This window comes from Syngnathus acus, chromosome 23 (assembly GCF_901709675.1).
Source record: "Syngnathus acus chromosome 23, fSynAcu1.2, whole genome shotgun sequence".
NCBI classification, from domain to species: Eukaryota; Metazoa; Chordata; class Actinopteri; order Syngnathiformes; family Syngnathidae; genus Syngnathus; species Syngnathus acus.
In genome coordinates, this window is record NC_051107.1 from 5989238 (window position 1) to 6111133 (window position 121896).

Consider the following 121896-nt stretch of genomic DNA (forward strand, 5'->3'; position numbering starts at 1 on the left):
TTGCGAGCACCTTTTTCACCGACAATAGGGTTGCTCCGCTTCGACACTTCATGTCAATTAACTTGACAAGATTTTAGACGCGCAAAAGCTTTGATGCTACGCTAGTCATTTTTGACACAACGGCGTACATTTGATCGGGACATAACTTAGGACCAGCGAAGCCCACCATAACGTGCACAAGCATATACACTCCAACTCAGCAGAACAGTTCAACAACACTTTTGCTTTTTCCTCCTCTTATGCTGTTACGACAAAAACATACCAGGTAAACAACTACATCATAAAATACAAATAGCATTTCTTGCCCTATATACAACATTTAATCTCTCAATTACTGCAGTGTTTGTTGCCTTCTCTATTGAGCAAGTGGCTCATTTAAATATGTTGCAACTCGGAAAGGGCGGAGCGCAAACAGCAGTTACGCTCGGCCACAGATGAGCTCAGATGTGTTGCCACCATCAGCACCAACATGGACCTTGGCCTCCACATGCTCCTAATTAATCATGTAACCTCATCTACACAAACTTTACTATACCACTGCTTTGTATACTTAATTATTACATTAGTAAACAGACGTTTGCTGTATTAAAATGAAATGCTGCTGTTTATTTAAGAATGCTCTTTATGGCACTCACCACTTCTGTGCTGGTGATCTTGGCCAGCAGTTCGGTCAGGTTGTCTCTCGTTAGCCTCTTGTCCTTGTGGTCCAGATGTAGGCCGCAGACGGCGGCCCCCATGCTGCCGCTGGCGATCATGGAGGGGGGGTTCATCGCCAGACCGTCATCTGACGACAACAAAGAGATAAGCGTGTAAGAACGGCGGCGTCTGGTTAACACATGTGCAAGCTCCTCCGCTCCATTTTTCCCAGGCTCTGAATTTCTTTTTGCACTCCCCCCCAACCCAACAGAGGAAAAAGTAATTGGAAAAGCAGAGCAGGAATCCTCCTACTCGTCTTCACCGACGACTCCCCGCAGTCCCCGTCTGGACTGCCCCAGCGCGCTGGTTAAATGATGGGAAATGTGCCGCCAGCATTATTCGAATCACTACAAAAAAGGTGACGAGCCAAGAAGAGGCAGACATTACAAAAAGCCAACAAGAAAATGATCCGGCCAATTGCACACACACATTCGCCAACGCCTATGTCACTTCACTCACCAGCCAGTCACACATGCTACGCTACAACCACACTAACATTAGCATCTACATTTATTTCATTTTGGCATTACATACTTGAGTGCTACTACATTTCTGACATCAAAGTCTGCAAAGCCACACAGACTGCAGGAGAGAACAATATGGCTGGACATTGAATAAGTGACAGCTAAGCAAATGTGACAACAATGCAGGTAACACCAACTAATATGATCACTGGCATTCTAAAAATGGCACGGCAGAAGATCCATAACTTCTCAGCATGTAGCTGGAATGCGGCAAAAGCCAGGGCAATGCAACAAAGTGTGGGAAGAAGCCAAGGGCCACAAGTACCAGTGCTGAGAAAGAGCTTATTGTGCTTTTACTGCACTCCAGTAACCTCCTCTCCTCCGTTTCCTGCCATTGAATGAGCGGCGGGCACATGAACCAAGCTCCTCGTTTAACGCCGTCCAGGATATGAAAATATTTAAGCCGAATTGTCAGGCAGAGAGGAGACCAGGCCTACAGGGGGAGAGGAAGGAAGATCACAGGATTGTCGCCCTGACTTTTTCAACCTGGAGGCTTCCCTGTCTGCACACAACGCCGATAAAGAGGAAGAGGACGCTGTGATTGATTGGCGACAGCCATTTCCAGGCCTGCGGTGCGGCACGCAACTCATCCATGTGGGATAAGACGGCTGGAAAATGGGTCACATGCGTCAGCGATGACTCATGACTGGAGAATGCTGGCCGGGCCGGGCGTGTGCGCGTGGGAATCGGGGGGGGGAGCACAGGGGGGCGTTTACCTGTAGCGCACAAGGCGATGAAGGTCTGCGTGTGCTTGCGGATCATGGGCACTTTGTCTTCGGGGAGGGGAAGCCGACGCATGATGAGCTCCAGAAAGTCGTTGGGGATGACGGCCGCCATGTTCCACCTCAACTTGCCCAGCACCACAACCTCCCAGTCCTAATAACAACAAAGAAATTCAGCTCAGGAGGGTCACATCAAATACAAATGATCATACATCCAACTCATTCCATGACATACCTTCGGTCGGAAATGTCGGCACTACCTCCATCGCCTGGCACGCTTTTATCTTATCACCTTGCGTGCCAGGTCACATTCCTCACATCCTTTGTGTGCACAACGGCAGCGGTGGGTGACGCTAGCATTAGCAAACCAAAGAGCGCTTTCCATCCCGTCACAAGCAGAGACATGCCGCAAGGTTTGGACCATTCTCGCACGCTTCTAACTCTTAACTGCTCAGACTGACATCTAAATTGTAACATGTTTTCTCCTTTTCACTGTGGAAATCAGATTCTCAACATCTGTGCAATGCACACTATCGCCACCCATTGAACTGGAGTGGAACTGCAATTTGGCATTAGCCAAGTATCGTACAACGGCTCAATTGTTTGTTGTCCGCTAACCATTTAGCAACATTTGGAAGCAGAAAGTATTTCAGCAGAGGCTCTTGGGTATTTCATGTTTTTGATTTAGTCAATTATACATTCTTTTTATTCGGCCATAGTCACGCGTAATTGAACAATATGCTTTGCCACCATTTTGTGGCATCTCTAGGCTATTTAATGCCTCTGTAGGCGGGTGCTGATTTCTGCTATTTGCGACAGGTCTTTACAATCATTCTTTGCATTGACATATTTTCACGGCCAACATGGACATATGTATGCATTTAACATGGCTTCGCCTATGACAAAATTGAGCAGGAATCCAACTCGGCCCCAAAAAATTACAACACTCCCAAAGCACATTAGCGTCAAACATTGAAAGTCATTCAACTTTGAATACGATCCATACTTTGTTACATCTCCTATAAATGCTTAGAAGTCAGCAGATAAGCCAGGGTGGAAACTTCCTGTTATCACGGGCTAATATTTACATTGGTGTGCTTTGATGTTAGCGGAACCTGTTGGCCCGCGTGCAAAAAAGCTTCTCCGCCGGACGACTTCAATAGGCGCTCTATCAAAACGCCTTCAAGTTATGTTTGGACCCGTAACAACTGGAGCAGCTGGTACGAGCAAATGATTGACAGCGGCCGCACACATGCTAGCGTTTAACACCGTTTATCCCCCGTGGAGGCCGTTTTGAGCCCATGCGCTCACTTCCTGGACAGATGTCCCACCCTCCCCTGGCCGCTCTTCCAGCTGAAGCCGCCGCCGCCGCCGCTTTCCTCTGCCCATCCTGTGAGGATATCCAGGAATACGCTGCAGCATCACAACAACATGTCTAACAGCAACCCCAATGTTCAAACGCAGCAGCCCCATTATTTAAGCTAATCAACTTTCAGAACTACTCACGCATGAGTGACATCTCATGCTAATTTTATTTCCTCTGGCGCAACTTAAAAATGTCTGGGAGCTTCAGTGTGAACACTAGATGGCATCGCACTGCACGACAGGCTCGGGAGAATTGGAAACTTCCTGTGAAACCATTAGCACTACAATGTGAGGCCCTCACGCACGCGTGTGTGGGGGGGGAACTTTGTCTTACCAGCAGCTCCGGTGGCGAGATGGAGTTGTCGGTGTACATGCACAGCTTCTCGGCGGACATGGGCCTGCTATCCTTCAGTTTGGACGCCAGGAACATGCACACGGCCGCCAGCAGCTGCAGATAGTTCTTCCTGGTGGGCATCACAGCAAGGAATCTGTCCAAGTAATTGATGGCCAGCGGAAAGATGTCCTCTTCACTATTTTCAGCTTCACACACCTGGAGAGGACAGGGGAGGTGGGGCAAAACAAGAAAGCGCATTTTAGCAAGGACATCATGTTATTGCAAGTAGCCAATAAGTTGCAGAAATGCAAAATTTGGGCAAATAGCATTACTTTGAGTGCTAAACAATTACAGGGGGAAAAAAGCAGAGCAAAATGTTAGCAATACTTTGCTCGCGCGACAAAAACTTGCACTTCGCCATGCTGTCTGCCAGCCTTGTGCCCGAGGACTTTTGAAAAATTAATAATAATTCGTGCGCTGGGTAAAAGCGCTTCTTTTTCGGCTGTAAATTAACACCAACTTGTCGTGTATCGTTCTGCCGAACTATTCGACGCAATGATGCCATTTGAACCTAACTAGCACAAGTAAATATCAAGCTAGGCCACAGTCTTTACGAAGCTGAATTGTCTTCGTGGTGGAATTTCCGACGCTCCCACGCCTTTTGGTGACTCATCTCCACTCAATTGTCACACAAGTCCGGTCGAAAAACATCCAACTCGAGCTTGTAAATGCGTGGCATCGTGCAATTATAACCAAAAATGAGCTCATTTGCAAGCGCTAGCATAGTCGGAAAAAAAAAATAAAAATACAAAAAAACAACGAGCTACCAACCTCGAGCATCCAACCCGCGACGACTCTCCTCATGTACGGCTTAATATCCTTCTGGACCCGCTGGAAATAGGAGCACTGCGGCAAGAAGCGATCCTCCACGGTCAGCAGGCTTTGCAAAACCCGATCGTCGTGGAGGATGTTGAGGTCCATCGGGGCTTTCACCTCCACGTACGACTCCAAGCAGTAAAGCTCCATAACTTGGCTTCTTCGTACTTGCTGACTCAAATATGAAGCTGCTTAAAGTGTCACAGTTTGCTGGACAACGGGCAGGAGGAGGCGACGCGCCCCTGGTCGAAGCATGAGGCTGAGCTTGCAACTTTAGTTTCAGTCTTGCTCGCCCGGCTCGCCTCGTCGTCTCCTGCTTCTTCTCCTTCTGCTGACAGAGTGCTCGGCTGTCAAGATGGCGTCAATGGAGATGCGGAACATCCGGTCAATGCCTTCAACGTAGAAGCGTGATAACTTTCAATACAGATATACATTAAAAGCACCCACAAAGAAAAAGTCGCAATTAAATGATTAAAAAAAAAAAAGAAGTCAATCCTCACGTCTGAAATAATGATAGAATGAAACACATTGACATCTTTTAAAGCAGAAATGAGCTAACTGGCTAGCCTTTGCATGACACAAAAATAAAGGCACTTAAACACATCACACTAAGGAGTCTCTTTTTTTACAGGAAACAAAATCATTACTTTCTACATATTAATATTCAAAGAAGAAACAAACAAACTGGGTACAGCTGACGCAGACTGTGGTCACAATAAATTCCTTTGTCATTCACACATTCTACTGCACTTAATGGAGGGTTAAAAACTAGAAGTTCTTGCACATTATTGTGTCAATTATTACTACTGCGTTTACCAAAGGTACAAAACATTCAACAAGATCAATGGTCCACAATAATAAAAAAATACTGTATCATCAAAATGAAGGCCATTGAAAGAAAAAAGACCAAACAGCTATGAGGCTGTCTAGTTGCTGGTGTGTTATGGTGGCAATAAATTCCTTTGTCATTCACTGGCCACAAATACTCTACTGCACTTGGTGGAGGTGTTCAAAAATAATTCTAAAGAAAAGTGGGGACGCGCCATATGTCTGAGTCAATCATTCACCGGTGAACACAAGGAATGAGTTAGCCCATGTGCTAAATTATAGTCAATACACTTTTTTTTTTTATTACCATGACATCATACAAAATAGGTCCAAATCCATGTGACACGTCCCTATCACGGGTTTGCACTTTTTTTCCCCCCTTCATTCCACAACATCTTTCATGCTCAACTGTGTAAACGAATGAAAAATGCCAAAAATGTGCAGTTGAATACGTCATCCCTGCAACAAAATGACACAAAAACTGGTTAAATTACATCCGGATGGGAAGTCATGTGCTCCTTTAATTGCCACGCCAGCCACATGTGTCTCTCTTATCATTAAAAAACATTCCTGAGCTGCTTCCGATCATGTGGGAAAACTTTTGAATGACAGCTGAACTTCTTTTCACAACCCCACCTCCCCCCACCGCCACCTCACCGCCTCGCTTGCTTCCCCTCCCCCCCGCAACCAAAGAAGTGAATGAGACATGCCGTTTCATTGAGAAAGAAAAAAAAAAAAAACACACACTGTGGGAGCTATTATGAGAGGCTAGCCTGGGAAGGGAATGTCAAGGTTAGCCAGATTAGCTCAACTTCAAAGAAAACATGGCCTGTTTTTCCTCATCTGATTTTTTTTTTAAGGGCACCCCAACCAAATATATACATCCCAAACGCAGACACTTGGGGGGGACAAAAGAAGCGGTGCTGAGACTTTGAGCTGCTTTGTGCACGTGTGGTACAATAACGCATGCACGCGCAGAGGTAACCGAGAGCGCTGGGAAAGCGTGGAGGAGCGTGAAATCACCTTGATCCAAAGATTCCCGCCGCATACCAGCCCAGTCGACCTACGAGAGGCCCGCACATGGGCAGACGAGAAACAAAAGTCGGGCGGAAAAATGTCTTTGAAGAGCAGGAGCGGAACTCGCAACAAGTGAAATGTGAAGAAAGTTACCGACAGCAGCTCACATTTCTCTGTATCTATGTTCGGGCCCAAAATGGCCGACGCCTTACCAGAACGACTTAGCTAGCATCCCTCAAAACATAAATACCATCCCGCCCCTGCTACGGCTGCGTCGCTAACCCCCTAGGGTGTAAAATTGTGAGGCGGACGAGTGTTAGGCCAAAGTGGAACTTCCCCTCAGCAAGCTTCTGGAAGTGGGCCCATCAGATGAAAGGAAAGACGGAAGCGCCAAAAAAGGACGCACGGGCCGACGGTTTCGTGCGCCAAGTTGCTTGATTACAGCTTAGGAAAGGGACAGTAGCGCCCAAGATGCTATGGTTGGAATGCCGCGGCCGGGACTCCCGCCGAGCAATGGCCGACATGGGGAGGAAATGTGCGCACGCGAGTGTCACATGCTGGCCTGCTCCCCAAACGTGAATGGCAGTTGATAAAAATGTCTCCGGGTACAGTCACATGGCCGGCAGGCTATTCCGAGCGTGGAAAAGTGGAAAGAAGGTGCTTTCCCGCAATGGGCCATTAAAGTGCCACTGGCTATCATTTCCTCCATCGAGACGTCATTAATGCATCACGTAGGCAGCCGCCATGGAACACTAACAGATGGGGGGGGGGGGGGCGTTTCCTCACACTGTGCCTTTGGAATGTTTTGGCTATTCCCAAAGTCATCATTCAAAGTCAAATGGCAACATTTGGAAGCCAGACAATGCGGGGACAGATAGCAACATCCGGCCGGCCCTGCCTTCTCGCCAGCTCGTCTGGCGCTTTGGAACACAAGAGGGGTTCTCTTCTCGGCGCCGGGGACCTCGGGTCACGCCCCCCCCTCCCCACTACCTCAACCATGAAGTGTGTATACAAGCGTGACATCGAGCAGCTTGCCTGGCTCACTCCTAGACGCTCCACAGAACATTGGGCCATTCTCCACGGCGCCCTTCAGAACCAATACTTCCATTGAGTTCAAAGGTCAGGGCCCGAGAGATGAAAACTACAGATGTCAAGCATGAAAACGTTCTGGAAACATACAAGGTCCAAAACCAAAAGGCCACTGAAGAGCACGCTTTTTTTTTCTTTGTGGATGAAGTCATCAAGCGACATATGCGTGTGACATCACTTCCTCGCTTTTTAACAGTTGAAGCGACTCCTTGTTCGCCCCAACCATCGGATTAGACGCGCTCCAAACGGGGCACAAAGCCACGTCGAGCGTGTCGGCCACAGAGCTCGGCGGCTTTTAGCTCGGCGTCTGGATGTGCGTTATGTAACTCCGACTGAAGGGGGGGGGCACATGTGGCGCAGTGGACGGAGCCAAAAGCCGGCGGCCGCCTGTCGCAAGTGAACAAGTGTGTATGTGGTCACAGATTAGGGAAGGGGGGGGGGGGAAATTCTGGCAGAGGGGCTCGGATGGCAGCTGTTGACAACTGGAAGCAGATGATTGGCTAAGGCCAATGAGAGCCTGCCTGTGTCACGACAGGCCATCAGGGAGACAAGAGCATTGCAGCTGGACACTTGGAAGAAAAAAAACATATTTTACAGTTTGCAAGGCAGAACTTCCAAGTTGAACAGTAAAAAGTGCTCACAGGGTTAACTGACGGACTTCCCGAGCCGTAAAGAGTCACGGGGACCAGACAGGGTACCCCCGAAAAACACTTTTTCCCCCCCTCTCTAAAGGGCTTCATTGTTCCGCAAATAGCTCGGCTTTCTTCGTGCCTTGGCTTCCCGTTGCGCACACGGCAACGTTTCCACTCCTGCACGCTTACATTTCCCTCCTGAGAGAAAAGGCGGAGGAAATGGGGAGGGAGGGTGGAACGGAATGGGGGGGGGGGGGGGGGGCTCGCAATTTGGAGGCTTTCAAAGCGATATGCTGCTTCCAAACGTGCAGCAAAGGGGAGGGATTGTGTCTGGGAGCTGCTCGGTGTTTTCCTGTGCGCCATGCGTGCTAGCCTCCAGTGGCGGCATAAAGGGGCCCTCTGTCAGGGCCCCAGTCAGATCCGGACCCAATTTGCCTCATTGCCTGATTACATTCAGCAGTGAGAAGACCTTCAAAGACACAAGCGTGCTCTGAGGAGTCGTGCCTGGCTAAACAGGTGACCCCAAGAGGCGAGGTCATGGAAGGTACTCTAGCAGCATAACGAGCCTGGAAATGCCGGGATAACAGCTTAGCCACATCGTGCTAACAGTCGGGGGGGGGGGGGGGGGGGGGGGCATGAATGACGTGCAAACACAGATTTCAGGAACCAAAGAATTGGATGAACTCAAAATTTCAAGGCAACAAAGTCACTTATTGAACTTTTTTTGCAGACAGCCATTCAGATATTAAAATTAACCTAGCAAAGATTGCGCAATACAGATCTGACCACACAATGTTATCCGGCAGCAGTTATGACATTAGCGGTTAGCATTAGCCTGGCTCCATTTGTCACAGGTCCAACGGTTTCAGGCTACTGTTATTCTTTTACCATCGCGTATCAAATTTCTCTCCATTTATTTGTTATGGTCGTTTGTTTTGGGTGGCGCGTCGGGCCGCTTGGATCCCACAGTAACAAATCCAGTTGAACAGGCACAATGACACAAAAGCAGCGCAAAAACACACAGGCGTCAATTAAATAACCAGCTTGACGGACCAGATAAGGTTTGGTCTCGAGGTAGATCGTGACAGGACACGACTGTTCCCACAAGCCGATTCCCACGTCGCATTCAAGGGTATTGGGAAGACACTTGTCAATGTGGAGAAAAAATAAAGAGGCGGGGCCTAAGATGGAGGACGGCGCTGTGAGAAAGAGGTCACAGCGCCCGAGTGTCGTGGAGCCACCACGGGCCGCTCGGTCGCAGGCCGGCGCTTCCCAGGACCGAGACCACGTCCCCAGGGGGGAAGGCCGAGGAAAGTTCCGGCGGGGCTTCTTTGCGACCTCAGCATATAAGGACAAAACGTCACAAGCCCAAGTAGCTCGTTTTCAATCACACGGCTTTGTCGGCAAATTTTGACTTGGTCTCTGGGCCTTACATAATGGCCGCCAACAGGAAGTTGTTAGGACCCATGTTATGGTTGGACGTGCGGGCCAGAGCTCGGAGCCCTCGGTCAGGATTCCCACCGTCAGCGAGGAAATGAAAGCGCAGGGAGGCTTTCTTTTTATGGTTAGCCCATCAAGACATAAATAATCCCGCTCAACGGCGGAAAGGGAAAAAAAAGCCATGACGGCGCAAAAAGAAAATGCAGAAGAAACGCGTACAAAAACACTGGCGACAAAAGAGACGTGAAAAAAAGCCGCATCAGATTCAAGTGTGTTGACCTGGAAAAAAAAAAAAAAAGCTAACATTGTTGAGGAATGTGTGAAATGTGAAGCGTGGGAGGAAAGCTTCCACACATGTGGCTGTTAGCTAGAGCTGCCGAGGCTCTCAAGGTGCGGCCGCTCTCACTCTACCTACCCCGATTGGGAGGGGGGCATTTCACAGACTATTGCTTGCTAGCAACAATGCTAAGCTAAAGTCACACTGAAGCTCGGTACTATCGCGCAACCAAGCGGAAACATCTTACATTTTCGTGAAGCTGAACGGCTACGGGTCCAATCGGAAATCAGATTTGTAAAGAATCGGGAAAAACACAACCAATGCAAAGGGCAAGTTTCGCTCGTGTTTACTTGACGTATTGGAAAGTCTTTATGTCACAAGGCATCATGAAGCTCTCCAACGTTTCAACTGACAGCTGATATTGCGCCGCGTGTCCGGGTGGTGCTAATCGCGGCAAAGATTTCCAAAGCGTTGTCAAATGTGCCTTTCTCTCACGGCTGATAAGACAAATATGTGACAGCCAGGGAAACGCACACAAGAGTGAGAAAGTGATAAAATTCCCTTACGCTTCAATCATTTCCTCCCCGCGGAGCGCTAGCTAACCCTAACCCGCCGCCACAGTTCTAGCAAAACATCACGTTGACATTTTCTTACGGGACATGGATTGCTACTTTTCAAACGCAAGTCTGGGACGACGGAAAAATGGCCATAAAGCAAGTATGTGGCCGGCGCGACTCGACGGCCAGGTTGGATTCTTGAGTGACATGCCTGGCGCCTACCCGCTGACAGACGTGGGAACCCGGCAACATCCCAGCTGAAATTGCGCAACGTGTCGACTTTTACTGAGAGCGCCACTTCTCCAAAAGCTAAAGTTTGCCTTTGTGCTGACTCGGGCCCTTTTTTAGAGTGTCCACAGAGACGAGACGCTGAGTTGCATGTGGCCCGCACGACCCCGCCCACCCCAAACAGAGCGACTTAACGACGGCTAGCGACACCCGTTTGAGCGGCAGCCCCGACGGGCACGCGCCAACACGTCCGGCGCTGCGCCTGTTGGGAACCAGAATTTGTTCTCACAACCCCGGCAGGCATTATCAAACGATCTGTCGTTGCGCATGGCGGCAAATACGCCGGCGTGATGGAGCCGCGAAAACGTGGCGGGTTGGACTTTTGGCGACAAAGTGCAGCGCAGCATCAAGCCACGTAACTTCTTTCCAAAGCATTTCAATATTACAAATAATGGCCAAACGGAACATTGCGTGGGCCGAGAGGACTTGAGCCTTTTTTTTTTTTTTAAATCACGGCAGAGAAAGGAGGCAGTGACGCGACGTTCGACAGCGACGAATTGTCGTACACATCAAACCCGTTCGCCCGGGGCACACTTGATATGGCGTTTCATTTGAGTTGAGGCTCTTCATTCATCTCGGACATTTACAGTCGACCGCCCACCGGCCCCCCCGCTCGCCCCTGCGCCGAGGCCCCCGCCAGCCGCGCTGGAAAAACCCCGTGCATCTGACTCGCATGGCCTGGCTCCACTTGTGTGTTCTGCTTGGCCCGCGCCGCTCACTCTGGAGGAGGAGAGCTGGCCAATTATCCGCCGCCGCGAGACCAGTATGATGTCATCCCCCTGCTCCGCCATAACAGGCTGCAGATGAGGAGGCCTAACGAGAAGCAGGGCCGCGTCAAAGACATTGCGTTGCGCGGCCCTCAACTTGCGACAAAAGGGTCAATGCAGAGCCATGACGTCGTCGCACAAACAAAGACGTGAAAACTGACTAACAATTAAGTTTCCCGAATTAAGTGGTACAAGAGGCAAGACTGAAAATGATTACAGTGTGTTCTAAAAGTCTCGCCGCACGTTTCACATTGTATCGGTGCGTGGGTATCGGAGCGTCGCTATTGGCAACGGCGCTACAATCTGACCTATTAGCTTAGCTTTTAGCGTGGCTTTTTTTCAACGTTTGTAGCGTTGAACGCGAGGCAACCGGCGAGACAGCAGGGAGTTCAACTGGGGCTGCGTTGCCTATACGTGCCTTGAGCAAAAATACCTGCGACACTCCCCGGAGAGGCCGGTGGAGGTACATTTGTTCTCACACGCTCGGGCGCCAGGCCGCCCGCTTCCTCCGGAGCGGGAATACGGACGCCACATCAGAGAGGGCGCGAAGCGAGCCTGCGGGCCGCCGTTGATCTCCTCCCGTGGCCGCCAGCGCTTCCCACAAAACCGAGCGCCGCATATAGACGGCGGACACGACGCGTAGGCTCGGCGACGGGCCGCAGTGTAAACAAAAGGCGCCTTTCACGCCGACGGCACGCCTGCCGCTTTGTGACTTCTTTTTTTAAATTCCGGAGTCAAAAGAGGCCAAAGTGCGAGGCGGTCCTGCCTTCATTTATCAGCCGGGACAGATGAAGGCTTTTATTTTTTTCCACATCAATTGAATCAGCAAGGTGGCATCGCAGCAAGGCGGCTAAATGTGACAGGAAAGGACATCACATCTGGGGGAAGCCCCTCTTTTCTGCTCCAGCAAGGTCCGTAAACGCGTGCTAACTTTGGCTATATGGCAAACTGCAGACGCCATGTAATGAAAGACCTGCCATGTTTTATTTTTAGCCCAAAAACAACACTTGCATTCAACGTGCTGTTCAAAATGTAGATTCAATGTTGACATGGAAAATAGTCACAACGTCAAGAGCTTTTTCTTCATCGGATACGCCACATACAATACGTCGATTAGACATGAAATGTGGCTATACGGTAGAAGTTGATTTAGGGCGGAAAATTTGGCTCCATGACATCAGCCCGCAAACGCGCAAATAAAGTGCACGGAGCATGACAAGCATGTGCAAACAGCACGGCTCCATCAAAGCGCGTTATCGGCCTCCCCTTCACTCCAAAGAAGACCTCCCCCTCCGTCTTGTCAGCGCATCTCCCACAGAACATTCCACCCGCTGTCCCACCTCGGCCCGACGCCGGACTTTCCCACAGAACCCTAAACCCGATGAATGAGAGCGGGTCATTGTTCCGTCGCCATCGCAGCAACTTCCTCATGGAGGAATGCTTGAGGAATGCCGGCGCCGGCTACCTGGCATTAGAGGAGCTTTGTGAAGGGGGTCAAAGAGCTCCCACGATGGACCTCAACAAAAATCCCATTTGATTTTTGCCACTCGGCAGAACAATAAGCGTGCGGCGGCGGCGGCGGTTAGCGCTTGTGCGGTCCCAAATGCCGAAGAGCAATTTGGCCCGGAGGTGTAATTGCACTCATTCCTCCTTACGGGAGATTTTAATTGAAGGTGCGCCAGGCGAGGATTTATTAGGCTACGTTCCGATCGTGTCCGGATGAGTCTTCCTTGCGACAAGTCGCAACCGGACCACGTGTTTTGTTTACAACGACGTTGGGATTTTTGTTTGGCCGCCGTGGGAACCAAACGGCGAGGGCAGGTGGTGCAAAGGTTTGAAGATGGCTGTTAGGACAGGAAGCAATTTGACAGTAACCCGAGCGGCCCGGCTTCAAATACTTGCCGACGCGATAAGGAGCGCAGATAAGGCGGTGACTGAAGGGGAACGACGGGCGGGGCACCGCGAATGACAAGGGGGCGCTCACTCCGTTTCACACCGCAAAATTGTCTACTCAGCTTTTTTTTTTTTCCCCCCCCTCCACCCTGAACACATTGAACGCACATCATGGAATCGCAGCGAGAGCCACCCAAAAGTCACGTCAAGCTCCAAACCAAACCGCCGCCCCACATGGCTGGATTTTTTTTTTTTTTCTCCTCCCTCCCTCACAACAAAAGTCAGCACATGTTTTATTTACAACACCCTTCCAAGAATCGCAACCCAGGGAAAAATGTTAGCTAGAATTCCAACCGTTCCCGATAAGAAGCAGACTCTGATTTATGCCGTTGAGTCAGGGATTCCCAAGTATTGACATTCAGGGCTGGATAATAATGTCTAGAAAAGTTTCTTGGACTTACCCCAATGAAAGTTTTTGGCCTTTTGTCTTTGAGCACACGTGCCAGCACAGGGGGTGCGGCGGTGCCCTAAAGGGACATCAAGAGCCGTATTTAGTGCTTACTCAGTGACTACACACAGCATTAAGTGAAAGTGATATGGTTTAATGACCGCCTTATCGACATCAAAAGGAGAGCATAAAAGTGCCCGACTTTTATTTTTGACATCACCGCGGTTACCAGAAAGGTGTGGCGGAAAAGTGAAACGTTCTAGACTTCTAATCTTATTCTTTAACCTGAACGGTCATACACACCATAAGCTCAACAAATGACATTTGTCCATTTCCGGCGGCCATTTTGCCACTCGTTCTATTTAATCAACAATTAAGTGGCAATTTTCAAAATGGCCGCCGTTTGCGTCTGCCTAGTACACGGCTGCTTTCAAGTCAAATCCGCAAAGCTGATGGAGGTGACATCAGCTCTATGGTTGGAATAAATCAAAAAGCCACACCAACAATCTGGTGGCCGTGCTTGAGGCGGATTTTTCCCATGCTGTTACAACATTAAGCGGCATTATTGATGACGCTAGTGAAATGTCTGGAATGCGGCGCGAGTGGGGAGATGGAGGGATCTCTTCGAAAGCCAACACTCCACAAAAAAACGATTTTCTCCAGCGCACGCTCACCTAGCAACGAGCTAAACACGCATCAACATTGGCGACGTGACGGCGACGCGTCGCCGCAGGGGCTGGCGGAGCGCGCCGGCGGCCATTGGGATTCATTTACACGCGTGTGGTTCACTCCAATTACAATAACCATGCCATTAGCCTCCAACTGCAAAATAACACCATTTCGCTACAAATACTACACATTGCGATCCAATTACGATCTTTTTTTTTTTTTTCCTTTAGCAGTGAACCAGTGCGGCTCAACTTGAAAAGACCCAGGAAAACGCAGACGTAGGCTCAACTCAGTTTATTGTCTTTATTATGACGCAGAGACCAGGAAACCTAAACAAATGCATTAATACTATATACAGGTCCTTCAACTTCCAGGGACTTCAATCGCATGAAATGTAGAGTCTTGCATATTAGACAGCCCAATGAATTGACCTAAATGAAATGGAGGCTTTTAAAGCCATGCTACTCAACAGTGCATGTCTGCCCAACCCATTCAGCAACGGTCTCAACCAGCCAGCCCACCTCAACGCCTGCCTGCTTGCCTGCCTGCCTACCTGGTGGAAGCTGCACACAGGTGCGTGCACCTGGTCGGCCTAATTACTGCTCACAGAACCAAGGCTATGGCACCCTCTTGTGGCCAAATGAAACAATGCAGCTTATTGCCGTAGTCAGCCATGTTTTTTGTTTACTTTCAACCGTGTTAGTTCTTTCATAGGGAAACAGCCATGTTGAGCGTGAGCACGTACTGACTCTTGAGCAACACCTAAACACAAGTGCATGACATTGCCGCATTTACGTGTTGGACTATTAATAAATGTAGGTGGGAAAAAAAGGTCAATCCAAAGTACTGACCTTTGCTGCGTCACCTCGCTCCTCTTGTGCTCGTCGTTGCTCCTACGGGAGGAAAAAAGAAATAACTACATGTAACCTACATGTTTCAAAACGTAATGCTAGCAAACATGTTCCAAAAGAAAAAAGGAATGACCACTACTCACCGTCCAGCGTGAGTTGAAATGCGCATTCGCAGATCTCCCGGGGAATGCACGAATGCAAAACGAATGCCGACCACAGCCACATTGTACGGCTGCTGCGGCGGCGGCGGCGACGAAAACACATCACCTGTCAAATCAGGCCAAACGGGCAGCGAGGACTGGAACAGGAAGAAAACACCTGAGCTGTCAAGTCAAGCCAAACGGCCGCAGGTGAGACTGGATCACGTGAGTCCTCAGATGACGTCACCTGAAGTCCGAAACTTTGACATGATGAGGGAGAATGTGGATCAAAAGTATCAATGACGGATATAATTGGGAGTCGTGAGATGAAAAAAACAGCATAGAAAACAAAATGCAGATCAGAGGATGCAGGTTCGATTTCACCTGTAACCCTCCCTGTGTTGCATTTGCATGTTTTCCCTGTCTAATGTGGGTTTTCTCTAGGCACTCCAATTTTTTCAATACCTCAAAAACATGCATTGTAGGCTGATTGAGCATTCCAAATGCGAGTGTGAAATATTTGTTCATCACTGATGGCTAATACATAAGAATCAACTTTAATATTGCTTTCATATTGTAAGAGGTCATTTATCTCTTGCGCGAGCCAGTGCAGAATGACATTAAAAAAATGAAATTACGACAAAGTCCGCATTCAGTCTTTCTGAGCTCGATAATATGGAGCCACCGTGAAGTTCCACATCTGTCGAAGAAGCTCATGTAGTTTAGAAATCCACATGAAGGAAGACGGAAGCGCTGCAGGACAGAGGAAAAAAAAAAGGGAAAGCGTATATGTTGACCCTATTCTAAAATTGCTCAGATTTGGTTTTCTTTTGACGCAACAGCCAACCTGGATCCAGACGTAACACAAGCATGTAGAGAATAACAGCAGCCAAGACGAGTTTATGGAATGGGAAAGATCCGGAGGCGGCCGTCAATCTCCTGTAAGTAACCCTCAACAAGTCCTCCACTTTATGGAGAAAGGAACCTGTGCATGTTAAGAGTGACACATTTATGTGTTGTTCAAAACAAAGGTCCAGGGAGTCTTCTCACCTTGCGTCGAGGCATTAGCAGCAGTTACGCTACAATCTGCGTTGACGTGCGGCACCTTCCTGTCACGTTCCTCTTCTATGATTTCTAGCGCCGTCTGTCGTTGCTCTTCCGTGAACGTGGCGCCACCCAATTCGCCCAGGACAAGTTCCCGGGCCTGATCCGTGCGCCCGAGGGGCAGGAGGACGTACAGCAAATAGAGCTCAGCTACCGTACGAAACTCATCTAGGTGGATGTTAGACGGGCTGCGCAGCCACGCTTGGGTAGCCTCTTGCACCGCTGCCGGCTCACCCACCTTGGAATAGAGGAGGATGCTGCCGGAGAGGCGGCGAGTGAACGGCAAACACTGTGCAAAGACATCATGGACAAAGTGATTCACATGTACTCACCACATTTGCAATATTTTAGCCGGTATGTCCTCCATATGCTCATAATGCTTCAGGACCCAAGCGAGGACACCTGGCCACAGGTTGAGCTCAGCCAAAGCTTGAATGCCCACGATGCAAAAGCCAGCCTTAAGCTCACCCCTACTTGAGTGGATACATGATCATGTCAATAAATAATAATACATTGAAGAAAGACTGAACACGTCACCTTACGTCCGCTTCCTCCTCGTGGGCGAGGCACTCCAGCCCTCTATCGCAGATACGGAAGGAAGCGTCGAAGTCTGTATTGATCATCAGTTGCTCTGTGGCATCTTCTAACATGTCCAACAGTTTAGTTTGCGTAGCAGACAGCGGAGGGTTGAAAACGGGCGTAAAATCGCCGCTCAATGTTGGGCTGCTCATGACTTTAGTTACAATTCAATTGTATGAAGTCTATAGAACTATGTTACAAACGTCTTTTGTTGCTAAAAAGATCCTAACTACGCACCCCGGTGTGTTATTTGTACACAAGACGGCCTCCGGTGAATGTTGTTGTTGACATTTCCGGGTTGGGAATGTTTAGCCAATGGGAAGTCACGTTCTCAACTAAGAAAATAGCCAATCTCAGCGTGCGACCTTCAGTTTACAGGCCAATCAAATCGCAGCTTCTTGACGGGGCTCCTCTGCCACTTGTAAACACGTGTCCGTATCTTCCTGTTTCTTCCCACTGTATCGTTTCAACGGATACATCTGTAATCTGTAAGATATTCTATTGACAGTAGTTTTTTATTGTTGTTTAAGATTCACGATTACGATATTGAGCACTTTGATGCCTGTTTTGCGTGCGAAAAAATGCGTAGCGGTTGGGTAGCTAACGTGCTAGCGGACATTAGCTATGCTTAAGCTTCATTTGTTTCTATTTAGCTTTGTAATGTATACGACTTGTAGCATTGCAACGTGTCAGAGTTTGGCAACGGTATAAAAATGGCAAAAGTATAAAAACACTGTCAGGAAGTTTTGGTTTTACTTAATATCCCCAAGAATGTTACATATTTCATTCACATTTTACCATGCATCCCATAACATGGACAAAACACTTTGCGCATGCGTTAGGAAAAACATCTGTTACTGGTACTTTTATTTTTTTATTCCCCAGAACAAAATGGCCAAAAGCTTGCGGAGTAAGTGGAAGAGGAAGATGCGAGCTGAGAAGAGGAAGAAGAACGCTCCCAAGGAGCTTGCCCGCCTGAAAACAGCCCTCGGTCTGGCCAAGAAAGGTGACGACGCCGTGATGACCGACATGCAGGAGATTGCCACCGTGGTACCAGTCGAGAAGATCAAGAAAGAGGCTGACGCAGTTATGGAGAAAGACGGAGACGATGGTGAGCGAGTTTGTGCATTTCCGCGCTGCCTTTGTAAACGCACATTACTTCTCATGAATAAAGCATTTGATCACTTGGGCTGCAGATAGCACCATGGACCTGGACAGCAAACGCAACAAGAAGACATTGCTGAATGAGCATGGACAGTATCCGGTGTGGATGAGCCAGCGGCAAGCCAAGAAGCTGAAGAGCAAGAGAATGGCTCAGAAGACCGGTGGCAAAACTAAGAAGAAGAAAGGCATTGCCTGGTGAAAAGCTGAACAAAAAAAGACTCTAAAGCCAATCGGTCTTTCCTTGATGACTGTCATAAACGTGGTCAACATGGACGCACCACAGAGGCTGTTTATTTTTATGTAGCAGCGGAAACACGTTGGACAAACACAAGAATATTTTGATTTCTTTTATGTCTGCTTAAATGCACGTCTTTCTATATAAAATGCATTCAAACAACTGAACCGTCAAACGTGTCGTCATCTTGTCTAAGAGTTGTCTAATCATGTGTTGTGTAATTCATTTCTCCACATTTCAAATCTGTGACTATAGTGCTCGGCTTACGGATTGCGGCGAGCCCGGCGGTGGGCGTCGACATCTCACTGCATGAGCTGGACGTAGGCGGCTGGAAAAAGGCCAGTGCGTCCGTGGCAGCGTCCCTTCCACCAGCCCTCGTCGATCATCTCGATGTCGGTGATGACGTCGTCCGGGTTGAAGGAGATCTCGTCCACGTCCTCTGCCAAAGCCAGCCCATTACATCCACGCCCGACTAAAACAAAGCAATGACCTTAAAGTAGCAACATACCGCCTTGATAGTCAAAAATGGCGATGGCTTGGATGCCAGCTGAAAGGTCCTCGTAGACATCTGTTGCCGGGAGATGACAAAAAAAAAAAGATATAAGCGGAAGTACCATTGTACATATTTATGTTGACGCCATACCTGAGCAAGCCGCTGGCGGCACGAGTTCTTCGTACTCATCGCCTCCCTCCTCCAGCACAGGCGGCAGCGGCGGCGGAACCTCCTCGTACTCGTCGCCGCCGTCCTGCTCCTCTGCCGTGACTTGGTCGTAAATATCGTCAGGAGGAAGGTCACAGTGCAGGAAGTGGTCCAAGCGCGAAGGTAAAGCCGGAGGCGCGTCGTCAAATGCTTTCAACTTCAGAAAGAAGCAAAAGTAGTAGGATGTAAAATTCGAGATATTTTGAGAAATATTTAAAATAAAAAGCAGCAATTAAGGAAGGAATGGAAACTTGAAAAAGAATTGGATTTTTTTTATTTTTTTTTTTAAGAACGCAACATAAGTAGTAAAGTGATTTGATGAGCGTCTGACCTCTGGTTCCGGTGTTAACTGTGGTTCTTCCAGTGTGTTCTGGCTGATCTCCGGTGAAGCTTCACACTCTGCAAGCACTTGTGGAACATCTTCAAGATGAAGTGGCTCCTCTTTGCTCTTTTGCTCCTGTCCAGCAAAAGCAACATTAAAGTGCAGCTCCTCAAAATACTCACAGGATTTTTTTTGTTTTTTTTGGGTCACCTGCTGTTTGCGTTCCGCTTCCTGTTGTTCTCGTTTCTCTCTCTCCTTCCTCCTGTTCTTCTCTTCTTCCACTCTCCTGATGTTCTCCTCGTCCGAGGCCTTGGCTAGACTCTCGAAACGGGCCTTCATCTTGGCGGCGTTGGCACTGGCTGGAAAGCAGCCCATGTTGACCCATACTTTGCTATATTCATCCGTCCATCCCTTAATGAGGAACTCACAGGCTTCTATCGGCTGCGTCTTCTCGTAAGCGGAGGCTGGGGCGTCCCTGTCGGAGAACCCGGCTGCACTCTTCGACATAAAGACAGTTCATTCAATTAGCTTTGCCACCTTCTTTCGATTATTAATTCCAATTGGCCGAGTCACCTTGTCCATGCGTTCCGACTGTACTCCATATCGACCTCCGAAGCCCGCAGAATAATCTGAATATGCGGCATCGGATTACGTTCATGTAGTGAACCGGATCAGCGCCTCGGCGTTGTCACCTCTTTGCGACTGATGCTTCTCCGTTTGCCCTTTGTAGTCGTAGCCCAGGGCGGCTTTATCCACTTTCTCCCTTTCCACGCCATATTTGCCCCCAAAGCCTTTGGCATAATCTGCAAGCACACAAAACGCGCACATGAAATACAAATAGGACATTTCATGAGTGGCTCATCATTTCTGAAGCACCTTTCTGGGACGCGTGCTGCTTGACTTCTCCTTTATACTCAAAACCCACAGCAGACTGCAAAGACATTTTTGGATTGTCTTTCAATTGATTTAGCATGCTTCCTATTTGCGTAGCGCAGTGTCAGCGATTGACCTTGTCGCGCCGATCTTTCTCCACGCCAAACTTCCCGCCGAATCCCTTGGCTGCATCTTTTTGGGAACTGTGCTGCTGCACCTGAGCCACGTAGTCGTGTCCCACCGCCACCTGCGGCGCCGCAAAACACAATTTGGTATGATACTTTGGATCGCAGCCAGGAAACCCGTACGTGTCAATCGCACCTTGTCCATGCGGTCCGTCTCCACGCCGAACTTGCCTCCGTAGCCGTACGACGCTTTTGGAGTCATCTCCTGATGTTTCACCTGCTCGTGCTCCACTGCCACTTTGTGCCTCAGTTCTGCAACACTGCCCCCACCCCCGCAAAATGCATCATGAATGTGTTTTTAGATGGAAAAAGATCAACATATAAAGATGAAACCAATGTACCTGATGGGCTCTTTGCGGCCAGAACCTTCAATGGTCTTGGCCCCCCATCTCTGCTCCTGTTCCGATACGTCATTCTAAAAGAGGAAGAGGTTACTTCAACCGACATCTTGCAAGCGTACCGAGAGGAAGTCCTCAAGCGTTGCAGTAGCTACCTCAAAGTCTGGATCAGTCTCCCAGTCGTCACCTTCTGCAGCCACCTTCATGCTCACATTGTGCCCCACCACTGACTTCCACATCTGCAAAAATAAGTGCCATATTTGTATTTTCAGAACTGCAGCAACATGATGGAAAAAGGGCACACACAAGTTTCATTTCCCTAAAACGGACCATAGTCTTTTAAAAATGTAAATGCGTGATGCTAACTTTTTGTTTGCAATACGAAACATTTTTGGACTTTATATTGCCAATATTGTTCAATGAGTACTTTTAAACGTATTGAGAAAGCACATGATGATGTCATGACATTTGCAGCCCCATCTTCATTTATAAAGACAAAAAGTTAACATCCATATATACAATAATCGTTTGGGTAGAAAACAAAGACAACATGCCATCAAAACAAGAATCTGAAAGAGAAGTTCACATTACCTTTTTGAGTTCGTCGCAAGTCGATTTCCGCGTCTCAGTCGATGTGTCGACACATACAGTGCGCGAGCATCAAAGTCGCGTGCACGAGCGGTGCATCAACGGAACACATGATATTACAAACCGTGCGCACTTAAAGCGTGGCGGCTGGCTATCTTCTATATATCATAGCGGACTTTAAATCGGAAATGCTGCATTGACGTGCGCTCGGACATTTAGAACTTCAAAATCAGCAAACTAAACAATTAGGTGGAGAAAGTTTAGGGTTTTTTTATTTGAAAATTAAATCATTAAATTATTCATCATTTCAAGTCAATTGACAATCGGGCCACTCTTCGATTTGGAATTGTCATACCGACAATGACCACTTGAGGGCGGAATATCAAACTACTATAGCTCGATGACAACGTTATGAAGTCTATATCAAATCATGTTTTTTGGCTGAAATCACGGCACCGGTGCATTGAGTCTCCAGGAAAAGTTCAGTTCCCACTAAAAATATCATTTTATTCAAAACTTGTGAATATGTCAGGAAAAACAACAAGGATGGATACCTTACACCACCTACCCTCCCTTGCAAAATGGGACATCCTAGTAGTTCAGTAACAGAAAAACACCTTTCCCTGCAGCCCTTTGAAACGGTTACATACAGTCTACACCTCCTACAGGAATGATGAAAGCAGGAAAGAAAGAAGCCGGAACCATCCATCCATCCAAACAATGAGGGGAATGTAGAAGGGAATTATTGGTCATTGCACCATAATCATTTTTGTAATAACAGAAAGTGTGCGGAAGACAACCTGCACAACATGAACCTAACAGCCACTTTGGATATATAAATATGTAGACAATTATTTGCATTTCCACGCCTGACATTTTTTCCCTTTGTGTCCTCTCCGTTAAAACTAACAGCAGCCTCCCTCAAAATGACCTCATTCCCTAGCCAATGTATTAGGCACACCAAGCGTGCGCCGCATCCGGACGCTGGCAGTTATTAAAAGTCTCAGATGAGTCGGGCTTGTGGATCCTAATAAATTGGCAAACGTGTGTGTGTGTGTTTGTGGATCGAAGTCTACGTAAAGTGCAATGTTTGTGTGCGGAAACCCTTTTATGATGTCACAGGAAGCCGCCCATGCACAGCAGCAGGAGCACATGCACGCTTAGCAGGTAGACGCCCAGCAGCAGCGGAGTGCGGCGGCGCCAGCACGTGCCCGAGCGAAGCGCCCGCAGCAAGCTGGGGGTGGCGCCTCGGCGGCTCTGCAAAAAAAAAAAAAAGAAGGGGTTACACGACTGGGGTACTCGAGTCACGAGTGGAGCGGTCGCTTATTCCACTCACTCGCGCGCCGCTGCCTTCGGGCGGCTCGATGAAAACGGCCGTCTCCGATTGATCCTCCCATTTCGATTGGCTGTAAGTCAACAAAGAACATAAGAACATGACGCAAATTCAGCCGTGGTCCATTTTGCTTCCTCTGCTACCGCCTGAGTCGATCCTGCGCTTCCATGAGCTGCTCCTCGGCCGCTAGCCTCTGCTGCGTCTCTTCGTCGAGTCTGAAGGAGGACAAAGAAAAAAGTGATTTATTTTTAACCTCCACCAAATGTCTTCTCTGGACCCGTGCGGTACCTCTGCTGCAGCTGCGAAAGCTCGGCCCGGGAGGCGTGCACCTCCTGCAGGCTGCTCTTCTCCTGAGGAGCACCTGGAGCACTGTCCATGTCCTGAGAGGTCTGAGAGGAAGTAAATGAGGGGTGTTCCTTTTGGCGTTTGGGCGTGTGCGCGCGGGCCTCCTCCAGCATGGCGGCGAGCTGCCTCAGCTGCTGGTCTCGCTCGGACAACGCGCTGAGCGTCTGCTGCTTCAGCTGCTCGGCTTGGGCCATCCAGTCCACGCGTTCCAGTCTGCGGAGCAAAACTGTCACCGCCGACGTCCGTGCGATATGATCCGTGTGCGCGCTCACCTGATCGTCTCCATTTCCTGCTTGGAGGTGGCCGCCGTGTTCTCCATCTCCGCAATGACGCCGGCTAAGTGCGCGTTCTTGTTCTTCTCCTCAAAGAGCTCTTGGCTGACTTTGATCAGCTCTCCCGCTCCCAGACGAGCCAGCTCCGACTTGTTGCTCTTCAGCTCCGTCGTCTGGGCCCGAAGCTGCTCGAGCTGTCGGGAACGGCCAGAATTAATCAGAAGCGTTCCCGCGAGGGCCGATCGAGGGAGGCGTGCGTGGACTCACCAGTCTCTCGCGGTCGTTCTGTAGAGCTTGCAGGGCGTTCTTCAGGCTCCACACCTCTCCGGTGGAGCCTGAAGCGGGGCTCGCGACGTTGGCCAGCACCTCATCCAGCTTGAGGCCCAGCTGTCGGGCTTTGTGTTCCGCCTGGTCCTTGCTGTCCTGGAGGGAGGCCATGGCCTTGCCGAACGACTGGTTCTCCGCCCTCAGTTGCTCCGCCAGTTCCTTCTCCGCCAGCAGCTTCTGTTCCACGGCCAGCAGGTCTCGGGCCAGCTCGGCCACCCTCTCTTGAGCGCTCTCGGACTCTGTACGCATCAGGCCTCCCTCCCAGCGCAGCTCTGAGAGTTCTTTGGTCTCCCTCTGGTGCGTCTCCCTCTCCTGGAGAAGGTTCTCCTCCAGAGCTTTCACTTGCTCTCGGGCAGCCTCCAGCTGCTCCCTTAACTTCTCCACCTCGGCCCCGGCGTGGACGGCTTGCAACGGCGTCACCCGCTCCACTTTGACCGCTTCCGACTCACCGGCCTTCTTCAAGGCGTCCGCCAAGTCAGCTCGCTCCTTCTCCAAGGAGGCGATGCGATCCCGCTGGGCGGCGAGGAGTTGTTTGTGCTGAGAGTCCTTCATGCTGAGAACCTGCTTGAGTTCGTCCCTGTAGCCGTGGAGCTGAGCCGACAGTTTGGCCTTCTCGGCGTACAAGTCGTCCCTCTGGACGAGCAGCGAGCGCAGCTCCTCCTTCAGACTGTTGCTCTCGCTCGCCGCCTCCTGGATCAGGGCGTCCTTGTCCACCAGCACCTGGACGTGCTTCTCCTCCAGCCGCTTGTACATGCCGAGCACTCGGTCCCTGTCATCCTGCAAGGACCCCATGGCCTTCGTGAAGGAGTCCAGCTTGGCTCGACTGACGTCGCTCTTCTCCTCGGCCAGTCTCAGTTTCTCCTCCAGGTCTCGCAGTTCTTCTCGTCTGCGCTCCAGTTCTTCCTCGGCGCGGCGCGCCCTGCCGTCCGCCTCCTTGCGAGCCTCCTCGGCGGCCTGCGAGGACAAACAAGTGAGCCTCCAGGCGCTCACGAGGGCCAGAAAGATCTTCTTACCTGAGCGACAGCTTGCTCCTTCTCATCCAACATTTCCACTTCCCTCTTCTCCTTCTCGTGTAGCGCCACCTGCAGGTTCTCCGTCGAGGCCTTGGAGGCGTGCAGGTCCGCCTCCATCTGCTCCAAGGTCAGGCCGAGACGCCGCGCGTCCGCCTCCCTCTCCCGCAGCTCGGCCCGGGCGCCGCCGAGGTCCTCCTGCAGTCGAGCCGCCGCCTCTTCGAGAGCGCGGAGCCTCTGCTTGTGACTTTCCGCCTCGGCCCCCAGCAGCCGCGCTTGGTTTTGCGCCGACTGCAACTCGGCGGCGGTTCGCAGGACCTCGGCGTGCTCCTTCTCCGCCTCGGCTCGGCTGGCGTTCCACTTCTCCTCCGCCTCATCTAATTTCACCCGCCGCTCCTCGTCGGCTTTTTCTAACCTGCGAAGTGACATTGAAGAATTGCAAGCGGCCGCCACGACAACCAAAGCCAGATTTGCGGCCTACCTGTCCACTTTGAGCCGGAGGTCTTCTTTGAGAGCCGATTCTTTGCCGAGGTTCTCCGCCAGCTCCTTGGCTTTGCTCTCCGCCTCCCGAATCTCGGCGTCCTTGCCGAGCAGAGCGTCGTTAAAGCGCGTCTCCCACTGCCGGGCCTCGTCCACAACTCTGTCCCGGTCGTCCTGCAGCGACGACATGCAGCGCGAGAAGGCGGCGAGACGGGCCAGAGCCTCATCCAGACGGGCCTGCATCTCCTGCGCTCGTCTTTCGGCCGCCTCGGCCGCAACTCTGGCCTCCGACGTGGCTTCTTCTTCTTTGTCCCGCTCGCCGTAAGCCTCGTCCAGTCTCAGCTCCATCTCCTTCAGCTCGCCTCCTAATCGGAACCTGACGGAATCCAGAGTTTGCTCCGCTTCGGCTTTCCAAAGAGCTTCCTTTTGTAGCATGGTCTTCTCCAACGTCGTTCTCTCAAGCGTGACTTTGCCGAGCTGCTCTTCCGCTTCGCTCAAGACCGACTTACAGTCGGCCAATTCCGCTTCAGTCCTCTTGAGCTCCTCCAGCTTCTCGGAAGTCTCCCGGTGGGAGCGTTGAAGGTTCTCGGCGAGCTCCTCGTGGCCCAGCTGCAGGGACTTGCCCTCCACTTCCAGCTCGCTGATGCGCTCTTGATACTGGATGCAATCCTTCTGAAGCTGCCGGACCTCCAGCTGCTTCTCCCTCAGGAGTTCCTCGAGCTGCCGTGCTCGACTCTGGCTGCCTTCTTTGACCCGCTGGGCCGACCTCAGCTGCTGCTCCAGCTCCCTCCGCTTGCCCGTCTCCGCTTCGGCTTCGTCCCGCCGCCTCTGGGCTTGCCTCGTGTCTTCTTCCAGCCGGGCCGCTCGGTCCGTCTGCGCCCGGGCCTCGGCTTCCAGGTCGTCTCGCTCCTTCTCCAGCTTCGCCGCCTCTCGCGTCACTTCATCCAGGCGCCGGCGCTGCTCGGAAGCCTCTTGCTGGTACCCGGCGATGCTGCCGTTGAGTTGGGCCAGCTGGTTCATCAGACGTTCCTCCAAGTTGTCCTTCTCGCTTTCCAAATTCTGAAGGAGTTCCTTGAACTGGAGCTCCCGTTGGGCACTCTCCCGGATGAGAGACTTTTCTCGCTCTTTGCCCTCCTGCAGACGCTCTTCCAGGGAGGCGGCCAGACTCGCCTTTTCGTTGCTCTCCTGGAGATTCCGTTCAAGCGAGGCAAGTTCAACCTTGAGTTCCGCCTCCTTCTCCTGCCACCTTTCCGAATCGAGAGCAAGCTCCGTCTGGTTTATTTTCTCCTGGAATGAAAGCTTCTCCCTCGCAGGTTCTGAAGCAACATCTCGAGCTGACTCAGAACTTGTGTGGTCTTCTGGGGTTTCTTTGGGCTCGGCAATTTCTGTCTGAGCAGTCTGCTTTTGCTCCAATTGTTCAATCTGCTGCGTTAAAGCGTCTCTTTCTGCCACCGTCGCCTCCAGCTCCGCTTTCAAAGTCCGGAGTTCCTCCCCAAGTCGGCTCAGCTCGGCGTGGTCCGGCCCTTTTTCCTGGCCCTCGCGAAGCCTCTCCGTCTCCTCCTCCAACTCCAGGATCTTCTGCTGCTTTGCTTTGACAAACTTCCTCATTTTGTCTTTGACCGCCTCCACTTCTTTGCGAGCCTCCTCGGCCTGCGTTTGGGCTTCCTGCTTGGAGGCCTCGTTGGACCTCAACTTGGCGGCGAGCTCCTGCCTCTCCTGCCTGGCGGCCTCCAGGACTCGCCTGACGCGCTCCGCCTCGTCGCTGACGTTTTCGTAGGAACGCAGCAGGGTTTCGTACTCGTCCTTCATGCCGTTGACCTTCTCCTCCCATTCCTTGCACATCCTGGCCGCCTCCTCTTTGGCCAGCTCGCCTTCTCTCCGACATACGTCCTTCTCGCTCGCTATGGCGTCCATCGCCAGCTTGAGGCTCTCGCAGGACGAGCCCAAGCTTTGGTTTTCTAACAACATGCGGTCCACCTCATCTATGAGCCTGCTGCGCTCTTCTCGGAGCTTCTCCAGCTCCTCCTGCGTGGCCTGCATCTTCTGCTGCAGCTCAACAATGAGGGTCTCACTGGAAGTCAGCTGTTCCTTCTGGGTCTTGTTCTCCTTCAGCACTTCCTTGCGAGAGATGAGGGCTGCCTGAAGCTTGCGCTGAAGCTGCTGGAGCTTGGCTTCGCTGTCCTGCTCCTCGTGCCTCTGCGGAGCCTCACCCTCCAACTTGTCATTTTTCTCCTGTTCCACCTTGAGCGCCTCCTCTAAGGAGGCTATGAGTTGATCCTTCTGGCCCACGGCGTCCTGCATGGAGAGGATGAGGGCGTTTTGATCGGCCAGCTGCTGGCTTAGCTCGGTGATCTCGCCGTTCTTAAAGTCCAGGAACGCTTTGAAATCCTCCACTTCGGCTTGAAGAGCGGCAATGGAGCCGGCGGACTGAGAAGATGCCGCGACGGTGGCGGCTTCCATTTCCGCTTTCAAGGCCTCTGCGCAAAGCTCGGCTTGCCGGTGCTTTTCTCGGAGATCTTGAATCTCACGGGAGAGGGCTTCGATCTGTCTTTCGTTTTCTCGTAGGGCTCGTAGCTCCTCGCTAACTTCTCGCAGTTCAAGCTCCTTCTGGGACAGATGGCTCTGAGCTTCCTGAAGCTTGCTCTCCAGTGCCAAGTTGGCCATCCGCATAGTGTGGATCTCTTCCTTGAGAGCTTCCAAGGGTTCCTCCGCTTGAGCAGAGCCAACCTCAGAAGGTTGCTCCTCCTGAAGATCAGCTTTATGCTGCGCTGAGTCACTCTCAGATGCTGCAAAATCCACCCAGTCTTCTTGGACCCAATCGTTAGCGGAGCTCTTCTCCATCTTTGCCAGCAGCTCCTCGCTCTGCTCTCCACGAGGGCTCGTTTGATCTTCTAGTTGCCGAACTTTGGCGAGAAGAAGATCCCGCTCGCCGCTCTGCCGCTCGAAGCGTCCCATGAGTTGAGAGTAGTCCTCCTTCTGCTGCTTGAGCTGATCCCGATAGTGCCGGTCTTTCTCTTTGGCTTTGCGGATGCTCTCCTTGCGTGATTCTTGGGCATCCAGGACTTTCTTCTGCAGGCTTTCACATTCCGTTTCCAAGGAGGCCACTTGGGATCTTAACGAGGTGTTGTCGGAGCAAACGTCATCCTGCTGTTCGGCAGTCTCCTCGCTCTGCGCGAGAAGCTGCTCCTGCCGGGTAACGGTGGACCGAAGGTTCTCGATGGCTTCGTCTTTGGACCTCAACGTCTGCGCCAGCTCCTCCAGTTTGGCCTCCATCGCCACAGATTGTTCAACCTCGGTTGCGGCGGGTTCTTCTTTTTCTGCGTCCTTCTTGGTCTCCAGATCGGCGACCTTCTTCATGAGCTCTTTCCGTTGCACGAGCACGACCTGCAACTTCTTCTTTGTGTTTGTCAGCTGGGTTTCAAGGTCCTCTTTGGACCTGCGTAAATTCACAACTTCCACGTCCATCTCCGGAGAGGACGACTCTTCTCGTGACTGCCGAAGCTCCGCCAGCTGCTCCTTCAGTTTGTTGACTTCACCGTCGACCGAGACTCGCTCCTCTTCTGCCTGGCTGAGTTTCGCCGACACGCTTTGGTCCAGCTCGCTCATCTCTCGCTCTTTCTGGCTGAGGCGGAGCTGCAGATCACAGATTTCAGAGTCCTTCTTCGACAAAGACTCGCTGTCGAGAGCGGACATCTGCGACTGTTCCAACATGCTGCTCTCCATATCTTCAAGCTTCCTCTCCAGCTGAGAAGATAGGAGCTCTTTGTCCTCCAACTGCGTGCTCAACATCAGGACCTGATTCTCCTGCTCGGATAAGGCTCGGCGAGCCATTTCCAAATCAGCCTGGATCTTCTGCTCCTTGGCTTTGCTGTCACCGGAGAGTGCATCCATTTCGGCGCTGTGCTTCTCCGCCACACAGCTGCTCTGATGGGAGAGATGTTGTAGGTCCTCTCTGGCAGACTTGAGCTCTTCTTCAAAGTTACTGGCCCGAGACGCCGCGTCGTCCTTCTCGGCGGTAAGCCTTTGTGTTTCTTCTTCCAGACTCTTGATCATCTCCTGTGACTCTGCAGCTGCCTCTTTGAGCGTTTGTAGCTCAGCCAGAAGTTCACTGTACCTTTTCTGGAGCTCTTCTGCCAGAGCCTGAGCAAAAAGGCCAGCTTGGTCCTTTTCAGCGGAGGCGCCTTCCCGAGTGACGTGAACCTCCACGACGGAGGAGGTCGTCGCTGAAGCTGTGGAGGTTTCCTCCCATGACTGCAGCTGACCAAAGTCCTGCATGAGCGAGGGCCATTCCTGCCGTCCGTCCTGGTTCACGGCTTCCAGAAGGGTCCAGCTGCTGTGAGCCACCTCAGAATCGGTGCTGGTGACCATCTCGTCAGAGGAAGTCCCTTTGGACTCCTCGGGGGATTCTTGATGCTCAATGAGCTCAGGGCTGCTTTCGTTCTTCACGGTCGCGGAGAGGTCGGACGTGTCCTCGGTGACCAAAGTGCTTTCCTCTTCTTGGGTGTCGTCCAGGGAGTCAGGAGGCTTTGCGGAATTATCTCCGCTGTCGTCAGCTTGGGCCTGAACTGGAGGTTGATGGACAATGCGAGGTGACACCGCCTCGCCGGCGCTCTGCTCTTCAGCCGTTCGCAGGACGCTCAGCTCGTTCTCTTTTTCCCATAGTTGTCGCTCCAGCGCCGAGACGGTCGCTATGAAAATCGACACAGATTTCCAAATGGATTAAAAAAAAAAAAAAAAAAACAGGCCAAGCTTGATTCCAAACAAAACCTCTCATACCTATGTCGGCTTCAGAGGACACATCTGCTTGTGGCTCCTTTGGATCCCTTTCGGAAGTCTAAGCGAGAAGAGGAAGAATAAAACAATTTAGGTCTGGTTGTCTAATCGGAAACATCAGCGAAGGTCAGATTAGAGGAGGGCGCAGAAGAGATTAGAGGGCTCACTGCACGCCTATGACCTGCTTTCCGTCCCGTCTTGTCTGACTTTGCAGACTTACCTTCTCATTAGAAGCTCTCACCGGCTCAATTTGCTGCTCCAGCTGCTGAATCTTGGCAACGGCGTCCTCCTTCTCACTGCTACTTCTGTCCAGTTGTTCTGCGGAGAAAGTAGTGTCATTTAAAGACCCCCCCCAAAAAATTTCAACTCATCTTCTTACTCACCTTGAAGAGCCTTCATGGCGTGTGTGACTTCAACACAACGTTCCTCACTTTCCTTGTGATCATGTTTCAGCTTCGTCATTTGTGTCTCAATGGTCAGCACAGCGTCCAGAACAGGAGAAAGGTCATCTGGGAGCGTGGCGTCCTCCGACGCGTCGCAAAGCGGTTGTAGATGTCTCCAAATTTGGGCCAAGACCTCGCTCTTCTTCCAGGCCTCTTCCTGTCCCGCTTGAAGAGAAGCCACCTCTTGCTCCAGCTTGTTTACGTGCGATTTTGTCTCTTCCAGGTCGCTCTGGCCGGCCTGGATGACTTCTGACCGGGCCTCTCTGGTAGATGTGAGCTCCTGTTCCAGGCGAGATATTTCCAATTTGTCTTCCTCCATGGCTTCACGGCAGGCCAGGGCGTTCTCGTTCATCAAAGCAATCTCTTTTTCCAGTCTGGCAACTTCGATCCTCTCCTTTTCCAGGTTGTCGCTAGCCGCCTGGCTCAGCGAGGAGAGCTCCGTCTCGTGCTTGGCCGTTTCCTCTTCGGCTCGCTCCAGTGCTTCCCGGAGGGCGGCCTCAGCTTCGCCGGAGCGCTGGGCCCACTCCTGCTTCTGTTTGACCGCTTCGGCCAGCTCCCCCTCCATTTGCCGGAACTGAGCGGTCAGGATCTAGGCACCCCCCCAAAAAAAAGAGATGGTGATGATTCAAGACGCTTCCAGGATAGGTTCAGGAATCCTGACCTGTTTTTGTTGATCGGCGAAGGTGACTTCCTGCTGCAGCATTTCCAGCACTTGCGAGCGGGATTTTAAGGCCTCCTCGAGCTCCTCACACCGCCGCTGGGATGCGTGGAGGGCCTACCAAATGCCACAGACAATGATGAGCACCAGCTAATAAACTGTCACACGTACGATCTCACACCTGCTGCAGCTCGGCATCATTGGACGCGGGCGCCGTGGCTCTCAGCAGCTCTTCTTCGTGTTTCTGGATCTGCTCCTGAAAGCGTACATCCTTGTCGCGTACCACTTCCTGGAGGTGCCTCAAGTGATCGGCGTGGGCGGCATCCTTCTCCTCCAGCAGCTTCTCGGCGGCCCGGAGTCGTGTTCGCAGATCGCTACTGTTGGCCTCTTCTTCGTGGAGTTTGCTTTGGAGCTCTTGTTGGTCGCCTTCCGCAGCCACATCTCTTGAAAACGAGGTGTCGGGGCTCTGGTGTCGACAAAGAATGTATTTCGTCATTTTTCATCGAGACAGTGTATTTGATTCAGACTTACAATGGTTCCTTCTTGTCCCTTCAAAACATCAATTTGCTTGCTGAGGGAAGCTATCTTGGCTTTGGCCTGAAGTTTGAGCTTACTAAAGCGAGCCTCGCTCGTCTCCCTTTCATTCTGCGAAGAAGCAAAACACAAAGCATTCTGGCATTCCCGTGACCTTTTCCATCATTTGCAGCTGTTATTCAACCTTGAGAAGTGAATCTTTGCCAGCCAGCTGAGCATCCTTGTCACGGATGAGCTCCTTGAGCTGCACCACCAGCTGTTCCAGGTGGGCCAGACGCTCATTGGCCTCCTCGGGCACTTCAGACTCTCCTGGAGTCTGGTCTGCATCGGCAGGAAGCTGAGGAGTGATTTCTCCATCTTGACCCTCCTCTCCAGAGAGCTCCTGGAGGACTGTAGCCAGGCGGCTGAACATAAGGATGGCACTGCACAAGAGATGGGGACACAAATGTAAATGTGTGACATATCACAAAAATGCAAATGAATCCTAATATACACATCAGGTGTGACGACGCTGACTCTAAAATTAATTGGGATGCATTGTAGTCATTTTTCTTGCACACATTGACTGCAATCCCTAACCTCCGAGCCATCCCGAAAACTCCCGACTTCTCCCGAGTACATCGTCCACTGCGTCTGCGTCACCGTGTTCTTCTACAGCGACGATTCAAGAGAACTGTTGCGAAATACAACTTCCGAGCTGGAAACTGACGCCCAGAGAGGGCAGTGGACATGTTGGGAAGTTTCAAGCGCGGTTAACTTGTAGAGGGACGGCTAGGAATCGTTTGTTTACTCCAGTTTCGGCGTCGATGCTACTTAGCTAGCTAACGCTCGCAAATTCGAAGCGAACGTTTAAATCCTCCCCGACGGGGTTAACGTCCGTCGAGTCTGACAGCTCCCTATGGAGTCTGCTCCGCGGTGAGGTTTGGCAAGAGAAGGACCTTTGACTCACCCGTCTGAGCGCTTCCCGGTGGTCCTTTGGCGCTCTCTTTATCAGCTATATCTCCTCGGAAGGATTTCCAAGCAGAGCCACATCACCAAACTCTCCCGGAAACAAAACCTGCTCGCCGCTGATTGGACGACACGGTAAGGCACCGTGTGTCAATTCCAATGCCAGGCAGGTATCGTCATCCTAAACGCAAACATGAGTCACGCAATCAATCAATACATAAATACGTTTTGTAACATTTTCCCTATTAAAATGAATGCGCCTTATGCTATATCACGAGTTGGTCACCTGAGGGCAGTATAATACAGGTATGCAAATATTCATTGGGCCAGTTCAAAGTCTCCGTAACATCAGACGTTCTTTGCAGATGATAAAGAAAACACGCTTGCGAGAGTTGGATTATCCGTCAGGAAATTGTGAATGGGAATGATTCTCAATCAATTCTTTTGGTTTTTTTAGGGGAAAAATAATGCAGTAATGGTAAGACACGATCAGGCAGTTAAGCTGATCGTCAGCCGTGGCAGGCAGCTGGGTCGAAGCCTGGCGTTGCTGGCCCACTACGTGACGCTCTTTGCGGCCTTTGTGGGCCGCTTCGTGCAGTGGATGGCGGACGCCGGGTGTTGGACCACGCACCTCACGCGCTGCACGCTAGCCGCCTTTGATGGCGTCTACACGCACCTGCGACGCGTCTTGAGGTGGAAGACCAGTGTGGACTGACCGCCGCACATCTCGTTTGACTCTGCAAACCTCACGCGAGGCCTTACGCTAGGGCTTTATGTTACATTTGTACATGTTGTTGAATAGTTTTTATCTGAAAGCCAATGCCTTTGACAGGCAGGCATAATATGTCTGACATGATGTAACGATACCACTACAAAAACATATAGTTTTAGGAAATAGTCAATGTTTAGCCCAAAAAATGTCATGGCATCGCTTGTGCAGCCTTGAGTCGGTTGCGATGATGTCACCCACAAAGGGGCATTTCGTCATGGCAAGGCCTCTTACTGAACTACATCCCATTTTCTATATATTTAAATTCTTATGTATCTTTTACATATATATATATTTACCATACATGTTTTGCTTTTATAGCTTTGTGTTATGCTAAAATGCAAAAGAACATATCTCAGCCTTTGTAATTTAAACATTAAATTTTTCTACAAACACTTTGCTTATATTTTTCATTTAGACAGAGCTCTCATTTTGTTTCTGTTGCTTGTAATAACACACTAACAGTACTGCATTAAAAGAATGAATGGGTTTTGAGTGGATTTTGATTTGACGCCCACGCCGGTGGGTCGCGCACCTCCACGTGACAGATGAATGTGCGGTTTTGTTTTGTGTCGTGTCAGCGTACCTGGCGAGGCGGCGTCCGTTTTAATGGGGCTTCTTAAAGCGTTAGATGAGATTACCGGCAGGGATTAGGAAACGATAAGGGCATCACAAAGTGGCCTACAAAAGGCATCCTTGTGGCTTCAGCCCTTCTCGGCCCGTTGTGGTGAGGCGCCGTTCACGTTAGACCAAGCCACGCGCCGTCTCCTCGTCATGGGCAACACCACGGGCAGCACGGTGGACGACCTGCAGGCGGTGGAGATGCACCTGTGGTACAAGAAGTTCATGACGGAGTGCCCGTCGGGTCAGCTCACCCTGCACGAGTTCAAGCAGTTCTTCGGCCTGCGCGGGCTGGACACGGAGGCCAACGCTTACATCGAGCAGATGTTCCGCACCTTCGACATGAACAAGGTACGGGTTTAATATTTACAGGAGGTCCCGCCGTGATGGATGGGGGAGCCGCTTCAAAAGTTCCAAAGGGGTGGCAATGTTTTAAAGCATCCCCTTATAGTCAATTTGTTTCTGGATTAACGCAGCAATTTATTTATTAACATTTTCACAACTGTTTCTACTTTATTTGATCAACTTCATTTACTGTACGAATAGAAATGACTACTTTTTAAATGATTCATTTTGCATTTATACAAGACTATTTCAGTTATCTGGAAAAAAATTGCAACTGCTTTTACTTTACTATCATATTTATTGTGCTAAAACTTAACTGCTCTGCGTTTCTTGATGTGAACATCATCACGCCAAGAGCGGCTTGTAATTTTCTGAGGGCTCCTTTACCAAATGATTCAACGCCACACGCACAAACATCTCGTGCAGTAATCCCGCCCTCATCAATATTTTGAAGGGCGTCTCATTAAAACCTAACCAACGGATTGAGGGACGTCTGCAATTTCCGAGATGAGGTCATTGTCTGGAAGGGAGGGGGAGCCGCCATCGTAATCACTCGTGAGATTAGCTGAGAGCGAGCTGACGCACTCCCTGACACACTTCTGCTTGGATAATTGGCCAATTAGGACTCAATTTTGGGAAACGCAAAGGACAATTGGATTTTGGAAACATGCACTGGCATCGCGCGTCAACATGTGGCAATGACTTTGGCGCCATCTTGTGGCCTTTCAGTAAACCCTCGTCAAAAGCAAATAGGTGAATTTGTTTCAGCGACTTTGCGAGTAGTGAGTGGCGAATAGGAGGGGAGTTACCGTAGCTGTGTGTTAAGTGACCGAAACGACGCCCTTAGGACGGCTACATTGACTTCATGGAGTACGTGGCGGCGCTCAGCTTGGTGATGCGTGGCAAGATGGAGCACAAGCTGCGCTGGTACTTCAAGCTCTACGACGTGGACGGCAACGGCTGCATCGACCGACACGAGCTGCTCAACATCATCAAGGTTGGAGAAGAATTGACTGGTCAGAATCAGAGGAAGAAAGAGTGACGATGATGATGCTGCTTGTGCCCTCAGGCCATTCGCGCCATTACGGGCAACGAGAACCAGGAAGTGACGGCTGAGGACTTCACCAACAGCGTCTTTGACAGAATCGACATCAACGGTGACGGTGAGGACGCAAAATGATTTTGACTCATTTCAATACAACTCCGATTTACAATTACATATTTATATTTACAATTGGTATTTTGCTCTCCCTTGATTTCTATATTTTTAGAGCCTCTGCCATTATTTAAAACGAGGCTGCGTTGGCTAACACAATACGCAGATCTGTACCTAATATTGCGTCCCGCTCGGTCGGACAGGCGAGCTGTCGCTGGACGAGTTTGTGGCGGGCGCTCGCTCCGATGACGACTTCATGGAGGTGATGATGAAGAGTCTGGACCTGGCGCACATCGTGGCTATGATCCACAGCAGGCGACACAGCGTTTAACAACGTCAATTGGACTCAAGGACACCGCCGTCCGTCCGTCGATGCCGGTTTCGTGGAAACATGCTTTAACATGGACTGACTGCCAGTTGCATTCAAACTGAATCCAGTCAGAAAGGAGGGATTCGGTGGATACAATCAACAGGCGATTATGTTCATGTATTTGTACTCTTTTTATTTTTATAAAATATTACATAAGCTGCTACTGCCCGCTACGCAAAGTAGAAACGGATCAAGGAGATGGGCTGCTTTTGATTAGTGCCTTTTGGTTTGCTCGTTTGTACAATAAAGTCACTTGATCAGCTGACATTTGTCAAGTTATATTTCACTTTAACACTATCTAAGCGGTCAACCGTTTTTGAACATTGTGCGGTTCTTTGCGGCGTGTGCAATTCGGCCACTAGGGGGCAGTATGACACGGGATTGAACGGAGACCATGGTGAGTGCGTTAAAAAATGCACATCGTGAAATTTTCATCGTTTGATACTTAGTTTGACGAGAGGCGACAGTTCTGTGAAAGTGGAGCAATTTATTTTGGAATGACCACACAGTGATCGAATGAAAATGTCTCACAGGAAGTCATACAGATACTTGATGATGTCAAAGTTCACCGTCCTAGGAAGATAAATAACATTGTGTGCGTACGTGTGTGCTGACATTGAGAGTACGCACATGTACGCACACGCACGCACACGCATACCTGGAAATAGCGCAGATGAAGTCCATGGAGACGGCGCATTTGTACTTGGGAGAGTCCAGCTGGTCCACATGGCTGACCTGCGTCAACAGCTGCAAGGTGACCAGCGAGGAGATCTGAACGAGAAGGAGAGCCGAGAGAAACGATGACGAAGGGTGTCGGTCGCCGTGGCTACCAGTCAGGTGACAAGTGCGCCGTGCCCACCTGAGAGAAGATGCTGGCGGTGGGCGCCACCCTGCTGTCCACCACGCTGTAAAAAATAGCCAGCATGCGGTCCAGAGGGAAAGGTTTGGGGCCCAGCAGGTGGTTGCTCGTCTTCGGAGACGTACACAAAGGATGATGTCACGAGCTTAGGGAAGTTTCAGAACACGTACATGGAAGGACAAAATGTTTCTGTGCGCTCACCTTCTCATTCTTCTTTAGGAAGTTGGTCTTCTTTATTTTGCCGTGATGCTTTTGGGAAGGAAAAGGTGACATTGTGAGAAGTGCATTCAAAATTGTAATCATTGTTGTATATTTTACTAGACTTAAATGTTGATATTTTGTAAATCACAATTTTTAGCTTTATATCTGTAGAAAATACATTTTGGACTGATCTCCCTTCGTGACTCACTTTGACGAAGAAGCGCTTGTCCGTTCGGGCGGGGTTGTAGGATGCCAGGTAGGCGGCGATCAGCAAGAACTTGGAATAAAACGGCAGCTCCACATGGCTGTGAGCAGACAAACCTGACAGGAAAAAAAATATTGGGACACATTCAGTCATTGGAATCAAATTACTCAAATAATTAGATTTTTAGGTATCGGAGCATCGCTGCCCCTGCAAACTGACCTCTTAAAGGGCTTGCTTCCATTTCCACTTCCTGCATCTTCTCCCATTCGAGGCTGGAACACACACCAGGGTAAACTTTGACTGAAGATTTCTACATTTATCGCTTAAAGCACAGGTGTCAAACTCAAGGCCCGGCCGGGGGCCCAGATACGGCCCGCCACATCATTTTATGTGGCCCGCCAAGACAAATTGTGCATCAAATTCGTGTGTCATTACTAGAATTGCAAATTGTCTTCACTTTTAATATCTTTTTATCTAAATATTTGACCAGTTTTGACTCGTCTGATTTGAAAACGAGTTATTTGTCAGTTTGTTTGGTAGCTTTTACTATGTATAATATGAGGTGCTCATACATTTATTTGGGTTGACAGTCATAACGGCCCTCCGAAAGAAGCTATGCGGCCCGCGAAAAAAACGGGTTTTACGCCCCTGGCTTAAAGGCTCGACTCACCTAGATACCTCCCTCAGGTAAACCGTTTGCATGGCTTTCTTTAAGTGAGGCTCGATGTGTCGCCACAGCTTGTGCGTGTCGCTCTCTGTGGCTGGACACACACACACAAACGTTAGCCTATTGTTAGCGACTTTGTGCTACTTTAGGTGACTTACCTTTCCCTTCAGCCACAGGCTCGCAGAATTTAGTAAAGTTGAGTGCAGCCTGACGTGAAAAATTAACAATGAGTACAATGAGTCCAACGCAGATGTTGACTTTTGAGGCGCAACTCACCAGGTGGCGCAGCTCTCTGAGGTCCCGGCACACGGCGTAGAAGACGCCCAGCAGGATGTGGATGTAGGAGGCGTAGAAGTCGGCGGAATAGGATGGGTGTCTATCTCGGGACAAGATCTGGTGCAGCTCAGCTATTTGTAAAAAGAAATCAGAATACAATAGATTGGACAAGCAGGTGTTGACACCAACAGTGCAGTGTGAGAAGGTGCAAATGAAAATCCCACGGCGACATTCGGAGTGAAGAGTGAGGGAAAAAAACAACAACCTTTAGTGTAGTCGGGGAAGTGAAGCAGCAGAGGCTCCAGGCAGCCCGTGTTTGGCCGGAACGTGTCCCACACCAGCTCGCTGAGCAGCAGGACGCTCACGTTGTCCTCCACCTGCAGAAAGTCATTATACAGAAAGTAAATATGACAAATTAATATTCAAATGAATAAAACCTACTACGAGTCGCGTTAAATTGTTAAATGCTCACCAATTCCTGCAGACGCACAAGAGTCGAGAGCAAGTTAGCATCCATGTCTCGCAGCAACTCTGCTTTCTCCAGCACCTGAAGTCCACAAACGCACACTGAAGCCAACAAACAAGATTGGATTTGACGCACTAGTGATTCTTCAGTGTCCTCACGATGTAACGCGTCTGCTCAGCGGTGGCCCGTGAGCAATGCTGCTTGTAGATGCGGACGAAATCGGAAAGCGACGGGCTGCGGGGAAGAGCGGCAACTGCGTCTTCGCCAAAGAAGGACAGTAGGACTTGTTGGAAGAGCAGGGTGGCGGAGATGCACTCGGCGCCGCTGACTGTGGCGTGAGGCGTCTGCAAGGGTGACCGCACAGCTTGGAAACAATTGCTCCACGTTAACACACACAGACACATGCACACGCTTACCTCCAGTTCCTTCAGAAGAATATTCACCACGTGACTTTTCCCCGAGGCACGATGACCGTAGATGAAGATGCAAGGCAAGCTGTACTGCTTAGGCTGTAGTATCAAATACGACAAGGAATTTCAAGCCATCATTATTACATATAGTATCCAAAACTAGTATGGACGTGTTTAGCATACATGTTGCCTCCATGTTTGTATCGTATCGCATGCCACGAGTGACAGCTTACCTCTCCCATGAGAAACAGCAGCATTCCGGCTTGGGGCTCCCGACACGGTAGCTGCTCGGCCACCCTCCGCAGACTCTCCTCCTCGTAGCCTGGATGCCGCTGCTGCTGAAGCCACGACGACGACATTTTTCTCCCCACTCCCAAACTAATTAATTGGTTAGCTTAGCTCAGGTAGCATAGCCGTCAACGAGGGGCTTTAAACTTCACCGGAAGCCTGGTCAAAAGGGTGAATAAAACGACAACTGGTAGCGCAAATGATATTTTAACAACATGGAGGTGGCGACGACATACCGCGAATTTATAACAATATTAATAATAAACTTAAGTGGTGTTAAAACGAAGTTATCGAAATGGAGAAGACGAGTTTCGCGGGTACCCACAATGCAATAGCGCAATCAGCCAATCACAAGAGTGTTTCTTTACTAAGGCTTTCTGGGTAATGTAGTTTTCTATGTTACATACAAGAGATTAAAAAGTAAATGTATACTTTACAATGAAATATATACATTCATTTTACACAGGTCGTGGCAGCCGTTTAAGCTTGAAATACCACTATGAATTGTGTTTATTCAGTCATTCATGCGTTGCAGATGTAATTACGTGCTCGAACGAGTGCGCGTGTGCACTAAGCCGCGCGCGCGCGCACACACACAGGCGACGTCAGACGAAGATTAAAGGATGTGGGTTATCCCTGAAATATCCACAGTGGCTGTTTGCAGCGGCTTCGTCGAGAGGGCACAGTAAACAGCCCGGGAGCGATTTGTGTAGGGATGCTTTCCGTCGTTGCATGAATGCATGCAACGCAGCAGCAGCGTCAAGTCAAGTGATGCTTTGACTAAAGACGACAAGAGGTGAAGACGGAAGAGGAGGTGGACGAGCCGTGGATGTGCAGCTGAGCGCGCATCTTTCCTGGCAGGAGGCGGCTGAGGAGGATGGTGCCGGGGGCCCCAAACGCGGGTAGCGCCACCAGCATGCTCCCCGCCTCGGAGGCAGCCAAGATCTACCAGACCAACTACGTACGCAACTCGCGCGCCATCGGCGTGCTGTGGGCCATCTTCACCATCCTGTTCGCCATCGTCAACGTGGTGTGCTTTATCCAGCCCTACTGGATCGGCGACGGTGCAGACACCCCGCAGACGGGCTACTTTGGTCTCTTCCACTACTGCATCGGCAGCGGCTTGTCCCGGGAGCTGACGTGCCAGGGCAGCTTCGCCGAGTTCTCCAGCATCCCGTCCGGCGCCTTCAAGGCCGCCGCCTTCTTCATCGCCACCTCCATGGTGCTGGTGCTGGGCTGCATCGGATGCTTCACGCTCTTCTTTTTCTGCGGCACCGGCACCGTCTACAAGATCTGCGGGTGGATGCAGCTGGCTGCAGGTGAGACGACAATCTGGGGCATCACTGATCCCCATGTGGTTCCGTTTTTTCTCAAACTTGCCATTTGGTTGTCATGATACCTTACACAAGTTTATCCTGTAGTTTGATTCAGTTATTTTGGTACCCTCCCTCCCCAAAAGCATCCCTTGGTTCAGGTACTTTGGAAACCCGAGCATTCAGTCCAGGTGTCTTCATACCTCCCCGAACACTATGGCCTGCATTTGCTTCAGTTCTTTTGGCAGCTTATTGTTTACAATCCTTCAAAATGCAACATGAGCATAATTCCAATGCAGCAGAGTCAGCTAGAAGCGTTGGAGGTGGTTTGGGGGCTGGCGGATGGATGTAAAGCGCAGACGACTTGTGTGGATTAAAGGGGATCACCTCCTTTCACTAATGAGGATTTTCAAGGCGCAGTAAGTCATCTCCCCAAGCGACCGCTCATTGACAACTTAGCAATGAGGGAATGCTAAAACTAAAATAAGGCACAACAGCATACGAGTACATCCAAACAATGCAGAGATGTCCTCCTCATGTTGTATTTAAAGGCTGCCTTGTTGCTAGGCGAATTCTTGTGAACATTTGAAGCGTGTCCTCATTTTTTATTTCGGGGCCAGCTTTGAAGTAGGAATGCGACGCCGTGGGGAAATGTCGCCGCTGTGCATCCCTGATTGCTGAGAACGTTTCATCTTGCTTTTTTTTTTTCCCTCCTCCGCAGCACTGAGCATAAATGACTGAAGGAATTTTGTGGAAATTCAACTGCAGATATCAAATCAAGAAAGCCTAAAGCAGAACTCTCCCGCAGGCACCTGTCTGATCCTGGGTTGCATGATCTACCCGGACGGCTGGGACAGCGATGAGGTGAAGCGCATGTGCGGCGAGCAGACAGACAAATACACGCTAGGCGCCTGCTCCCTGCGCTGGGCCTACATACTGGCCATCATGGGCATCATGGACGCCCTCATCCTCTCCTTCCTCGCCTTCGTGCTGGGCAACCGCCAGGACAGCCTCATGGCCGACGAGCTTCTGGTGGAGAGTAAGTCGCTCGGAAGGGGTCTGAGTGTTTTCGTGGTTTGATGTCAGCTGTTGCATGGCAACTCGACGACACTGGGCATTATCAAGAAATGGATGACTGTCAGAACGTGGCGCTATGATCTCAGGCCTGACTGGCTGCTGCCTAAACGGGCCGTTGTAAGAGAAAAGGCTTGTGCAACACTGCCCTCATGTGGACACTACTGGTAATGTCGCCTGTTTAAATGTTTAACCCGCTTTCTCTTCCAATTTCTCCCCAGAAAGTGTTAACAACGCCATATAACGTGCAAGCCAGCCTCTACATGCTTATAAAAGGTGAGGAATGTGAATACTGTCAACGTTTTATATGGTGGATTGTAATGTTGAAGTTATGTCTGAATTTACAGGTTGTGACGTCATCAATTCCAATCTGAGCAGAGATGATGGGAAAGACCCCAAAAAATGGTTGAGATGGACAAGAAACTCGGAACGTCTGTTCATTTGTAAAGTAGCACTTGGAACTGGCTGCTTCTTTTTGGGCACTTTTTTTCTCTCCACGGGTTGCTTGGCGGGTTTATGACGCCACCTAACGGGGAAAAATGAGACTATGGACCACATTCATAAATAATTTTCAATTTTCTTACACTTAAATGTTTGATGTGATTAAGTGGTGGACGTGATAATGATTCATTTCACATAAAAAAAAGATACCGTCTATAGGTGGTGTGTAACTATTACATCCGTGTGCCATCCGTGTATTTTTGTGGAGTCCTTCAAAGCAAATATTTTCTTTTGGGGGGGGGGGGGGGTCATTAACTGACAATTCATCTACCTCTACAGTTCAGTCATGACGTTTTGTTTTTTTGTGTGACTCGCAGAATACATGTACAAATTAAGCATAAATATGTGAATATATGGTGCGGTTCAATCAATGGGTATTGGAAAATGTAACAAGAACCTTTTGGTACAAGGAACATTTTGTGTTTTTAATTTTTGTTTACATTTTTTCGGCTGTCATTTATCAGAGACAAGAGACACATTGCTGGGTGGTTTTTAGTACTAGTGCAGTGGTGCCTTTTGTTTCGTAACCTCGCAAATCATCATAAATCATCTTTCCACATTGAGAAATATTTGTATTTTTTTTTAAAATTAAGAATATATAATTCGTATCTTTTCTTGTACTTTATTGGCCACCAGGGAGCAGTACGATACAGACTTATAGAAGGACGTAGTCAGCAATGGTTAAAGGGAAAGAAGGTACATGTATTACTGTGACGTCACTTCCTGTCCAGATGCTGAAGTAAACCGCACCCTGTTGAAGAAAGATGGGGGGGAAAAAATAAATCATATGCAAATACATTATGCAGAAGTGTGTTTTTTTTTAATTGGACTGACATTTAGCCAGTTTAAAGAAAACGAAAACAGACTAAAGTGTTTAGAAAACTGTCATTACAGTGATTTATTATAATGAACCATGAAAATAGCCAACCAGTGCAGTGTCTGTGAGCTCCTCCCCTCGGCACAAACACACTCACACACACACATACACACACACGCACGCACGCACACACACGAATAATAATAACAATAATAATAATTAAAAAAAAAAAACAGGACAACGTCAATGTGTCCAGAGAGGGTGTAAATAAAAAATAATGCTACAGTCACGGAAACATTCAGCTTTGCCAAGAAGAGCGTTCCTATGTACAACCATGTTTGAAAAATGGGAGGCGATGGCTGCGAATTGTACAGGCGTAGAAAAAAAAAAAAAAAGCAAATATTTACAAACGTGTTCCTGGTGAAAGCCGGCGTAACCACCTATGATACATTTAATTACACCTTCTACAAGTAAGTAACGCTCCTTATTGAAAAAAATAAACTGCGAGCATCCCACCCGCGGAGGAGGCGCTCGGCCCACCCGGGACGACCGCCAAACACGCAAACGCCGAGTCCGGGAGCCCCGAGGAGGCCAGGCGCTCTCCCGCTAATGGTCTTCCGTGGCGCTCAGCAGACTTCTGATGTCAGACGGAGGAATTTGACAAAAATATGTCGCTTTTTCTATACAAAACAAATGCTAGAGAAAACCAACAGAGACAACAGACGGACCAAAGAGGAGAAAAAAGGAGGAGGAGGAGGAGGGCTAAAGGCTGGAATGTCCATTGCGAAACAAAGTGCAGTTGAACAAGAAAACAGGAGCCCGAACGAGACGCACAACAGTGAAGTCCTCCCCCACCTGTCACAGGAAGGAAGTAGAAAAGGAGAAGAGCGCCAAGAGCACCACATTGGGTCGGTCGGTCGGTCGGTCGGTCGTCCATCTTTTACAGTTTATCTTGAAGTTGATGTCAGTCTGTTTTGACTTTTTTTTTTTTTTTTTTTTTAAATACCCTTTTATCCAACAATCATGTTTTTCCACTGGCCATAGAAAACATATCTACAGTGCCCCGTTCCGTGTTTGGGGTTGCAAAATGATGGAAATGTGGGAAGATTTCCATGGGAATTTGTGGGACTAAAGAAGGAATGTGATCAAGTGAAATTTGGCTCACTACTTAAATGACAATTTTGAATTATCGGAACTACAACAAAATGATGAGCTGCAATTGGTTGTGGTGGGAGCCAAAAGTCAAATAAATAAATAAATAAATAAACCTGCGCATATACTGTTATGTGGGAGAGCTATTAATTTGCATGGATGTCTGTCTCTTTTCGAGCGATACAAAATGAACGCTTGATTTTGAAACTTTTCTCAAATGAATTTCCATTAACATACAGAGAAAAACTCCCTTATCCCATGGACATTTCCCAACAATTTCCATTGTTTTACAACCTGACCCTCATCCCCAAATCCTGCTTAGGCAGAGTTCAGTGCCACCCTGTGCTCAGGTAACCCGAAGTGTGAAAGGGCGCGGAGGAGGCGGGGCCTCCGCGGGCTCCGGCCGGCAGTTGGGGGGCGGCGGACGGAGCTGAGCCTTGCTGAGTCTGTTGCGGGGGCGGTGGCGGCGGCGGTGGCAGTCCGCTCTGCTGAAGGGACGGGGGGTACGCGGACGGGGGCACCGAGGGGTTGGCGAGCAATGTCGTCTGAAAGCCCGCCAAGTTTGGAAAGTGGTGGGGCTGCATCTGGGCGCCGCCCGAAGGGTTAGGCGGGGGCGGGGGCGGAGGCGGCGGCGGGGTGAGGGACAGGGGCGGCTGTTGCTGCTGCTGAGCCGAGGACTGGCCCTGTGTCAACGTGGGGGCGGCGGTCAGCATGATCTGCTGGATGGGGGCGGGCTGCAAGTTGACGTGCAGCAGGGCGGGGCTGGACATAGGGTGCGGGGGCGGCGGAGGGGGCGGCGGCGGCGGGGCGGCCGAGGTCTGATAGTGCACGCTGTGGGGAAGAGTTTGCATCAGAGCCTGAGAGCCCGGAGAGTAGGAGGGTGTCACCGCCGCTTTGAATCCCGAGAAGGGGCCCGCCGGGGAGGCAGTCTGAGCGGGGAAGTAGGCCGTGGAGGCGGGCGGCGGAGGAGGAGGTGGGGGCGGTGGCGGCGGAGGGGCGGCCTGCGCGTTGTACTGCACGAACGAAGGCGCCGGGGCCTGGCCTGCCGTTTGGTTCTGGGACTGGGAGGAGAAGAGCGCCCGCTGGCTGCGGTAGGGCGAGCCCTGAGGCTGCACGTGGAGGAGGGCCGGCCCTGGGTAGTGCACGGGGGAGGAGGGCGGCGGCGGCGGCGGCGGGTGCAGCTTGCTCGGGGTGGCGGGCGTGGATTTGGACTTGATGGGCAGCTGCAGGGGCTGGTTGGCCGCTCGAGGCGGACCGTCGCCGTCTTCCTCTTTCCAGCCGGAGGCTATGACAGAACAGACTGGACCGGGAGAGCCCGGCTGGGAGGAAGAAAGAGAAGCATCAGAAACCAGTTGGACCAAAAAAAATAAATAATTATATCTATAAAAAAAGTGCCACATACTGTGGTGAGGACTTACTGCATGAGTCGGTGTCTTTTGAGGTCCAGGAGATGGACAGTCCCTCGGCGTCGGTGTCTCACCTCCCTCGGTGTCACCATCTTGAACAACAGTAGACAGTCTGGTAAGACTTTTTTTTTTTTTTTTAGCTTCATTTCAGGGACAAGTAGTTCAAAGCATGAATACAGGCAGTTAGCAACATTAATGGGGGAATGTCAATTACCGTTTTTTTCCGTGTATAATGCGCCCCCATGTATAATACGCACCCTAAAAATGGCATGTTGATGCTGGAAAAAAGCCTGTACCCATGTATAATACGCACCCAATTTTTTTTTTTTTTTTTTTTTTTTTTTTTTTTTTTTTTAAGTCCCAATGATCGTCACACACGCAGGGAGGCAATGGGTCCCATTTTTATAGTCTTTGGTATGGTCTTAACTAGGCTGGATGTATTTTTTTTGTTGGCGTTGATTTCTCCAACTGCCCGTAAAGGCACCACCGCGATCAGATGAAAAGAGAGGAAAGTGACGTGCGGACATGTGAAAAAGGCGGCTCTGTATGGGAGAGACGTTGAAGAGGAATAAAAACACCCTTGGAAACCAAAACTTGCCCCTCGTCGTGACTCGGAGCCGCAACAAATGTTTCGGATTTGTGTAGGGTACATTGTGACAGCAAACGAGCAGGTGATCGAGCAAGCGTCTGATACGAGAGCATTGCGTTCGTATGGAGCGTGTTTGAAGTGAACAGCAGAGACGAAAGGAACAAGGCAAAGTGTTGTGAAATAAAATATTACCTGTAATACGCATTTTGTTATTTGCTGATTGTATTAAACTATCACATTCATTGTCAGTCAAGAAGAGAAGAGGACTATTATCCCTTCTTTGACGAAATGACCAGAGCACAGTACAAACACACTATTGTCGGTCAGTCCTGTTGTACCATGATTTTCTTAAAAAAAAAAAAAAAAAAAAAAAGAAATTTAAAAAAAAAAAATTAAAAAAAATTTGTACCCATGTATAATGCGCACCCCAGATTTTAGGACAATAAATTAGTTAAATTTTGCGCATTATACACGGAAAAAAACGGTACTCGCAGCAGGATGGGGTCTTAATTTTGCCATCTATGATGATTTTCCTTGGCAAGGTCTCACCTGCGTCTTTGTCTTTGCTGAGCAGCAAAGCTCTGTGGTAGCTCCGCTCACGAGCCTGTTCCACAGACGTGGATGACGTCCTGCCCAGAAAACATCCGTTAAGCCAAAGACAAAGAGAGCAGATGTCGTGACGTCATCTGCAGCCTACCATTGGACCTCTCCTCCTTCCCTCTCTCCCGCGCTCTCGCACTCCTCCGTGGTCTGCGGCTCCTTGCCGCTGCTGAGGGCTGCGGAAGAGGGAGGGGGAGGCGGAGGAGGAGGCGGCGGCGGCGGAGGCAAGGAAGCCTCGCTGCTGGTTTCCATGGCGACGACTGGGAACCCATCCATGCTCAAAGGGAGCACGGCGGACACGGGCGAGCCGCAGTCCATCTTGGAGCCGCTGCGGCGAGCTTCGCGCTGTCGCTTTCTGTATTCCAGCAGGGAGACCTTGAAGACAAAGACACGCGTGCGGTGTTGAGTGCAGGTGTCGTGGCAAAGCGCAAGAGGGCGACGTTGCACCTTACAAGCTCACCTTCTTCTTCTGCGGGGGATTTTGCGCAGAGCCGCCTGTCTCGTCGCCGCCGCCGTTGAGCGAGCGCGAGAAGCCGGCCGAGCCGGCGTCTTCGGCGCAGGGGTAGAAGAGCGGCCCCTGGCCCTCGGCGAAAACCGGCTGGCTGGCTGACGCCGCCACCACCACAGGTCCCGCTGCAGCGTCGGGTCTGAAGGGAGCCGGCAGGGGCTCCAGGGTGTGCGAGGGGGTGAGGTCCCTTAGGTTGGAGTTGACGGGGGAGAAGCTGAGGCCGGCAGACGGCGTCGTCGGGCACCGCTCCGGACTCTTGATCCAGCCGGGGAAGGAGGCGGAAGCGCACGTTTCGGCAGAGGAGGAAGCCTCGCTGCCGCTGCCGCCGGCCTCCGCCGTCACGCCATCCGGCCGGTCCTCCGCTAAGTCGGCGGCGCACTCGACAACGGGGGGCGGCGGTGGCGGCGGCGGTGGACTGTCAGGCACTGACGTCTTGGCGTCGGGCGGGAGACCGTCGGAGCTCGGCGTCCGAACGGAGGGAGACGGCATCAACGAAGGAGGCCGATCTGCCGGGTTGCTGACCTCCGACAAATTTGCTTTCGCGCTAAAGTCCGGCGAGCTTTCCGTTGAAGAGTCGCTCTGTCGAGAGGAAGAAATATGTCAAGAATTGCAAAAGATTTTCTTTCAACCGCAAATGCTCATTTACCTCCTGTGGCGTTTGCGTTGGGGTGCTGGCGAAATGCTCCGCTGGCGACTCCTCGGCTCGAGGCCGCGGCGGCGTGGCCGTCAGCGCGGGTGGCGCCGATGTCTCCGGCTGCTCGGTCCGAGTGGGTGTGGCGCAAGGAGAGCCGTACGGCGTGGAGCTCTCCGACATGCAGGCGTCCAGGGGGCTCAAGCGGCGCTTTTTCAAAGGCGTGGGCAACTCTGAAAGAAAGTAACGGGCGTCATGCGGGTCGGGTCGTTCTCGCTCGTCGGGCCAGGTCGCCGATTACAAGCGGTACCGGGCAGTGAGCAGGAACCGTTGTAGGGGAGGGGGCTGTCCGAGTCTCCGTTGATGGGCGGGCTGAGAGGACCTTCGCTGGGCATGAAGAGACTGGGTCTCCTGGCTGGACTGGTGGACCCCTCCTCCTCCAGTGCCTGCTTTAACCATCGCTGCAAAAAAAGAAGGAAGTGTGAGTCGTCCGGTTTGACAAAGACTCAATCGAAGGGCGGCAACGACGACGGCCCCCACCTTCTTGCAAGAGCCGGTGGTCGGAGGCGTTTCGGGCACTTCTCTGGAGCGCCGTCTCCCGGTGGGGACGCCGGGGGCGGTGGGGCTGCGGTTGGCCAGGAAGGGCGAGGAGAAGCGGACGTAGTGTTTGGGCGTGCTGTAGACCTGCGGCGAGCAGGCCAGACCCGGAAGGGCGTTGAGCTGGGTGGCCAGGACTTCAGGGTCGCTGCTGATGCGGAGCGGTCGCTCCGGCGCCGGCTCCGGGGTGCGCGCCGCCGAGCCGTCGGGCTGCTTCTCGCCCACCCATTCGCTGACAAAGTGCTGCGGAGACAAAATAGATGAGCACCGGCGGCTCGCTCGTCTGCCGCATCACGGCCACGTACCTTTTTCGTTTTAAAACTCTTGCTCCCGGGGCGGTTTCGCTCGGGCGCCGGCGAGTTGCTGTGTGGCGGACTGGCGTCCGGCGGCTGGGCGGCGACGGTCTCGGGCTCCGGTGCGCTGGGCGGCTCTCCCTCGAGGGGTTCCGTGTTCAGAGGCTCAATGGGCTCCACCGGAGAGCCCGGCGCCAAGTCGGAGCAAGCGCTGATGGTGCGAGCTCGCCGCCGCTGCTGGCCGATGTGCGTGCGGTTCCGCGAGAAGCTCTTCCTGTTCCGCGAGCCTTTCACCTTGGCCGGCTTCAAGCCCGGCTCCTCTTTGACCTCTTGAAGAGGTGGCTAGGGACACACGCGGGATATTTTTGTTCCGAACCGTTTTACATTTCAAGAGTCCATTTCTCGAGGGTCCTACCTGTACGAGCGAGGGGGAGTCGGCCGCCTCCGGGGTGGCCGGCGGCTCCTCCTTGATGTCGCTGCGACCCCCGAGCTCGGGCTTGACGCTGCCGATACGTTCCAGCGCCTGCTCCCGCCGCTTCTCCCGCTTCTCCATGCGCGCAAAGGCCTGCAGGATGGCCTCCATCTTCCGCTCCTCTCGCGTCTGCGGGGAGAAGTTATGCCACAGATGAAGAGAGCGTTTGAGTCGTTATTAATCGGGGGTCACGTGGGTTAATTAATGCTTGGGGGGGGGACAGAAGCCGCTAAGAGAACTCGAATCCCCTCGGGTCAAGATGGAGGAAAAGTCAAAAGGAACACTCCAGAGGCAAGACAAGCAGCTAGCAACAACTCCGGGAAGACAAATAATGAGTAGCAATGTGCACTATGTGGAGTGGATCAGGCTAAGTGCTGGGCGTAGGTTCCCAAACTAAATGTCGTTATTTGCCGACCCCCTCACAATTAGGGAGACTCCATCCCTCACTGAGCCCTGTGGCGGCGCGCCGGCTGGCTAATGATGAGTCGGCAACTTTACGCCCGGGGAAACCAAATGACTGCGGGGTAATTTCCAGAGCGCGCCCGTGCGTAAATTTTTCCAGCGTTTAGTCGACCCCTGCTCACTCATTTTGAACCCTCTCGAGTGTCGGGAACGTAATGGAGCGCACTGGCGATCGTTTTATTCACTGTGTGGTGGTGGGACCGAGGGTCTTTTTTTTTGGACCGCGTAAAACACAAAGCAACAGGCAATGAGCAAAGCAAACGAAACGGGAGGCAAAAGCGAGACACATTTTGGTACTGATGAAGAGGAAAGAGGCGGCTGTACCTAAAGTGAGCCACAACTATCAGACCACACCCACACCCACACACACAAGTGGGGCGAGGAAGGGGGGCAACTAGGTTGTCGATTTCTCTCATCTCGGCTCTTTGCTGGGCGACTGCAGGAGAGCTACTCAAAAGCTGAAACGGCGCCGTTTTGCCGTGGGCACACTTACCATCTTCTTCCTCCTCTCCGCAATCTGTTCGTCTGACTCCATCTCTACTTCATTGCTAACGGACGTTTTGTCTTCTAGATCCTCAAATAAGTCGGGATCCTGTAAAAGGGAGGGGGGTGGGGGAGGGAGAGGCGGCGCCATGACGCTTTTTGTCATTCAAGTCTGGCTACAGACGAGAGGGAGAACAGGTGAGAGCAGCGGAGGACAGGGAAGGTGAGGAGGGAGAGTGGGGCGGTCACCCGAGATGGGGTGAAGGTATCTGCTTGTGCGTCAGGTGGGCACAAAACAACAACCTTGATGTGCACCTAGCAATTAAGTGCTAGCACCTCCGTTGGTGGGGCTACTCAAGTCAACTCAAAAGGAAAAAGATCAGGGAGCAACGGTGGAAAAGGCATGCAGAGACGCTAACAAAACGAGATGCACCCACCATGGGAAACATGTCATCAAGTATGGAGGTCAACAAGAAATAACACTTTCTTTTTCCACCTGGTTGTTGGAGATGGAGAGTCGAAGGGGCGAGAGTTTCCTCTGCTTGCAGTCGCCCACGCTCTTGCTCTTCCCCTCGCAGTCCACGCCCAGGTTCTGGTTCTGGCTCAGGTCCTCGCGGCCCGGGTCCTTGTCCTTGCGGCTGTTGCGCCGCCGCCCGCCCGAGCCCAGGTTCTCGGTGGGCTCCTGGTTGTGCTTGAGCACGGGGCACTCGGGGTTGCCCTTCACGCAGGCGCAGTCCACCTTGTATTTACTGCACAGCCAGCAAAAACAGTGAGCGCCGAGGGTGAGCCACGTCGTCTCGGGGAGGGACGGCGGTCCGGGGTCGACTCACCAACTGCCGTAGTCGTAATCGAACCCGATGGTGATCTCCGCGCCTTTGCCGATGGGCCTCAGCGAGTAGATGTACAAGTGTAACATGCCGTCCTCGATTACGTGCCGCACCTGCGGCAGCGAGAGCGTTAAGGAACGACCTCCCCAAATTGGCGGCTGTGCGGTTGGGGGGGGGGGGGGTGTGGCCTCACCTCAGCATTGGGGGTGCAAGAGCGGCGGATGAAGCGCGCCTCGTTGCCGAAGCTGCGCGCGTCCACGCACATCTCCAACCCGTCAAATTTGGAGTAAAATAACACAAAGGGGTAAGGTCTGAAAGAAAGAAACCATCATCTGGGATTCGCAATTCCACCCTTCCATCCAAAATGCATTTTTTTTGCGTGTTCCGTTAACGGACCTTTTGAAGAAGTATCCGTTGGCTTCAAACTGCTGCCGAAGCATAAACTTGCCCCTGTACTCGATGATGAGGGAATCCGGGGCCAAGTCCCTCACGGCCTTGAGGATCTTCTTGTTCTTTTGAATTTGACTCTGCGCAGAGGAGAAAAGAAAAAAAAAAAAAGAAAAGTGCAGCATGAGACATTTGCCTGGCAAAGCTGAGAAAGGACCAAACGATGGCGGTACCTCCACCGGGGGCTTGAAGGACGCCAGGTGCGTGTTGTAAGCCAGGCTCTTGCCGTCGCCTTGCTCCTTGACGCGCAGCAGCACTTGCACATCCTCGCTGTACTGATTACTGCTGGCCTCCTCGTAGCGCTCCATCCACGTCTTGATCTTGTTCTCCCACAGCGCCGGGTGCTCCGTCGGGTCCTGCTCGGGGGCGGCGCCCTGCGCGCGCAGGAACGGGGCGGGGTTAGTCGGGGATCGGCGCCGAGAAGCCCGTCTCGTTGCGCCGCGTCCGTTTTTTACCTTTACTCTCGAGGACTTTCTGGAGCCCTCTCGGAAGGCCTGCGGGCAGAAATTCAAATATCAACGGAAGGGAAAGCGTGCGATGAGGAACATACGCGCGTTTGGGGGACATTTTCAGATGAACCCAAACGGCCACATAAACGTTACCTTCTTCGCTCGCGCGGAGGACGCCGGGGCGTCTTTTTCGACGCTCTTCTTGCGCTTCTTGTCCACCTGCTTGTTGCCGAGGCGCCCGGTGGTGAGGGTGATGGTGGTGGGCGTGTGCTGGAAGGTGGAGTAGAGCTCCAGAGGCACCTCGTCGCCGCTCTCCGTGGCGCTGGTGTCCCCATCTACTTGAATGACAAGATGAGACGCAATTCTTAATGTGTCCAGCAGGTGTCGCTGTTCAAAGAGGTGTCCTGACATGTCACAACTAGTGAGAATATTGAAGTGAAGGCGGGGGTATGGTTGCTCAAAGTTGGAAAATGACATCGCAATGACGCGATGATGTCATAGCATTGCATTGCACATTTTGCGGAAACCGGTATGGCAGACTCGCTTGGTTTTGGTGACTTTGTGTGTGTGCTATTATTACTCAGGCTGCAAGAGAGAAAATCAGCGGGAAAGTCATTTGAGTCACGTCTCCAAAAGTTTCCATACAAACTTCGGTAGCCTAATAGCGCACTTGTCTTTTTCAACTTACCAAGTCAAGATAAAAAATAAATCAACAAAGCAATCCAAGAACTTGGGCAACTATTCTATGAGGAACGATTTGACATTTGCTTTGTGGAATCTAGCAAGAAAAGCGCCGAGTCAGCGTGAACGGTCTTTGTTTGGTCCTACCCGACAAACACTCCCGCTTCCGCGTCTGCAGGAGGATGGCCCTCTCGCGGTCCAGGTGTCTGGGCTGGCAGCGCTCGCACAGGTACGTCTCGGGAATGTTCTGCCTGTCGATGCCCATGCAGTCGATGTGCTGCCAGGCGCTAGAGCGGAAAATCAAACGGCGGGGTTGAGACATCCGTGGGTCGGCCGGGCCCGGCCGGGCTACCGTCGGAAGGCGGCCAACCTGCACTTGTCGCAGCAGATCATGTAACCGTCGTCGTGCGTGAAGCCGCAGATGCAGCGGGTGATGTCGGCTCCGTAGCTGCCATCCTCGGAGGTGCTGAGCGTGGTGCCCGTGGATGCTTCGTCCTGGCCGCCCGGAACAAACAACCCCCCATCGCCCTGACGGATCAACATGGAAGGGGGAGGCGAGGCCGGCGGCGTGGGCGGGGGCCGCGCCCCATAGTTGTGGTCCTGCGGGCCAGAGAAGGTGAAGGCGTGAGGCGCGAGGGTCCCGGAGCGGGAGGCATCCGGGTCGCTACTCACAGCATAAGGCAGGCCGATGTAACTGTGGGAATGGTGAGAGCTGCTGCTGCTGAAGATCTGGTGCGGGTAGCTGGACTTTTCTACCACCACGGGGCTGGCCTCCACCGACTCTGGTCTGCAAACACGCGCGCCGTACTCGTGTTAGCCAGCGCGCAAGAGCTACTTTCTTTTCCATGCCGCGCGTGCGACTGGAAGCGCCTGTCTGTCGACGAGGCGGGTCGTTGGACGGCAGCGCGCGCAATCGTTTGTCGGGTTGGCTCACGCCAAACCTGTCCATCTACTTTGCGAGAGAGGAAAAAAAAAAAAAAGGCTGAAAGCCTGTTTGGCCGTTTGTGACCAACCCGACTCACTCTTCACGGTCACATGGCCAACGTGTTTTATGGAGGAAATGGCATGATCGAGAGGGAAGTAGCCACATTTTAAGCTTTGCTCAGAGAGAAGAAAAAAAAAAAAAAAAAGGCACGTTGAAACAAACATGAGAAAACTGTGGAAGGTTGAAAAAAATTAAAATCAGGCTAATTCAGCCTGTTGCGCTCAAGTAAACTCACAATTCTGCGTCAACAAGCCATGCAGCATTTCACACGCACACACACGGCTTTTCTTCTTCTTAGTTTTACATTAGTAAAGACCCGCTAAAAAAAATTGAACAAAAGACAACCGACAGGTCGAACGGCATTTAAAAAGGCAAAGTTGCTGCGACGCAACTCCGCATTTTTTCTGTACCTGTCACAAGTCCTCGCAGAACATGCCGCTCAAAAAAGTCAACACTTCCTGCACAAAGCGCCGTCGTCAAAGTGAAAACCGAACAAGTGTGTGCACGAGGTCTGGAGGCGGAACCATGTTGAGGCGTGTGTGTGTGTGTGTGTGTGTGGCACTTGTTTGTGTGTCTACACTACTGATTAACTGCCACACTGGCGCTCCTAACCGTCGCTGGCGTGAAAGACACTGACGAGAAAAAAAAAAAAAAAAGTAAAGCCAGCACAGCTTTTTTCCTGATCAATCATTCACACCACTTTTAGGTCACTAATGATCAAAAAATAAAGGAAAGAAAACAGTTGCCACAGAACAACGTGCTAAATAATTTATGTGACAATTGACTGATTATAAATCATCATCTCAACAAACAAATTTGGATGATTTCAAAAAGCGTGTTTGAATTGTGCTTACAAAATGTTTGCATGGTCTCAAAAATGTTTTTTTTTTTTTATCAGCTATGGCAATAAATTGCGGCGGCGGCGGCTCGCTCTTACTGAAGAGCCGCCACACTTGTAGCGTCAAGTGCGTCAACAAGTTGAGCAGTGTGTGTGGAGGGGAGGACATTTGAATATGAGCATAGCTGGAGGCTTTGGATCATTCATGTGAAGTCGACGCACCGAGGGAGGATCCGTCCGGCCGGCCGGCGCAGGTGTGGAAACAACTGCCTGTGTGTCTTTCAATGTTGTATTAATTGGGGAGCAGCTGTGGCTCCATACATGCAAAAAAAAAAAAAAACAAGCCACAGAAGAAAATCGGACAAACGGAGACGGGCGGCCAGAGGCAACGCCTTCGCTCCTCGCTTGGCTGCCATGGCAACGCTCCCAACTCCGCCAGCGTGCCACTGTGGATGACGAGCGCAGGCGCAGGCACGCACATGCTGCATGAGCCAACAGCTGGCCGCCCCGCCGCATACTTGAGGGGACGCGCAAAAAAAGGACACGACGTAACTCCCAGCCGCCATCTTTTCCCTCGGCGCGGCCATTTTTGCCGACGGACAAAAGAGCGAGCGGCGCGGTCAAGAAGGGCCGCATGTCTGCCCCGCACCGTCCGACGCAAACGGGGAGGCGGGAGCTTTGTTGTGAGGGCCACCTGTCACTCACACCGCTGCCGTGGAAACAAGCCTTGCGCAGTGCAGAGGGGAGGGAAGAGGAGGGATGGTGTGTGTGGGGGGGGGCACGGGCAGATACCATGGCAACACAAGCTGTCACCGCAACAGCTCTGATGAAGGCAAAAAGGGGGCGGGGCCTCTCCCTGCTTTAAAGAGCCCGTCTCCCTTCCCTCCTCGTGAGCGGATGACGCGTGTTATTCTTTAGTCATGCGAGAGCATCTTGCTTCGTTTAAAGCCACGCCAATGTCCTTGACGAGCAAACGGGAGGGATGGGGGGAGCACGACGTCAGGCTTGTTGCCATGACAGCGCGCACCTTTCTGCCTCAGCGGCGCACACATCAGGCGGCAAAACGCTAGCGACGCGGGCGGGCCAGCGGGCAGGCAGGCGGGCGGCACACAAAACGCTGCCCGCTGCCATTTTGACACGGGCGGATGCAGTTGACGGCGGCGGCGCTTAAGTGCCAGAACAATCGATGGAAAGGGGCGGCGCAACTGTCCATTAGCGCAAGTTGCTCTCCTGTAATTGCTTAGGAAGCATCACTATTACGGATATTTAATAAGAGGAGCTTGAAGGGGGGGGGGGAAACGGGTTGAAACTTCGACGAGGCGCGAGTGGACCGCTGCCAAAACGGATCTTGCGCGCTTTCGTGAATCAAACTTAGGCTTGACTTTTGTCATGAGGTTCTGTTTTGGGGGGTGGGGGGGTTATTCCACATGAAAAGCTATACTTACTCAGAGCCCGCCGCCATGTCCAGGTACGAGGCGTCTGCTGCTGTGTCCACCCCCGCGGGGATGACTATGCTCATGACGTTCTCTGCTGATCAGTTCTTGTCCTACTGAGTCCAGAGAATGGCAGTCCAAAACACTGAGGCATGCCAGCCACAGCAGTCATCGCAGACATCTAAGTGCATCCACGAGGCCTGGTCGGGGGAGGACAGACAAGAGATGTCGGGGGTCACAACCAAACATGTCAACATACAACAAGCTAGGCTAAGCTAAGCTAAAGCTGCACTTTGAGTGAGCTCCCACAAAGGGGAGCAAGAGAACACACACAGGAGAAAGGAAAACACACGGGGAGCGTTTTTTTTTTTTTTTTTTTGGGGTGCCCCCTTGTTTGTCTGGTGACGTTTAAAAGGCTGTGACTGCGGGGAATGTTGGTGGGAACTTGTGTGTTGTGAACATCCAGACAGGAGCATGTGTGTCAGTGTGGCTGGCCCGGATACAGAGCTCTGTTGATAAGCAGGATTAGCGGGAAGGGGACAGATGACGAGACCCAACAGGCTGGAGGTCGCACCTTCGCCTGGCCGCCGACAAACAAAAGGCAGACGGACGATATTGAGTGAACGAGATGCGCTCGCACCCTCCAAGCCTGATCAATCGCAGGAAGACGACCCCGACCCAAAAGTGTACACACACCCCCCCCTCACCCGCCCCATTCCTGGCAGGGTGAAAGGACTCGTTGAAACAAGGGGACGGGGCGCTTTGCCAACAACAACAACCAAACGTCGGACTAGCCCTTTCCTCTGCGTTATCAAACGGCGGCAGTGTGTTTGTGACCAACTGGCTCCACTCCCACTTCATCCCGAGGCTCGCTTCCCGTCTCAGGAACGGCGGCGCAACGACACAGCCGACGAGGCGCACAAAAAGCGGCTGCGAGAGAGCAAGCGGTGGGGGGGGAAGAAGAAGGGGGAAAAAAAGAAGAAAAAAAAGGGAAAACCAGCACGGTACAGCAGCATTCCAGACTAAATCTGAGCTTTGACTGCCTCCGTGTGCTCCTCCCACTTCCCTTACAGGAGCTGTCCGTCACCCTCGGAGTCAAGCGTCCAAGAAAAAGAAAAGGGTGGGGGGGTAGAACACCACTCTTTCCTTTGCCCAGTCACCCCACCCAGCCGGATTTCTTTCCCTCCTCTGTGCACTTCCCAAATAAACCAGAGCTGCAGAGCGGCCGACCGGGTCCGCCTGACAGTGACGCCGCGCAGCCGCGACCCCGCGTGGACTCTGGGTGGCGACGTGGAGCTCACGCAGAGTGTAAAACAGCCCGGGAGTGCCGCCGCGCGAGCACAGTGGCGTCATTGTGCGCAGAAGAAGAGCACCAAGAAGTGGCCTTTCGGAGCCTGGCCAGGGAAAACCCAGACTCCTCTGCATGTTTTCGTTGCGCTTTCTGCGGAAAGAAGATGGGTTCTTTTGATAAGGGGGGGGGGGAAATTTGCAAACTCCGACACCCCCCCCAACCCCTCTTGCCAAACAGCAAACAGATGTGCCTTGACACCGTCCCGGTAGGCGGGCGGCTGGAGTGACTCAGCTAGCGAGCCAGCGAAATCAAACAAACGTATGACCCGGATGGAATGTTTCCACAGTGACCGCAACGGCACACGTCCGGCCTGCTCTTTGAACAAATCGCTGCAAGTGTCCGCCATATATCAATACAGTCTCTCAAATATATATTTATACACACTGTACAAAACTGCGCGAGACTCTTCAAAAGCATTTCGGAGGATGACGACAGACGTGTCGCAGTGTTTGCGCTCACTACCTAGCAACCGGCAAAGGGACGAGGGGCATTTCCCCGGGCTGGCGGGGGGGAAGCAAATTAAGAAAACAAAAGGAAGTCTCGGGGACTGCGTTTACAAGCATGTCAAAGCTTTTACGACAGCCCGAGTGCCACAAATAATGACAAATGTTATTATTGTCACCATCCAGAAGCACATACACGACTCCCGCCTCGAAGGCTCGGACAGGTCTCCACAGGTTCGACTGCGGCAGTCATTTATGACCCATTACGCGTGGTGATGTTACGTCACCGACCGACATCAATGCAGGAGCCTGTTAAAAATCCGACCCAGAACCACAGAGGAGGTAGTCGGGCTTTGACGGAGGTCCGCCCTCCTGCATAAAAAGAGGGATCTGTTACAGGGCACCCGGTGGCACAAAACAGGTCACCTGAGCCGAGCCTCCTCCGCCCAGCTGGGAGGTCACGTGAGCGCTCAACAGGAGCCTCACGCGTTTGTCTTGTGTTGGTCTCCCGGGGTGTGGGTACCACACGAGTGAGATCACTCCGGGGTAAGTGGGTGGTTTGTGACACACACGCACACGCTAGCCCTACATGGACAGATCTGCTGGGATGACAACGCTTGACCGAAACAGACGCGAGACCATTTTAAAAAACAAAACAAATGCGCCGGCAGGCGCTCTTCTCTTCTGCCTTGACAAATTTGTTATCAACCTCCAGTGAGAGGACCCGTCTCTATCGGCAGTGGGGAATAATAATGCATTTATCCTCTGACGGACGCCTTTGTCACCGGGGGTGGGGGGGAACAGTCGTCTCCAAAGCTCCTGAGGTCTCCAGTCAAAAGGCAACACAAAATGACATCCTGTCAAAAATCTAAACTAGAACAGAAAGAACTCATTTGGTCCAAATGTGCTTCTGGGTGTTGCTTTTAGACGGCGCGTGTATTCATATTGGGAGCCGGCAGAAGAAAGGTCGTGTGTTTCGTCCAATATGACAGCAACATACGACTTAGTCTTTCCTTCTTTTTTATGGCCATCTCTTTTCCCAAGAAAAATAAAAGTACCCTTTGCAAGCGACTGTTATCACAATAAAACGTACGTGCGTGTGCAGTTGCTTCCCGGTGAGAGTGTCGGCGCTGCAGTGAGGGCTGCCGGTAGGGGTGTGGAGGCGACAACGTTGCTATTATGTTACCACAACAGGCTGGCCGCGGACGCCATTTTCCTGAGGCTTTCTCGTCGCCGCAAAGCCGGCGGAGGCTCGCCAGCCGCGGGGAACCACCCTGCCCCGCGCTCGCCCGCCTCGCTCCCCGCATAGGCGAGCCGAAGTACCCGCCCGTTCGACGAGCGTTTGCTTTCTGCGCGCCCGTGTGTGTCAAGAGTTCGTCGAAAGCCAAGCTAGCGAGCTAATGGGCTAGCAATTATGTGAGCCACTTTCGGACGGATCGAAACGACGATCGGAGCATCGCGACGACGCAAATGCGCCCCGCTTGTCCGACGTTGTTACACGGAAGAGTGAGACACATTGATAACAGGAGGGTAAATCCACTTTGTGTCGTCAGTGAAGGTCAAAACGGCGGCGAATGGAATAATACGTAATGGGTGCTAGCGGGGCTAAGCTAGCAGCGACAATGAAAAGTGGGCTAATGTTTTGTATGCGCATAAACAGGAAGAAGCGATCACGACTGCGTTAGTCGCCTAACGTTCGCGTTTACAATACAATTACTCGCCTATGTGTACTCTGGGGTGGGAGGAGTACGGCGCCTCTTTTTAACATATTTATTTAATTACAAACTGTATGACACGGGGCGTCCCCTCCCCCATGCTTGCAGCATTCGAACCTAAACACGCTTAAAAATCAACATTTAATCACCTTGCTTTCACAAGTCAATGTATGATTAAAAAACGGAAACATTCACGTCCCCTGGGGGAGCTTTCTTCTATTATTCAATTCATTTTGGCCTCGTCTAAAAAGCCCCCAGGAGCATGAGATCACTGCGCAATGTAAGGGCAGGCGTTTAAACCAATTCAGCGGCGGTTTGCATGCAACTCGGGGACTCAACTCACATTCTTGTACGTTTGTTTACATGAATGCCGGAGCTTATTGTTTTCGGAGGCGCTCGAGTTCGGACGGAAATGAACCGCTGCGTGCGAGCAGGATCGCTTCGACTACATTGAAGTTTGCAACTAACGCACATTATCTTGTTGAGTGTACACAAAACAGCCACAAGCTCCGATCGCGTCGCTAAAAAACGTAATTCGGGACCATGTCGATGGGAAGCAGCCATGTAAATAATGTGCAAAGGTTTAGGACTGAAACGGTGCGCAATGTGGCCCGTAACGACACCGTGCCGAACCGCGACCGGTGTCAACTGCTACGACCACCATTTACCAAAAAAAAAAGTACTTACCCAAACATTACATCGGGTGCAGCTCGGCGTAGATTCTATTTTATTGATCGTCTTAACAAAGCCTTGACATTTTAAGCGTTACGCCCCCCCCCCTCCAAATCGTGAGGTTCGATCAGGCTTATGTCTATCTCTGCTCACTTTCTTCATTTCAGCGATCACTGCGATTTACACACATTCTATGCAGCTTTTTATGACGTTTAATGTACGGCCACCCAAACGTTGCCACTCCGTAGCTGTCAAGCTAATTTGAGCTAATAGCATGTGCGAGCTAGTAGGAAGCAAGCGCTCTTTTGACGTTGCCAACTTGACACATTAGCAGCTCACGTCACCTGGCTATTTCTCCTCAAATGCTCAGTGAATTCACGTTAAACGCGGTAGCCGAGCACTTCTATACACAAGCGAGGCTAAGCTAGCATGTCGGCTACACACAGCTGATACAACGTTAGCCAGCATTAGCGCGATGTGCCAGCTAAAGTAAAGCCAACAATAGCCTTCCAGCTCGGATTTGTGCTAACCTGACATGAACAGCAAACTGCGATGTACTTACAGTCTTATATCCACGTCGGGGGAGTCCAGGAGACGAATTAGGCAGCGGGGCAAGACCCTCGCCGCTGTCCACGCAGCCTCCACAACCAAAACAATACTTGTGTCCACACACTGCGGCTCACTAGCTGAAAAAAGCTCAAAAACGTTAGGATTCTCGCCTCGTCCTCGAGATAGTCCTCTCCTGTCCAAAATTCCGCGCCGCCTCTGGTGCTGCACAAGGGGTGGGAGGCCCGGGTCGGCGCAGGAACTCAAAAGGGGGGGAGCGTTAAAAACAAACTATTCGCCGGGCAAAGAGCGACTTTTCGAAATTAGATCCCCCTCACAAGCAGTCTCTTTTCCCTTTGCAAAAATGGCGGCCCTGCCAGGACTGTGGTGACTCCGCCTCCCTCCGCCACCCCCCCTCCCCTCACTTCGCGGCCCCGCTCCCCTGCACCTCCCCCTCCCGTCAGTAAGAGCGACGCCCCGCCTCCACATGCTGCGGGGTGACACGGCCCATTGCACAGGGGCCGCCGTGCCCGATGCGCGCGCACGTCCGTGTTTCCTCTCCTGGGGCCGGTTGTCTTTGATTTTAATGATAAAATCTCACTTTTGCCCTTAGTGCCTCTATACTTCTAATCAGCTGTGGGATCAATATCGTTTATACGAGGTTTGGCTTACTTTAATGCCGTTGCAATTCGAGAAGACATTATTACTTTACAAACAGCGCAATGTAACAGCATGCAACCGTGCCTATCATATGTATTTACTTAATAACATGACAAAAACATTTTAAACAATAGAATGCATCATCCCCACCAGAAATACTGATTATTAGTTATCAACAGATTGCCCCATGTTTAATTTACAGACTAAATGCTGATTCTGAAGGCCTGGAGCTGATATGAACGACATGGCATGGCAATAGAAGCAGTGCAACTAAAAGAGAACTGCTATGAAGCAAAAAGAATAGACTTTTGGGAATAAATTAATACAAATTGACAGAATTTAAGTTAGAAATGTAGATCACTGCTTCTGAGAGTGTTTAAGCCAGCAGAGAAAGGCCTGGCCCGTTTTCCGTTTTTATTTTGTTACTAGTTTTTATTGACAAGATGTGTTGGATGCCCGGATGAAGGGCAGCAGTGCCGAAATCCCAAAGCAGCAAGACCGCTAAACTCTTATGTAACCCTTTACACAAGGACATGTTTTAAATACAGCGGTGGGGGCGCAAAAGTAGGTATATTTTTCCAATCTTTATTATGGGAAAAAAAACGAAGTAAAAATAAGAATAACATACAAACTAACTGAGTACAATCTCATGTGGTCAAATTGTTGTCCTTTAACATTTTCCCATTCCAGAAGTATACGCACTAAAGCATATTTTCACACAGACGTCTTGATATCGAAATATGAGATAATATAAATAGTGAATATAAACAGCAACAAAAATCCAAGGAGGGTGTTAAGACGATGTTTATTTAATTGGCCCGTATACATAATCTGCCGCGCAGTGCTTCATACATAATGTGATATCTATACAATATGATATTATATATCCAATATATATATTACGTTGCGTCAAACCTCTGTAGAATTCCCTTCATCATCATCATCATCACAACGTTGGCGAGGATGTCCTCTCAGCGCGTTTCCACGCAGCGCACTCTAACCCTTCCCCCACAAGCAAAGCGCAGCTCCTCGCGCATGCGTACTCGCCTCACCGCATCGGCTGCTTTTCAAAGGCGCAGCAAAGCAGACCCTTTTCCTTTTTTTCCCCTTTTGCATTCCTTCCTCTTAGCCCGACGCAGTTAGCCGAGGAGCGGCTTAAAATGTCAACTGTTTTGAGCCATCAAGGCGGAGGTGCTCGGGGGGGGGAGGACACAGCGAGCAAACAGCCCGAGAGGATCGAACTTGTGAATGAACCGTCGCGTTTTGCACCCCCCCCCCGGCGACTTAACGACGAGGGCGTCTAAATGACAGCCGTTCACCGTGAATCAAACTAAAAACATGTTTTATTCCGCTCTAGCGTATGTGTGTGAAGCACTTTGATTGCGATGACATCATGCGGTTAGAATTCAGTGGGCGGGCTCTGAGCTCTGAGGGGAGAGGGGCGCAGCCGGAGAGCCATCTCGGCGCCATTAGCCTCCAATGTCGCAGCGACGGACATCTACAAGAAACCCTTTCATTTTTTGCTTTTGGGGAAATCAGACGACGGCGCTACGTCATATTCGATTGTAGCAGGACTCGGATTAGCCGTATCGAGCGTCTGATAAGGATATTTGGCTTATTCTTTTAACTCGAGTCCCGCCGTCGACGAGAAACAAGATGGCGCCCACATCAAGTTTGAGTGCGGAGCTCATGCACGGCTGGGCGGAGGCGCGGGCATGCGCACTGACGACCTGCTTCTGGCTCTTATTTCCTGTTTAGTGTTTGTGCAAAGACAAACATTCGTGATAACTATTACATTACTTTTCCACGCTAATTAGGAGATTTTGAAGCCCCACTTTGCCGTTTACTCTTCAGTTGAAGAGCACAGTTGAAATTGGGGATTTTGGTGTAAATACACAAAACATCAAAGCTTTGGATGACGTCAAACGGACAAAGAACTGCAGTTCCTCATGCATTTCAAGTTAATATAAACAGGACACATGTAGAAAGTCCCCAGCACGTCATAAACATTTGCCCTGTGATCCCATCTAGTGGACAAAAACATGGTTGTCGTGTGGGATGTTTGGCATTACGTTCGCTAGAGGGCGCAGAGGGTTAATAAAAACGCTTTTCTCATTCAGCCAATCAGCGCTTGCAGTATACGCGATCTCGTATTGTCCAATCAGCGGCGTTGACGTTGGAGTACCCGTCTGTTGTCTCAGGAAGGTGACACCTAGACGAAATCCTGCTTTATTATTCATTTTATATCACTTAAAAGCTTTTCATTGCCGCCATGTCTTCCTTTGGGAAGATGTTGGGCGTCCTCCGGGGTGGTACTCGGCTCATTAGACGCGCCCCCCAAAGGATAATGACAAGAAAGTAAGTTCGTCGCTAACCTCTCTAATGCTAGCATGCTAACGAGTAGCTTAAGGCAGACAAATCGCGCGATATCACCTTAAATATCGTGCACCGTTCATATGCGCTAGTTCAAGGGCTTACCTGTGTGTGTTGACATTGTAGGGCGAGCGGTGGACCGCACATAGCACCGCAGTATAGGCAATATCCTCAACTCACCAAAAAGCAGAAATTCGAATCGGAGCTGCTCAGCGGCGCCATGTGGTTCTGGATCCTCTGGCACTGTTGGCACGACCCCGATGCAGTCCTGGTAAGAGAGACTTAGAGCCATCCTCACCTGCCCCCTTGGGACTGTGATAAGTATGGTCATGTGCACACCTGCCTGCTTTAGGGTCATTTCCCTTGGCCTGATGCTTCCCAATGGACCGATGAGGAGCTTGGAATTCCAGCTGATGACGAGGAATAAGGTGATTTAGCACTCATTCACAAGATGTATTCAGCAATGAATTGATTTGACCTTGTTTTGCTTCTTTGTAGATCATCCAGTGTGACCTCAAGGATTCCCTGAAACTTGTCATTGTACATACAATAAATCTTCTAAGTTAACATGTTGTCATGCGTCATCAATTATGAGCCTTTTCACTTTCCTCATTTTATTTACACACTTTTTTGAAACGCAGAAACAAAAATGCATCAACAGTGTCTGAGCTTGCCAGTGTTTGTATCATGTTGTTCAGAATGTAAGCAATTGGGGAGACCAACACACTTGAACACAAATGCAAAAGAGAGGGGAACAAAAAAGAAAAAAAAAAGACGGGATGGGAAGGAAAGTGGCAGCGGAGGCTACGTGAGCAACTGCAAATACGAGTGATGACAGTCACTCGTGAGTCGTGTGCACGTCAACCTGAGCAGAGCTTAAAGCTACTTGGCATCTTTTTCGGATGACTCCATAACACTGAGCAGTGTGTTTTGAAAGCGGGCAACGAGCAGGAAGCTAAAACAACAGGAGAAGGTGAAAACATCTGCATCTGTGACGTGGCTGGTGCTTTTATCAAAGGTTCTGTTCATGGCATCATTCCCTGAGAGTCAACAACTGCAAAATTCTGCACTATTTTCAGCTCCTCGCAACCTCCCGGCACCACAGTGGCTCAGAATACTAAGTGGCACGAGTGGATTGAGGATGAAAAGTAAAAAAGGGGAGGGGGGGGGGGGGGACCCGTTCTAGTCGCACACAGCCAAGGAAACCACCAAGGACAAAATAAAAACACCAGCTACGGAGAGAAGAATTAACAATTAGTAAATCAGTTGACAGGCACACCAATGCAAACACACCACATTTACAGAAAAACAAACAAAGGACGTCCAAAATATAATAAAATTGTATCTCTTCGTTAATAAATACACCAAAATAACAAAAGAAAATCTCAGATAAAAGGAGAAATAAATTAAGCAGAATATCCATGAGTTTGGGGGTAAAGATTCCTATTCAAACCAACAGGGGGCAGCAATAAACGTGTAGAAAAAGCAAAGAAAATTGGAAAAAGGTGGGAAAAAAAAGCTGCCACCCTTTAAGTCTTTATTGCTGGTGAGTCTTAGAAAGCATGAGCACCATTTTTGAAATCTGCCGCTCCCCAAAAAAAGCAAGACTATGCATCAAAAGTTGTTTGGTAAACCTCATTGTCGTTCTCCATTTTAATGCCCGCACTCGCTCCCTTCCTCCATTTTGTTTCATCGTTAGTGTGCTTGTAGTGTGAAGTGGCGCATGACCCCTTTTGTCCGTCCGTCCTCTTTACGTCGTCTCATTTCCAAAAAGCACAAGAGTGTCCGAATATTAATAAAAATAAAAAGCGTCTTGTTTTCTTTCCTTTTCCTCAGACAAAAACACGACTGTGTCTGTTAATTTTCAAAATCTTGCCCAGTCTCTGCTTGGCGGTGGCCATGCCTTTTTTGGGACGCTTGCCTGAGCAAAAAAAAAAAAAAAATTAAAGGTTATAGGTTAAATAAAAGGCATGAATATAAATCGATAGTCAAACCTTTTGTGGCTTGATTGCTGATGGGCGGGGGGTTGGGGGCGTGTCTCTTGGAGGGGTGCAGGGGCGGCGACATGTCGGGGTCACAGTACTGGTAGTCGTGCTCCGGGCTGGTCAGGCCCTGATTGTCCCAGGCCTCGCTGCTGTTGCCTTGGCTGTCCATGGGACTGGCGTCCCCCTGCTGGTGGGGCGCCGGGCCCCGCTGCTCCGCAGGACCGGAGGACCACCAGGGCTCTGGAGGCGACGACGCCTTCTCCGGCATGGCGGGGCACAGCAGGCCGGCCATGGACAACATCCCCTGAATGGCTTCTTCCGTGCTGGGTGAGGTAGGGCGTTCTCTGCGGGGGTCACCCAAAAACATTGACACCCAAATTCGATCATCCTTTCCCGTGTGGGCTTCTTACCGTTTGAGTGGCTTCCGGCGAGACGGGTCCAGCTCGATGGTGTGTCCTTTCTGCCTTTGCTCCTCTTCCTCAGAATCCTCGTCGGAAGAGGACGAGAGCGGAGACACTTTGCGCTTTGGACGCAGAAGACATCGAAATGAGCCTTCCGCTGTCGTGGCTTTTTCCAGACAATGTATGAAAGTAAATGGTGGACGGTACCTGCGTGGGGGCATCGCTGTCCGAATCGTCGTCTGACGATGACGAGTGTCCCGATGCTTCTTCCCTGAGTTCGGTCTTCACTCTCTCCACACTCGCTGCGGCACCCAAAACAACAACAACAACAAAGTGTCAAAACGCGAATGCAAAATCATAGACAAACACGAGACGGTGATTCAGCACCAATGATTTTGTGAGCGTCGGCGTGCGGCCATCGATTCATCCGCTCTGACTTGACGTCGGTGCTCTTGTTGACGGCGGTGTCGGCGGACTCCGTTTTGATCGGGCACGCCATCGGCCGCCTCATATCCCTGAAATTGAAATTCTCGGTGAATCGGAATCAACCTCACTTCGACCCGATTTGAATGTCAAAGTCTTCTGACCGAATGATCCTGCCGTTGACCAGCATGAGTCTGAGGTGGTTCTCCTCCAGGGACTCGGCGGCGGCGGCCGAAGCCGTCGAGGCCTTGTTGAGCTTCCCACGAACTTTGGCGCAGAACGCCGGATCCTGCCCGACGCACATGACAGGTCAGGGCTGCCCTAAGACATCGTGGGAGAAGAAAAAACTCACATGCTCCAGGGGGCCCACCTCCAGCCTCCTCAGCACCTCCCTGGTGTGTCTCTCCAGGATGTCCAGGTTGGAGGACGTCCGGGTCGCCTGCCGCTGCTGCTGCTCCTGCAGGCGGCGGGCGGCGCGCCTGGCTTGCCGCGCTTGGCACAGACGCTCCAGGGTGGTGCGAGTGGACGGGCAGCCGTTGGATCCTCCGCAGACGCTTCCCTGAGATTTGAGCGGCTTGACGCCCGCGCCTCCCCCGTTGCTCGGATCCTCCTGAGGAGCCAGACGTCACCTTCTCGGTTAACCTCAAGTCCCTCTCGGCAGAGGGGAAAGAATGCCTATTGTTCGATTGTCAACCTCCAGGTGTCGGATTTCCTTGGTGAGCTCCTTGATGAGATGATGCGGCTTGATGTTGTCGGGGACCTCGCTGTTGGGCTGAGTCACCTGGCGATGAGGTCAAGGCGGCAAAAGATGAGAAGAGAAAAAAAAAAGACGGGCTACGGAGGAAGGCGGTGTGTCGAGAACTCACCTCTCTCTTCAACCAGGTCTTGAGTGCACAGATTAAGGCCTTCACGCCCTCCGTTAGGTACGTCGGAGGTGGACACGCGTCTTCTCGGAGCTCTGACAAAGAAAAACGTCTGTGTTCAAGGGCTTTTCATGGCTCAAATATCATTTTACAAACATCCAAATTCACCTTTGAGCGTTTCCAGAAGATTCTTGGCCACATACCAACAGATGGCCTCAAAGTAGGGAAACTTGAAGAGGTCCGGCGTTTTCAGACGACGCTCCATTTCGTAACACCTGGCCGATAAAAGGCATCAGGAAGGAAGGAAGGAAAAGCGCTTTTCCAGCCGGATGTGTTCGCACCTGAGCTGCATGCCAATGTTGAGGTTGTGCAGGAAGTTGCCGCCAAACGCCATGCAATCCTGAGACGTCAGGACAGCGTGGATCCAGCCTGCAGGGGGCGCCACAGCATTACTCAACAGCTCTCCAAACAAACAAATCCCACGGGTGAGTACAATTTGTACCTGTGGGGATGAGGAGCGTGGTTCCCTGCGACACCACGCACTTGTAGCACTTATCCACTTTGTCCCCGAAGAAGACCTCGCTCTGATTGGGCGAGGAGCTCCAGGCCTCGTACAGCGCCAGGTTGGCGGGCGTGGGCCTGATCAGGTAGAAGATCTTCTCGCCCTGAAGGAGATCGAACACCGCAAGGTTTACGTCTCTGGTCGGTATGGTGTCTGGAGACTTGTGTCCCACGTACCCAGAGGACGTGGTACCACACGGAGGTGCCGCCAAAGTCGATGTGGAAGTCCGTGTAGCTGTCCTTGACGCCCATCAGGCAGTACTTCTGCACAAAGGGCTTGGGGAAGAACGAGTCATCTGGCCAGTAGTTCTCCACCCAGGACATCTTCTGAGCGACGTCGGGCACCTCCACCAGCTTGGACATCCTCCAAAGAGACAAAAAACATCATTGGAATTGGAATGAGGAATGGACGCCGCCGCCGCCGCTTTGGGGACTCGGCGCTCACTTGGTGTCGGAGAACTCCAGGCTGATGAGGTTGAGCACTTTGGGCCGGTGCGGGCCGGTGAAATACTTGATGAACTGGCTGAGCTTCATCTTGGTGTCGGCCTGCCGCGCCACGTCGATCACGTCGATCACTTTGTCGCCGCCTGCGGTCGACACGAGATGCGCAACTGACACATTGATTTGCCCGGCATGTGATGACGGCGGCCATCTTTGACGCCCTCAAGGCGAAATAAACGCAAGCCAAAAACAGCAGATAAACATCTGTGACGCAACAAATCACAGCGAGCCGACACGTCTGGTTCTGCAGCTGCTTGTTCAACTTTCCCTGTGAGTGAGCACACACCTTTTATTACCCTGCCACACTCAGCAAGTACACACCCACATACACACACGTGCAGTCCAGCTGGCCTGCATCTGATGACAGACGACAGCTGGAATGCCAAAAAGTGCCTGAAAAAAGTCCGGCCTAAAAACCTCTTCAAAGACCAACGCCACATCACAGAAAATATACATTTGGAAAAACAGTGTACGATCGGATGATCCCTCTTATTTGCATTAAACAAATCCATCTCAACTAATAAACTTATGGACATTATAAACAAACCCTTCAGCCGTCCGTCACTTTGGGTAGGACTTCAGTGGATGACAATTCAACAAAAACTAGCTGTCATACTTCCTGTTTTGCATTTCTCAAACGCCACCATCTAGTGCTCGGTGGTAGAATTACACCTAATACAAAGACGAGTGAGACTAACAGAGGAGACGTGACGACGCCTTACCCACGTACTGCTCCACGTCTCGCACACCGAAGGTGGGCGGCGGCAGCTTGAGGCCCAGGCCCTCCATCTCAGTGACGGCGATGGGGTGGCGGAAGCCCGAGCGCTCCAGGTACTTGGGCGTCACCTGCTGGCCGCGCATGCGCATCACCACCTCCTCGCAGCTGCGGCGACAGCAAAGGTTATTCCCGGCGTGGCTCCTCCGATTGCGGGCCGCCTACCTGGGGAAGGTCCTGCTCTGCAGCTCCTTGACAAAGACGGGCGTGCCGGCTTGCACCGGCCTGCCTCCGTCGTTGGGCTCCGTGTAATCGTGGCGGTGCCAGTTGTTCCGTCTTTTCACTGGGGAACCCCGCCCAACCGCAAAAAGACACATTCACGCCAATGTCCTTCAACGACGACGATGGCGAGAAGCGGCGAGACTCACTCAGGGAGGGTCCGTGCAGGACGTCACAGTTGGGACAGTGGTAAACGTCGATATCAGCAGCATGGTGCTCCTCCACGTGCACGCAGCTGCAAACAAAACAAATGCGCAACGGGCAGCTCGCTCGCTCATCAATAGGAAGCAGCAAACTTTTTATTTATTTTTTTGCAACTAGATTAGACTGTCCCCGCCCGTTTGACCTCAAATGGCTTCGGGCTGCCTGTTGCAAATAGCTGCTTGCTCCCGCTTGCCTCTTTCTTTCCATCACTTAGCAGCTCAGCCCGCAGGCGTTTTCATCGACGCAATCCAAGATCGAGAGCGCCTCCGGTGGCGGGAAGCGGAGGGGAACGGACGGCAGGCGGCGTGAGGACCTGTCCCGAAATGACTCGCGCTGAGGACGGCCGCGTTTTGCTGTGCAGCACGGGACTTGGCGTACGGGGCTCATGATTCCACCATGTGCTCGCTGCGAGGAAAGCATGACTCACACGGCCTCCCCCCCTCCCTCAGTGTTTGCCAGCGAGCGACCTCGACTGACTTTTCCACCACGGCGGGAAAGCATCACCCACGCCGGGAGGGAAAATTGGGCTGGGGAAGTGAGGGGGCGCAAGTATTTCCTGCCTCCCACCAGATGAGGCAACCACGACAACACGTTGCATCGCTCGCCACGCCGACGTCATCCAATAGGACGCGCACTTTGTTGACACCAATGACTACTTTCCTATTAGCCTGGGGATTGGTGGCATAACTGTGAATCTGTCTTCATGGACAACGGACATCTTTGCAATTGCCGCGCCTTAGTCAGCAGAAGGCTTCTTCCTTCCGAGCGCTTAGCTTGGACCGCATCCACTTCCCGTCATCGGGGGCCCCCCTTCCCGTTCATTAGCCGGCGCGGTGAGAAGGCTTCATTGTCCTCGGCGGACGACAAAAGGCCGGAGGCGGGCACGGCCATTATTTTAAGCTCTAAACAAGCACGGTGGCGCCCACATGAGGGGGAGCCTCGTGTGACCTCCGGGCGCCGCTTCACGCCGTCCGCCTCCCCTGCTAATGAGTGTAAACATAGCAGCTACCTGGCCGGCATTGGAATGGATGATGGCTCAACATCCGTCCACTTAGTGTAAACACTCAAAAGCTTCCCTGCGCGGACCATCCGTCTTCCTTTAGTGCGGCCGCACACGCTGGCCACGACATTGACGGATCGCTCGGTGAACTTGGCTCCATGTCAGGGCCATCAATCACCACCACTCACACCTCCGTCCCGTTCCATCGTCACGCCCCCCCCCCAAATTAGCTGACACCACTTGCGGAACGGCTTAAGCGCAAGACAAATTTTGGTTCTTCTGTCACGGTCTGAACCAAAAGACATTTTTGGCCCACACTCGCTGTTTGTGCAGCTTCAATTTCTCTTGGCAGCTCTCTTCATGCCATGACGCAATCACTTCCGTCAATTCAAAGAAAGCGCTTTGTTGTTTTCCAAAAGTGTTGCCGTGGCGATGCCGCCCCCCTCCGCGTACACCGAGCCAATGGGCACCATAGCAGATCATGACAGTGGCGTGTGACGCCATTCTTTTTGCCGCACGACCAGATTAGGTGACCTCGACACCTGAGACAAAACTTTACAGGCTTGATCCACTGAACTTGATAGTACGCACACACGCAAGATAAAAGTTGTGCAACGATGACTCATGGGAAGCACTGATACCAACGCAGGCACTCGACGTGACTAATACGCGTGGAAGCAGAAGTTGCCCGACAAAAGGATGACTCAAAATGCTGGCGAATGCTAAATATCATAAAGAGGAAGATGGAGACGAATATTTCACACTCATGCAGCGTTTTAATGTTTATATTTGACAGAAAGTGGCTATTTTATTCATTCAAAACAGCGAGGCCCAAAGATTTACACAAATGTGACAACTGATGTTGACGAGGCTGTTCAGTTCCAATATTGGCCGCTAGGGGCCCCCTCGGCCATGTGCCCTTAATAAGGGGGATTTAAATGTCTCAAGCTGTCAATCAAAAGCGCCACCATAAAAACAAGGTCGGTCGTTGTTCTCTCAAGTGGCCTTGCAAGTCAAACGAGCCCGTTTGTTCCCAAAATGCGCTTCAAAACAATTGTGCGAGCGAGCGAGCGAGCGAGCCACGTTTAACAATGGAGGAAGTTGCTCGAGGAGCGTGCCAATGTAAATAGCTTTTAAAGTGCGCCGACATTACCTCGAATAACCCGACTCAGACAGTGAGCCGTTGACATCAAATAAACAGAAAAGGGAGAACACGAAGCCATTGCTTTTGAACGCAAACAAGCCGCCTTTGTAGATGACGCCGAGCGTGACTGACAACAGCGCGACGACCCAAATTGGAGAATCAAACTACTTGTCTCGAAGACGTCTTTTGTCTTAAAGCTTATGCAAGGACGAGATTACAAACAGCACGCAATGTCGTTCGAGTTGTGCCCCAATACGACAACATCCACCGCGGTTTCAAGGAAAAACCCAGTCCACTTTCTTCAGTCAACTCGCGTCAATAGACGATTTAAAGCCCCCGAAAGCTAAGCTAACTTAGCCACCGGTCCGCCGCACGCAGAACCGTCGCCTTTTCCGGACAAACCCGGCGTGTTTGTCTCCTCAAACGGAGCTCGGCCGCGGGAGAACACATTGGCCGACGTACCTGCCGTGGAACCAGTCCTTGCAGATGTCGCACTCGATCATAAACCGGCTCACGTCGTAAGGCTGCCGGCAGACACAGTACAGCGGGGTCGCCGCCATCTTGCTACTGTCCCCAAAACAACGCAGGAATGATTGCGGGGCGGAGAGTCAAGTCCGGTGGCCGGAAATTGCCGAAGTGCAGCCGGGCGAAGCCGAAGCGAAGCCGGAGGAAAGCCCTGCTGTGACGACATAAAGAGATACTTTGAACTCAGAGAAAAGACGACGTGATGGCGATATGATCACAAACGTGTATTAAAGGCTACTTCACAACATAAAAGGGATTGACGTACAAAAAAAAAAATCATGGAAACGTAAATGTGCGATATAATACTTAACGGAAGGACAACACGTGTCTTCCCAGCTCGCTTTGCGCATTAGATTTCATTCACTACATCGTCACTGATGTGATTTCGGCGTAGGAGTAGCGCCATCTCGTGGCCAAGGTACGTAAACGCTACACGTCCAACGGTGACGTCACGACGCGATCCAAAAACAGTCAACTCGGCTAATGTCACTACATAATGAAGGATAAACAAAATTTATTGACAAAACGCTTTATCATTGATTTAACATTTGTTTTAAATATAGAGATACATAAAAATATGTCGTGGGACGAACAGTAGTAGTAAAAATGTTGAGCGTTTGTACAAAGTGTAATTTAATGCAAAATTAAAATGTATTTTTTTTTGTCTTTGAAAAAACAGACATGAAACAAGGCAATCTGCCGGTACAAAAGTGGACGGCACATATGCGCACTCTCTCGTCTGGTTTATTTCACACTTAATGAAGCATGGAACAACAGACGCTGGTGAATATGACATCTGATGGCGTCACGTTTGTGGTCGCTGTCGTCAGTTAACAGTACTTTGGCCTTCAGTGCTAATCCGACCACATTTTGGCTCGTAATCCTCTTTGGGAAATCAAGAGGTCGCTCACATCACAAAACAGAAACACACTTTGCATAAATGTTTACTTTTGTCCCTTTTTCCGCTGCCTAACTCCAAATGGCTCGTCGCTTTTGTGCGTCAAGAGTCAACAACACTGTTTCGTAAGACATGTTGAGAATACTTCCCAAATAATTTTTGGTATTTTTATAAGAATAACTATTTACACATCTTTCAAATTAAGAACACGTACGAAGGAAAAACTCAATTTTGAACTAAACCGGTCGGTTGAGTTTCAAACATGTTTGAAGGTGTCCCTCATGGATGCGTACTTGGCCCCTTTTGCTTTACTTGAGTGGACGCCTTCTTTTAAAGTGCCCCTCAGTGATGAATACTTTTGTCCCTCAGATTTGTATTAGACCTTCAACTTTCGCCACAAAACCAATGCCCACATTTGTTTTTCTCACAGCAAACCACTTTACAAGCGCGTCATGCCGCAAACCACCCAATACATTTTTTCCCTTCTTCCTTCTCCTTTTACACTAGTGACAGACGCATTAGCGCAATCTATTGTTCATTTCCCTTTAACGCAAATACATTATCGTGTTAAGGAAGCTGATAATGACACTGTGGAACCTTCTGTGTGCTTTTCTCGCAGTTAAGTTGTGGGAAAAGCCAATTTTTTATATATATATAACACCACTGAGGTCGCTAAGCTTTGAGTACAAAGATGAAAAAGTAGTAAACTCAGTGTCAGTACAAAGAGGGCAAATAGGGGTCGTAGACGAACAGTAGGAAAGACGGCAGATGGAGAAAAAAAAAAAAGAAAAGTCATTTTTTTCCGTGCGTCATCTTCCAAAAAAGGCAGTATAATAGAAGACCTGCAGAAATCCAACAAGACTCAGAGGTCCCACAAAAGAAAAAGTTCTTCGACTCGACGCCGAGTTTCAAGTAACAAAAGCAGAAGGCAAGTACGCAGTGGCGGCGAGGGAAAAGGCGCTGCGTTGCATATATTAGGAGAAAGAAAACACTAGAATCAATGACACTTTGTGGGGGCGGGGCGGGGCGAGGCGGGGCGGCTGGACGGACAGGTCGGTTGTTAGGACGCTCGAGGCTGTCCCGGCGAGGGAGCGCCGTCAGTTGGTCAGGGTGCTGGATGCACGGAAGTAGGACAGGAACTTGAAACACAGGCTGACCACAAAGTACCAGATGTTGCGCGCCATCTGCGAGCGAGCGATGAACACCCTCCAGATGAAGACCATCAGCAGCGTGTTGAAGATGTAGCGGATGTTCCGCAATCTGCAAAACAGTCGTGTTGCTCCATAAGTTTACAGACAAATCAATCAAATGTTTTATTGGGCTGAACAATGGCAGGATGCGACCAGCAGAGGGCGCACCTAACTCAAGAGAGCTGTGTTCTCGAGCGACTTACTTCCTCAGGTGCTGCCTGGCGGCGGGAATGTCAGACATGTCCTCGTTCAGGACGTACTTCTTGGTGCCGATGCAATAGTTCTCGATGTACTCGGGCCAGTTGAGCTGGCGCACGTCAAAGTTGAACGTCTGACAAAGCAAACCGGTTTGTCAAGAGCACGGTGAAGGCAATTCCAGGTCAAATGGAAACAGCAGAACTCTGAGACTGACTACCTTGCGGTCCTCCGGGCTCATCTGCGACATCAGCATGCTAATATTCTCAGAGTTCCACTCCCAATCCTGGCTGCTGAAGTACTCCAACAGGCTGATGGCCTTGTGAAGCCGGTTGAAGATGCGCATCATCCTAGATGGGATCACGAGGGACGGGCATCAGATCCATTTCCCGGCCCCTTACAACCCGGAGGCGACTTACTGCGGCTTCTGTCCCGACAGGCGCAGAACCAGATCGTAGATCAGGGCGGGGAACTTGTGGCTGACCAGGATCCAGTACTGGTAGATGAGATAGTTGGAGGTGATGTTGGCGTTGGGTCGGCGAAAGGCCTGCTCCAGGGGGTTCCTCTTGAAGGTCGACATCACGTGATACTCTGAGGAGGGACGCAAAACGCATGAGCGCTTCCCAGCTGCCGGAGGAGCCGCGTGACCGTTACATCACGGCACGCAACGGCCGGCGGGCCTCTGTTGCCACGGCAACCGATCGGGAGATGACCAGATGCGAGAGGACGGCGGACTGGAGGGCCCTCCGACACGCGTGCTAAATCAATGGAACGGGAGACGAGCGTGGAATAGCCACAATGTTAGCTTGCTCTTTCTCCCGTGATGCCGATGATGATGAGGCCTAATCCCGCCAGCGGCCATCTGCTAGCAATTCTCAGCGTGCTCGCTAATCTGACAGGAAGCAGAAAAAGATGACACCCCCCCCCCCCACTATGACACACTGACAGCCGGATATCCTGCCCACACGCCTGCTAATCTGACCGTCTGATGACATGACATCCAATAATACTCTGGTTAGCGTGTCCAAGGTGTGGCCCGTGGGCCTTTTGGTGAGCATCCAGCTCATTGTGGCCAAATAATGCACTTCAGGCTTAAATTTGGTTTCTTTGAGCTCAAACAGCAGACCTCCTCATATTGGCTGTTTGGCATTCACAAATTCACTTATCCGGATTTTCTTTCCCCCGATTGTCTTCTGTGGCCAGCAGGGGGCGCAAGAGGCCCACCTTTGCTTCAATTCCCATTTTCCGAAGCTAAAAGTACAAAGCGCTTGCACTCGACGCAACCTACCGATCTCGCCCCAGTGGAAGGGGTTGATGGCGCCGGTCGTGCAGTTGTACACCAGAGCCGTTTTGGGTCTGCGGACGACGGGGAAGCAAAGAAAGACTGGTTAGGATCATCTTGGCCACGTTGAGGGCGTTGCCGACTGACTGACTTGTGCACGGCTGTGTACCAGCCCGCTGCCAGCGTGAGGTTGATGACCACGTCCACGGGGATGAGGTCGGCCACGGCGTCGTTGTTGGCCCGCATGGTGCGCAGGATGCCCTTGCCGGCCTGGCGGGTAGCGTATGACAACATTCAGGTGTGTGTGTGTGTGTGCGCAGCGTGTCGGAGGGTGTCCTACTTACAGCGATAAAGACGCCGCTCGGCCCGTTGAAGTTGTCGATCCAACCCTGAGGAGAACGCGGGAGCTCAAATCAATGACGCTAACAGAGACGCGTGCGTGTTGCGGCCGTATCGCGTTACGGCCTGCGGCGGCCGCGATTGTCAATTAGAGACCATTAAAAATGCATCGGGCTCGCGTCGCGTCCGATAACGCGCGCGACAGGAAAAGACGCAAGGCCGATGCCAAGGCAAGGCCACGACAACAGATGGATAAGACTTTTTTTTTTTTTATCTCTCTTGCACTGCCGCAGTTCAAAATGACATTTGGCTTCATTATAGAAAGCACCATATAAAAATGTCAGTGCGGGATCATTAAAAAAATTCCACGCGACTCACTCGGGGGTGAGGATTACGAAACGTATTAAATGTAATGCGGAGGGCAACGGCCGTCCAAGTCGACATGTTTTGCTTTGAGCGGCCAATGGGAGGATACGCTGACCTCGTCAAAGGTCAGACTTTGGGAGGATCAAGTTGAAATCGGAGCGATAAGAGAAAGTTAGATTGTGAAGGCCGTGGGCCGATTAGATTGGGACGGCAATTTGGAAGATGATTGGACAAAAAACAAAGTGTTACCCCCACGCCGAGTCCTACCATTTCCAAAACAAGATACGGAAAAGCCGCAAAAAACACAAACGTAATCCTGACGCCAGACGGGCGGGAAAGCCTCGGCGCCGGACGGAGAAGATGTTTGGACGGATGAAAGCAGCTTAAGCGTCTTCTGGAACGGCCCGCGCGTGAACTCGGCCCGCTCCCCTCGCCGGCGGCAATTAAGAGCCGTAATCCTCCGCCACTTGAGCGGAATTACCAGATCGATATCTCACCGGGAAGGGCTCCTGCCAGCTGGCCCCCACGATGGACGGGCGGATGATGCCGATGTTGAGCTCGCCCTGCTCCTGCTGCACCACGTACTCGGCCAGCGCTTTGGTGTAGGTGTACGTGTTGGGCCGGTTGCCGATGAGCCGCGGCGTGATGTCCCGCACGATGCCGTCGTCCAGCCACCTGAAAGTTACCGCCGCAATTAAGACCTACTTCCGGTCAAAGGAAATCTTCATTCCAACTCACTCGAGGGACTCGATGAGCTTGCAAGGCTCGACGGGCGGCGGGTAGACCACCTCGTCGATGTGCTTGCGGTTGCAGTTTGCATAGGCGGTGGAGATGTGGATGAAGGCCTCCAGGTGACACATGCGGCGGGCCAGGCCCAGGAGCTGCTGCGTGCCAATCACATTGAGCTGCACAGCATGTCTGGCGGGCGACAGGAAGTGGTGATCAGGCGGGGCGGGGCGGGGCCTCCCGCTCGCTCACGACGACCCGTCGGCTATTTACTTGAGCGGCTCGTCGAAGCGGATGGTGGCGGCGCAGTGGAAGACGACGTTGACGCAGGCGGCCAGCTTGTCGGCGTCCTCGGGGCTGATGGCCAGGCCCGGCTCCGTCATCTCGCTGCTGACGCCGATGATCTTGCGGTGGAAGTCGGCGTCGTCCTCCCGCACGCGGTCAAACAGCTGCGCAAAACAGCAGATGGCCAAAGGTTTGCATTTGTTCCTCAAACATAAAAGCCACCAACAAATATAGCTCAGCGGAGGCTGCCATTGTCTCGATGGCGTCGAGTGAATAATCGAGACCTGAGTCAGCGCTCGGAATGTACGTCAGTAGCCGGTGCTGGCGCAGGTGAGTCAGCCTCACTTTGTGCGTGCGTGCGTGCGTGCGTCACAGCAAGGAGAGGCCTTTCCAAACTTCAAACTCAAGATGATCGAGTCCATGATGGACGGCGGCTGACGCCAACGGGAATCCAAACTGGTCATTCTGGGTCGGGCGGCATTCCGACACGCGGCGAGGGATTAACTGAACCCTGCGTGCACACAATCCCGCCCCCTGCCTGATAAAGACCTCTATTCTTTGGTGAACACGGAGGGGCGGCCGACGGGGACCGGTCGGATGCTTTCCCGCTGCGGAGAAGGAAAAGGATGCTTCTGAAATGCCGCCGACGGTGAACAGCTGTTTGCGTTCGTGCGCCGCATCCATCCGAGGCCATCGCCTGGAAACGCGGCCGGACCGAGCGGGAGCGGGGAGGGACGTGGTTTTTTTTTTGTTTTTGCACCAAGCGTTATGCAACGCAAACATTACGGCCCTGCGAGCCAGCAGCTGGCACCGAGGAGGCGGGGCGGGTGGCCGTGTCGTCCACAAATGCTTAAAAAACTAAATGTTGCTTTGCGGTTTTCCCTGACAGTTCCTTTGGGCCACTCGTGATGGGTTGTCAACTTCCGCGGCTCGTGTCAAGGGAGTCATTGGCGAGGATGATGGCCGGGGTTACAGGGGTCGCGCGTGTGTGGGGGGGGAAGGGGGAGGGGGGTGCCAGCGCTGCTTCAACGTCGGCCTTTGTGCAAGAGGACGACGCCGTGGGACGCTCGACCGGCTCTTTGGTGCCGGGCGCCGGCAAACAATAGTTCCACACACGCACGCACCCCTGCAGTCACGCGCTCGCCCGCTCAAGGTCAATGCATGACGACGCCTCTGAGGAAGTAGCAAATATTTCTTTACGACCACCGGAGAAATTGCGGCCGTTGCAACGTAACTGCCGTTAAACAACTCATTCCTCATTCAAGTGTCGAAGGCTTATCGCATCCCATCTCACACCCAAATGCTTCCCTCTGACAATACGAGCGCTCAAAGGTCGCCGTCTTGACATGCCCGGCGAGGCGAGCGCGCAGAACGGGTTTTTCCTCTAGCAGCTATTCTGCTTTCTTTTGTTCCTCGCAATCACCGAGCTTGACGGGTGGACCTGGTGAGGGCCCGCCAGCCGGCGGCGGCGGCAAAGCAGAACGCGCTGGGCCACCTCGTCCCGTGTCAATCCTGAGCTTTGATGAGTCACGCTTGGCCGCTCTCTCTGCCCACTCCTCCACTGCCTGACCACCTGGCTGTCCTTGTTCCCCCAGGAACAGATTCTTAAAATAATCATGGTCGCCAAGGCAACATTTGCTAATTAGAAACACATTTTTGACAATGAATGACAAATTGTTGCGGCGACACCAACGCTCAACTTCACGCATCGCGAGCGTTTTGCAAATTTCAACCTCACCTTGCACTTCATCATGTCGTCCACCCTCTGCTGCATGGACTGTCCGGCTTTGGGTCGCACCAGCAGGAAGAGCGCCCGCACGTCCGGGCAGGAGCGCAGCAGCTTCTCCACCAGAACCTTGCCCATGAAGCCCGTGGCCCCCGTGATGAGCACGTTCTTGTCGGCGTAGAATTCGGCCACGGACGTCACCCTCGGTCGGGTCCGGACGTCCGCTTGCTCCCAGATGGGGAACCGGTCTTTGCACTGATCCTGCATGCGGGAGAACATAGGTACGCTTAAAAACAATCAAATATCCCGAGCGCTCGGTCGGGTCCGCGAATCTTGCCGGTGACGCTTTGACTGGAGCTTTATGAGTCGTTTTAAGCGAGGGCGAGGCCTCGTGATGCAAATATCATTTAGCCTGGCGGAACCCGACCCAGATGCGCCGCTCGTCGTCTCCCGGTGACACGCCGTGCTCTCCGGCCCCGCCCCTGCAATTTAATTAGATCATATCCCGCGCACCGGCGGAGAGTAATGGAGCGTGCCACATTATTTGGGCCAACTCGATACAATAAATCGGGCGATGGCGGGCGGCCAGTTCCCTTCGGACCACAAACGCCGCCTCCGAGGCCATCCGGCGGGGTGGGACGCCAGCGCAGCTGCAAATTTGGGTTAATAAGGTGAATGATTCACGAATTCTGTGGCCCGTTTGGACCCGCATGACGAGTCATAGGTGTCGAAACTTCCTGGTTTCGCCGTGTTGACCGTAAAAGATCAAGTGCGTAAGAAGCTCTCGGTTGGCAAGGATATTCTCTGGCAGCGGCGGCGTTGCATTTCTCCGAGGTCGACCTGACATCAGCACGTTTATCGAGTCTTGTTTGGTACGCGGCAGATTCCCGGCAGGTCGGCCCGAATCCCGCCTGGACGTGGGAACCAAATCCTCCCACTGAACTAAACAATGGCGTGCTTGCACACTCGCTTCCTTGTCGCCTGCTGTATTAAATAACAACACCTCTGTGTATGATTTATACTCAGCTGAACCTTGCACACATCAAAGTATAAATCCAAAGTGTCTCAGAACTTCACCACGGATTAGCACCTGACAAGGGAAATGTTACTGCAGTGTCGACAAGCTCCTGGATTAAACGCCTCAAATCTCAGATGGATGCCAGAGGTGCTGTCAGCGAGGAAGACGATTAAAGAATCGGGTTTTCGAGCGGCGACTTAAGTCGTCGAGGCGCCGCCGTCGAGAGTCGGCCTTCTTTCGAGACCTACGATGCCTCGGACCGTCCATTAGCGGATCCGTGCGTGCGGGGACCGCGGCGGCGCTAGACAGATGCACTCGGGCTGATAGCATCACGGGCGGACAAAAGCCGGCCAGAGTGGCGGCCGAGGGGGGGGGAATGGAAGGCTTGCACGATTGCGCTAGTACGCTTGAAAGCAGGCAGGAAGTCGCTTCTATGATGGCGTGGCCCTGCTCTAATCTTACAAGATTACACAGATTAAAAAGAAAAAGGAAACAAAGACATAATCAAATAAAATTCAGATTCTATGTGTCTGTCAACATTCAACTGCCAATCACGAGTTATCAAAGTCAACATGAAGCGTCTCCTGGATGGCAGACATCGTGTCGGAGCGTCGCCCGCCGTCCGACCCGGACCGAGAAATCCACACCGGGACCAAAAGGTCGAGAAGGAGAATCTGACGTTTCATTTCCTGAAAAGGACTTTGTTGTGTCATTCTGATTCACTTTCATGTCTTCTTGCTATCAAGTCAGCAGTTGAAAAATGGGTCAAAGCGACGAAACCCCGTGACAGTGACATTCGCTGTCAGTACCTTTTCAAACGGCCACCTTGGGCTACAAATGTGACTTGGCCAACTTGGCCGAGACTTCGCGTGCTATAATTAGCGGTGTCGCGCGTGTATACATTAGCACGGTTGGAACGAAGGTTCTTGTACTGTACAGAACTGGATGACAGCCAGTGTGAGTGAGTGAGTGATGCTCATTGGTCCCATCAGGCCACTCCATCACTGGGCTGGTGACATGCTATTAACGCCACGCCCTTTTACGCAGGGGTTCAATGTCATGCCACCCGTGTAGCGCCCCTCTCTGGTTATTAAAAGCGCACATGCCGAGACAATGTGGTGGGGGGGAGGCGGCTCAAGGTGAATTTGCTACATGGGAAGAATTCTGCTATTTTACAGTACTATTGCCATTTAGAATGAAAGTCTCCCAAATAAGTACAAAGTAATTCTAATAGCACACATTATATAGGTCACATAATAATATACTGCAAACATAAAAGGCATCACAAGATACATTTTTGAGGAGATTTAAACCAAATCATCATGTTTAAGCATTCATCAAGGCAGACACGGTAAACGACGCACACTTCCGGTTTGTTCAAAGAATACAAGTTGACATTAACTTGAAATGAGAAAAACCACAGGGACGCTTCTCCCCGTATTATTATGTTGATTATTCCTACTTTATTATTGCCAGTCGTAGTTCGAGTCAAAAATAATAATGGATGGATAATAATGGACTAAGCAGCTTTTGAAAGTACGAGTGCGACTTTGACACGTCAGGAAATTGCTTATCATTGGTCCGCTACTTCACTAACAAGCGAAAAGTGGGACTCAATTTGAAGTAAGCTTAAACATTCAAAATAATAATACGTACAATGACTCCAGCGTTAAAAAGAAATACTGTAACCAGAAAACACCACGTTGTTTCATATTGAAGGCCACCATCGTCGCTTCCGGCGTGCGCGGGGCTAACGGAGGCGAGCTAACCGCCGGCTTGCTGACTCTCGCGTCGCCCAACGCCCAGCCATCCAAGGCGGCGTCGGGCGTCGCCACGTCCGCCCCTCTGAAGTAAAGCACTCCAGCCGTTAAAGCCGTCGAAACGACTCGGCATGTTAACAAGTATCGTTCAAACGACATTTGTAGTCGATCTCTCGACTGTTCCTCACTCCCGCCACGCAGCCGACAAAAACCGAAGATGCTCCAGGGTGGGGAGGCGAGCCGAGCCGGAGCGGCTGCGTTCCGCCGCTCGTCGCCTCCCCACACGGCCCTCGAGACTCAACGCTCGAGCCGCCGTTCGCGGCCGAAAATGGGCTGAATAAACGGCTTCTTACCGTAGCCATGAGCGGCGAGCTTGCTTCCGTTCTCTCGCGCCTGTCAAAAGAGGCAGTGCGGTGCGGCAGCTGTGGTCTCTCTGCCTCCTCCCACCGGCCGCCCCCCTCGTCCAACGGATGCTCAAACACCGACTCTGTTGGAGAGAGAGGAAAAAAAAAAAAAGAACGCCTCCGCCCGGCCCCGATGACAAATGTGGTAGCTGAATGAACGGGTACAGTACGTGTCACCCCACCCAGCCCTTGCCTTTCGTCAACCGAATGGCGTTGAAATTTCCGCCGAGCGCTATGTAGGCTACGCACGCACGCGCGCACGCACGCAGGCAGGCAGCCAGACGTTTCTTGGAAGTAACAAAACAATTAATGCATTGTAATTGTTCACGCCGTTGCCCTGAACACCAAATGGATACACGTCAACGATACTCCGCCTCTTTACGGTGCCAGGCAGACATTGATTACATGCCAGAAATTCCAGCAGTATCTTTATCTTCCTGATAGCTACCCAAATACTTTCTTCACATCGTGAGAGTACTTCAACACATTGGATATTCTATTCATAATGATTCGAATCATTTCATTGAAGCCTTCTTTCATTGGAACCTATTTTCCTTTAAATAGAATCGCATTTGTCAATCATGCAGCCACAAGTATGGAGGACACCTAAAAGCTTCCTCCATGGTGACGTGAGCGTCATATAGCAGAACAGGCTGAGCAGCAGCAGCCGTGTCTGTGGAATGTCAAGTATGCATGTATATGCAGGCGTGTATCGAAACGGACCAGACTCCATCACGGTAAGTGACACGCCAACGAGCCTTTTGGGGAGCCCACTGTCACCTCTGCAGATGACGTCTGTGATGCTGTCGGATTTCACACCTATGGCTCAGTGACTGTGAAAAAACTTTGTGCAGATGGCAATCATTATGAAAAGCAGTGAATACATCAAGACAAATAACATGCAAAACTTTGCAAAATAGGAACAGTCATACTTGCGGGATTTCCGCTGCCTCGACGGGTTGTTCCAGGAAAACAAGTCATGCGAGTCAACCTGTCGTGACTTTACAATTGTTGCATCATGCATATAATGAGGATTTGCGGTTTCACAAACGCTTTGTGGACTCTCATTGTCTTTCAGATTGAATGCAACACATTCATTTAACCGCCAACAGGTTCCTGACACTTGGTTCAGTCAAACTGTGCTCATTTCAATGACCACACGATAAGAAAAAGTCTGAACCGAAAAAAAACGGAAGAGGAACTACAGCACGATGACGGTAAACCACACCAGGAGAAAGTGTTACGGACATTGCACAACACAGAGGACGCCTATGAAAAATGAGCATGTGTCTAATAAAAACTAATAACGTGACGAGGAAAGCCAAACGGGTTTAAAAGCAAGACAACAGCGCCCTCCGGTGGACATTCAGGGGAAGACAACAGACATTTTCATTCAGCGCGCCCTCGTGTGGACAAACGTAAGCACTACAATTCCAAATGTGCAAACCTCGTTTATCCAACCGAACAATGATTATACTGTATTAAAAAAAAATAAACGCACAATTTAAGATTAAACATAGTTAATAAATCACAAACGTGAACAGAACTCCATTTGAGTGAGCTAATTTAATTATAACCTCCTTCTATGCGCAACAGTGAGCTGCTTCAGAAACACCAAATTAATCACTGCTATGTAATTAATCACCCCAGTTTATTCCGCATATGAATTATTTAAAAAAAAATACTCCTTCGTTTGCTGTTTGCGGCACAGTGAGTCAATACATAGCGTTGCTATTGTGTCAACGTTTTATTTTAGTCTTCAGAGTATCATACGAGATTTCTGGGAACAAAAACAAGTTAATATTTTCGTAGTGTTGCATTTTTCCTCATAAAAATAGTTGCTCCGCATACCTACAAGTCTGGCGACCACCGTTTTTTTTTTTTTTTTCTGTTTTACACTACACAGTGATTCTGAGCTGTGTCATCAACACGCACACGCACGCACGCACACACTCACGTTTTGGTTTTCGTTGGCCAACAAAAGTGATGAAAAAGACAAAAGATGCTTCCAAGTTGTGCTTGACAGTCCCTTGTCACCGTGGCGACCGAGATGACTTCTGCTTTAAAACACTGTTAGCGCTACAGACTTGATTGTACAAAAATACACACGAGCCAAGCCATTTTGGCAGACTTAAGGACCAGCGGGACAAAAAAGCGCACGAGATGTCGACAGAATCAGATTCACAGTACGTCATGTATGGTCGTCGTGGTTACTAGCAGCCTTGGTTAAAAACATCTACGCTCCGCCCCTCGCTCCTTCCTAAGGCACTCCATGCCCTCCTCGGCGTCATTCCTCAGCCTTCTGTTTTATTTACACGGTGATTGTTGTTGGGCCCACGCAGTCCGGTTAAGGCAAAGTCCGAGAAAAAGAGACCCCATTGAGTCCGGCTTGTCGTATCAAAATCTGCTTACATTTGATTGCTTCTCAGTTTCGGCTGATTCCTCCAAACAAAAGTGGATGAACGTCCAGTTTTTAAGGTGGAGGGTGTCCAATAATTTAGTCCGTAGTCGAATAAATAAAACGAGTCGATCGGTTTCCTCGGTGGGTCGAGCCGTTAGCTGGTCCAAGTTCCCGCCCGCAGCGCGCCGGGAAGCTTGTCCCATCCGGGGATCTTCCAGGGCCCCGGAGAGACGGCGGACTTCCCGGCCGCCGATTCCCGCCCGGGCTCCGGGCCCGGCCTGTTCGTCCCGTTCGCGTGCACGGCGGGAGTGGCAAGAAAGCCGCTTCCTCCGGGAATTCTCTGGCGTCCCGGCGCGGCACGGCGCTCCTCGCATCCCTCGCGGGCGGACCGGCCGCCGTCGCTCCCTACGCTCGCCGCCGAAAGTCTATCGAGCGGCGCGGTTACTTCCGGCAGGCTTGGAGAGGCTGAAGGGCGAGCGTCCCAAGAGGCGCCATTGTCTGGAAGACAGTCGCGGCGGGAACGTGGGTCAGGACGGACGTAAAAAGAAGAGAGTAACGCGACGGACGCATGCCACCGCAACAGCCGCCGGCATGCCGTCAAAATGAAACGCATGCCACAGGGAAACGCTTCAAAACGATCCCATCGATTCCTCAGGTAAAAATTGATTATATAGACGCCAACAAAAAGTCTGTGACTTTGAGAGTGTGTGGCTTCAAAAGGTGGGGCCTTGCCTGGTGAGTAATATGGGCGTCAGCGAACAAGCGTTCAGGTTAGCGGCTAGCCATTAGCAAAAGTGCGCCTCCAATTATCCATTTAGACAATTATTTTTACAAAATGTCGGCCTTCGTATTTACATGCTGAGACATGCTTAAACTTTCATGGTTACTATGGCAACTCAAACAGCATTTACCAGCACACACACGTTTTGTACAAAAGTATTGGGACACAGCATGAGTATCCAAAATGAAAAAGCTCAAAGGACTCATTTTAAATTCATTGAGTCAATGTGTGTCCCAATCCTTTTGTCCAAATTGTCTTTTGTTCTTTGCTGGAAGCACAAAAACACACACAGGATGATGCACGATCACGCCAGTGTGTAGCATTAGTGCTGAAATGTTGAAAAAAAAACATAGAACAACAAGCCTGCATTATTTGCATAACCATTTGGTATGCAAATGAGCACCTCGGGTGGTGCTAAAATAAAAAAATCACACCGCGAGCTTGTTTTCTATGATTATTTGTCTGAGGTGGAGAGTCAAAATATTAGGAACACACACACACACACACGCGCGAGCGAGGGGCGAGAAGAAGAAGATTTGGCTCGGCCACAAACCGTGTCCTTGGGGTGCCCCATGAGGACGAAATAGGGGGCGCCATGCGTGTCACTTTTCATGCACATGGAGTGAGCGGAAGATACCATTCCTAAAGAAGGGGGGGCGACAACCTAGAGCAATCAGTTAGTGACACCACGGCGGTTAGCGGACGAGATCAGCCGCGAGCGCGTCATCCGCGTGATGTTAGCCGGGCCGAGGCTGACTCACCGTAGTCGGGGACCTGTCCCGTGCCCCGCTTCAAGAGGAGACGCACACGCCTGCCGCCCGACTTGATCAGCTCGATGGCGCGCCCGTGGGTCATGTCCCGCGTGGTCTCGCCGTTGATCTCGATGATCTGGTCGCCCACCTGATGGGACCCAGAATGAATGATGATGATTTAGAGATGAAGCCGCTTGGGCTTTTGCGGCGTACCCGCATCCTGCCGTTGCGTAGCGCCGGGCCGTCCTCGGCCAGCCTGAGGACGAACAGGTCCATCTTGTACTCCCGACCTCCGCGGATGCTGAAGCCGAAACCCTTGACGCTCTTCTCCAGCTCCACCGTGAAGAAGTCAAAGTCCTGCGACAGCTGAGGAGGGCAAAGCGTTGCCGGCGTCACGTCGGACGGCAGAGACGCTCCCGCTTCTCCTCGCTTACCTGCACCGGCGGCATGCGGTAGTCCGCCACAGCAAACTGCGGCCGGAAGTCCAAGAGGGGTGGGTGGCGGTAGTCCAGCGTGGGCGGCTGGCGGTAGTCGGCCACCGGGGGGTGCCGGTAGTCCACGGGCGGCTGCCGGTAGTCGGTGAAGGGCGGCTGGCGGATGTCCGGTTTCACGTCCTGCCGGGCTTTCACCTCCGATCTGTAACTGGGTACGTTTCAGACAATTACACCAGTTGTGTGGAGAAGAAAAAATAATCATAATAATTTGCGGCAGTTTGTTACCTGCCCTCGTGTGGATAGGTCTGCGTCGGGGGTGCCGGCAGCTGGCCGCCGACAGGGCTCCGCTGGGTTTTGGCGTCCGACTCGGCGGCACCCGGGTCGGGCTGCGGGCCGACGGCGGGCGGCTGCGTCTTGGGGCTCTGCTGCGCCAGGGGGCTCGGCTTCTCCGAGGCGGGCGCCGACGGCGGGTTGCTCGCCTCGGCTACAACCAAGTCGGGGATTGTCGATCCCGAGTCTGCAGCGAGCGCTTTTGCGACAAACCGACCTTCCTGCGGGACGATCCTCAGCGTGACGCTCAGGCCGGCGTCCTTGATGAGCTTGACGATGTCGCCGTGCGGCATGTCGACGATGGACTGGCCGTTGACGGCCAGGATGCGGTCGCCCACCTTCATCTTGGCGCAGCGGTCGGCCGGGCTGCCCTCGATGATCCGCCCGATCTTGTGCGGCACCGCTGTCGGACACAAAGGGTCAGCGACCGACGGCGGCAGAGCGGCGTCTCGATACTTTTGAGCGCCTTACGGTTGGCGGCGGGCGCCTCGGGCCGGTTGAGCGAGCTGATGATGACGAAGCCGAAGCCTTCGCTTTCTTTCCGGTGGATGAGGACGTCGCTGGGTTGGGTGGCGTTGTTGGCGTCCGTCAGGTCGCTCCGCGGCGAGCTGTGCTGCGTGGAGCCCGAGTGGCGCCCGTTCTCCTGACACGAGTCGCCTACAACGAGAGGTACGCTCGAGAACCGCAACGTAGCGTCTGGCGTGGAATTCCGTCAGGAGGCGACGCTGGACAAACCTGCCGCCTGCCTCCGCCTCCTGATGATCATGTTGACTTGTCCGTTGCGCGCGGCGCTGTGCATCAGGTCGATGACGTAGCGATGCGGCTTGCCCACCACAGGGATGCCGTCCACGAAGAGGAGCTCGTCGCCGGGACGCAGACGCCCGTCCACGTCCGCCGGGCTCTTCTCGATGATGGCGCCGATTAAGATCTATCGGGGGGGGGGGGGGGGAAACGCAAAATGGATCCGAATTAGGATTAGATTAAATTAGATTCGATTTCGCTATACGAACCTTGTCACGTGCCTCCGGACTCACAGGCTGGCCCGCCTCGTCCCCGCCCAGGACCCTGAAGCCGAAGCCGGACTTGTGCCTCCGCAAGTTCACCTCCATGTCCTGGTACTCTACAAACAGACGCAGCCGGATGAGCGGCGGGTTCCCGCGGCGTGCGCTTTCGCTAGCGACCGACGAGGCACTCTACCCGGCGAGGGCTCTGCGGGAAAAGTAGTCCTCGGGGCTCCCGATTCTGCACAGACAAAGCGGCAAATCTTGTGGGAAGGCCCTGCTCGGCATTACCATCACCGCCGCCGTCCATAAAAGTCACGGCCATCACTCATTTACGGCCATCACTCATTTAATGCTTGGGAGAGTGAAATCAAAACCAAGCCAAACTTGACGTACGTGATTGATTAGAATTTTTATCCGTAGATGGACGCTATCTGATTTTGGCGTGTAAGTGAATTTGGCTAGGCTTGCGGAAAAAAAAGATTAGAATCGGGTCTTTAGTCATCATTAGCAAATTTCAATGTCCACCCGAACATGAATCCAATGACGAGGTAAAGGAGAATTGAGTCACTTGGGCACGTCGGCTGCTAGCGAGGCCAAACTGGACCTCAGGGAAAAAGTTGGGCGTTTTACAAGCCAAACAGAACTTTTATAATCCACAGCGAAGAACATCATCTCTTGTTGACAGCGTTAACAACGTCAACCTTCTCGGCGTCTATAAAGGTCGTGCCAAAAGGAAGTAAATGTTTGTTTATTGCCACTCATCCAACTCTCAAAGATTGTCTGCAAGATTGGCTTCTTTTTTGGACCTCAAGTCAAATGAGCATGATTTCTACTATTATGAATCTATATTTTAGTTATTATTATTAATTACATCGATTTATTATTTTAAATGAAAGAGCAAAATATATTTCCGCTTTCTACGAGAACAGTGCATCGTTTTTGCGGCAAATTCGATTAAATTAGAGAGAGCTAAATTCCTCATTAATTCAAATGGAAATGAAGTTGAGGCAAGAAGCCAAGAATGTGAGCAAAGTTATTAGTTGCCTTATTAAAAGAGATACGCAACAATATGTTTATTATATCCGGTAAGGATGATTCATCCTGACATGTGGTGCAGGTGCGCCTAATGAAGCGCGGCGCCGGTGTCACATGATGTCATCGTTTAATCATGACATAACAGCTTAGCATGAGCAGCGTGGCAAACGGTGGCTGTGTGTGTGTCTGTGTGTGTGTGTGTGTGTGTGTGAGAGACACTGGGTCCACGCCGAGCCTCCGGGCGCTAATATGAGCAGACGGGCTGAAATGACGCCACAGGAAGTGTGACAGGCGACGCGAGCCGCATTTCTCTTTTTTTTTTAGGTTTTCTGAAATGCCCAAAGATGCCAGAAGAGGGCGCTAAAGTCGCTCTCACCTGTGACGGGTCTCTGCACCACCAGGCAGGTCTCGGTGCCCACGGCGCACTCCTTGAGGATGTCCACCACTTGGGCGTGCGTGAAGCCCAGCACCGCCTGCTTGTTGATCTCCACGATCAGGTCGCCCTCGTTGACCCCCGGGCACCCGGACGGCTCCAGGAGCTGCTTGACGCGCTGGCCCGCCGCGCCGTCGGCGATGGTGAACCCGAAGCCGTCGGCGCCCTTCACCAGGGTCAGCGTCAGCAACTCGCCTTGAGACGCCACCGAGAGGCCGTCGGGGGCGTCCGGCTGGGCGTCCGGCTGGTGGTCCTGACCCGCGCCCGGGACCAAGCGGGTCGTGCGGGACATGTAGTCCAGGTAGTTATCGTAGCCGGGGCGACCGTTCACCATAAGGGGGCGCTGCTCCATGATGCCCAGCGGGGAGATGATGGCGGCGGCGGCGGCGCCGTCGGCGTTGTTGGCGTCGGGCTCGTAGGGCAGCGAGTACCCGCGGCACAGCACCAAGGTCACGCTCTGCCCGATGGGAACCGACTGGAACAATTTGACCACGTCGGCGTGCGTGGTGCCCAGCACGCACAAGTCGTTGATGTATACGATCACGTCGCCTGGAGACCACAAGGACACGCTTGAAGTGCAAGTTTCTCTTTTTAGCCTTTTTTGTGTCGTTTATATAACATGATGTCGCACCTTTGTTATATTGGCTCACAAAACAAAACAGATTTTTTTCTAGCATGCCGCTCTGTTACAGATGTCGTCATAGCCTACGGGGGCGGGGCTAAAATACTGCCAAGCTCCTTCGCTCATTGATTAAAACACAAAGCGTGTGCTCGCTCAGTGTCCTTCAGCGCTAAAAAAGAGCGCGTCATAAAAGCAGCCGTTAAATATCTGCTTTGCGCCGGCCGGGGGGAACATCGGCGAAGGTGACGGGAGGCGAAGGCGCCGACACTTGTTCTTTGAATTCCCTGCCGCGCTTTCCCCGCGTTCCCCGTTGTGTCATCGTGCCGAAAGAACGTTAGCGAGAATTTCACACCTCCTCGGCACCACTTTGTGTCGTGTGCTAGTGTGGGCTACAAGTAGGACGCCGCCGCGTCTGAGGAGGCGGGTCGGGAATTGGGGGAAGATCTACACATAAATATTGGGACAGTCCACATCTTGAACGTATCGTCCCCCATCCTAATACTTTAGTCCCCACAATGCATATCTACACGGGGGCTTCCTACCTGTGGCCATCTTGCCGTCGGCGGCGGCCGGCCCGTCGGGGATGACGCTCTTCACCTGCAGGAACTCGTCGGGCTCGTCGCCGCCGATGATGGTGAAGCCGAAGCCCATGTTGCTCTTGTGGAGCGCCGTGGATAGGAAGCTGCCTTTCAGCTGCGTGGGGTCGCGTGTGAACAGCGGCTTCTCTGTCACCCAACCAAAAGGAGCATGGCCGTTACACACACACACATCCACACACACAAAAGGCATCCGTGACTGGCAGGATTGGATTGAAGGGCTTCAAAGCCAACGTGGGTCGGGGCGAAAGCTCGTCAGAATACTGGCAGGGAATGCGGGTGGTGGGACAATCACAATGCGGGTGTGGAGGGCCGGCCGGCTCTTCTCCGAGGAATATGGCGGAAGGGGGGGGGGGGGCTCCCTTGCCGGAGCGGCGGGAATTCAGCCAGCGGCATGCTGCCATTCAGGGAAAAGTTCCATTGACGGGAAAGACGATTGGGGAGGGGAGTCAAGCTCACTTCCTGCCACGCCGCCTCAACGGGAAGCAAGAGCTAGCAATCGGGAGCTAGCCCGCCGCATTCTTCCGTCGTCTCCGACCTACTTACTGACGGAATGGCACAAAGGCGAGGGGCTACGGTGGGTGCGAGGATGGCGGTGGCGGCGGGGGCTCATGTTCATCCGCCGGGTCAGCACGTGCCGCAACGGGGAGACGGCAGCGGCGGCGAAAGGCGAGGCCGGGCGCCGTGGCGCCGGCGGCGAGCGGGAGGACAGGTCGCTCAGGCTGCGGCAGCGCTCCGGCGCCGGGCCCGAGCGGGCGGCGCACGGGCCGCCATCTTGCACTGACATTTGGGAGGGAGGACAAGGTGGAAGAGAGAGAACCTCACTGGGATGGGTCGCCATCCCATCATTGCCACTCCAGTGGGGTAAACAAGCGGAGGTGAAAGGCCAACGGACACTTCATTAGGTACACTCATGTCACTTTTGTGCGATTAGCAGGTCATCACTAGTTATTGATGGCTTCTTTTATTTTTTTAGCCTCCGACTACTCGCTAGCGTTCAGGATGCTCATAAATGGGGTACCTAATGAAGAGGCCTGTGGCTAGAGGTTCCTTAAGAGGATTTATTGCTCCTGCCGCTGCTGCTGGAGGAAATAAAAATCCATATTTCCACGAATGAATAATCGCTAGATGATGGCGGCTGATTACCTCTGTAGATGGCGGGAAGCGGGAGCGAGGAGAGCCCCTGACTTTGCATCTGCTGCTCCTGCTGGAGTCTCCTCTTGGCCTCCAGAACCGGGTTCTCAAACTGGGTCCTCCTGTTTATGTGGCTGCGCCGTGACAACGACAAAAAGATAATCAGCGGTTAAGATGCGCTGCGGCGGGCTGGCGGGCGAGCGGGCTCGTCTCTCGCTACGATGATTAATTAAATGGCCCGCCGCCACGTTACGTAAGCGAGCCGCAGAACCGGCTCGGAAAGGAGAAAAAAAGAATGGCTTTTTATTTTGGTTTGGAATAGGTACTGTGAGCAAAAAACGGAGATTTTGCATTGAGCGCCTTTGATGCGGCCGACTTACTCCACATAGTAGCTGCCGTAAATGGGGTCGTCGATTTTCTCCCAGCCATACGGAAGCTCTGGAAACAGACATCAAAGAATTCGAGTCAGGAAGAAAAAAAAAAAAAAAAAAGCACCAGCACTTGGACACAAACTGACGGATGAAATCACATCAAACCAAACTTTTTTTTTTCAGATTCCGCCCCGCTCATTTTTCCTCCCCATAAATTGCTTCAAATGGTTTATTTATTTTCTATAGCTTGCTCGAGTGGCTTCATTAAAAGTAGTTCAATGTGAAGTGCAGTCTTTGATTTGTTGCCCAAAAAGTTTAGACAAAACATTTTTGAGTCTGCTTGTCAAAACGCTGAGTCCCGCATCTTTTTCTTCTCGGTGGTCATTGTGTGCTCACGTAATATTATTCCTTGGCCCAGTTTCCGCGCCCAGTGTCCCGTGTACTTGCATCCTCCCACGCGCAAGGGAAAAATTATCAAAGGGAAAAGCTGCATCTCTTCTCTTCACTTTCCGTTTTAAGCTGAAACTGTCGATTTAGCCCTGCTAGGCTAAGCTAGTACTATTTGTTTCTATTCGCTAAATGTATTTTCTCCAATCTTACGACGCAGTTTCCAATTTCCCATTTTTATGGAACGCACCACAACCTTGCGGGACCGCGCTGCCCCCTTATTGATTTACCTCTGATCTTTTTTTATCGACAAATCATCCATTTAAAAGCTTTCGAGCGATTCATATCCCCGCGAGAGCCCTGGCCCCATTTGTGTGGGCTCCCTTAAGTCTCTTGAGGTTATCATTTGTCATTTTTTTTTATCACCTTTTAATGCAGAGGCGTGCTAAAAGGGGCCTGTCAGACGTTGGGGCGAATGTGGCTGGCGTGAACACGCCCCCTCAGCCCAGCTGCGGATTCAATTCCCAGCGTGTTCAAAGTGATAAATAGCGGCAACTGCGGGAAAAAGAAGCCATTTAATTCCGCCCGTGCTTCCTTCCGGAGCGAAGAGTGAGGATCTCAGCAGAAACGTGTCGGCGGAGACCCGGGCCGACCTTCTGATCGATCGCCGACGAGCGCGCGTAAACAAGCCGGCGTTTTCTTTTGAGGCCGTCAAAGTCGTCCGGGTCACGAACGGCCGCGAAGGCGGAACGGAAGGAATTCTTTTGCTTTTGTGAAGAATGACCTTGAACACGGCCGCTTGGGGAACATTTACGGCTTCGGTCAGGGCGCCTATGGAATGCATAGGCGTCAAATGTTGCGACGGTACGGCGTTTCAAATATCAATATTTGTCTTTAAATGTCAAATATCGATATTCTGCAAGCTCTTCATGGCCAATGTTGTCGTTTTAACGAGCGTATCAATATTTCTAGCCCGCCTTTGCTAGCGGGCTACCTTAGCGCCCCCACTAAATCCCCGACTGAGTCGATAAGAAGCACATTGGAACACCACCATCGGGCCAGTAAATCTGCTTCGGTACACTTTGACGCCACCGCCCACACTTTAGTTGCGGCGTGTGCGTGGCGGTGCGTGCGCGCGCGCCACAGGTGAGTTATTATCGGGCGCGAAGCAGCGGCGCCCTCCTTCACCTTGAGCGTCGTGGTGGCGGCCGGGAGAAGCGAGGAGGAGCGTTGTCAGCGACATGATTGATGGGTGTATTTCTAGAACATGCACGCACACCTGAGGACGCCAGATTGGAGTGCGCGTGTGCGGTCGCACTTGTCGTCAACGTGTGTGTTGAGCTTTCGGGGACTCCCAAATTGTGTCACATTTAAAGTATGTCTCGAAATATTTGTAATTACCAAAATGTGGTGAGCGACCCGGAGATATTTGATGCGCCGATACCGCAATGTAGGAAAACCGACCGTGTTGATACTAGAGACACGATACTGTCGCCGAAATAGCCATAAAAAAAATACTCTATCACACAAAAATGTAAATTAATAACAATAAAATCCATATTTGCCGTCGTTATTATCTTGCGAGACATACAAGATTAGCTGCGCGACTGCATTTGGATTCCGGAACATATTTTGTTGCATTTTGCCTTCCCGTAGGCGTTTCGTGGCGAACAGAACGTAGGTGAGAGGCGTTGTTATTTCCCAGCCAGCGTACGCTCGGCGGGGAAGGAAGACTTTCAAAAACAACATTTTCAGCTCGCTTGGAACAAAAACAAAAAAAGCAAACAACAAGTACACCCTGCTGACAAAAAGAAACGGAGGAAAGGAAAACCAAGTGGGACAAAGACGCATCCCGATGCGGACGCAAATATCAAGACGTCTAAGTAACGACAAGGTGGCTGTGATGTCGAGCGCGCCTTTTAGCGCCAACGATGCCAAAAGCGTCGGCCGGGTTAGCGAATTTGGAAGGAATTGCCAATTTTATATTCATTTTAATTTGCTATTGCTACGCTAGACCAAATATAATGCACCTGGTTTGACCGAGCGAGCGGCCATTTTGAGCAAAGACAACGCTTTGACCGGACGGATGGCCCTGTTTGTTAAATTTAGCAGCGAGGTAGCTCTCACCCGGTGCTCCTGAACGCATCGTCTCCAAAGGCCATCAGTCACCGGCGCAGGGGAAGGACGAAGGAGACAGACGACACGTGCAGGCGTGTGTGTGTGTGTGTGTGTGTGTGTGTGTGTGTGTGTGTGTGTGTGTGTGTGTGGGTGGCCGAAGCACGCAGCAGCTCTCTCCCAGCAGAGAATAAAGAATTCTTTGTAAAGCGCCAGTCCATCTTAAGTCCAAGTAGATAAATAAGAGTGGCGTAAGTGCGCGTAACTCACCGTCCTCCTTGCACTCCTCGGGCGGCTTGGCCTTCTTGGCGAGTCTGGGGTCCAACCACGACGTGGTCTTGGTGTTGTGGCTGCACAAAAACAACCACAAACAACAAGTGAGCAAGCGAGCGAGATGTGTGAGATAGTGAGAGAGGAAGGAGGGAGGGAGGGAAAGCATGAGAGGTGGGAGGTTGGCCGAGTCCTAATTGAGTGCTTGGAACGTTTTGGTGAAGAAAATCACAATCGATACTTTTAATTTGCTGCCGGGCTCTCATTATAGCGGAATGCAAGACGGAGTGGGCCAAGTCGAAAACAATAACATGACGACTTTAAAAAGTAACCAACTAAAACAAACAATTTGTTAAAATAGAGCAAGGCACAAATGCAGGGGGGGAAGAAAAAAAATCTTTGAATCAACAATGCGATTCTTTTACGCCGATTCTGAATCTGCTTTTTTGAAAGTAGCATTCAAAATGCATTACGGACCACATGAAGGCTTGCATAAATTCCAGAAATGAACAAACCGAATATATTTATCATTGTTATTAAGTACCTTTGTAAAAACGGTCTCCGTATTTGGCTGCGAGATTCCAAATACCCAAGCGCCCGCCCTCAATGTGTCACTCACTCGATGAAGTAGACTTCCCCTTTCTCCGTGTACGCCATTTCCCAGTTGTCGGGTAGCGGGCCCAGCTCGTCGTTGTCCTCCATCTTGGGGAGGGCGCCGCTTTTCGGGGAGCGGCCGGGGTCCGCCTCGGTCGAGGCCTCGCCCGGCGGGGGCGGCGTCTCGCTCGGCCCGTTTTTGTCCTCGTGTTCGCTCGACTCTGCGGGGACAGGGAGGAGGAGAACAATCGGGATTGAGAAGAGGCGCAGCCTGCCTACTTGGTGGCCTACTTTGATGCACGGGAGGGCCTGTCTGTCGAGAAAAAAGTTAAACAAAAACCCCCCCGAACCTGTTTTGGGGCATAAAAGAAAAAAAATCCGATTTGATTGAAAAAGCCGACTACCTGCGCACAGCAGGGGAAATTGCGGAATCCCGATTATCCCGGGAAAATCGGGCTCCTCTAATCCCCAATTACATCAAGCGAGTTCCGGTTGCGAAATCAGATTAGAAACAGACGGACATTTTGACTGCTATCTTATGTCATTAAAAAAATTTTGTATGTAAAAAAAAATAAAATGAAGCACCCTACCTTGTTTAAGCTCATTGCGGTAAAACCAAAACTTCATCTTAATTTTCTTGAACTAACGCAGCAAGACTTGGGGGAAAAAAAAAAATGCAGAAAAGGTAAAAAGCCTCCCTCCTTCCCTGCGGCTGCTTGCACTGATGAACCCTCTCGCCAAGTGAAGTGACTTTGGCCGGCTTAGACGGGTCACAGGACCACTGTGCAGTTTTGGCTTTGGAACCCTTCAAAAAAAAATCCTACTCAATGCTTCTTTTATGTCTTATGTGATCATGTGATACTTACAGAAAGGGGGCAAAAAAGACTGGAATGAAATAAAAGCTGCCGCCCCGTCGGGTCTGACCTGGCGTGAGGGCGATGCCGTTGACGACGGCGGCGGGGGGCCTCTCCTCTTCTTCCTCCTCCGGTGGCTCCATGCTGGCCTTGTCCATGTCGCTGACCGACTTGTTGCGCTTGCGTTTGCCCTCCGAGCTGGTTCTGGCGCCCGGTAGCAGCGGCGGCGGCGGCAGCAGCCGCTCCGTTACATTTAGCGACGGAGCGGCGGGCTCGACGGGAGGCTTGGGCGTGCCGTAAAAGTTATCTGCAAACAAAATGGATGCTTCTAGATGGATAATAAATCATCCGCATCTTGATTGATATTGTTAATAATGCGCTTGTTGGAAATGGAGCAGTATTTTGGTGAGCGCTACCTAAAGGGGCTGCAGGAAAACTTTTATGCTTCCATCGTACAACTTGCCAAATTTGTTTGGCATTGCTATTTCATCACTTCCCCCAGGAGGATGGAAGAAGGATGGACGTTTGTTGGGAAATTATCGTCACGAAAGCAGGGGGGGTCCCCGGAGGGTACTGGCGGGGGGCCAAGTGGCCTGATGAGCCCACGTGACGGCATGAGGAAGTGTTTGCGTCGATAAAGCCGGCCGCGCTCACCTTCATAGATTCCGCTCTCAAGCAAGGCGCCGCTTTTCTCCAATTCCATAAAGTGCTGGATGCTTAGGAAATGATAGTCCACCCCGGGGACCTCGCCTTCCTTGGGCTGCCTGGTGGTGCCTGCGGGTGACAAGTGGATGACGACCCCGTTAGACCCTCAAAGACCTCATCACCACACGAGAAACACACACACACACTTTAATGGCCTTTAAGAGGAAAGATTAGAACACAGCACAGGTGCAATGCATCAACGCTTATCCATTAAAGTGCTTGTCCTGCTTTTGTCCTTTAGAAACCTAAACAGGCAGCGGAGGAAAGTCATGATGGTTTTTAGTGCTACTGCAAATACAATGGACGCCAAAATGGAGGAGGACATCAAAACTCATCATAACAATAATAATAACCAAACGACTAGCATCAATATAAATAAGAGGGCGCTGCCTAAACGGGCAGCAGACGAAATTCGAAACAGGACTCGTGCTCGGTTCAGTGCGACGCGGGACTATTTCGAACGTGAAAGTTTGTTGTCGATCGAAAACTCAATGTAGGAGGGCACCGCCTCGACGGGAAGCGGACACAATGGAAACAAGAAGCGTGTTCAGTGGTGGCGTCCCCTGTGCCCTAAACCCTCTGTTTTGAGTGTCTCCAAAGTGTCAGCAGGGTCCATTGTACGGCGCCTAATCCCGCCATTAGCCAATTAGGAAGTGAGGGGCAGCCCTAATGCCCTGGCATTAGCGCCACGGATTAGCGGGCGGACAAACGCGCCCGCCGAGGCGGCGCTCGATGGGGCCAAAAGCTGCTTTCTCTGCACTTTGCTCGCCGCATCGCTGCATATTGGCAGATTTGTCCCATGATGCGGAGCGGCGACTCTAATCAACTGTGATTATATATCATTTATGTGGATGGAAAGGGAGTGGAGGGGGGGAAAAAATCCAGGGAGTCATTTTGGCTGGGCTGATGATGAAAAGTTAATACCTGTCGGGAGGCGATGATGGCTGCATCGTCCGCCTCGGAGGAGAAGAGATGACATGTGGAAATGGATCGAAAAGGACCAGGTTTAATGGAATCGGGACTTTTTCCCCCTCGATATTATCTCAGATGCCCATTCATGCCCGTTGAGGCGGCAAAAATACTCCAACTGTGTTGTCACTCTGTGTTTCTACTACGGCTCTGTTTGTTTAGCGTTAGCATGATGTGGAACCATGACCGAGCAAAGAATTTCATTTTCTGCAGCCCGTCTAGGCGGCGCCAACCTAGCTCAAGGAATTTAGGGCGAGTAAAGGTCCATATACGGGAAAGGGCGACAATGCCAGAAGCGACCGTTCACTATGTGGCTTAAGTCACGTCATTAAAACAAGTTTTATTCATGTTTCCGCTCCATAAAATGCACTTGGGGGGGTTTGTTCTCGGCATGCTAGCGTTTCGCGCGGCTCGTCGGCTCACATTAGCGCACGGGGCCGACCTTTGCGTGTCAAAGGGAACTTTCTGCTCCGAAGCCGGTACGTGACAGCCGCATCTCCGGAACCTTCATTAGTCTGTTCAGACGGACGGCACGTAATCAGAACTAACCTACCGCGGTGTCATCTTTTCAACGTGGAGCCAGAGCCAGGTCTCCTGTCTTTGGTGGCGGAAAGATTTGAAAGGCTCCTTTTCATGCCAACTCCAGCTCTGTTATCAATTCCACCATCAAAAGTAGGTCACGGTCCGCAGTTCAAGGCTCCGTCGAGAGACGCTGGACGATTCAGAGACCGGGCGCCAGGAACTTTTCACAGTCCGGAGATTCGACTGGGTGAGAGCGCGAGGGAGATTGTGGATGGCTGATGTCATCTGTTTGAATTTAGAAGGGGGAGGGTGGGGGGCGGAGGGTCGTGGTGAGTGGGACGGGAACGTGCCGCTGTGTCAGCCTAATCTCGTCGTCGCTACGCTACATTAGCGCACGATGACACAATCCGTTTGCCGGTTCGTTCGGAGCCAACGCTCGGCCCCGGGGCCCGAAAGCGGCCGAAATGAGCAGAAATACCCATCAATTAATTATACTTACTATAATAATCATAATTAATTCATAATTAATTTCCGAAAACATGTACAGTTGGTTGGGTTCACTGAAAGCTAACTTTCTAAAGCGGAGTCTAAAAATCCACTCAAGCTGCCGTTTTTTTTTTTTTTTTTTCCCATATTAAACATCCATCATGCTTGACACTGACAGGCTGTAATTGTTCCTCTTAAACAATCTACGGGCCGCAGACGCAAGAACGCGCCGTCCTCCATAAAGTCATTTGCCCACTTCCCGAAAGGCGTCTTTTGTCACCCGCCGATACAAAGTGCCCATTAAGTCAATATCCAATTACGAGGCCCCACCCACTTGCCACCTATCTACGTGCGATAGCTCGCTCGGACGGACGGTCCAATGGATGAAAAAACAAAAATCCCTGGCGGAATGCTGTTGGCAGCCCCTTGCTCGCTTTAATTGGATCCTTTTAATAGCGCTCACGATGGCCACTCTCGGCCGTGTCATTAGCTTCGTCCGCTGCCGTTGCTTTCATGGGCGGACGCTTTCTGCCTCACATTCTATTCTAGCCAATCACTTCTTAATGTAACGTACTTTTAGCGCTTTGCTAGCAGGTCCAAAACATTTCTTTAACATTTCAAAATGATTTTGATTCAATTTCACCGCTAAAATATTTGGGGGGACTAGTCGGGCAGCTGGTTCAATAGAAAAATGACACTTGGTGGAAAAATATATAAAAGACTCATAATAAAAAAGATTTGCGTTTTACCACCCAAAATATCGTATTTTCCTTTAAATCATCGCATTTCGTGTCATTTTAATTCAATTCTCTTACAGTGCATTCTTTGCTAATGTTCTTTTTATGGGCCACTTGTCAAGTCATCCATTGATTTGTTCTTCCCAAAACGCAATGAATCGCATAATAGGAGGAGGGGGAAAAAAAACAATTCCTGACGCGTAGACAGGCGGGAGGATTTCATTTCTGCCACTTGCGAGGTGATTAGCGAGAACCAATCAAATGAATAATATATGCGTATAGGCACTCCATCAGATGTCGGGAGAATCATAAGCGGCTTAATAATGAGAGAGCGACGCGCCAGACATGACGGATTGGAGGTGACACTTCACACCTCCAAAAAAAAAAAAAACCCATTTGTTTACATCAGAAAGTGGATTTGGATCAAAGTGGATCATCATGAAGACGGATCAACCCGCCCTTAAAAAGTGACGGGCTAGAAAGTCACATTCACACAGCCGTCCGCATTCCCGCTGCGTTGTGATGTCGAGCGTGAAACATAAGGCGGCGTGAAATCGCCCGTGCCACCATCTGCCGGCCGCTTAATTAAATACACTTGATTACATTTGAATTCCGTGTGCCGACGACACACGAGAGGGCAACAAAAGTGTGCGGGGGGTCACGCACCACGTACGTTCATCGTTGATTTAACTGTTCTACCTCGCCCACTTGCATTAGTGTGTTAGCGCGCGCTAATGACAAAATGCGTGCAAAGGTGGCCCTCCTTTAAAAAAACAACAACACACTTTCATCTAATGCTAACTATGCTTTATTATTGATCTTTTATCATTTTGACTGATTTGAACGCATCTGCACCTCCTGTGAGAGTTGCAGAGTGTCACCGCTCATTGCTCTTTACATTTCAATCCTCCAAAAGGAGTGCCTTGGCGCTCTCGTATGCACTCGCGGCGCTAGCAGATAACCGCGCAGCCCCGCAGCTCAGCTTAGTGTTCACCTATCAAGCCGGCGGGAAGCCGAGCGAAGCCACTTATCGCCGACCCTCAGAGCGCCGCATCCTTCGACGACAACAGGAACCGGAGCAAAAATCCAGAAGAAAATAAATCCTAGTAGGAAATGTTTTTTTAGCAGACACAAAATTCCCTGTCCTGGATGTTGGGCGGGGAGTCGTGATGCGAGATAATCCGCCCAATATTAACGTCTGGGCGAGTGATACGGCGTGAGTCATTACCAAACGAATTGGGATGCACACGAAAAAGCACAAGTTGCTCTCTTGGCTCCTTCCTCGGAAAACATTGTCAACAATCAAACACGTGTCGTCAATCAGTTACGCAAAATCGAGGACAAGCGGAGTTTACACGTCAGGGTTTCCTTCAAATCGGTGTAACTCAACTCGCCGTCTTGAATACAACAAGAGCATCTTTGCGCTTGCTGAGCGGTCGACGTGACGTTACATAACCGCCGAGCTTTTCTGAACAGACCCACAAGGAGGGGGGGGGGGAACACAAGTGGCGCGGTGACCTTCAGAGGAATGATGTGGAATAACGCAAGCTGGGCGTCGTAACAGGCTGGTAAATTAACGACCTTGGTGAGCATATTGACGGCTAAATTCAATTTTCACGGCGGAGGCATTTTAACCACGGCCTGACATTTGAGGCCAGGCAGTCCACGTTTTGCTTGTTGGCTTATTGTTAGGGCACAAACGCGACGTGGATTCCAATTTTCCCAACGATTCGGTAAACAAACACAGTGCAGCTCAGCCTCCGTCTAGTGGTTTTTTTTTTGGAGTCCGTCTTGACTTCTAGTGCTCGTGTTCTCTTCGACAGTCCGATTTGCTAACAAGCTCAGGCCGTGACCAGCAAAAGAACATCCGGAGGTTAACGGCCGCTAACTCCAGATGTCGTTGTCCCTACTCGCGCCGGCGACGGATTAGCTTAATTCGCTAATATGACTTTATCCGCCTCCGGGGTCCATTTTCTCCCCCCCGTTCTGTCTTCACGGTAATTGCGGCTCAGCGGAGCATCCAAAACGGCCCATCAAGACATTTGGCGTCCCGTACCAAATAGCCACCCTCGACCCGTCCGCTACCTGCTGCCCGATAATGTTTTTTTAAACCTTGCCAGAGGTCGCCGCAGTCCGGGACGACTTTGCTAACGAGCCGCTCGCGGCGACTCCATTAGCGAGCGGCGAATACGTCCGGTACGGGCTCGCTCGCGTTGACCTGCGAGGACGACGTCAACTTGCCGCCGTTATTGCCTCTGGGACTCGGGGACGTCGGGATCGGGGAAGGGCGGACGGCTTGGTATGTTAATTAGAGCCCAAAGCCCCGTGAGCTGATGACTCGCTTTCGCTCGACCGGACAAAAAAGTAATCAGCTGCCGTCTTAATAACGTTTTGGCTCCTTGAAAGATGTTATCTTCTAAATATTTGAACAAGGGAGCATGAGTGTGCTTCTTTTTGCCTTGACGCTCATTCGGAAGACACGGCTAACCTGCTTTCCAAAGTCCCTTCAAACTAAAGTATGGGGCGGAATTTAATTCACAGAACTGAAATGAATGGAATGTGTTCCAGGCTCTCCAAAAAAATGTAATTTGTTTTTAACGAGGAAAAAAATGCTCTCTGTAATATGCCGTAACAACGAAAACATTTGAATATAAATATATTAAAAAGTAAACAATTTTTGCCACTGTTCCGTTCGAACGTTATTGTACTGCCTACTTCAATCCAAAATATTCCCACTGCGGCAAAAGCTAAACTCTTCTCGAAGAAAGTTCAACGGAACGCTGCAGCCAAAGAAGTGGTGGGGGAGAAAAAAAAAATGAGCGCGAGTCAGAGGGTGTTAGGAAGAAGTGGATTCAGTTGTCAAGAGACATAATCGAGGCCAATGCCGACTCTGCACTGAGCGGCGATGAAGCTCGACATGCATTTTCGCAGCAGCACGAACCGCTTGACATTTGGAAGGACCTTTTCTCTCCCCGGCCGCCCGGAGACGAATTGGAGCAGGGCCGGGGGCGGCAGGACTAAACGCCGCCGTCCCGTCTGCAATCAGAGCGTGTCGTCGGGATGCGGGAGAACATTTGGACAGCGTTTAACCCAAAGTGGATTTCCTCTGAGCGCTTCCCGTTCAGACGGGCCGAGCGGGTTCGCCTTTTTCTATTTTCTTTTCCATTAGCTCATTGCGACATTTGCGCTTGCTCTCTGTTAGGCTGATGGTAGAAATCAGATAGCGGCCGACGAGAGCTTGATGGAGTGTATTTTTGGTCCGCTTTTCCCACGACACAATAGCTTCCCAAAGGAGCGATTTGGCCAAAGTGGTTGAAAATGAGAGCGAGCTGGCAGGTAAACATTGCGCTTGTCATTTCAACGATAAGGCAACTCTATACATTAGCGAGCCATTCATTGCCGACTTTGAAACTGCCTTTTATCGCCGCTTGTTACGCAAAAAAAATGACATTTAACGTCGGAAGAAAACAACATTTCAGATGGGCAATGTCATTGACGCCAGCCTCGTTAGCTAGCTAGCCAGCTAGCTAGTGTTACTGTACAGATACTGGACCTCCTACGACTTGCACTACTTTCACAAGCTTGATAAACATGATAAACACGGCACTCGTCAAGCATCCTGAAGGTTTTTCCTCAAGAGTACCATGCCGAGGCCAGTTGATTTTCACTTCAAAAAGACTCTGACGAGTCCGCTGGCGAGTCGGCGGCTCCAACTGTGGATTTGACACATGACTGTTGGCAGAGCCGCCGGACCTTGGCGAGCAGGACGGGCGGCATGTCACGCCACTGTGTGCAAACACGTCGCTGATCAATCAGCCGACGCTACGCAGAGAGGTGAGACGCCACTAGGGGTCACTGTCTGACCGGCAAGGCAGAGTCCTTGAAAGTTGCAGTCCCCAAATTCGGTCGTTAGACTTTTAGACTCTCGGACTCTCATCATTCGGCCTTTGGCCTCTTTCCCAAGAAGTTTTTACTCACTGGGCTTTTTTTTCCCAACCACCGACGGCTAGGGAGTAGTGATCTGGAAGACGCCATCGATTGTTTCGACCTCAGCTTGTGCCTTAAAGTAAGCGATGTTTTCCACAACTTGGACTTCGAAGAATAAAAGCTTCAGGTTCGGCCGGCTCATTGATTTGCCTTCAAACCATTCCCTAAAAGAAGACAAAGCGCTGACTTTGCACTTTCCTGACCAGAAAAGCTGAAACCGAGCGAGCGTGGACATCGGTTCCGCACTGCTGCTCCTCCTTTCGACCGCAAACCGGTTGGGGCTGAATTAACAGCGTGCCTCCAAAGAGGCGATTATTCGCCGATTCGGCCGCGTTGCTAACATTAGCGACGACGGGATATTATACAGCGCTTGTCGCTGATGAAGTGCTTCGACTGACGGCGTACAAAAAAAAGGTTTGATCTGAAAGCGGCGAGACACAAAGCAGACGGAGGACAATTTTCATGGGGCGCTGCCTTTTATTTGTCTCCAGGCGGGCGGCGCATAAACACTCCGCCGGAGGACCCGGTGGTCCAAACAAACCTTGAAACATTCCTGCCATTCAAACGGATGCTTCACTCGAGCGCCAGACGAGAGGAAAGCGGAGCTCTCGCGCTATGAAGTCCAAGTAAACATGGTAAATCAACCCAAAAAAAAAATCTTGGGATTCCTTTTGAGGCAAGACGACTCATCTGTCCTAACTTGACATTGAGAGCGGACATGAGCACGAATTTGAAAGCCAGCAAGCTGCGACCATTTGATTTTGCGGCTCGGCTTTAAACGTCCCGCCGACGTCTCAATTATTTACAAGCGTGGAAAAAAGATGCTTTGCCTTTATGTGATTGGGATCCTTGATCATTTCCTTTCAACTAAGGAGCAAAACACTCCGGCAAGGAAAAATATCTACTAAGAGGACTTGATGAGAGGAAAGAGAGAGAGAAAAAAAAGACAATATGACCCAAAAAAGTTGCAATTAAGCTTGGAAAGTACATTGCAAAAAAAAATTGTCCACTGAACAGATTCAGTCCACTGGACATTTCCAATCGAGTTTTTAATCGATATCTGAATGTGGTTAGCCGAATTGTGCAAAAACGAAACTTTGTTGACGTAAAAAACATGACGACTAGCTGCGTTGTTAGCAAGCCCACCTCGTTAGTGAGCCCGCCTCGCCGTTGCTAAATGCAGGTTGGAATCAGCTTTATCGGTAACGCGGGCGACCGACCGACATCACGGCCGTCTCCATGGCGATGCAAAATAAAGCTAAGCCGCTGAGGAAATTCGAGTGGCGGCGAGGACGAGAGGCGCGCGGAGAAGGGTGAGTCGGAAATCCTCTGGGAGAGGCGTGAAGGAACATAGTGTCAGGAAGCGACCGCCACCGAATACTAATGTCAGCCGGCAAGGGAGGGGAGGGGGGAGGAGGGGGGTGATTTTACCGCCGCATCTCACTTTTGTCAACAGCGGGCTCGGCATCAAGTGAGAAAATCGCCTTTGAGCACAAATGTCAAAAGGAAGCAACGGTGACATTCAAGCCGATTGGGCCCGAGTGTCGGACGGCGGCAGAGAAAAGGACACGGCGGGAAAAAGAAAAAAATTAATAAATAGATGAGCGTGATAACCTCCGCGCATTGCTTATGAAAGAAAACAATGCCTGCGGGCAAAGTCTTTACGCTTGCCAGCTCGAGCAAAGAGATTTACCTCGAGTGCCACCGACGTTGACGTCACAAAGACAAAACTATTTGCAGTCAGGTCTTCTTTCCTCTACTTTTTAGTTTGAAACCGGTGTTTTGGTGAAATGGCTTTGATGGCCAAATGAGTTGCTTGACTCGGCAGCCCACTTTGCATTTTGCTGAAAATGTCAACATTCATGAGCAGGGAGTTCAAACAAACCCCCCCTATTGTGTGCCCCCCCGCCCCGCCCGCCTTCTTCCACCGCTCAAGAATGTCAACATTCTGCCCATCGCCATCCCAGGACAGAGCACGACCTCGCAAAGTCACCGGGCTGAGAAAGTTTCTGTGCAGTCCAAAATCCTCCATTTTGGTAGCGACCAGAAAGTTCTTTTTTATTGTAATTGCACCAGAGTCACAAATTTCCCGTCTTGACAGAACCTGAATCTTTTCATAGACCGATCATTCAGGCTTGCCTTGAGCTGGCGGAGGAATGATTGTGATTATTGCACCAACAGCCTTGACCTATTTGCTTCGTCCATTCTAAAAATAGAGTTCGGACGGGGGTGCGAGCGAGCGAGATGACGACGGGAGAGTGCGGGCGGAATTTGGGGGATTTTCATCTTGATCCCGACACGCTTTGTTCCAAATACATCACTGGATCGCTGCCTCGATAACGGACGGATTGCGTCTATGGAGTCGCCGCTTCAAGTCTGTGGGCCTAATCTCATCCTCTTAATTTGCCAGCTGCAGCCCTTTCCTTCCACTCCGGGGAGATCTGACAAGTAAAAGGTCCGGAGAACCTAAATGAACCGGGTTGAGTCATGCGGTGAGCCGGAGCGTTATGGCCGATCAGAATGGGGCCCGCTTAAGCGAGTCTACCCGAGCGTTATGGCCGATCAGAATGGGGGGGGGCCCGCTTAAGCGAGTCTACCCGAGCTGTCCGTCTCTCTTGTAAGCATCAATAATAAATGTGCCCCGCAGTTAAACACAGCGTACACAACACACGCGCGCTTGGGTTCAGGTGTGCTTACGCTGCACGCCGCCGCGGGCTAAGCGCTAACCGGTCGGGACCACGACTTGCCAGTTCTATCCTTTTTTTGTTTGGTTTGGGTTTTTGATCAAGAGAATTTGCACTGGGAACATATTTATGGACAAAAATAGTATCTGTGGGTCAGGGGCGCGGCCTAATGATGTCAGGTTGTTGGGAATAAGCAACTACGTCGTTGTTGCTAATAACTTAAAATAATGAATGAAAACTTTTGTTGCTAATGTTGCAGCGTGCAAGGACAACGCAGACTTTCCGCCGCCGAGCACATCAAAACTACTTTGAAAGGCTTTCAGGTTCAGCAAAGTCACACGGCTTGCTGGGGGGGGAAAAAAAATAGCCTCCAGGCACTTATTGATGATTCGAAAGCCTTGAGGTTCAAAACAAAACTCTCTTGGCCACACAAATAGCAAGGAGCAGCCACTTTGCTGAATGAGAACAGCGGGTATTGTGCAAGAGGCGCTAACGATAATCCCATTCATCGGCATAATTGCCTCCTGATTGGCTCTCGTCAATTCCCCGCGGATGTCATCTTTTGGCATGCCGATATGACGGCTTGTCTCGAATCTCACCCGCGGTTGCGTTTGTAGCGTCGGGTTTTAATCCTTCGATCAAAAGAAGCCAAATACCATGGGTCGAAGCTAATTCTGACTTGAAAGTGAGAATTCCCACTTTCTGACTTTAAAGTCAGAATTCTGAGAATCAAGTCAGAATTCTCACTTTCAAGTGGGAATTGTCTTTAAAGTGGGAATTCTGAGAAATTCTTTGTTTTTTTCTTCACTGGCCCTAATCCTCTTCCGTAGAGTGGTGAATTCCACGCGCAGCAAAAAACATTTCTTGGAAAATATGGATTTTCACAACAGCTGGCAAGACGAGACGACTGTATACGGCACGTCGTCTTTTGAAGATGAGCTGAAACTTTAATCAGCCCCATGGGAGCAGCGCAACCGGGCCGGGGAGCCCGGCAGAAACGCAGGCGGGTTAAGATCGAAATATCGAAGAGAGCTCATGTTACGCAACGCATCGCCGTCTAAGTAGCGCCTGATGACTAGCATGATCGCTACATGCTAACTGACATTGCGAGAGCGTGGCGGTTGGCGCGTATCAAATGGGTCGCGCCTCTGATGGAATATTTCATTAGCGGCTTGGTCAAACACATTCGCGGCTCTGACAGCCGCACTTCTCCAAGAAGTAGAGCGCGGCGCATACAAAGATTTCAATCTCGCAAGATAAATAATTGCTTGGATATTCCGCGGCTAGGATGGAGCAAATCAGGCCAAAGCGGATGGGAGGTTTTTTTTTTTTTTCTTCCTTCCCACGTTGCGGGCGTTGTCGACACTCCGAGCACGATTTGAGACGGAAAGTGTTTTCCTGCCCAGACAAGCTGCTGCGGAATCCCAAAAAAATGAAGTTAGCAAGGAAGATGGTGGTGACCTTTTGGTATCATTTTCGATGGGGCTGCGGTGACAATTGAAACAAGTGTCAATCGGAAAGAACGTTTTGTCAATTCATCTGATCAAATTGTTTATTCAGCCACTTTTGAGGATGAAAAGGGCTTTGCGAAACCGCTTTACCGCCGAGTTGAGACGATTCCTCACGGAGCCTCGGTAATTAACACGGCGAACGCCGCTAAGCCGATACAAGTGTGACAGAGAGGCCGCCTCCGAGGACCGGGACCCCGGGGAGCCTCGTTCTTTCTTGGACCGTGGCGCTCAAAGTGTGTCATTCCCAAGCACCGAGAGGAGCCGAGTGAGAGGCTGCCGTTTTATTTCATTCGTAGCGCTTTGGAAAAAAAAGAAAATCCCACCATCAATCAGAACAAGCACTTCAAATTCACCGCAAACGCTATTTTCGTACGCCCTTGTGGCACCTGAAACGCAATTCCGACGCTACCGATAAATAAATCATCTCTCGTGGATGAGACCAAGCAGGAAATCCGTTTGCCTTTCGACAAAATGGATGCTAAACATGCAAGGCTTCCTCCAATTATAAGTGAGATATGGGTCAGAAATACAATTAAGGTGTTTACACGACAGCTCGTGTAATTACTATGCTCCCGATGACTAATTATATCCCTGTTAACGGAGAGCGTATAAATATAGAAGGGTGTGCGTGCGTGTGTGTGTGAACACTTCAGAGGGAGGGACTGTTGGCCAGAATCAAAACGCCCTTTTGGGTAAAAGAGTCCAGTCTCTGGCCATGAATATTAAAGCCGTCGCTAGTCTGGTCCTCGGAAGCTGCTCTGTGGAGCACATCGAGCATCTCGCTCTGTCGTCCTCTCCGCACACAACGACGCACCAGGCAGAATTTTAGAGAAAGCCCTCCGAGACGGGGCATCGAAAACTGTCACGGCTGGGCTCCAGTCCAGAATGGCACATATGGAAGTTCATGAAGCATTCCCGTGAGGTATTGGCAGCTTGGTTTGGCCTCGTTTAGGGTGAACCGCTATGAGAAAAGCTACAATGCTAATTGCTAACAATTGGATCGCTAGTCCGGATTTGCGTCAATTTACCCCGAAAATGACCCACATTGTTTCAGTTCAATTTTTCTCTGAAATTTTATCCGATTGTCCTTCTTCAAGATAATCGGAGCGATTGCGGTGGTCGGACGTCCGGACTGACATGCTTTCGTCCGGAGCGATTGGCGAGATCCTAACCGCATCCTCGCAGCCGTTGACGATGACGGACGGGTAATTTCCGAAAAGGTCAGCAACCGAACTCCGTGCTTTGTGTTTCCAGGGACGTTGCCGCTAATTGCTTTCCACTCCACCTTATTTGGGTCCGAAAGTGCGAAGACGCCGGACTGACAGGTAAAGGGGGGGGGGGGGGGGGGGGGGGGGCGCGAACGTGGAGGAGAAGTGGAAGAAAAAAAGATGTGAGTTTTAGCAGCCGAGCCTTTGACGCAGGCGGGGAGAGGAAAAGGGTTGCCATGGAAACCAGCGCCATGCCTCCAATGAGCGAGAGAAGAGAAAGGGGACAGATTAAATGCATGACAGAAATTGAGCTTTTGATTAAAGGCATCTTTGTGATCCCAATAACCCTTTGTTGCCTCCATAAATATCGCTCAGGCAGACCAATCAATTTGTCACTTAAGGATTGCTACGCCAAATGGGGCGGAGGGAGGGGGGCTGTTAGCCTTGTTAGTATCCCACTAATTATTTGATTCGCTATCAAAACTAAACAAAGAAGGCAGGCGTCGGGCAGAAAAAAAGAAACTGTTGCGGTCGGTTTCTCACGAAGGAAGCGGTGAAAAAGGCAACGCATTCTTCTCTCTTCCCGCCCGTCTGCCGCGAGACTTGACGCTGATCAAACCAATAAGGTGCGCGTGGACAGATGGAACATACGCTCCATCTCATTAGGAAACTCGCTCGCTAGCCTGGCTATCAAAACAAACTCACAAAGAGAATCAAACGATGCGTTAACTCACATTCCAACCCGTAAAACAAGATGGATAAAAGTATTGGGACGCCCCACGTCATTTTCTTGGGGCTGGGAAGACAAAAGATAAGACTCATATCTTGAGAGATTTATTCGGATCCATGTGACATTTAAGAGATGGCTTATTTGTTTGCTGCAGCAATAAAAAAAATAATAATAAAAATCAACAGACATATGCAATGGGCGCCTGACGTGACTTTTGCTCTCAAGTCCTCAAGTGGAACTTGCACCCCCCTGCTGTCTATCGCTTACATCAAATCTCGGCGAATTACTCAACGATAGGCCCGATTTCACAACGGCTCGGGCTATTAACGCTCTGACCTTGGATTTCAACCAGGCAATTTGTCTAAAGCGTTGGCCCTCGGCTTACCCCCCCCCTTCCCAGCTACTCACTCGGTCCAAGTTGCTCTATTAGTATGTGAAGCGGTGACTCTCTTGCCTGTCAGCCAACTCCCCCCCCCACACACAAAAAAATGTCTCTACTTTCCACTCAATGTTGAAATTGCGCGCTTCAGATGGTTGCCCGATGATTATTCTCTTTCAAGCCTGGAGGTTAATCTCACACATCTCATCAACAGGCGTCCGTTTGGAGATAGGCGTCGTCTAATGTTATCTTTTTCATCGCAACCGACGACAAGTCGCAAAAAAAAGTCGGTGACGGATGATTTTGGCCCGTAGCAAACATTTGGAGCCAGCTTGGCAACCGATATGATTTGCCAGCTTTGTCATTAATCTCCGATAGCAAAAATACAGACAACACGCAAAGGAAAGGGGAGGGGGCGGGGCTAAACCTCAAATCCCCCATTTTTTGAATCCGCTTTTCAATTCCCCAGAGCTGTTACGATGAGACAACAGAGTGACAACAAAGCATCCGAGATATCAAATACCAAGATGGGCTTTGTCCAGTTTCTTCCTTTTGAGCCACAAGTGCATTTGGGTCACGCATTGATTCCAAAAGCTATTATTAAGAGAGCCGCCGTCCATTTTCTCCTCGACTTTTTTTCGCCGTCGGAGTCGAACATGATGTTCCAAATTGCAGAAAAGCAATTGGCATCAATTTGCTCGCGCTACGCAACCGCCTCGCGTGCATCCGTCCCTCCCTCCCTCCCTCCCTCCCTCCATCCATCCATCCATCCCATTGTGGACCGACGTCTCATTACGCCTTTTTGCCGTGCGGTCCATTGACTGATTGTCTCGCTCTCCCTGTATTTGTCCTCCAATTTGCTCTTCCGAGGAAATGATGCTTCCTCCGCAAACAAAAAAGTATCTGGCTTCCTGGAGTTGCGAGGGAACGCCAAGCGTCGGCCTTAATGCCACGGACGAGCCGCAACCGTCAAGCCTCTTCAAGATGGAACGCATCAAATAAAGTCTATGGAGGCCCACAGGCCCTCCCTCCCTGCAAACGTTTCATTTCCACCACTAAACTGTCGACTCTCGCCGGGCGGCTAATGCGGCAAATTAGCGCGAGACAGAAGCTTGCCATTCCAGAGTCGGGACCTCACGTTCAAATCAACCCTTGGGCGGCTAATCGATTCCCTCCCCGCCACTTCAGACTTGAACAGATACCAAATAAAGGTGCAGCTCAGCAGACACTAGGTTTTGGGAGTTTGAACTGAATAATGCATGGCTGACCTTCGAGCACATGTCGGCCAAGAAACATGACCGAAAAAAGAACTGGAGACTTTTTGGGCTTCAAAAAAAGAGTAAAAATGGACTCACAGGGAATGGTGCGCAGGTAGAGGTTGTCCCGGATGATCTGCTGCAGCTCGTGGTCCACCGAGCCTTTCTGGAAGCGCAGGTTGAGGTAGCGGCACAGGTCCTTGTTGATCACGCCGCCTGGCGCAACACAATCAGATGGTGAAAAGTCGAAATATTACAGCGGCCACAAAATGGCTGCCAAAGGTGTCTACGGCGACTCTTGCGGTATTTGTGACTTCTCCAGCTCTGTTGTGTTGCTGCCCGATAAATGATACCTAACTTTCAGAGGTGCTAATTGGAGCACGTGCAGCCAGAACCTTAGCGTATAAATCACCCGCCGAGCCGATTGCGTTCCCTCCACAAGTTCCATGAATGGATTTTTGCAAGGAACCGGTTAATCTCGCTGGCTCAGCATGCAGGAAAAAAATAAAGTGAAGGTGGCGGGCGACAGAGGAATGAAGGTAGGGGATTAGAGAGATGGAAGGCCACAGCAAATCCCAAAGGGGGAGCCGAGAGGAAGAAGATAGGGGAGGGGGGGCTAAAACAAGCATCGACTTGACCCCTCTTGGGTTCCCCTGACAAATACGACATCCATCTTCTCTGCCACGCATCCGTATAATCACATTTAAAATGAAGGGAGGGGGGGGGGGCGTGCGTGACTGACGTGACTTGTGGGATTCCGCAAGGCAAGTCTCGACGCCAATACACCGAATCTTCAGAGAGCCCCATCTTCTTCACCACGACATCCACGGTGACTATTAAAAAAAATATATTCTAACCTAGTTGGGAAGTTTCCATTCATATTGAGCAGGAAATAATTGCAAGACTGGCGTAGACACGCACACATGCGCTCGTCCATCAGAGCCCAACTCATTTGCGGCATTCTAATGAATTAAGGCGCGCATCTGCGTCTCGGTCAAAGCCAACGGCACACCAACGACTACGTTTGCATTTGCATGAGAAAGACGAGCCGGGCATGCTGAGGGGAAAAAAATATATAAAAATCACACGCACGTTAAGACGACACAGTTAGACGGCACCTCGCTTCCTTCCGTGGTCAGCGTCCTTCTCGCCACAGGTCTCCCATGGTGAGTTATCTCCTCTGGTGGGAAGGGGACGGCGGATCTCTCCCGCTGGGATTCGCCCGTCACCCAACTCAATCTCCGCTCGCTGCAATGGAGTCGCAAGCACCGGAACGCCCCCCCTCCCCTGCCCACCTCGCACCAGCTCACTCTGCCTTGTATGCTCGCGCTCCACAAAACGGGAGAGCGTGGAAAAGGAGTGAAGGGGAAGCGGCGAGCAGAGAAAGTGAGGGAGAGCGACCGCTGATGATGCTCCGGCGGCGCAAGACCATCACGCTGGGAGAAGAGTCTCCTCCAGCGTCCCAGATGCACAAGCGCCCCCTGTCTGCCAGCCAGGGTACTACATCGCTTTCTACTGCCTGTCGCGTTGGCATCTTAAGGTCCTGACTTCATTTGATGGGCTCGCGATTCTTTCTGAAGAGCTCCACGGCACGACTACAGAAGGAAATGGACTCAGGTATCCAAAGATAAACGCATCCAAGCTTCGAAGCCAAACTGGAGACTCGACAGACACGTTTAGTCCAAGTCTCCGCCGAGGGCTCGGAATTCAGAGAGAAGCTAAAGGGCAGGATTCAGAGGACGGAGGAACATTTAATTCCACTGCCTTCCAGCTTGGCTCGGCTCCTAAAAGCTTAAGGCCATCATTGACACTTGGCCGAACGGCTTAAAAGCGCATCGGCACCCAAACGTCATCATCGATTGTGGTCAAAACAAGGTCGTGTAAGGGCTTTGCAAAGTCATCTGACATCCTTCCCTTGGGCCTCCCCTTTGGCTCGTTTGGATAATTGGACAAGAAATCTAATCCTCAAAAGCGGGATACGACTTTTTTCCTCTTATTTGCATCCCATGAATTTAACATGGGCTGAGCAGCGGACAGTTCAGACATCTCAGCTACATTTGACATCACAAAAGTAGCTGGAAAATAAATCAAGTCTGAATAATGAATCAATTTCATTTTGAAAAATGCTACAATTCTTTTCCAATTTCGAGGACCACCTGCAATACCGCCACGGACCACCGGAGGGCCGCGGACCACCGATTCACAATCCCTGCTCTAAGCTATCAAAATGAGTGAAGGGTCACCTTAGGGGTCACTCAGTGGTAGAATTTCACTCGCTTATCAGGAGGAGGATGGCGAGCGAGTAAAAGTCTCAGCCAGGTATGATGAAGGGCGAGAGTGGGGCACGTCGCAGTGCGGTTGCCGTGGCGACAATAACACTCTTATCGCGGTGAAGCCGGACGAGCGGCTATAAAGAATGCGCCGCTCCCCGGGTGGTCATCGCGGGAAAAGATGCTTAGGATGCGCTGCGTTCAATGTTATCCCATGGCAGCAATTTGCTAGCGCAACTTGGCAATGTCACTGAAGTGAGCGATGCAGAAAAACAACGCTTCCAGATCCTTTGCTAATGTTGTGCCGAAGCTGCCACCGCGACGACGCTCACTTCTCATTATTATCTCGCTGCGGGCCCTTTTTTAATTGAACTCATCCAGCCAAAGCTCGGCAGCGCCGCAGTCTGCTGAGCCGCCAACGGAACTAAAGCACGTTTCCCCAATGTAGCGCTCGCTGTGTTGTTTTGATGCGACTCAGCGTCGCCAAACATTTCAGGTAAGTCAAGCTTTGTTTCTCAAACAGGAATGAATGCCGAGACCGAATTTTCACAGGTCAGCACGAGCTGGCCACACTCAACGATTCCAGTCTAGCGTTGAAGGCGATGTGCGGAGCGGGCCAGTTCCAGAGTTGCGCCTCCTCGCCGCGAGTGACAAAATAGGCGCCGAGCTCAGCCAATCAAACGACCCGTTGCCCAATTGGATCTGGCAGCCCGACTCCAGATCACGGCAAATATCTCAAATGCCAGGACGGCGGACCAGTGACTCCTTAAAAAAAGTCTCGACTGTGCCACAGGCGGCGCATCATTAGACGCTCGCTATCTAGGATGGAGAGAGAGAGAGAGAGAGGTCACAAAAAGGCTGAGAAATGAGACTGATAACAATTTGCACTGATTTCAGGTTGGAAAAGCTGCAAGTGGACGATTTACTCATGCAAAGTAGCGTTGGCAGACAGAGCCAGTCTGTCATCACGATGGAGTCACAATGCTACAAGTTACACATCACCTGGCATCTTTTGTTGCCAGGACAAAAGGCATTTCCACCTCTTTGCTGCGCAAAGACACAAAGTCGCTATCGGAAATCGACATCTAAACAGGGCTGCTCTATTTCGCCGGTAATGACAAATGCAGAGCGTCACATTGATTTGCCCCCCCCCCCCTCGCTCGTGAGAAGAGGCTAATTACCGTGTCACCGGCTTCCTGCATTGAGGAATTCCCAAAACAAATAAGTCGTCCAAAATGATACAATATGGATTAGAGCAAAGGACAAACAGACAGATATATTTTAAAGTGAACTTTTTGGGTCCTGGGACGAATAATTTTTTCCTCAGGCATAATCCTAACACCGATCAAACGTGTCGACGATAAATCAAGAAGGGGGAGATTACTCATTATTTCTGCTGAGCGCCTAATTTACAGTTTGACAACCGTTCCAGTAGTGCTAAGAAGCAAAGTACCTTGGACAGCTCCGGCAAAAAAGGCCGCTTACTTTACCAGGCCTCTCGTCACGCCCAGATGCCCCGTAGCCAAACGGGAAGACGCAGCGTGACACGCAATTGAGCGCGGCGCCCTCCCAACGCTCCACTTGTACACCGCGCGCTCAGTCAGTCAGTCCATCAACATCACTGTCAGAGCCAAGGCAGCAGAAACGCAGCCCAACGTGCGTCCGACCACTCCTTCGTGATTCACGCCCAGTCGGATATCTATTCTATCCATGCTAGCGACGTAGCTTGTCCACTAGCTAGCAAAAAAAAAAAGTTGTGCTGTATTACTCTCAGATTTGAAATGGGAGTTCTTATCTCTCCGCATCAAGTAGGCCACCACGTCTTGGCTACTTTCAAAGCCTAACCCGATTTGAAAACGTGCGCGGTATTATTCAAATATTGATGGCGCGGTGAGAGCTTTTTTTTTTTTTTTTTTTGCAATTCGGCTGCAGAAACAATTCCTCTTTACTACCGTGCTCCATTTTCAGGTGAAAGCTATTTTTGCATGCAGGTGCGAGCTTGTGGAACACGAGAGCGCCGCAAATGGAAAGTGTGTGTGTACGTTTGTGTGTGTGTGTGTCTAAAAAGGGAAAGTATATGCAGAAATTGATCAAGCAGGCTGTTAACAAGGTAAAGCCACGCACCTCGGTTTTCGCGCCTCTTCAACTTACGTGAACGATAACACAAAAAAAAAAACCCCCACACTTCGCATGTGTCCAACCAAAACATGTCCAAGCTTCCGTCAAGGTGCCGCCGCCGCGTATTCCCCGTAGCGGAACAATGACAAACAATCTCTGTGAATATAAAGCGCTCGTTTGTGGACTAATTGAGCCGTTGCCTCCAAAGGCGGCGGTGGCGGCGGCGAGCAATTAGGATACAGATGTCGCACAAGCGGCGGGCAAACACTCGCCGCGGGTAATTGGAGCCGACAGGTTGGACTCCGAGGGTGAGCGTAGGCCGTCTGAGACCGGCGACGGCAAAATAACTCACTTTTATGGCTGTCAGTCCTTTTCCAGCACAGTAATTTTATATTGGATTGACTATACGGGCCATTTACTTTGAAGGCGGGACACTTGCGTCGCTTTGCTCGCAGCGACTGCCGCCATTTATTTGTCGGGTGGGGCGTCGCTTACATACGGACGCGACACCGTTAGAGGCACTGACTGACATCAACAACCTGAAGTCTAATTCAGGGCCGACACAATTTGTCATAAGATGATGTGGCGGGCTGTATCAGGCCCCCGGGCCTGGAGCCCCCGGGCCTGGAGTTTGACACCCGCCTATGGTCACAAAAAGGCAATTGGTAGCATTTCTCTCGCCTGTACTTTCAGCAGTTCTTTTGGCGCTCTGAACAAAACCAGGAAGACTTGAAGAACTGGCTGCGTTTTTTTCTCCTTGAGCTGAAGACGAAGCCACTTTGGTTGCTTTGAATAATTAAGACGAGCTAAAAGTAGCTCTCGCGTAAAAAGCGACATTGTCCTGAGAGGAAAGTGCAGCGTGTCCTCAAAGTCAGAGGCTTTGCGAGACAAGGCGGCGCAAATATTGCCAGATGGACTCCGATGATGTCATCACAGGCGCTTCAGACTAGGTAGGAGTTACAGCCGCAATGTTGCACACTTGACTTTGCCTTTGTGAGCGCAATCCTTGGTTACGGGCGCTCTGTAAGCTCCTTCAGACGTGATTGAGCGCTCTCACAAAAGAGACAGTCTTGTTAGCCGCCCCTTGGAAGCGAATTAGACGTTTCCACGAGGGCGGACGCCGCGGGCAAGTGGAGGCGCGCTGCTAATAAAACATAATTCGCACGTTCGCTGGAGAATTGGGGATACGTGGACGGGTCTGCTCCACTTTGACGAGGCTTTGTAACAAAGCCTTCGGTACATTTGCCAGACAGGAGGGATCAGCGTTGCAAACTTTACCGTGGACGTGATGGATTCTCGGACATGGCTTTGTGTTAAAGGTGATTCATTACCGCTTTGGCTTCCGTCTCCAGTTTACTTGCACTTCGACAAAATCTTATCGGTGAGTCACGTCCGCCAGAGACACATTGAATTATATGTTCTAAAACCAGTTACGATATTCCCCCGGCCAATCAAATGGAAATATGGCGAACCATGAAGGCATCTCTACTACTTGTGAAGTCAAGAGGTGACGAGATTGACCTCCCCCCCGATCACTCGTGAGCCTCCACCCCTCGGGTTTCATCATCACACCGAGCGCACACGCGAACGAGCTGGCACATTATGGAAATAAATGGAGATGGCCGACCCCGGCGAAGCGAGGCGAGGCGGATCCAAACAGCGGCTGGCCTCGGGTGGTCTCCGGGGAGCCATTACGCGAGGAGCGCCGCGTGAAATTCCAAGTGTTTGGCCGCCGCTGCCTTACGCGCCGCCCAGCGCCGCTTGGTGAACACATACGGACGGCAAGACGCCCCGAGACAACGCCGTGACGGCGCTCGCTGGAGTGAGGCGCGCGCTATGAATTCAGAGCAGCTCGCCTCCAAATTTCCTGCCGTTTTTCATCATGTCTCATCTGCATCCATAATTCAGAGACAAGCTCTGAGACCTAAACAACTCAACGAGTGACTTTGGCAGCAGAACAAACTAACTTTGCATTCGGCCAGCGTGGAGCTCCATTTTCGGCCTCGTGTCAATCTTCTCTTCGTTTGGACAGAGCTGCAAGGCCTTAATTGATTGGAGCGAACGGGAACATGCGAGGCGGAATGTCAAAAGCTATTGTTGCTTTTTTGTCTTTTCTCCCTCCCGGCACAGGAAACGAGACGAGGGATGAACGACACTTTCATTTTGAGGGCGACGGCCGCTCAGGCAGAATCGATGGCATCGTTCCGCCGTGTTTCACCGCCACGCAAATAAAACAACAAAGGGAAGCGCTGACAAAACACACAAGGATGGGACAGAAGGTGACTTTTGCCGCCGAGCTTATTAATGATTTTAGAAGCCGCGGAGGTCTCCTGATGAATCGACTTATCTTAAGGGGGGACTCGGCTCGGAACAAATCATTCCTTTACGTCCGGAAACCTTTTTAGCGAGGCCATCTGGAGGCCACGGGAGGAACCATCAGTCAAAGGAGAGCCCCCGAAGTTTTTGTTGTGGAAGTTTGGGGGACGCAGAGAATAAACAACGCACGCTGTGACGAATGGGGAAGTGAGCCAAAAATAATGGCTGCCACAAGGACACCTTTTTGACGTCAACGTGCACTTTTGAATGACTTGTACGGGCATACTGCTGCCACTTGTGGAAAGGGGTGGTATTGCACAGGGTAATCGTCACTCATTTTCTGCTTTTCTATTTGGGCCAAATCACTTTTGAGCTCTTAATATTTATGACAGGAAATTCAAAGATTCAAGATTGATACTTGTATCATGTTTGATCATAAAAAATTTTTTCAGAACATGAGTCCTGTATTTTGTTTAGCTTATTTTCCTCATTCAATTAACTTTTTTCTTAACATTTTTTTTAATTATTTTTTTTTCTTAAAATGTTGACCCATGTTAAAAACAAGATTTCAAAGTATGACTTTAAAACAGCATTTAGTTATGATTTTAAATTTATTTTCATGAAATCGTGATGTTATTTTTACAAAAATTCAGGCATTTCCTTTGGGAAATTCTGAGATTCCTTATAAAAGATTGCAACTTTTCTCCTATAAAACTAAGCACATTACTTGTAAAAATTTCTGACTCGTAAAATATTGCTATTTTATTCTGCTGGGATTTTGACGCTTCGTCCTAAGTGTGAGGTTAGAGTGTGTGTGTGTTGGGGGGGGCAGTTGTCTCCATGTGAATTGTGTTAAGGCTCATTAAATCCAAACAGACTGTCTGGAGATGAGTCATCATTGGCTGCTGGCGCACGGCGTACATGGGAGACGCGCATGACTGGAAGCTTCAAGGAACGTAGCGCGCACACACGAGCAAAGGCAACTTTGATAGAATTCCGTCTTGCCGCTTGTGTGCTTGAGCTGTCACACGATGCCCTTGAAAGTGTGTGGTGGGCTCAGGTTGGCCCTCATTAGTAGCACACACCAGCGCTGTTTTGTCAAGTCGCTTACAGCGACTGGATGTCTATCAGAAGACAAAAAGAGGACGCTTGTTTGCACGGGGGTGGGCAAAGGCACCGCGCACGCTCGGCATGCAGATAAGGACATAGGTTGGGCAAAGCTTATGAGAAAAAGAGGCTGACATCAAGCCAGGGTCACGCAAAAGGTCAAGTTCCACTTTGGGTCTGGTGGCGACACTTCAAGTGATTGGCTGATTAAAATTGTAAAAAAAAAAAAGGAAAGCTGTGACAATTGCAAAAACAATACATACACTAAGCTTTTTTTGTATTGTAAATGACAAATGCAAATCATTTTTGCTAGCTAGACATATAAAAGAATAGAAAATGACTCCAATCGTTAAACACGTTAATGATCTGACTCCGACACCCTCTTTTGCGTCCCCACAACGAGTCTGGCTTCGCTATTGTGATGGCGGCGCAGTCCGAGCTGGCCCTCTCGAGAACAACTTGAGAGCTTTAAATGCCAACAGACTGTGCTTGACGATACCCACAATGCACACTGGCATCGGGAAGCGGAAAAGGTAGAAGGACTCTAGAGAGCGGGAAAAGATCGCAAAGAAGCTTACAATGGCCGCCTTTCATGCTGTAAAAATAGGAGGCGTCGAAAAAAAATGGCGGACAGCAGATGCATCATCCATCCAGCCCAAAATAAAATGCCTCTTTGAGGGAGGCACAAGATGCAAAATGGTGAAAGTAACATGTTAACTTGCACACAATTTTGTCCCCATGATACACCTGCCGCCATATTGGCTCTCAGCTAATCTAATAACATTGTTGACGAGCTTGTGACTCAACTATCACAAGAGTGTGAAAGAACGCAGAGGTATCATTATGAAGGAGCTGATAACAAATCTTCTGTGAAATAATAAACAGAAAGCCTGCCAGTAATGATGTACATTTTAAAACGCTTGCAATGGAAACAAACAAACATTCTGACTGCCACAAATGCAACGCGACCCCTTCACTGAAAGAAATTAAAATCTTCACCGAGCATCACAAAGAACGTCCATCACCAACCAGCTGACAAAACACAATGAAAGCAATTCCCCAGACAGTATACAAGACTCAAAACATTTCAGTCAAACGATGACTAGCATCACTTCAATAAAAGTGATCAGAAACACGGCTGACTTAGCTAGTTACTTTGACAAGTAACTATTTTCCGACTGCACCGAACACAACAGGCCCCCTTCACTGAACTTGGAATCAGGAGCGAGCTGGCGTCAACAAAAGCGTCCAAGAAGCACCTTTTTGCGTCGACAATCAAACAAAAACAGTCACTCCCACTAGAAAAGACATCAACCAACTCGAGTAGAGAGCTTTAGTAATAATGGCGTCACTGGCAATAGTTTTAACGAACAAATTCTGGTCAACGAAAACGATTACAACGTCACTTGACACATTTGAGTGGCAATTGTTTATCTGATTGTTACGAACGCAACACGCCCCCTTCACGGACCAAACTTAGTGTCGGCGCCGAGCATCACTAAATACGTCAAAAATGCCGCTTTAACCACCAAAAAAAAAAAAGAAAAACAGCAACAATCGCTGTTGACAAGACGTGCAGCAACGTCTTGAAACAGTTTCGAGTTACTTTCAAGTACAAATTGAAACGCCAGCCACAGTTACTCATGTTGAAGTATCAGAACTTACCTTGTTTGACACACTTGAGTCTGACGGGCTCCTTGCTGTGCCTCAGCACCGCCATCACGTCCCGGCTGGTGAGCCCGGCCACCGGTGTGTCGTTGACCTCCAGCAGCAGCAGTTCCTCGGGATGGAGTCTGCCGCCGAGGCACGCCGCTCCACCCGGGAGAAGCTCACCCACAAGCGGAAAGTGTCCGTGCTCAGCACCGCCCCTTAGTTCCAGTGCAGCCAGCTGCCCCTCCGCGTCCCGGACGAGAACACTTTCGTGGACTTTGTTGCTCCAGTGGTTAGTCCTCCGTTTTGTACTCCTGAACATGGCTCACGTCGAGGAAGAGTCCCGTCGTATTTTGAGGGTTCCCCCTCCCTCACCCTCACCCTCACTGGGATATGTCTCACTTTTGGCCGTCACTTGGTTCCATGTCCTCTCGTGTTGGCTCGTGAGTGAACGATTCGTTCAAAAAGAACTAATCTTTTCAGTCAACGAGAGTGAACGAATCACTCACATTCCAGTTCTTTTAGGTGAACTGAATCTTTAGAATCAGTTCACTCAAAAGATTCGTTCAAACGAATCGTTCAATGAATCCCCCCGCCCCACTCACACACACACACTGATACAGCTTTTTTTTCCTTTTTTTTTTTTTTTTACATCCAGTGGAAACAACCCATACACATTTAACAATACAACACACAATGGTCATATTGATAGGGTATCCATCCAAACATGTTTGGTGTTCAAAGTTTCAACGTCTCGAGTCCGAAGCAACCCTTTCCACAGTG

The 121896-nt window shown here is 51.0% G+C and overlaps 13 protein-coding genes and 1 long non-coding RNA gene across 23 annotated transcripts in view; 5 read left to right on the plus strand and 9 right to left on the minus strand.

Moving 5' to 3' along the window:
* LOC119117254 (G1/S-specific cyclin-D2-like) overlaps positions 1–4862 on the minus strand; it is a 7411-nt gene extending 2549 nt beyond the window's left edge. The window contains exons 1-4 of the mRNA XM_037243450.1: positions 4473–4862; positions 3642–3857; positions 1937–2096; positions 636–784 (exon numbers count right to left, since the gene is read on the minus strand). Coding sequence (XP_037099345.1) covers positions 636–784; positions 1937–2096; positions 3642–3857; positions 4473–4667 — 720 coding nt within the window. The 5' untranslated portion in view covers positions 4668–4862. The remainder of the gene's footprint in view (positions 1–635; positions 785–1936; positions 2097–3641; positions 3858–4472) is intronic.
* Positions 4863–14647: 9785 nt separating this feature from the next.
* pex26 (peroxisomal biogenesis factor 26) lies at positions 14648–17482 on the minus strand. Of its 2 annotated transcripts, XM_037243449.1 has the most exons (7): positions 17334–17482; positions 17055–17160; positions 16850–16987; positions 16464–16774; positions 16261–16398; positions 15966–16166; positions 14648–15070 (listed from the first exon to the last, which is right to left on the minus strand). In XM_037243449.1, the coding sequence occupies exons 2-6, from the start codon at positions 17138–17140 to the stop codon at positions 16066–16068; spliced, it is 774 nt and encodes a 257-aa protein (XP_037099344.1). In that variant the 5' UTR covers positions 17141–17160; positions 17334–17482; the 3' UTR covers positions 14648–15070; positions 15966–16065. The 2 variants fall into 2 exon arrangements, with proteins under 2 accessions (XP_037099344.1, XP_037099343.1); XM_037243448.1 differs by having other exon boundaries at positions 17055–17482.
* llph (LLP homolog, long-term synaptic facilitation factor) lies at positions 17454–18469 on the plus strand. Its single transcript, XM_037243503.1, has 3 exons — positions 17454–17584; positions 17982–18207; positions 18293–18469. Exons 2-3 carry the CDS (start codon positions 17988–17990, stop codon positions 18457–18459), a joined length of 387 nt encoding a protein of 128 aa, XP_037099398.1. The 5' UTR covers positions 17454–17584; positions 17982–17987; the 3' UTR covers positions 18460–18469.
* A 27-nt stretch (positions 18470–18496) lies between these two features.
* hcls1 (hematopoietic cell-specific Lyn substrate 1) lies at positions 18497–21627 on the minus strand. Its single transcript, XM_037243406.1, has 14 exons — positions 21505–21627; positions 21069–21152; positions 20917–20990; positions 20712–20835; positions 20527–20637; positions 20394–20448; positions 20210–20320; positions 20091–20146; positions 19946–20015; positions 19728–19876; positions 19527–19652; positions 19139–19352; positions 19004–19069; positions 18497–18934 (listed from the first exon to the last, which is right to left on the minus strand). The coding sequence occupies exons 2-14, from the start codon at positions 21150–21152 to the stop codon at positions 18798–18800; spliced, it is 1377 nt and encodes a 458-aa protein (XP_037099301.1). The 5' UTR covers positions 21505–21627; the 3' UTR covers positions 18497–18797.
* Positions 21628–21984: 357 nt separating this feature from the next.
* Positions 21985–32737, minus strand: golgb1 (golgin B1). Of its 2 annotated transcripts, none has more exons than XM_037243195.1 (16): positions 32626–32737; positions 31861–32098; positions 31674–31787; positions 31324–31608; positions 31146–31259; positions 30425–31073; positions 30283–30359; positions 30045–30102; positions 25270–29956; positions 24792–25203; positions 23719–24732; positions 23452–23645; positions 23123–23392; positions 22978–23049; positions 22838–22907; positions 21985–22758 (listed from the first exon to the last, which is right to left on the minus strand). In XM_037243195.1, the coding sequence occupies exons 2-16, from the start codon at positions 32086–32088 to the stop codon at positions 22618–22620; spliced, it is 8385 nt and encodes a 2794-aa protein (XP_037099090.1). In that variant the 5' UTR covers positions 32089–32098; positions 32626–32737; the 3' UTR covers positions 21985–22617. The 2 variants fall into 2 exon arrangements, with proteins under 2 accessions (XP_037099090.1, XP_037099089.1); XM_037243194.1 differs by having other exon boundaries at positions 22829–22907.
* Positions 32275–33535, plus strand: LOC119117305. Its single transcript, XR_005096470.1, has 2 exons — positions 32275–32759; positions 33082–33535. It is a non-coding gene; the product is annotated as an uncharacterized LOC119117305 (long non-coding RNA).
* A 632-nt stretch (positions 33536–34167) lies between these two features.
* On the plus strand, positions 34168–36150 carry guca1a (guanylate cyclase activator 1A). The gene is made up of 4 exons (XM_037243488.1): positions 34168–34365; positions 35207–35356; positions 35429–35522; positions 35719–36150. Exons 1-4 carry the CDS (start codon positions 34168–34170, stop codon positions 35844–35846), a joined length of 570 nt encoding a protein of 189 aa, XP_037099383.1. The 3' UTR covers positions 35847–36150.
* A 202-nt stretch (positions 36151–36352) lies between these two features.
* On the minus strand, positions 36353–39813 carry orc5 (origin recognition complex, subunit 5). The gene is made up of 14 exons (XM_037243416.1): positions 39203–39813; positions 38976–39068; positions 38718–38903; positions 38566–38640; positions 38359–38470; positions 38094–38224; positions 37976–38024; positions 37821–37911; positions 37370–37422; positions 37154–37266; positions 36946–36993; positions 36745–36855; positions 36544–36656; positions 36353–36458 (listed from the first exon to the last, which is right to left on the minus strand). Exons 1-14 carry the CDS (start codon positions 39326–39328, stop codon positions 36413–36415), a joined length of 1347 nt encoding a protein of 448 aa, XP_037099311.1. The 5' UTR covers positions 39329–39813; the 3' UTR covers positions 36353–36412.
* A 38-nt stretch (positions 39814–39851) lies between these two features.
* lhfpl3 (LHFPL tetraspan subfamily member 3) lies at positions 39852–42943 on the plus strand. Its single transcript, XM_037243461.1, has 4 exons — positions 39852–40576; positions 41379–41609; positions 41866–41920; positions 41992–42943. Exons 1-3 carry the CDS (start codon positions 40135–40137, stop codon positions 41886–41888), a joined length of 696 nt encoding a protein of 231 aa, XP_037099356.1. The 5' UTR covers positions 39852–40134; the 3' UTR covers positions 41889–41920; positions 41992–42943.
* Positions 42944–43016: 73 nt separating this feature from the next.
* On the minus strand, positions 43017–60933 carry kmt2e (lysine (K)-specific methyltransferase 2E). 5 transcript variants are annotated; one of them, XM_037243206.1, is made up of 23 exons: positions 60559–60933; positions 55828–56015; positions 53232–53346; positions 52930–53159; positions 52707–52846; positions 52032–52216; positions 51885–51923; positions 51609–51803; positions 51379–51509; positions 51176–51293; positions 50986–51095; positions 50652–50904; positions 50166–50264; positions 49154–49339; positions 48751–49080; positions 48389–48688; positions 48159–48309; positions 47864–48081; positions 47170–47796; positions 46807–47084; positions 46659–46738; positions 45533–45612; positions 43017–45433 (listed from the first exon to the last, which is right to left on the minus strand). In XM_037243206.1, the coding sequence occupies exons 2-23, from the start codon at positions 55899–55901 to the stop codon at positions 44444–44446; spliced, it is 4929 nt and encodes a 1642-aa protein (XP_037099101.1). In that variant the 5' UTR covers positions 55902–56015; positions 60559–60933; the 3' UTR covers positions 43017–44443. The 5 variants fall into 5 exon arrangements, with proteins under 5 accessions (XP_037099101.1, XP_037099100.1, XP_037099099.1 ...); XM_037243205.1 differs by having other exon boundaries at positions 51603–51803; positions 52032–52213; positions 60559–60932; XM_037243204.1 differs by having other exon boundaries at positions 51603–51803; positions 60559–60932.
* Positions 60934–63342: 2409 nt separating this feature from the next.
* On the plus strand, positions 63343–64142 carry ndufb2 (NADH:ubiquinone oxidoreductase subunit B2). The gene is made up of 4 exons (XM_037243507.1): positions 63343–63560; positions 63702–63846; positions 63928–64003; positions 64074–64142. The coding sequence occupies exons 1-3, from the start codon at positions 63475–63477 to the stop codon at positions 64000–64002; spliced, it is 306 nt and encodes a 101-aa protein (XP_037099402.1). The 5' UTR covers positions 63343–63474; the 3' UTR covers position 64003; positions 64074–64142.
* A 30-nt stretch (positions 64143–64172) lies between these two features.
* Positions 64173–72318, minus strand: kdm7aa (lysine (K)-specific demethylase 7Aa). 2 transcript variants are annotated; one of them, XM_037243292.1, is made up of 18 exons: positions 72114–72318; positions 69453–69538; positions 69250–69367; positions 69032–69192; positions 68254–68395; positions 67986–68172; positions 67750–67912; positions 67589–67676; positions 67416–67522; positions 67251–67342; positions 67079–67165; positions 66755–66994; positions 66549–66673; positions 66349–66476; positions 66169–66263; positions 65971–66083; positions 65570–65904; positions 64173–65496 (listed from the first exon to the last, which is right to left on the minus strand). In XM_037243292.1, the coding sequence occupies exons 1-18, from the start codon at positions 72209–72211 to the stop codon at positions 65408–65410; spliced, it is 2454 nt and encodes an 817-aa protein (XP_037099187.1). In that variant the 5' UTR covers positions 72212–72318; the 3' UTR covers positions 64173–65407. The 2 variants fall into 2 exon arrangements, with proteins under 2 accessions (XP_037099187.1, XP_037099186.1); XM_037243291.1 differs by having other exon boundaries at positions 66737–66994; positions 72114–72316.
* A 474-nt stretch (positions 72319–72792) lies between these two features.
* si:dkey-97m3.1 (fatty acyl-CoA reductase 1) lies at positions 72793–82482 on the minus strand. The gene is made up of 12 exons (XM_037243375.1): positions 82315–82482; positions 79196–79444; positions 77446–77621; positions 77185–77364; positions 76944–77121; positions 76086–76130; positions 75893–76011; positions 75748–75815; positions 74879–75050; positions 74680–74809; positions 74468–74595; positions 72793–74334 (listed from the first exon to the last, which is right to left on the minus strand). Exons 1-12 carry the CDS (start codon positions 82321–82323, stop codon positions 74172–74174), a joined length of 1617 nt encoding a protein of 538 aa, XP_037099270.1. The 5' UTR covers positions 82324–82482; the 3' UTR covers positions 72793–74171.
* A 1611-nt stretch (positions 82483–84093) lies between these two features.
* magi2a (membrane associated guanylate kinase, WW and PDZ domain containing 2a) lies at positions 84094–121561 on the minus strand. Of its 3 annotated transcripts, XM_037243262.1 has the most exons (21): positions 121129–121561; positions 111752–111868; positions 97133–97252; positions 96549–96785; positions 95650–95845; positions 95031–95110; positions 92268–92325; positions 91900–92021; positions 90700–90882; positions 89479–90084; positions 88261–88305; positions 88098–88183; positions 87799–87991; positions 87535–87720; positions 87281–87466; positions 87019–87217; positions 86734–86941; positions 86513–86665; positions 86309–86447; positions 86101–86189; positions 85127–85264 (listed from the first exon to the last, which is right to left on the minus strand). In XM_037243262.1, exons 1-21 carry the CDS (start codon positions 121433–121435, stop codon positions 85208–85210), a joined length of 3567 nt encoding a protein of 1188 aa, XP_037099157.1. In that variant the 5' UTR covers positions 121436–121561; the 3' UTR covers positions 85127–85207. The 3 variants fall into 3 exon arrangements, with proteins under 3 accessions (XP_037099156.1, XP_037099155.1, XP_037099157.1); XM_037243261.1 differs by lacking the exon at positions 86101–86189 and having other exon boundaries at positions 84094–85264; XM_037243260.1 differs by lacking the exon at positions 86101–86189 and having other exon boundaries at positions 84094–85264; positions 88074–88183.
* Positions 121562–121896: the final 335 nt, after the last annotated feature.

Bases quoted from the DNA above. Each gene is read 5' to 3' on its own strand.
- kmt2e (XM_037243204.1), bottom strand. From the start codon at position 55,901: ATGAGCATAGTCATCCCCGCGGGGGTGGACACAGCAGCAGACGCCTCG. The intron at 51,804-51,884 runs GTAAAAAACGGA...CTGCGCGCGCAG, and splicing joins GAAAGTCCTCGAGAGTAAAG to GGCGCCGCCCCCGAGCAGGA. The intron at 49,081-49,153 runs GTAGGACCCTCG...GTGTGTCCCTAG, and splicing joins ACTCCCCCTCGCTCGTACAG to CCACCTCTTCAAGAGGTCAA.
- guca1a (XM_037243488.1), top strand. From the start codon at position 34,168: ATGGGCAACACCACGGGCAGCACGGTGGACGACCTGCAGGCGGTGGAG. The intron at 34,366-35,206 runs GTACGGGTTTAA...CGACGCCCTTAG, and splicing joins GCACCTTCGACATGAACAAG to GACGGCTACATTGACTTCAT. The intron at 35,357-35,428 runs GTTGGAGAAGAA...TTGTGCCCTCAG, and splicing joins AGCTGCTCAACATCATCAAG to GCCATTCGCGCCATTACGGG.
- lhfpl3 (XM_037243461.1), top strand. From the start codon at position 40,135: ATGGTGCCGGGGGCCCCAAACGCGGGTAGCGCCACCAGCATGCTCCCC. The intron at 40,577-41,378 runs GTGAGACGACAA...ACTCTCCCGCAG, and splicing joins GTGGATGCAGCTGGCTGCAG to GCACCTGTCTGATCCTGGGT. The intron at 41,610-41,865 runs GTAAGTCGCTCG...ATTTCTCCCCAG, and splicing joins CGACGAGCTTCTGGTGGAGA to AAAGTGTTAACAACGCCATA.
- golgb1 (XM_037243194.1), bottom strand. From the start codon at position 32,088: ATGTTCAGCCGCCTGGCTACAGTCCTCCAGGAGCTCTCTGGAGAGGAG. The intron at 30,360-30,424 runs GTGAGTAAGAAG...CTTTCTCCGCAG, and splicing joins CGCCATGAAGGCTCTTCAAG to AACAACTGGACAGAAGTAGC. The intron at 24,733-24,791 runs GTAAGAAGATCT...TTGTCCTCGCAG, and splicing joins AGGAGCAAGCTGTCGCTCAG to GCCGCCGAGGAGGCTCGCAA.
- ndufb2 (XM_037243507.1), top strand. From the start codon at position 63,475: ATGTCTTCCTTTGGGAAGATGTTGGGCGTCCTCCGGGGTGGTACTCGG. The intron at 63,561-63,701 runs GTAAGTTCGTCG...TTGACATTGTAG, and splicing joins CAAAGGATAATGACAAGAAA to GGCGAGCGGTGGACCGCACA. The intron at 63,847-63,927 runs GTAAGAGAGACT...TGCCTGCTTTAG, and splicing joins ACGACCCCGATGCAGTCCTG to GGTCATTTCCCTTGGCCTGA.
- kdm7aa (XM_037243291.1), bottom strand. From the start codon at position 72,211: ATGGCGGCGACCCCGCTGTACTGTGTCTGCCGGCAGCCTTACGACGTG. The intron at 67,166-67,250 runs GTGAGTTCTCGA...CCTCATCGCCAG, and splicing joins AGACCTGGTTGAAGAGAGAG to GTGACTCAGCCCAACAGCGA. The intron at 66,264-66,348 runs GTGCTGAATCAC...TGGGTGCCGCAG, and splicing joins CGACGCTCACAAAATCATTG to CGAGTGTGGAGAGAGTGAAG.
- magi2a (XM_037243260.1), bottom strand. From the start codon at position 121,435: ATGTTCAGGAGTACAAAACGGAGGACTAACCACTGGAGCAACAAAGTC. The intron at 90,883-91,899 runs GTAATCAGCCGC...GTTGGGTGACAG, and splicing joins GCTTCCCGCCATCTACAGAG to AGAAGCCGCTGTTCACACGC. The intron at 88,184-88,260 runs GTAGAGTGCCTC...GTCTGTTTGTAG, and splicing joins TCCCGCAGAGCCCTCGCCGG to AGTACCAGGACATGGAGGTG.
- si:dkey-97m3.1 (XM_037243375.1), bottom strand. The intron at 77,122-77,184 runs GTGAGTTGGAAT...GGTAACTTTCAG, and splicing joins AAGCTCATCGAGTCCCTCGA to GTGGCTGGACGACGGCATCG. The intron at 74,335-74,467 runs GTAAGTCGCTCG...ACTGTTTTGCAG, and splicing joins GCCAGGCAGCACCTGAGGAA to ATTGCGGAACATCCGCTACA.
- pex26 (XM_037243448.1), bottom strand. From the start codon at position 17,248: ATGAGCAGCCCAACATTGAGCGGCGATTTTACGCCCGTTTTCAACCCT. The intron at 16,988-17,054 runs GTGACGTGTTCA...CCACTCAAGTAG, and splicing joins GAGGAGGAAGCGGACGTAAG to GGGTGAGCTTAAGGCTGGCT. The intron at 16,167-16,260 runs GTTGGCTGTTGC...TCTGTCCTGCAG, and splicing joins TGTGTTACGTCTGGATCCAG to CGCTTCCGTCTTCCTTCATG.
- hcls1 (XM_037243406.1), bottom strand. From the start codon at position 21,152: ATGTGGAAGTCAGTGGTGGGGCACAATGTGAGCATGAAGGTGGCTGCA. The intron at 20,147-20,209 runs GTGACAACGCCG...CCGCATATTCAG, and splicing joins GAAGCATCAGTCGCAAAGAG to ATTATTCTGCGGGCTTCGGA. The intron at 19,070-19,138 runs GTATGGCGTCAA...GTCATCTCCCGG, and splicing joins GCCGCCAGCGGCTTGCTCAG to CAACAGATGTCTACGAGGAC.
- orc5 (XM_037243416.1), bottom strand. From the start codon at position 39,328: ATGTCGTCGTCGTGGCTTCAGCAGCAGCGGCATCCAGGCTACGAGGAG. The intron at 38,225-38,358 runs GTTGTTGTTTTT...TTTTACAAATAG, and splicing joins CTTCCCCGACTACACTAAAG to CTGAGCTGCACCAGATCTTG. The intron at 36,856-36,945 runs GTGAGCGCACAG...ACGTCTCCGAAG, and splicing joins TCCTAAAGAAGAATGAGAAG to ACGAGCAACCACCTGCTGGG.
- llph (XM_037243503.1), top strand. From the start codon at position 17,988: ATGGCCAAAAGCTTGCGGAGTAAGTGGAAGAGGAAGATGCGAGCTGAG. The intron at 18,208-18,292 runs GTGAGCGAGTTT...CTTGGGCTGCAG, and splicing joins GGAGAAAGACGGAGACGATG to ATAGCACCATGGACCTGGAC.